Genomic DNA, 144,179 nt, shown 5'->3' with positions numbered 1-144,179 from the left:
AATAAGGACCATATATGACAAACCCACAGCTAACATCATATTCAATGATGGAAGGCTAAAAGCTGTTTCCCTAAGATTAGGAACAAGACACTTTTACTCAACATAATGTTGGAAGTTTTAGCCACAGCATAAAGACAATAAAAAGAAGTAAAAGGTACCCAAGTTGTAAGGGAAGAAGTAAAACTGTCACTGTTTGCAGATGGTATGATACTATATATAGAAGACCCTAAAGACTCCACAAAAAACAAACACGATTATAACTAGTAAGTTAATTTAGTGAAGTTTCAGTATACAAAATTAATATACAGAAATTAGCGGAATTTCTATACACTAAATAATGAACTATTAGATATAGAAATTAAGAAAACAATACCAGCCCTGACCGGTTTGGCTCAGTGGATAGAGCGTCGGCCTGTGGACTGAAGGGTCCCGGGTTCGATTCCTGTCAAGGGCATGTACCTTGGTTGCGGGCACATCCCCAGTGGGGGGTGTGCAAGAGGCAGCTGATCGATGTTTCTCTCTCATCGATGTTTCTAACTCTCTGTCCCTCTCCCTTCAATAAAACATATTTAAAAAAAAGAAAGCAATACCATTTACAATTGCATCAAAAAATAAAATACCTAAAAATAAATTTAACCAAGGAGGCAAAAGACTTATACTCTAAAAACTATAAAACAATGATGAAAGAAATTGAAGGGAACACAAACTAAATGGAAGGAAATACCACTTATGGATAAAATTAACACCATTAAAATGTCCATGCTACTCAAAGCATATACATATTTAATGCAATATATCAAAATACCAAAGGCATTTTTCACAGAACTAGAAAAGATAATCTTAAAATTTATATGGAACCACAAAAAAGCAATCTTTAAAAAAAGAACAAAGTTTTCTAATTTCAAACTATAACTACAAAGTGATAGTAATGAAAACAATATGGTACTAATACAAAAACAGAGACATAGATCAATGGAAAAGAATAGAAAGCCCCCAAATTAACACATGCTTCTATAGTCGATTAATTTAGAGCAAAGGAGGCAGAAATACACAGTCTCCTTAATAAATGAAGTTGAGAAAATTGGAAAGATAACTACAAATAAATTAAACTTGACCTCTTTCTAACAACATATGCAAAATGGATCAAAGATATAGAAGAAAACATAGTAAAGTCTTTGACATCAGTCTTAGTAATATTTTTTGGATATGTCACCATAGGCAAGGTCAACAAATGAAAAAATAAACCAATGGGACTATATCAACTAAAAAGCTTTTGCATGGTGAAAGAAACCATCAATAAAACAAAAAGACAATCTACTGAAATAAATTTGCAAGTGATACTTTCAATAAGGGGTTAATATCCAAAATATAAAAGAACTCATACAGCTCAACATAAAAAATCTGGTTGAAAAATGGGAGAGGACCTGAATTGTCATTTCTCCAAAAAAAAAACATACACATGGCTAACAGACATTTGAAAAAATGCTCAACAACATTAATTATCAAGGAAATGCAAATCAAACCACAATGTTATATCAGCTCACACCTATCAGAATGGTTATTATAAAAAATACAACAAAGAACAAGTCTTGGCAAAGATGCCAAAAAAGGGAAACCTTGTGCAGTGTTGATGGATTGTAGACTGGTGCATCCACTATCAAAAACAATATGAAGTCTCCTCAAAAAATTAAAAGTATAACTACCATATGACCTAGGATTTCTATTTGTGAGTATTTATTTGAAGAAAATAAAAACACTAGTTCAAAAAGTTATATGTACCCCTTTGTTCATTGCAGCATTATTTATAATAGTTAAGATATAACAGCCAACCTAGATGTCCAACAATGAATGAATGGACATGGATGCGATATCCTATATAATAAAGAGCTAATATGCTAATTAGACTGAACAGCAGAATGACCTTCTGGATTAAGCCGGGGCTGCAAAGGCTTACCCTTGCACGAATTTCATGCATCAAGCCTCTAAAATATATATAGTGGAATATTACTCAACCATAAAAAATAATGAAATCTTGCCATTTGTAACAATATGGATGGACCTAGAGGATATTATGATATTATGCTAAGTGAAATAAGTAAATCATAGAAAGACAAATACCAAAATACCATAGGATTTCTAAAAAAAAACCAAAAACAACCACAAAATATATGAACAAACAGAAAAAGATTCATAGATACAGAAAAAAAGGGAAGAATGGGTGAAAAAGATGAAGAGGAATTAAAGGTACAAGCTTCCATTTATAAAATAAATAAGTCACAGGGATATAATGTAAAGCATAGAGAAAATAGCCAATAATATTGTAATAACTTTGTATGGTGACAGATGGTTACTAGACTTATTGTGCTGATCACATGTAAGGCACATAAATGTTGAATCACTATGTTGTACACCTGAAACTAATATAATATTGTATGTCAACTATACTTTAATAAAAAATGTTTGAAGCACACTAAATATCAAATGGAAAACAGATGAATGACAATAAATTATTCTATCTATATCCCTGAGTCGCCACATTGGAATCTAAATCTGAGACATTACAGGGAAAATTCTGTGCATGACTCATCAAAGGGCTGACTTACACCAAAATGAAATCCAGGTTAGGAATGTGTGTAAAGACTGGAGAAATTCTGACACAGATATTTACATTAGATTCATTAACAGCAAAATTATAGTTATGAAGTAACAACGAAAATAATTTTATGGTTGGGAGCCACCACAACATGAGGAACTGTATTAAAGGGTCACGGCATTAGAAAGGTTGAGAAGCATTGTAAAGTATACATTATTGTATGTTTTAATGTGTTATTATATGTTTTAATTTACTGTAATAACTCACATTATATTAAAAAGGGGGCTGGAAATAGTACCTACTTCACAGATTATTTCAGAGAATAACTGAGATAATACATGTAAAGAACCTAGCATAGCACACACATACAATCTTCAATAAATAATTGAATGATTGATGTCAAAGAAGATGGCTTTCCATAGCATGAAGCATGAATAAACAAACTATGGGTATAAAGTGAGTTGACTTTCTCCTTCTCTTCCCACATCACTTTATTTTTAAATATGTTTTTATTGATTTGAGAGACAGGAAGGGAAAGGGAGGGAGTGGAAGAGAGAGATAGAAACATAAATGATAAGAATCGATCATCTGCCTTCTGCACGCCCTCTACTGGGGATCTAGCCTGCAACCCAGGCATGTACCCTGACCATGAATTGAACCGAGACCTCCTAGTTCATGGGTTGACACTCAACCACTGACCCACATTGGCTGGGCCCATATAATTTTATTCACCCATTTATTTGATGACTATCATTGAGGGTCTCCTACCCGCCAGGCATGGGAGATGCATCTGGAAGAGGACCAAGTCCTGCCTCACAAGCTCCCACTCCACTGGGGCAGACAGTGATCAAATAAACAAGGCAAGTGGTAAGAAGTGCTCTTGAGAAAAATAAAGCAGGGTAAGGAAGATACAAATGGTGGGGGAAAGTTACTATTGTTTATAGATGGTCTCTCCTAAAGTGACGTTTGAGCAGAGACTTGAAGAAGTAAGGAGTGAAACATGTAAGTATTTGAGAAATAAGCTTTCCAAGAGGGAAGAGCAAAGGCAAAGGCCCTGAGGCAGGAGTGTGCTTGGCCAGGTTGAAGGAGATCCCAAAGGCCTGCATGGCTGGAGCAGATGGGCAAAGGTTGGGAGGGGAGGTCTGACAGACAGCAGGTTCGGGGGGCATGTGGGCCTCGGTGGACTATGGCAAGGCAGGAGAGTTTTACTGAGTAATATGTACAATGATGGCAGGGAGGGGGTTTAAACTGGGCTTGATGTTTAACATCAACATGGTTGCAGTATAGAAAATGAATTGGGAGAGAGGAAGGTGGAGATGGATGAGGTTCTCCTTTACAATAGTAGGAAAAAGAAGATAAGGGTATGGCAGTGAGTGTGGGAAGGAGGGAATGGAATGCCATTAAAACAAGTTAAATGGTGAAACCAGCAAGCAGAACTGGGTAATTAATTATATTGAAGTATGATGAAGAAAAGAAGTCAAGACTGAGGCTGTGATGAAATTGAAATTGCTCTATCATTCCACTTTGAGGAAGTCTTGAGGGAAAAGGCTGCCCAGGAAAGAGCATCCAGCCTCTTGCCCAGCCACATCTACCTGTCACATATTTGAATTCCCCATCTGCACCAAATTATTGTGTACCCAGAATGCCCTTGCCCTACTTGGCTGCCTAGAGAACTCCTTTTCATCTTTCAAAACCCATATCAGGCATCACCAAGTCTGGGCAGCTTAATGCTATGGTTCAAATGAATCGTTTATGCTTCTGTGCCTTGCACAGTTTTCCAACCAATGTTAAGTAGCACATGGTGTATTGCAAATAGTTTGTCAGTGTGTCCTTAGGCCTGGAGGCTTACACATTGGGCCGAGAGCAGCTGGAGCTCTTGGCTAATCACCTCAAGCTGTGAACAGTACATCCATTGACCCTAGAGTACCACTCAAATATTGTCATTTTCTGTACATGCTATGCCCTATGTACAAGGAATGCACTATGCTAATTGTACAAGATGCAAAATTAGAACTATTTTAGTTTCAGTTTCACTGATGAAACAATAGATGAAACATTACAATCGAAGAAACATTACAAAGTATGCTGCAAAATTTGCAAAAAGTGTTTATAATACCAGTTTTATACTCTCACCCAACAACCCACCTTCAGACTATAAAAGATGACAGAGAGACCAAGAAGAAGATTAAAGTTTACACTAGAGAAGATTTTTAGAGAAACTAAGATGTGGGTCTCACCTGGAACTGGAAGAATGGGATGGCTTGCCCTACCTTAAACCAATGTATAGAAGTTTTGAGGAAAATTGGGAGGGTTAGCCTGTGTCCCCTGAAGCTCAGGGACACAATGAGCTGACTGAGGAATGTAGAGGGGAGAGCCTGGCCGTCAGCTGCTTTGATGGCAAAGAAAGAACTGGTAACTGTCACCACTAGTAAATCAACAACCAACAAGTGCTGGTGAGGATGTGGGAAAAAAGGGGAACCCCAGAAGCCACTGTGGAGAACAATATGGAGTTTCCTCAAAAAATAAAAAATGGAACTGGCATTTGATCCAGAGATCCCACTTCTGGGAATACTAGTACTAGTATATCCTAAGAATCCCAAAACACCAATCAGAAAGATTATATATATCCCTATGTTCATAGCAGCATTATCCTATATAATAAAGAGGTAATATGCAAATTGACCATCACTCCAACACACAAGATGGCCACCCCCATGTGGACACAAGATGGCCACCACAAGATGGCCAGCAGGGGAGGACAGTTGGGGAGGACCAGGCCTGCAGGGGAGGGCAGTTAGGGGCAACCAGGCTGGCAAGGGAGGGCAGTTAGGGGTGACCAGGCTGGCAAGGGAGGGCAGTTAGGGGCAATTGGGCCAGCAGGGGAGCAGTTTGGCATTGATTAGGCTGGCAGAGGAGTGGTTAGGGGGTGATCAGGCTGGCAGGCAGAAGCAGTTAGGGGCAATCAGGCAGGCAGGCAGGCAGGCAGGCGAGCGGTTGGGAGCCAGCAGTCCTGGATTGTGAGAGGGCTGTCCGACTGCCTGTTTAGGCCCGATCCTGGGATCGGGCCTAAACGGGCAGTCAGACATCCCTCGAGGGGTCCCAGATTGGAGAGGGTGCAGGCTGGGCTGAGGGATCCCCCCTCCCCTGGCACGAATTTCATACACCGGGCCTCTAGTTTATAATAACTAAGATCTGGAAACAGCTCAAGTGCCCATCAGTAGAGGAGTGGATAAAAAAGCTCTGGTACATTTACACAATGGAATATTATGATGCTATAAAAAGCAACTCTTATCCTTTATAACAGCATGAATGAATCTGGAGATTATTATGCTCCAGACCAACTCTCAGTTCCAGACCCTGGGGACTGCTGTGCTCCTGGATGGGCCCAACTTCCAAACTGGGATTCAATTTAGCCATAGAAGGAGACACATCAGAGCAACAGGCTCAGTCTTATTCTTCATTTACCTATGGGCACTCCAGAGTCCAGACCTTTTTCAGCTTCTTTGCTTATTCCTAGATCTGCATTTTGTGTGTTCAACTTGGCTGCATTTCTGCTTTCTGACTTTCTGAACTCCAGGTCTTACTTTCCCAGGCCTGCAGTACCTGCCTGATGCCAACTTTCCTGCGCTCTGCCTCTCCCATACTAGAGCCTTGGCCCTGGCCTGCACACAACTCTGGCTCCACGGAGCTATAAAATCTGCTAACCCAATTTATGGTCAACCCAGTCCTTTCATGGACTTATTGGTCAAGGGATCTTAAAGTAATTGAGTTTTTATTTGAAAAGATGGGGACAAAGTTAGGGGGTCAGAAAAATCATTTAATTCCAACGGTGTTTCTGAGGAACTCGATCAGAAAACTCTGCAAGCAGTCTGTCTCAACCTAGCTAGGATGCACTGGGCATGACTAGCTTCACCACTATTTGGAGAGTCAGTGAAGACTACAGATGAAAAAATTGTCTAATAAAGTATGATTCATCTTGATAAAACTCTGGAAGAAAACAAGAATAGAATTTTGTTGTTTAGTCTGACAAACAATTTGCTTTAAAATTATTAAAACAATCATAAATGAAAATCACACTCCATGAATCTTTGTGCTCTGTACATGAAATGCTCTTAATTTCATAGATTGTTGGTAAGGGGGCAATTACTCTCAGTGTGTGAATTAAATGACTTCCTTTTTGCCGGACAATGTGCAGGGAGAAGAGAGATCACCTCCCTAGGGAATAGTTGATGTGTTCTCCCACTGATATTCCTTCACTTTATCATTACTGAATACAAATCCAATCTCATGCCTTGCCAAGTGCCAAGATTCCAACCCCCAACAGGACTTCTCTCTCTTCCTTCTCCTCCTCCTCCTCCTCCTCCCCCGCCCCCATTCAGCCTCTGCTATTTCACAACCGAAAAATGACAGCACCCTACACAACATGACACAAACTAGCACTAAGAAGGTGCTCATGTCCCTTCAAATGCTTTAATGGTGGACAAAGGCTTTCATTCCTCAAATATAGATAAAGCTTCACAACCTCTCTGCCAATTGGGTTTACAGCTATATTGACAAATTGATGCTCCCACCAGGCCCCTCCAGCCTTGAGCTGTGGTCCCAGTGACCATACAGATAGTACCATTTCCTGTGACAGTCATGACATTCAAATAGCATAAATGGCAGCAAATCCTTTTAATGAGTAAGTTCTGATGAGAGAGAGCACAAGTTCTTCCAGAACATCCTCTACTCCTTCAGCATTTCAGCCAGAGCACATGGCTGGGGGCTCCATCACCTGTGCTAAGCAGACCTAAGCTCTGAGGGCCCACTGAGAATTAGAAGGAGAAAATTTCCCCATAAATCTAACACCCCCAAATTCTTCCTGGCCGTTTCCTGTTCTTTCCCCATCTGGCCTCATTCAGAAGCAGGTGTGGAACATGTGGCACACCCTCCAGCCCATAGTCGCAGGGGAAATGGCCTCACATTGACCCTTGGAAGGAAGACTCCAGAAAAGGAAACCTGATTTGGAAGGTTTTATAACACAAGCTTTCCACTAAAGAAGCAGGAATATTTAAAAAATAAAGTGTTTTGTATTTTCTAAGCAAGAATGGCTTTCAAACATTTCAAAGCAAAGGCAGTTTTCAAATATTTAAAAAATGTTAGATGATGAGTCCATCTCTATTCTATTTTCTTTCTGAAAATATATGCACACATTACCCTTGGTGGTGGTGGGGGGGGGGGGATGCTTTTTAGGATGTAAATAACAAAGAAAAGAAAGTGTTTGGCACCTGAAATTCTAGTTCTTAGAGGAGGTGAATATGTGGAACTCTTTCCTTTCACTTGGTGTTCTGGCTTTGGCCTTGTGATGTATCATCTCATTCACCTTGCACACAGGCAGTGTCCTTTGCACATGGCAGGGCTGTACTGGAGAAATAAAAATAGTGAGGCATTGTAAATTCCATTGTAGAGGCTCTATTGGCAACATGGTGACACCAAAAACCCAACAATAACAGTTTGTCTTTAACTCTATAAAGCAATGTGACCATTGGTTTCACCAGAATATTCAAAAAATATTTTGCAAATGAAAAGGGATTTCAAACTGAAGTTTTAACATTGGAGTCCCGCAGTTGGTTTCGAATGTGCTGTTGTTAAAATGGGCAGGCATGAGAGTTTGACCCTTCAGAGGGGGACAGTGGGTAGGAGAAAACATGAGGCTGGCACGGTTCTTGTCCTGGCTCATGCTAGTGAACTCCTTCTTATGTGTGGTGGGCCAAGTTTGTTTGTTTGTTTGTTTGTTTATTTATTTATTTATTTATTTATTTATTTATATTGATCTTAGACAGAGGAAAGGGGGGAGAGAGAGAAAAAAAACATTGATGTGAGAGACAAATATCGATTGGTTGCCTCCTGCATGTGGCCTGACTAGTGCCCTAGGGAAGGATCAAACCTGCAACCTGAATATGTTCCCTGACTGGGAATCAAACCCACCACCTTTAACTTTGTTGGGCTTTTTGTTTTTTGTTTTTGTTTTTGTTTTTCTCAAAATTTCTGAGGTCATTCAGGGTCTTTTTTGGTTCTATATAAATTTTTGGAATATTTGTTCTATATGTGTGAAATATATTGGTATTTTAATAGTCATTGCATTAAATCTATAGATTGCTTTGAGTAGTATGGACATTTTAATAATATTTATTCTTCCAATCCATGAATACGGTATACGCTTCCACTTCTTTGTATATTCCTCAGTTTCTTTCTGCGGTATCTTATAATTTTCTTAGTACAGGTCTTTTACCTCCTTGGTTAAGTTTATTCCTATGTAATCTTATTTTTTTTGTTACAGTAGTAAATGGCATGGGATCTTAATTTGTCTTTCTGATAGTTCATTGTTGGTGTATAAAAATTCTACCTATTTTTGAATATCAATTTTGTATCCTGCCACTTTGCCAAATTTATTTATTAGATCCATTAGCTTTTTGGTGGAGTCTTTAGGGTTTTCTATGTACAATATCAAATTATCTGTGAATAATGAGTTTTACTCCCTCCTTTCCAATTTGGACGCCTTTTCTTTCTTTTTCTTGTCTGATTGCTGCTGCTAGGATTTCCAGTACTATGTTGAATAAGAGTAATGAAAGTGGACTTCCCTGTCTTATTCCTGATGTTAAGGGAAACACTTTTAGTTTTTGCCCATTGAGTATGATGTTGACTGTAGGTTTATTATATATGGCATTTATTATGTTGAGATATGATCCCTCTATTCCAGCTTTGCTAGAATGTTTATCATAAATTGATGCTGGATTTTATGAAATACTTTTTCTGCATCTATTGATATGATAATGTGATTTTTATCTTTCATTTTGTTTATGTCATGTATCATGTTTATTGATTTGCAAATTTTATATCAACCTTGCAGACCTGGTTGCAGAGTCTACTTGATCATGTGTATGATCATTTTTAATGTATTGCTAAATCTGGTGCTATTATTTTGTTGAGGATTTTAGTATCTATGTTTATCAGCGATATTGGACTATAATTTTCTTTCATTGTAGTGTCTTTATCTGGTTTTGGAATTGGAAGTCTTTCTTCCTCTTTAATTTTCTGTAATGGTTTGAGAAGGATAAGTATTAGTTCTCTTTGAGTATTTGGTAAAACTTGCCTGTGAAGCCATCCAGTTCAAGACTTTTGTTTCCTGGGAATTTTTGACACTGTTTCAATTTTATTAGTTATAATTGGTCTATTCAGGTTTTCTGATTCTTCCTGATTGAGTTTTGGAAGATTGCATGTTTCTAGGAATTTGTCCATTTCACCCAGGTTGTTCAATTTATTGGCATATAGTTGTTCATAGTATTTTCTTACAATCCTTTGTATTTCTTTGATGTCAGTTATTATATAGAATATAAGTACATTTAAAATATTCAATATTTAATACCTGTTTATTTATATATTCTATTTTGCTTTAGTATTGACATTTTATACATATTATAAAATACCAAAAATAAATGATTTTAAATGAAAAAATTTAAATAAGATTTAAAAAATTTTATTGGTAAAAATCTTGATTCAACATGTGATTATAGCAAGATCAAAAACAATTTGTGATGGTTTTGAGTTCATTATATTTTATTATTTAGTTAGAATAAATGAAAATATGCTTTACAAAGAAATGTTGGTTCAAGTGGAAGTACTGTCTTTTTAAACTACAATTACTAAATTATGATACAGATTTCTTAATTCCATACACTATCTCATTATTTCTTAGGGCTAGTATATGTCTGTTTTTCTGAATGTCAAACAGTTGTTGCAAGTTAATTAGGAGGTGTGACTTTTTTTGTATTTTTGACAAATATATTCAAAACATAATAAAATACTTCATTTGGAAGAGTTTAGGGCAGGTTAAAAATTTTTTTTCCAGGACTTTTATTTGTGCAGATATGAGTCTTTACATTTGTTTCTGCCAATAAAAACCACATAAATTAGAACATTTCCAAACATCCATTTTCAAATTACTAGTATTCTTTTTATTGCATGAATTTCATTCCAAAGTTATTACTTTTTTTTGCTCATTTTAATGTCATTTCTTCCTCAGCTTTATTTCAAATGAACATAAAAAATCTTTACTAGATTGTAGATCAGCCTCTTGTTACCACGGGGGGCGGGGAGAAATAGCATATTTGGAACATTTGTATTTTTAAAAGCATAATGAATATTTAAAGTTTAGTAATGCTTTTTAAAAATGCTTTGCCATGAGATAACTTATAACTTCCTAAGGGCACAGAGAATTTACATGGCAATTACCCATCTCATTAAGACTCTACTTCTATTTTGCTTTTAAGTAATCACAGTGATGACATCCTGTAACATTTTAACATTTTGTGGATTTTTAGTTCAGCTTTTTTGCTGTAATGATGTCCCTGTGACTGATGCATTAGGTGAATGTCATGGAAGGAACAGGTCTGTGCATTTTCCTTCAAGTTTTTTCTTTTTTAAATCTGTCAAATCCACCACATCCAGAGTAGTTACACTTACATTTGACCTTGAATAATGTGAGTGTGAGCTGCGTGGGTACACTTATATGCAAAGTTTTTTCAGAAAACATATACATTACTCTATATAGCATTTTCTCTTCCTTCTGACTTTCTTAATAACATTTTCTTTTCTCTAGCTTACTGTATTGTAACAATACAGTACTAGATATAGATATAGATATAGATATAGATATAGATATAGATATAGATATAGATATAGATATAGATATAGATATAGATAGATATATGACAAAAATATGTTAATCAACTCTTTGTCATTGGTAAAGCTTCCCATCAACAGTGGGCTATTGGTAGTTAAGTTTTTTGAGGGGTCAAATGTTATATTTGGATTTTTGACTATGTGGGTGGTTGGCATCCCTAACTCCCACGTTGTTTAAAGGTCAACCTCATTTCTTCTTATTAAAAGAACCATTAACTATTAAGAATGTTTTTTTTTTCTGGTACATCTTTTCTTTGGTGGCCCATAGAAAAACATTTCTGCACATAAGTTATTGTTAAAACAGAATCGAGCAGCTCAGTTAGAGTCATGTTACAAGTATCTCAACTTTCATTCAACAATCATCCCATAGTTTGTAATTTTTATTAACACTTTGTGCTTTGTGTCTTCCAAAGGATTTTATAACTTAAGAGAGTGTTTTAATTTTTCATCATTGCTGTATTTAAATTATTTCCTTGCCACAGTTTCTCCAAAAGTATATCTGCTATTAGATAAGAAATCTCAAAAGTGGCCTCTGTGTATAAACATTTGGTAAAATGTTTTAAAATCCTGAATTGAGAATCATACAACATTATACTTCAAACAAAACCAGAGGTTTGTTTTTTTAATAGTCTTAATTCTTCATTTCAAATAGCTTTCTAATCATGGTAATTTTGTTCTATTCATCTAGTACTATTACAAAAGAACACTATACACTTAGGTCAATGTTTATAGTTAATAATAATAATAAATGTAAACATCTATATTTTTAAAATAGGTTTTTATAAAGAAGTTTCTATTTGAGAGAATTTTAGATTTGCAGAGGCTTGTTAAAATAAAACAAATAATTCCCATGCAGTTATATATACAATGGAATATTACAGCTATAAAAAAGAATGAAATCTTGCCATTTGCAACAACATGGATGGGCCTAAAGGATATTATGCTAAGAAGAATAAGTCAGGGAAAGACAAGTATCATATGATTTCACTTATATGTGGAATCTAAAAAAAAACAAAAACAAAAAAATAAGTGATCAAAACAAAACAGAAACAAACTCATAGAAAACTTTCGATGGTTGCCAAATAGGAGGGGGTTGGAGGATAGGTGAAAAAGAGAAGGGATTAAGAAATACAAATTGGTAGTTATAGAATAGTCATGGGGATGTAAAGTATTGCATAGGAAATATACTAGTAGTTAATAACATTGTAATAACTACATATGGTATCAGATGGGTACTAGACTCATCAGGGTGATCACTTCATAAGTTACATAAGTATTTAATCACTATGCTGTACACATGAAACTAATATAATATTGTATTTTATATACAATAATTATTACAGTAACTTAAAATTTTCTAAAATTATTTTTAAAAAAGAATTCTCATATACCTTTCACCTAGCTTTCCCTAATTTTAACATCTTCTGTAACCACAGTATATTTCTTAAAACTAAGAAATTAACATTAATAAATTTTCATTAACTACAGACTTTATTTTACTTTCTCCAGTTCTAATATTGTTCTTTTTCTGTTCCAGGATCCAATTCAGGATACCATGTTACAAAAATAGTCAATAGTCAGTACCACATAATAATTTTGTGAAAATTTGTTAAAACTAAATATTATTTGGCATTCCAGTTAACCAAGAACAAGTTAACTACAGAATGTCACATGATGCTAAAAGCAGTGGTATCTTTGTAACTCTCTTTTGTATTGTGGAATTAGCACTTGCTTTTTTACTGTACTTGACATGAGGTAGTCTGGCTTATGGACTGAGTATGTTTAGTAAATATTAGGGATTATTTATTTCTTCCTTATTTTTCCCTTTTTAAAGACAGAAACATGTATACATAGAAATTCTCAAATTTCCTTTCTTTAAGAAATGTCTCTGCCATAAAAAGAGGGTGAGTTGGTGTCTTTTGGGTTCCTTAGTGTGCACACTTCCCATTTTGTAGAACACTGCTCTATGTTATATTCATGCTACTGTGGATGTACAGAAAATCTGCTTTTAACTCATACTAATATTATTAAGGTCTAAACTATGAAAACTGAGTAATTTCAATGTCTTGTTCTCTACTGGCCAACTCATGTACTCCTGAATTATTGATAGGTTACAATCCTATATAATAAAAGCCTAATATGCAAATTAACCATCACTCCAACACACAAGATGGCTGCCCCCATGTGGTCAAAGATGGCCACCCCCATCTTTGGCTGCCCCCATGTGGACACAAGATAGTCAGCAGGGGAGGGGAGTTGTGGGCAATCAGGCCAGCAGGGGTTGGCAGTTGGGAGGGACCAGGCCTGCAGGGGCGGGCAGTTGGGGGGGACCAGGCTGGAAGGGGAGGGCAGTTGGGGGGGACCAGGCTGGCAAGGGAGGGACCAGGCCTGCAAGGGAGGGCAGTTGGGGGCAATCAGGCCTGTAGGGGAGGGCAGTTAGGGGTGACCAGGCTGACAAGGGAGGGTATTTAGGGGTGACTGGGCCAGCAGGGGAGGGAAGTTGGGGTGACCAGGCCTGCAGGGGAGGACAGTTAGGGGTGACCAGGCTGGCAGGAGAGGGTAGTTAGGGGTGACCATGGTGCAGGGAAGGACAGATAGGGGTGACCAGGCTGACAAGGGAGGGTAGTTAGGGGTGACCAGGCCTGCAGGGAAGGACAGTTAGGGATGACCAGGATGGCAAGGGAGGGCAGCTAGGGGCAATCAGGCCAGCAGGGGAGCAGTTAGGCGTCAATCAGGCTGGCAGAGGAGTGGTTAGGGGGTGATCAGGTTGGCAGGCAGAAGCGGTTAGGGGCAATCAGGCAGGAGAGCAGTTGGGATCCAGCAGTCCTTCATTGTGAGAGGGATGTCAACTGCCCCTAAATGGGCAGTTGGTCATTCCTTGAGGGGTCCCAGATTGGAGAAGGTGCAGGCTGGGCTGAGGGACACACACCCCCATGCACGAATTTCATGCACCAGGCCTCTAGTTATTAAATAAACCATTAAGGCAGTGAGCATACACAAATAAATTTCTCCAAGAAGCACTGCTTAAAACATCCCTCAACAAACTGGTAAAACTCATGTACCAGGTATTTCTTTTTTTTTTTAATTTTTTTATTAAGGTATTATATGTGTACATATCTCACCATTGCCCCCCCACCCCACTCCCATACATGCCCTCACCCCCCAATGTTTTGCATCCGTTGGTTACTCTTATATGCATGCATATAAGTCCTTCAGTTGATCTCTTATTTCCCCCACCTCTCCCTAACCTTCCTGCTGTAATTTGACAGAATGTTTGATGCTTTACTGCCTCTGTATCTATCTTTTTGTTCATCAGTTTATACTGTTTTTCATTATCCCCAAATGAGTGAGATCATGTGGTATTTTTCTTTCATTGACTGGCTTATTTCACTTAGCATAATGTTCTCTAATTCCATCCAGGTGCCTACAAATGGTAATAATTCCTTCTTTTTTATGGCAGCATAGTATTCCATTGTGTAGATGTACCATAGTTTTCTGATCCAGTCATCGGCTGACGACACCTAGGCTGTTTCCAAATCTTAACTATTGCAAATTGTGCTGCTATGAACATAGGGGTGCATATATCCTTTCTGATTGGTGTTTCTAGTTTCTTAGGATATATTCCTAGGAGTGGGATTACTGGGTCAAATGGGAGTTCCATTTTCAGTTTTTTGAGGAAACTCCATACTGTTCTCCACAGTGGCTGCACCAGTCTGCATTCCCACCAGCAGTGCACCAGGGTTCCTTTTTCTCTGCATCCTCACCAACACTTGTCGTTTGTTTATTTGTTGATGATAGCCATTCTGACAGGTGTGAGATGGTACCTCATTGTCGTTTTGATTTGCATGTCTCGGATAATTAGTGACTTTGAGCATGTTTTCATATGTCTCTTGGCCTTCCTTCTGTCTTCTTTCGAAAAGATTCTATTTAGGTCCGTTGCCCATTTTTTTATTGGATCATTTATCTTCCTTTTATTAAGTTGTATAAGCTGCCTGTAGATGTTGGAGATTAAACCTTTATCAGTGATAACATTTGCAAATACGTTCTCCCATACAGTGGGATTTCTTGTTGTTTTGTTGATGGTTTCTTTTGCTGTGAAAAAGCTTTTTATTTTGATGTAGTCCCATTTGTTTATTTTCTCTTTGGCTTCCGTTGCCCTAGGGGCAGTATCGGTGAAGAAGTTCTTTCGGCATATGTCTGAGATTTTGCTGCCTGTGTATTCCTCTAGTATTTTTATGGTTTCCTGTCTTATATTTAAGTCCTGTATCCATTTTGAGTTTATTTTTGTGTATGGTGTAAGTTGGTGGTTTAGTTTCATTTTTTTGCATGTATCTGTCAAATTTTCCCAACACCATTTATTGAAGAGACTGTCTTGACTCCATTGTATGTTCATGCCTCCTTTGTCAAATATTAATTGCGCATAGTGGTTTGGGTCAATATCTGGATTCTCTATTCTATTCCATTGATCTATATGTCTGTTCTTGTGCCAGTACCAGGCTGTTTTGAGGACAGTGGCTTTGTAATACAGCTTGAAATCTGGTATTGAGATCCCTCCTACTTTATTCTTCTTTCTCAGGATTGCTGTGGCTTTTCGGGGTCTTTTTTTATTCCAGATGAATTTTTGGAGAGTTCTTTCTAGGCCTGTGAAATATGCTGTTGGTATTTTAATGGGGAGTGCATTGAATCTATAGATTGCTTTGGGTAGTATGGACATTTTAATGATGTTGATTCTACCAATTCATGAACATGGTATGTTCTTCCATCTGTTTACATCTTCCTCTATCTCTTTTTTCAGTGTCCTGTAGTTTTCCGCGTATAGGTCTTTTACCTTCTTAGTTAAATTTATTCCTAGGTATCTTAATTTTTTTGGTGTGATGGTAAATGGGATTGCTTTTTTAGTCTCTCTTTCTGTAAGTTCACTATTGGTGAATAGAAATGCCATAGATTTCTTGGCGTTAATTTTGTATCCTGCTACATTGCCGAATTTATTTATTAAGTCTATTAGTTTTTTGATGGAGTCTTCCAGGTTTTTTATGTACAATATCATGTCATCTGCAAATAAGGAAAGCTTTACTTCTTCTTTTCCAATTTGGATGCCTTTTATTTCTTCTTCTTGTCTAATTGCAATGGCTAATACTTCCAGTACTATGTTGAACAGGAGTGGTGAGAGTGGGCATCCCTGTCTTGTTCCTGTTCTTAGGGGAAATGGTTTTAGTTTTTGCCCATTGAGTATGATGTTGGCTGTGGGTTTATCATATATGGCTGTTATTATGTTGAAGTATGATTCTTCTATTCCCACCTTGTTGAGAGTTTTTATCAAGAAAGGGTGTTGGATTTTGTCAAATGATTTTTCTGCATCAATTGATATGACTATGTGATTTTTATCTCTCAATTTGTTTATGTCATGTATCACGTTTATTGATTTTCGGATATTTTACCATCCTTGAAACCCCGGGATAAATCCTACTTGGTCATGGTGTATGATCTTTCTGATGTACTGCTGGATCTGATTTGCTCAAATTTTGTTGAGGATTTTGGCATCTATGTTCATGAGGGATATTGGCCTGTAATTCTCTTTCATTGTGTTGTCTTTATCTGGTTTTGGTATTAGGGTGATGCTGGCTTCATAGAAAGAGCTTGGAAGTGTTCCTTCCTCTTGAATTTTTTTGGAATAGTCTGAGGAGGATAGCTTTTAGGTCTTCCTTGAATGTTTGGTACAACTCCCCTGTGAAGCTCTCTGGCCCCGGGCTTTTGTTTGCTGGAAGCTTTTTGAAGACTGCTTCAATTTCTTCCATAGTTATTGTCCTATTGAGATTTTTAGAATCTTCCTGATTGAGTTTGGAAGGTTATATTTTTCTAGGAATATCTCCATTTCCTCTAGGTTGTCCAGTTTGTTGGAATAGAGTTGTTCATAGTCTTTTTTTAACAATCCTTTGTATTTTGGTGGGGTCTGTTGTTATTTCACCTCTTTCATTTCTGATTTTGTCTATTTGGGTCCTCTCTCTTTGCTTCTTGGTGAGCCTGGCTAGAGGTTCATCAATCTTGTTTATCCTTTCAAAGAACCAGCTCTTGGTTTTGTTGATCTTTTGTATTATTTCTTTGGTCTCTATGTCGTTTATCTCTGCTCTGATCTTTATTATTTCCTTCCTTCTGCTTACACTGGGCTTTTCTTGTTGCTCTCTTTCTAACTCTTTGAGTTGTTGGGTTAGATAATTTATTACCATTGTTTCTTGTTTTTTGCAGTAGGCTTGTAGAGCTATGAACTTCCCTCTCAAGACTGCTTTCGCTGTGTCCCATAGATTTTGGATTTTTGTGTTTTCATTGTCATTTGTTGCCTTGATATTTTTTATTTCTTCTTTGATCTCTCTGGTAACCCAGTCATTGTTTAATAGCATGCTGTTTAGTCTCCATGTGTTTTATTTTTTTGGATTGTTTTTATTGTAGTTGATTTCCAGTTTTATGCCACTGTGATCTGAGAAGATGCTTGATATGATTTCTATCTTCTTGAATTTGAAGAGACTTTGCCTATGACCCAACATATGGTCTATCTTTGAAAATGACCCATGTGCCCTTGAGAAGAATGTATATTCTGTGGCTTTGGGGTGAAATGTTCTGAAGATGTCAATTAATTCCATCTTGTCTAGTGAGTCATTTAAGATTGATGTTTCTTTGCTGATTTTTTGTTTAGAGGATTTGTCCAATGGTGATAGTGGGGTATTAAAGTCTCCTACTATGATTGTATTGCTGTCAATCTCTCCCTTGATATCCTCCAGGAGTTTTTTTATGTATTTGGGTGCTCCTGTATTGGGTGCATATATGTTTACCAGAGTTATTTCTTCTTGTTGGATTGCTCCCTTTAGTATTATGAAGTGGCCTTCCTTATCTCTTGTTATGTCCTTCACTTTGAGATCTAATTTGTCAGATATAAGTATTGCGATCCCAGCTTCTTTTTTCAGTTCCATTTGCCTGGAAAACCTTCTTCCATCCCTTCACCCTCAGTCTGTGTGCGTCTTTTTTTTTTTTTTTTTTTGAGGTGGGTTTCTTGTAGACAGCAGATATATGGGTCTTGTTTTCTTATCCAATCGGTTACCCTATGTCTTTTGATTGGGGCATTTAATCCATTTACATTTAAAGTTTTTATTGATAGGTACTTATTTGTCGCCATTTTTATTCTTTACCCCTGTGTTCCTTCTTTCCTTCCTATTTCTTTTTTTAGAGCAGACCCTTTAGCATTTCTTGCATTGCTGGTTTGGTGGTAATAAATTCCCTTAGTCTTTTTTTGTCTGTGAAGCTCCTGATTTCACCTTCAATTTTGATTGATAGCCTTGCTGGGTACAGTATTCTTGGATTTAGACCCTTCCTTTGCATGACTTTGTATATTTCATTCCATTCCCTTCTGGCCTGATGAGTTTCTATTGAGAAATCAGTTGCTAGTCTGATGGGGGTTCCTTTGTATGTAACTTTCTGTCTCTCTCTTGCCGCTTTTAAGATTCTTACTTTGTCGTTGGTGTTTGCCTATTTAATTATGATGTGCCTTGGCATCGGTCTTTTGGGGTTCATTTTGCTTGGGACTCTGTGAGCTTCTTGGATTTGTGTGGGTTTTTTCTTCCCTATATCAGGGAAATTTTCTGTCATTATTTCTTCAAAGAGGTTTTCTGTTCCTTGCTCAGCTTCCTTTCCTTCTTGAACCCCTATTATGCGGATGTTGTTTTGTTTTGTGTTGTCCCAAAGTTCCCTTAGGCTCTCCTCCTGCCTTTTAATTTTTTTTCTAGAAGTTGCTATACTTGGGTATTTTTCCCCATCTTGTCTTCTAGCTCACTGATCCGGTCCTCTGCTTCTTCTAGTCTACTCTTGATGCTTTCTATTGAGTTCTTACATCAGCGATGTCATTTTTCATTTCTTCTTGGTTCTTCTTCATTTCCTCTTGGTTCTTGCTCATATTGTCGAATTTGTCTTCCATTCTTTTCAGCCACCTTATGACCATTTCTCTGAATTCTTTCTCTGGAAGGTTGCTTGCCTCCATTTTGTTTACTTCCTTTTCTGGTGATGCCTGCTTTTCTTTCATATGCAGGCTGTTTCTTTGTCTCCCCATGGTCTCTCTTCTCTTGATGTCTGGTTATGTAGTTCTCTCTCTCCTGCGTTGATTTAAAGGCACAAAATACAGCACTACCAGGTACAACACACAAGGCACTGAACAGAAATGTATTCACAATATTAATAACCTCCAATAAAGATGACCACCAGAGAAAGGCAAATTAGGAGATAGGAGAGAAAGAAGAAGAGGAAAAAAAAAGAAAGGAAAAAAAAAAGGAGTGTCAAAATGAAATTGGGAAAAGGAAAAAACAAGTAAGGGAGACAAGAAAGAGACTAAGAGAGAAAGGGAACAAACTATATATATGGGGATAAAACTCCAATAGAACAATCACTAATCCCAGCAAATGCCAGCAACAAATACCTGGGGATTAATACAAACTACAACACCAACTAATATTGAGTGAGGCAAGGGAAAACAGAAGCACAAAAAAAACAAAAAAATAAACAAACAAAAGAAGAATAAGCAAAATAATCTCACAAAAGAGCATAAAAATTTGATATAATCAACATTCAAGCAAACAACAACAAAAGGACAGAGAGAAGAACAATTCTTTGGATAGTTAAGACAGCGAAGAGAGAGGTGTGTAAGGACTTGGAGCAGGGAATTGGAGATTAGATATGTAAGTAGGGTGAAATTTTAACAGGGGGTAAACAGAAAGAATAGGGGAAATCTAAAGCAGGAAAGGGGTAAGATAAACAGGACACCGAAAAGGGGAAGGTTAGGAAGAGTGTGATGGCATAAAGGTAGAGTTGAGATAAAGTAAAACGATGCTAAAGGAAAGATGAAAATAGAATGTAGAACACTAATCCCAAAGTAAAATGAAGAGAAAATAAAATGAAACTTAAAAAAAAAGATAAAATAGCAGTAGTAATAATATGGATTGAAAATAAAAATGTAATAATTAAAAAAGTAAAATCAAGTGAGGAAAAAAGAAAAAAAATTAGTTTCTTGAGTAAAAGATGCAAAAAATAAAAATAAAGAATAAAAATAAAATATGGAGTATCACTTCCTCTGTTGTTCTGTTTGGCACGCCTGTTTCTCAGTCCAGAAAGTATTGCAGTTCCCTGCATTCCACTACTCTTCAGTATTGTAAGCCAGTCCTGATTTTAAGCAGGCGGTGTGTCTTAATTTCTCGTATTCCTTTATTTTTGATTACACAAGAGTCAATTTGTGATTCAGCCCCTGGGTAGCAGTGTTTCTGGAATGACTTCCAGGTCTATATATGGCCTCTCTAGGCAGTGTTAGAGCCTTCTTTCCCTGTGGCACTCACTACCAGTTTGTGGGAGTGGGCTGCCTCAGAGCTGGCTCTCCTATGGTCACTCCCCGCTCCGATCCCCAGGTTCCAGATAAACAACTTTCCCCTGCAGTCTCCCAGGGTGTCCCCAACTGGGTGATCCTATGTATTGGGCTTAGTAATCAGAAGCAAGAATTTCAAGAGGAAAAAGCCCAAGTGTGCGAACTCGGGGGCTGCGCATAAGTCTAAGCAGCCGGCACACCTTGAAATTCTTAGGCTGTCCCTGCACGTCAGATCAAAATGGGTTGCTTTTTAGAGATCCCTTCTGTTAGCAGCTCTGAGGACCCCCTTCTACATTCACAGATCACGCCAGCCCCAACAGCCACGGATATTTCTAGGCTCAGACTTCCCTGGTCCTCCAGCTCCCACAAAACGCGCGTTCCTCTCTTGCGCTGGGACCAGAGACCTCACCTTATCCCAGGCGAAATCTGACCTTTCCCTGGTGGAGTGTAGAGCTCCTCTGAATCTGCATGTTTGTGCCAACTGGGGACTGGTGTTCTGGGGCTCGCAGCTGTTCCGTGGGTGCCGCAGTTGTGGATTCTCAGGCTTCCGATAAGCTCCACTTTCCCGTTCAAGATGGCGCAGATTCCGTGTCCAAGCCCGCAGCTCCGGGAGGGGACCCAGCCGCAGTGGGGGCTGTCAGGTCAGGGGAACCCCGTCTAGCAGTCCCCCACCTTCTCCTGGAGTTTAGCTGTCCCCCAATTTGCCAACAAACACTCCTCGTGTGACCCTCAGCTGTTCTTTCTTTCTACTCCGGGACAAGGCTCGGAACACGTCTGTCTATTCCGCCGCCATTTTTCCACATCCCCAGGTATTTCTTCCAGGGTGGTGTAAGAAAAAATTGGAGGCCAGAGGGCAGATAGCCCCGTCATCCTGTAAGTCACACCACAAAGTCTGCCTACCTCCCAAGATGGAGCTAACCTGTGTTTTAACTATTGAGACTGGACATTACATACTTGATTGTTGTGTCATTCATTTATTGCGAGAACAAATGATGCCATGGATACTATCATGGGGCTCCCGGTGTCCCTTCAGGAAGGGGATACTTATTGCCCAGCTGCTGGAAATATGGTAAAATAAGGCCCTTAGCCATCAACTCTTTTGAGGGGTTACCTCAGCTGAAGAATATGACTTCACCCAAAGTCCATCTCCTTCAGGGCCAGCATCCAGTACCTGATCAATTGGGGGCATCAGGGCCTGTCTCCTCTTCCCATTTTGGAACAATTGTGAGGGGCCATCCCAGCTTCCGAACTTTCAAGGGGTTTGACTGAAGCCTTTTTGGGGAATCCATAAAGATCAACTTCTCCCTCTGCCCAGTCCTGCTTCCTTCTCCTCCCTGTACCAGCGCCCTCCCTAATAAATGTCCTGCACATTAATCTTGATTCAAAATTTGCTTCCCAGAAAACCAACCTGCCACATATGCAAATGGCCAAAAGTCAGTACAAAACAGAATGCAAAGGAAAATAAGCATATCAGTTCCTGTGGATGCTTCCAAGGATGGTCTTGTGTGTGTGAATGTGTATATATAAAAATAGGTGTGCACATATCTGCACATTGTGGCCCTTTTCTTATAAAAATTATAGCACCTTATACCTTCAAATTTATATCATAAATAAAATTTTTAAATGTATTCTTACATATTGATACATAAGGTTTTTAAATTACTGATTAATATTACTGTATATTATATGAATATACCATTATAATAGCTACCATCTGGGTGCCAATTACTTGCTGGGCACTCTTGCAATCCTTTTATATTTCTACAACACATATTTATCAAGCACCTATTATGTGCCAGGCACTGTTCTAGGTAATGGTGATACTAGCAACTAGTATCTCACACTTCACTTCAACTTAAAAATTAGCTACTACTTTTATCCCTATTTTACAGATGAGAAAACTAAGGTTTAAGTAACTAACCCAAAGTCCCATGACTAGTAAGTGGCAACTGGTCTCCAATGCTTCTGTTCTAAACCCTCTAATAGTGTGCCTCCCATACTTCAACTTTTTCAGTCTCCTCTTGATGGGCAGTTCGGCTGTGTGTCATTGGTGGACATTATAAAGGGATACTGCAGTGAACATTCTTTTTCATGTATCTTTTGATGCTGCCTCTCCACTTTTAAAAAGGGCTGAGAAAGAGACTGGTGAGCTCATTATTCCACAGGATACCTAGTAGTAGTCTTAGGACATTGCCCAGATCATTTTAAAAGGTCTCTTTCTTCAAAAATAGGGCATTAAGGAATCAAAAGACACTACATTCCATTCTTAATATGAAAATCTTAGGTTAAGCTTTTAAAATATTTCCATGCAGGCCCTGTGTGCTGGATGCATATTTGCAGATAGGGTAATACCTGGATTACCATCACCAGTGTCTCTGGTGGGAAGTGGAATGTTTTTATTGAAATTTCTCTTGTTTGTTTTTCAGGAAAAAAAAAAGAAAGAAAGAAAGCAGATCTACAATCTGGGTCTGGTTTTAATCAGAACATAATTTTTATGAGCCAAAGTAAGGCTAAAATTTTTTTAATCTGATATTTTTAAAGAAAAATACATGTTCAAAAATGATACGAACCAATCACCATTAGAAGAATGATGGAAAAAAGAAATCTCTTGCACAAAAGAGAAGCAGGAAATTCCAGAGAAGTTTCAGAGGGAGGAGGGGGAAAACCAACATCTATATTGCTATTTATTACATTATTTCTTAGTATAGTGCAATATCTGGTTTTGTTGAACAACCAAAATTCAGTTTAGAGGAATTTGCAAAGTTTGGAGTCCCTGAAGTGAGAACATAGTGATTTACTGAACATATTACAAGTACCCTATGTGTCCCCTGACTCATTGGCCCTTTAAATCAATATTTCATCCTCTTCAGAGAATCTTCCCGTTCTGGATATCGATCCATCTTATATGAGATGATTTCATGTCGAAGTAATTTGTAATGTCTCTGAAGATATTCTTCAAAGTTTCATATTTTCATTTAATGGTACAGTCCACTGATTGGGGGTAAAAAGTAATTTGGCATGAATTCAGGGTTAGTTGTTGAGATTTAAAGCCATTTTCATAAAATGCTCTGTATAGTGGGAATGATAAAATCTCAGTCTTACAATAAAGCTGCAAAACTCTTAATGGATTCTAGGTAATATTGCTTCATGTTCATATTCTGTGGAATATATTTTTCTGTGAACATGAAAGTGATCCAAATGTGTTAACTTTATTGTTTCCTGGAGTATCTATAATTTCAAAGTTAAACTAGTCTTCTTTTATATGTGTGTTTTTTTTCATGAATTTTGGCTTTTTTTAAATAAACATAATGACTCAACCATGGAGACTAGAAACTGTCAAGAAAAAGCTAATAAACACATAAAGAAAGTCAAAAGTTTTACAGAAATGATATTTACCAAACAATATACAGTATAGTTCCCTTTCTACCAAAGCTTTTCATCTGAATTTTTTTTCTAAAATGGCTCATGCAGTGTTTACTTGTGCCAGTTTCATAGCAAGAATCAAATCATGCCAAAACCGGTTTGGATCAGTGGATAGAGCGTCGGCCTGCGGACTGAAAGGTCCCGGGTTCGATTCCGGTCAAGGGCACGTAACTTGGTTGCGGGCACATCCCCAGTAGGAGGTGTGCAGGAGGCAGCTGATCGATGCTTCTCTCTCATCGATGTTTCTAACTCTCTATCCCTCTCCTTTCCTCTCTGTAAAAAATCAATAAAATATATTAAAAAAAACAACAACAACAACAAAAAACCCTTCAATAGAAACCCCATACACACTGGAATAACATTTAAAAAAAAAAAAAAGAATCAAATCATGAAGGTTAAATGAGTAAATGAAGCACCATTTTAAAATTCGTTCTTGGATTATGTGTGTTTCTTCTCTTACTCCCATTGTGTTCTCATTTCTTTTCAGAGCAAGAAATTTAAATTTTTGTGTGTCTAAAATAATCATATGTCAGAATTCCCTAGGACTTAAAACTTCAACTGCTTTGGCTCACATACTTCAATTTCCTAAATCTACTGCAAAAACAAAACAAAACAAAAACACAAGATAAATTAAATTTCTAATATTGTCCTATAATTATTCTCCATTTACTTCTCAATGCTATAAGTTACACGTTTACTAGAATGAATACTATTGCCTTTTCTCCTGTTGCTTACGTCCCTTTGTCTACAGAAAGTGGTGAGAGCTCATCCATTATCCTATATAATAAAGAGGTAATATACAAATTGACCATCACTCCAACACACAATATGGCCACCCCCATGTGGTCAAGTTTGGCCACCACAAGATGGCCAGCAGGGGAGGGTAGTTGGGGGGACCAGGCCTGCAGGGGAGGGCAGTTGGGGGAGACCAGGGCACCAGGGGAGAGCAGTTGGGGGGAACCAGGCCTGCAGGGGAGGGCAGTTAGGGGTGACCAGGCCAGCAAGGGAGGGCAGTTGGGGGTGACCAGGCCACGAGGGGTGAGCAGTTAGGGGCAATCGGGCTGGCAGGGGAGCAGTTAGGCGTTGATCAGGCTGGCAGGGGAGTGGTTAGGGGGTGATCAGGCAGAAGCAGTTAGGGGCAATCAGGCAGGCAGGCAAGCAGTTGGGAGCCAGCAGTCCTGGATTGTGAGAGCGATGTCCGACTGCCCATTTAGGCCCAATCCCGGTGGGATAGGGTTTAAACCGGCAGGCGGACATCCCTCAAGGGGTCCCAGATTAGAGAGGGTGCAGGCTGGGCTGAGGGACACACACCCTGCTGCCGTGCATGAATTTCGTGCACCGGGCCTCTAGTGTAAGTTGTAGTCATGTAATGGAATGAATACATACATCTACTTGAGCAAATAGATTGATAGGATAAAGGTCCACACAAAATGTGGAAGTCCCATTTCATCTATATAGATGCTTACTATTAAAAACACACTGCCAGGAATACCAGGATTTAATGTTATGGTGATAGGGTACATAATAATATAAGAGGAAAAACTATAATATTTCAGCAGAGAAAGTTCTAGTTTAAAAGATTCTTCTTACCTCTTAATTTTATAGGGCCCAGAGGGGAAAGTCAAGCTATTATATCCTACTTGGCTGAGTAGATAAATATTACCTTGGATTGTTTAGGATAAAAATGGGGGTTTGATTTTTCCATCATTATTAGTCCAACCTCATTCTGCCACTTTATTGGGTTATCCTACTTCAGTTTTCTGGCTCTGACCCCCAAGTTTTTCACTAGCCCCATTAGCTGCTTCTGTGAGGGAAGTGGAGTGGAAGAAAATTTCAGGGCAGCCCTGTATAGAAAATAAATGCAAAAATTTGAAGTTCATGGGAGAATAGTATCTGCCACTTCCCCCATTGGAACTCCACTGTTGAACCTACATACATGTACTTGTTTAATACATAAATTGCCATACTTTAAGAGAAAATTTATTTCATTTTAAAGACTTCCTTATACATTGCAGCTTTTGAAAGATAACCTTCTGCAAATGATAGACAGCAATCTCACACACCTAAGTTATTTGCAACATTTATATTATTAGTTTTTATGTTTCAACTAGAGGTTTGGTGCACAAAATTCATGCACAGGGCGGGTGATCCCCTCAGTCCAGCCTGCATCCTATCCAATCCGGGACCCTTCAGGGGATGTCCGACTTCCAGTTTAGGCCCGATTCCAGGGAGCCAGACATTCCTCTCACAATCCAGGACTGCTAGCTTAAAATTGATCACCTGCCTGCCTGCCTGGTTGACCCTAACTGCCCCCCCCCCCCCCCGCCAGCCTAATCACCCCCAACTGTCCCCACCTGCTGGCCTTGTTGCCCCCAACTTCCCCCCCCAACCAGCCTAGTGGTCCCTCACTGCCCCCCTCCCGCCAGCCTAATTGCCCCCAACTACCCCCCCTGCTGGCCTGGTCACCCCCAACTGCAACCCCTGCCGACCTGGTCGCCCTTCACAGCATCCCCGCTGGCCTGGTCACCCCACGCAGCCTGCTGTTCAGTCATTTGGTTGCCCTTCACTAACCCTCCTGCCAGCCTGGTCACCCCATGCAGCTTGCTGTTCAGTCATTTGGTCATTCCTCACTAACACCCCCGCTGGCCTAGTCACCCCATGCAACCTGCTGCTCAATCGTTTGGTTGCCCCTCACTAAACCCCCTGCCAGCCTGATTGCCCCACACAGCCTGCTTGTTGAGTCCTTTGGTCGTCCCTCACTAACCCCCCTACCGGTCTGGTCATAGGCAGCCATCTTTGTGAGGGCATGACAGTCAATTTGCATATTACCTCTTTATTATATAGGATAATTTATTTAAACATTTTATTTATTTATTTTTTTAATTTATTAAGTTGTTATAATTATTTAGCTCTGGATAAAATGTACCAATTAAAACATATACAATAAACTTCATTTAAAATCATTATTTTTTATGCATTTTAAATGATTGGGACTATTACTTTTTTTATTGTTTAAAGTATTACTTATATTAGTACATATATCTCCTTTTTTCCCCCATTGACCTTCCCCCAGCCTACCCTACCCCCTGTTGCATGCCCTCATTCCCCCCCCGCCCCCCCGCAGTGTCTTGTGTCCATTGGTGTGCTTATATGCATGCAAGTCCTTTGGTTGATCTATTTCCCTCCCTCCCCAACACTCCCCAGCCTTCCCGCTGTAATTTCATAGTCTGTTTGGTGCTTTACTGCCTCTGTATCTATCTTTTTATTCATCAGGTTATAATGTTCTTTATTTTCCATAAATGAGTGAGATTGTGTGGTATTTTTCTTTAATTACCTGGCTTATTTCACTTAACATAATTCTCTCCAGGTTCATCCATGCTGCTGCAAATAGTTAGAATTCCTTCTTTTTTATAGCAGTGTAGTATTCCATTGTGTAGATGTACCATACTTTTCTAATCCACTCAACTGCTGATGGGCATTTAGGCTATTTCCAAACCTTAGCTATGGTGAATTGTGCTGCTATGAACATAGGGGTGCATATATCCTTTCTGATTGGTATTTCTAGTTTCTTGGGATATATTCCTAGAAGTGGGATTACTGGGTCAAATGGGAGCTCCATTTTTAGTTTTTTGAGGAAACTCCATACTGTTCTCCACAGTGGGTGCACCAGTCTGCATTCCCACCAGCAGTGCACCAGGGTTCCTTTTTCTCCGCATCCTCGCCAGTACTTGTCGTTTGTTGATTTGTTCATGATTGCCATTCTGACAGGTGTGAGATGGTACTGCATTGTCGTTTTGATTTGCATCTCTCGGATAATTAGTGACTTTGAGCATGTTTTCATATGTCTCTTGGCCTTCCTTCTGTCTTCTTTCGAAAAGATTCTATTTAGGTCCGTTGCCCATTTTTTTATTGGATCATTTATCTTCCTTTTATTAAGTTGTATAAGTTCCCTGTAGATGTTGGAGATTAAAGCTTTATCAGTGATAACATTGGCAAATATGTTCTCCCATACAATGGGCTTTCTTGTTGTATTGTTGGTGGTTTCTTTTGCTGTGAAAAAGATATTTAATTTGATGTAGTCCCATTTATTTTCTCTTTAGCTTCCATTGCCCTAGGAGTGAGTATCAGTGAAGAAATTACTTCAGCATATGTCTGAGAATTTGCTGCCTGTGAATTCCTCTAGTATTTTTATGGTTTCCTGTCTTATGTTTGAGTCCTGTATCCATTTTGAGTTTATTTTTGTGTATGGTGTAAGTTGGTGGTCTAGTTTCATTTTTTTGCATGTATCTGTCAAATTTTCCCAACACCATTTATTGAAGAGACTGTCTTGACTCCATTGTATGTTCATGCCTCCTTTGTCAAATATTAATTGCGCATAGTGGTTTGGGTCAATATCTGGATTCTCTATTCTATTCCATTGATCTATATGTCTGTTCTTGTGCCAGTACCAGGCTGTTTTGAGGACAGTGGCTTTGTAATACAGCTTGAAATCTGGTATTGAGATCCCTCCTACTTTATTCTTCTTTCTCAGGATTGCTGTGGCTTTTCGGGGTCTTTTTTTTATTCCAGATGAATTTTTGGAGAGTTCTTTCTAGGTCTGTGAAATATGCCATTGGTATTTTAATGGGGAGTGCATTGAATCTATAGATTGCTTTGGGTAGTATGGACATTTTAATGATGTTGATTCTACCAATCCATGAACATGGTATGTCCTTCCATATGTTTATGTCTTCCTCTATCTCTTTTTTCAGTGTCCTGTAGTTTTCCGCGTATAGGTCTTTTACCTTCTTAGTTAAATTTATTCCTAGGTATCTTAATTTTTTTGGTGTGAAGGTAAATGGGATTGCTTTTTTAGTCTCTCTTTCTGTAAGTTCACTATTGGTGAATAGAAATGCCATAGATTTCTTGGCGTTAATTTTGTATCCTGCTACATTGCTGAATTTATTTATTAAGTCTATTAGTTTTTTGATGGAGTCTTCCAGGTTTTTTATGTACAATATCATGTCATCTGCAAATAAGGAAAGCTTTACTTCTTCTTTTCCAATTTGGATGCCTTTTATTTCTTCTTCTTGTCTAATTGCAATGGCTAATACTTCCAGTACTATGTTGAACAGGAGTGGTGAGAGTGGGCATCCCTGTCTTGTTCCTGTTCTTAGGGGAAATGGTTTTAGTTTTTGCCCATTGAGTATGATGTTGGCTGTGGGTTTATCATATATGGCTGTTATTATGTTGAAGTATGATTCTTCTATTCCCACCTTGTTGAGAGTTTTTATCAAGAAAGGGTGTTGGATTTTGTCAAATGATTTTTCTGCATCAATTGATATGACTATGTGATTTTTATCTCTCAATTTGTTTATGTCATGTATCACGTTTATTGATTTTCGGATATTTTACCATCCTTGAAACCCCGGGATAAATCCTACTTGGTCATGGTGTATGATCTTTCTGATGTACTGCTGGATCTGATTTGCTCAAATTTTGTTGAGGATTTTGGCATCTATGTTCATGAGGGATATTGGCCTGTAATTCTCTTTCATTGTGTTGTCTTTATCTGGTTTTGGTATTAGGGTGATGCTGGCTTCATAGAAAGAGCTTGGAAGTGTTCCTTCCTCTTGAATTTTTTTGGAATAGTCTGAGGAGGATAGCTTTTAGGTCTTCCTTGAATGTTTGATACAACTCCCCTGTGAAGCTCTCTGGCCCCGGGCTTTTGTTTGCTGGAAGCTTTTTGAAGACTGCTTCAATTTCTTCCATAGTTATTGTCCTATTGAGATTTTTAGAATCTTCCTGATTGAGTTTGGAAGGTTATATTTTTCTAGGAATATCTCCATTTCCTCTAGGTTGTCCAGTTTGTTGGAATAGAGTTGTTCATAGTCTTTTTTTAACAATCCTTTGTATTTTGGTGGGGTCTGTTGTTATTTCACCTCTTTCATTTCTGATTTTGTCTATTTGGGTCCTCTCTCTTTGCTTCTTGGTGAGCCTGGCTAGAGGTTCATCAATCTTGTTTATCCTTTCAAAGAACCAGCTCTTAGTTTTGTTGATATTTTGTATTTTTTTTTTTTTTTTGGTCTCAATGCCATTTATCTCCACTCTGATCTTTATTATTTCCTTCCTTCTGCTTACACTGGGCTTTTCTTGTTGCTCTCTTTCTAACTCTGTGAGTTGTTGGGTTAGATAATTTATTACCATTGTTTCTTGTTTTTTGCAGTAGGCTTGTAGAGCTATGAACTTCCCTCTCAAGACTGCTTTCGCTGTGTCCCATAGATTTTGGATTTTTGTGTTTTCATTGTCATTTGTTGCCTTGATATTTTTTATTTCTTCTTTGATCTCTCTGGTAACCCAGTCATTGTTTAATAGCATGCTGTTTAGTCTCCATGTGTTTTATTTTTTTGGATTGTTTTTATTGTAGTTGATTTCCAGTTTTATGCCACTGTGATCTGAGAAGATGCTTGATATGATTTCTATCTTCTTGAATTTGAAGAGACTTTGCCTATGACCCAACATATGGTCTATCTTTGAAAATGACCCATGTGCCCTTGAGAAGAATGTATATTCTGTGGCTTTGGGGTGAAATGTTCTGAAGATGTCAATTAATTCCATCTTGTCTAGTGAGTCATTTAAGATTGATGTTTCTTTGCTGATTTTTTGTTTAGAGGATTTGTCCAATGGTGATAGTGGGGTATTAAAGTCTCCTACTATGATTGTATTGCTGTCAATCTCTCCCTTGATATCCTCCAGGAGTTTTTTTATGTATTTGGGTGCTCCTGTATTGGGTGCATATATGTTTACCAGAGTTATTTCTTCTTGTTGGATTGCTCCCTTTAGTATTATGAAGTGGCCTTCCTTATCTCTTGTTATGTCCTTCACTTTGAGATCTAATTTGTCAGATATAAGTATTGCTACCCCAGCCTTTTTTTCATTTCCATTCGCCTGAAAAACCTTTTTCCATCCCTTCACCCTCAGTCTGTGTGCGTCTTTTTTTCTGAGGTGTGTTTCTTATAGACAGCAGATATATGGGTCATGTTTTCTTATCCAATCGGTTACCCTATGTCTTTTGATTGGGGCATTTAATTTATTTACATTTAAGGTTATTATTGATAGGTACTTATTTGTCGCCATTTTTATTCTTTACACCTGTGTTCCTTCTTCCCTTCCTATTTCTTTTTTTTCTTTCTTTCTTTTTTTTTAATAGCAGATCCTTTAGCATTTCTTGCTGGTTTAGTGGTAATAAATTCCCTTAGTCCTTTTTTGTCTGTGAAGCTCCTGATTTCACCTTCAATTTTGATTGATATCCTTGCTGGGTACAGTATTCTTGGATTCAGACCCTTCATTTGCATGACTTTGTATATTTCATTCCATTCCCTTCAGGCCTGATGAGTTTCTGTTGAGAAGTCATTTGCTAGTCTGATGGGTGTTCCTTTGTAGGTAACTTTCTGTCTCTGTCCCGCTGCTTTTAAGATTCTTACTTTGTCGTTGGTGTTTGCCAGTTTAATTGTAATGTGCTTTGGCATTGGTCTTTTGGGGCTCATTTTGCTTGGGACGCTGTGAGCTTCTTGGATTTGTGTGGGTTTTTTCTTCCCTATATCAGGAAAGTTTTCGGTCATTATTTCTTCAAACAGGTTTTCTGTTTCTTTCTCAGTTTCTTCTCATTCTGCAGCCCCTATTATGTGAATGTTGTTTTGTTTTGTGTTGTCCCAAAGTTCCCTTAGGCTCTCCTTCTGCTTTTTAATTTTTTTTCTAGAAGCTGCTCTACTTGGGTATTTTTTCCTACCTTGTCTTCTAGCTCACTGATGCAGTCCTCTGCTTCTTCTAGTCTACTCTTGAAGCTTTCTATTGAGTTCTTTACACCAGCGATGTCATTTTTCATTTCTTCTTGGTTCTTCTTCATTTCTTCTTGGTTCTTACACATATTGTCGAATTTGTCTTCCATTCTTTTCAGCCACCTTATGACCATTTCTCTGAATTCTTTCTCTGACAGGTTGCCTGCCCCATTTCATTTACTTCCTTTTCTGGTGGTGCCTGCTTTTCTTTCATATGTGGGCTGTGTCTTTGTCTCCCCATGGTCTTTCTTCTCCAGATGTCTGGTTATGTAGTTCTCTCTCTCCTGTGTTGATTTAAAGGCACAAAATACAACACAACCAGGTACAATGCACAAGGCACTGAACAGAAATGTATTCATGATATTAATAACCCCAAATAAAGGTGCCCACCAGAGAAAGGCAAATTAGATGATAGGAGAGAAAGAAGAAGAGAGAAAAAACAGAAAGGAGTGTAAAAATGAAATTGGGAAAAGGAAAAAAAAAGGAAGAAAGAAAAGAAAGAGAATAAGAAAGAAGAGGGGAACAAACTATATATATGGGGAGAAAACTCCAATAGAACAGCCACTAATCCCAACAAATGCCAGCAACAAGTACCTGGAGATGAATACAAACTACAAACAACAACTAATATCAAGCGAGGTGAGGGAAAACAGAAGCAAAAAACAAACAAACAAAAAGAATAAGCAAAACAATCTCACAAACAAGCATAAAAATCAATATAATCAACAATCAAGCAGACAACAACAAAAGAGCAGAGAGAAAAACAATTTTTGGATAGTGAAGACAAAGAAGAGAGAGGTATGTATGGACTTGGAGCAGGGGATTAGAAATTAGATATATAAGTAGGGTGAAATTTTAATAGGTGGTAAAAAGAAAGAATAGGGAAAATCAAGCAGGATAAGGGTAAGCGAAACAGGACAACAAAAGGGGAAAAGTTAGGAAGAGAGTGATGGCATAAAGGTAAAGTTGAGATAGAGTAAAATGATGCTAAAGGAAAGATGAAAATAGAATGTAGGACACTAATCCCAAAGTAAAATAAAGAGAAAATAAAATGACACTTTAAAAAAAAAAAAGGTAAAATGGTAGTAGTAATAATACTGATTGAAAATAAAATTGTAATAATTAAAAAGGTAAAATCAAGTGAGGAAAAAAGAAAAAAAATAGTTTCTTAAGTAAAAGATGAAAAAAATTAAAAAGTAAAAATGTGCAGTAGTGAAGGTCTTTCAGTTCCTCTAATGTTCTGTTTGGCATGCCTGTTTCCTAGTCAGGACAGTATTTCAGTTCCCTGCATTCCACTGCTCCTCAGTGTTGTAAGCCAGTCTTGATTTTTAAGCAAGCAGTGTCTTAATTTCTTGTACTTTTTTATTTGTGTTTACACAAGAGTCAATTTGTGATTCAACCCCTGGTTGGCAGTGTTTCTGGATTGACCTCCATGTCTATAGGTCTTCTCTAGCCAGTGCTTAGATCCTGCTTTCCCTGTGGCACTCAATACCAGTTTGTGGGAGTGGGTTGCCCCAGAGCTGGTTCTCTGATGGTTATTCCCCACTCTGATCCCCAGGTTCCAGAAAAACAACTTTCCCCTGCAGTCTCTTAGGGTGTCCCCAGTTGGGTGATCCTATGTATTGGGCTTAGTAATCAGAAGGAAGGATTTAAAGAGGAAAAAGAAAAAAGAAACAAAAGAGCCAGTGTAAGTGGGCAAACTCTGGGACTGCACGCAAGTCTGTACAGTCTTTTTTCCCCCTTGGGTCTAAGCAGCCGGCATACTTTTAAAATTTTTAGGCTGTCCTTTTGCGTCAGATCAAAATGGGTTGCTTTTTGGAGTTCCCTTCTGTTAGCAGCTCTGAGGACCCCCTTCTACATTCACAGTTCATGCCAGCCCCAACAGCCACGGATTTTTCTAGGCGCAGACTTCCCCAGGTCCTCCAGCTCCCACAGTGTGTGCGTTTCTCTCTCCTGCCAGGACCAGAGACCTCACCTTATCCCAGGCGAAATCTGATCTTTCCGTGGTGGAGTGTAGAGCTCCTCTGAATCCGCGTGTTTGTGCCAATTGGGGTCCAGTATTCTGGGGCTTGCAGTTGTTCAGTTGGTGCTGTAGTTGTATATTTTCAGGCTTCCTATAACATCCACTTTCCCCTTCAAGATGGCGTGGTCTCTGTATCCGAGCCAGTTGCTCCGGGAGGGTACCCAGCAGCAGTGGGGGCTGCCCAATCAGCGGAGCCCCATCCAGCAGTCCCCCACTGTCTCCTGAAGTATAGCTGTCCTTCAACTCACCAACATATACTCCCCATGCGACCCTCAGCTGTTCTTTCTATCTGTTCCAGGACAAGGCTCGGGACACATCTTTCTATTCCGCCACCATTTTTTCCGGGCTTCTATTTAAACATTTTAAATACATGATAGGGAAAGTATAGGAAAGAGACTTGGAGAGAACAAAAGAACTGGTCATGATAATTGTTCTGCTTAGAGAAATTTATTTTTAAAATTGGCTCATGTGATTTTAGAGACTGTGAAGTCCAAAATTTATAGAGCAGGCCAGAAAGCTGGAAATTCAGGAAAGAGTTGGAGTTGCAGTCTTGAGTCCAAAACCCATAGGACAGCCTGACAGGATAGAAACTCAGGCAGGATTTCTATGTTAAAGTCTTGAAGCAGAATTCCTTCTTGACCCAGACACCTTGGTTTTTGCTTCAACTAATTGCATGAGGCCCACCCATATTATAAAGGGTACTCTCCCTTTAAAGTCAACTAATTGTAAATGATGGTCATATTTACAAAATATCTTCACAGCAATATTTAGACTAATGTTTGACCAAACAGCTGAGCAACATAATCTAACAATGTTGATACATAAAATTAACCCTCCCAGAACTATTATTTCCCCTGAATTATTAATGAGGAAAATGAGACTTGGTAACTTGCTCAAAGTCAAACCATGAGAATGAAGTCATATCAAATTTTAACCTGTGTAATCTCAATGTCAAAGCAGCCAGAGTACATTGCAAAAGAAAAGATTAGTGAACTTGAAAACATACCAATAGAAATTAAACAAAATGAAATACAGAGAGAAGAAAGACTGAAAATCATGAACCATATCTCTGAGCTGTGGACAGCATCCAGTGGCCTAATATATGTGTAATTAACTACAAACTAGGAATTGAAGGAAATTCCCTCAAATTGATAAAAGTTAGCAATGGATAATGTATAGCTAACCTCATACTTATAATTAAGGACTTGAATATTTTCTCCTGAAGAAGTAAAACTGATTCTATGTGTTGATGGCATTATCATCTACATAAGAAAAATCTTATGGAATCTACAAAAAAGCTATAAGGACTAATAAGTGACTTTAGGGAGATTGCAGAATATATAATTGATATGCAAAAATTGGTTATCCTATATAATAAAAGCCTAATATGCTAAGAGTCTGACCGTTCATTCGACCATAGGACCAGTTGCAATGATGCGCACTGACCACCAGGGGGCAGATGCTCCAATCGGTAGGTTAGCTTGCTGCTGGGGTCTAGCCCATTAGGACAGGGCGAGATGGGCCAGACATACCTGGAGCCTTCCCACAGTCCCTCCCCAGCCCTGATGGTGCACTGCTGGGGTCCCTTGGCCTGGCCTGTGCTCTCTTGCAATCTGGGACCCCTCAGGGCATGTCAGAGAGCCAGTTTTGGCCTGATCCCCATAGGCCAGGCTGAGGGACCCCACTGGTGCACAAATCCATATACAGGACTCTAGTTTCTATATATTACCAGTGAACAATTAGCTATTGAATATTTTAATTCCATTTAAAATGTAATAAAAATGTGGCATATGTAGGAATAAGTTTAGAGAAATGTATAAAATCTGTACACTTAAAACTACCTAAATAAATGAAGTGATTTGCCAGTGTAATGGGTCAGATGACACCATATAGTTAATATGTCAGATTACCCCCAAATTAATCTATAGAAAAAAATCATTCCCAATCAAAATCCATTTTGTAATTTTTTTTTACAGAAACTGACAAGCTGATTTTAAAATACTTATGGAAATGTAAAGAACTAGGAAAACCAAAACAAGTTTGAAAAATAGGAACAAATATTTCACATTACCTTATTCAATATTTCTTATAAAACTTTAGCTAATGCCAGTGGTCTTGATCTGGCATCTAGAAGGGTTCAGGAACCTGGAGAAGGTGCTGTGCATAAATTAATCAAGAGTCCAGAGACGAAACATAATTTTGAAAGGCATTTGGGGGAGTCAGAGAAGACTTAGCCAAAGGAACTAAGTTCTCCTTGTCTCAGGACCCCTTGCTTTTTATTTTTATTAACACAATTTGTCCTAAGGCAAGGTGGAGATATACACATCAAAGGGTAGGTTTGTATTCACAATCCATTGTCAGATTGGAAGAACTGCCTATGGCTGTTCAGGTGTTTGGCCAGTAGGAGGCAATAACATGTAGATTGAAATGCCCTGAGCTGTCTGGCAGCAAGCAATCATTTTATGCATCCTTTTTTAGATTTGGGGAAATGCCCTCAGCCATTCCCAGATGATTCAGCCCTGCTGACATGCTGGAATTGGCTTCCGGCATTTAGCAATTAAGAGACTGTAATGGCATCATGATAGATATATTGATCAGTGGAACAGAATAGTGTAATTAAGATAATATGATATTGGTGTCAAGATAGCCAATATTATCAAAAGAAACATCCAAAAATGGGTGTTGGATATTGTCGAATGCTTTTTCTGCATCTATTGATATGATCATGTGATTTTTTGTCTTTCAACTTGTTTATGTAATGTGTTGGGTTCATTGATTTGTGCATTTTGTACCAGCCTTGCATTCTTGGAATAAATCCTGCCTGATCATGGTGTATAAACTTTTTAATGTATTGCTGGATCTATTTGCTAAAATTTTGTTGAGGATTTTTGCATCTAGGTTCATCAGAGATATTGGCCCATAATTCTCTTTCATTATAGTGCCTTTATCTGGTTTTGGAATTAGGATAATGATGGCCTCATAAAAAGAGCTTGGACATGTTCCTTCCTCTTGGATTTTTGGGAGTAGTTTGAGAAGTCTAGGTGATAGTTCTTCTTTGAATGTTTAGTAAAACTTCCCCGTGGAGTCTTCCAGGCCAGGGCTTTTTTTTTTTTTTTTTTTTTTTTTTTTGCTGGGAGTTTTTTTATTACTGTTTCTATTTCCTCAGTTGTTATTGGCCTATTCAGGTTTTCTGATTCTTCCTGGTTCAGACTTGTAGGCATGTATTTTTCTAGGATTTTATTTCCTCCACATTGGCCAGCTTGTTGCCATATAGCTATTCATAGTATTTTCTTACAATCCTTTATATTTCTGCAGTATCAGTTGTTACTTCACTGCTTTCTTTTCTGATTTTATTTATTTGGGTCCTCTCTCTTTGTTTCTTAATGATTCTTGCTAATGGTTCATCAATTTGTTTATCTTTTCAAAAAATGAGCTCTTGGTTTCATTGAGTTTTTGTATTTTTTTTACTCTCTATATCATTTATTTATGTTCTAATTTTTATTATTTTCTTTGGACATTTCTTGTTATTCTAATTCTTTAAGTTGTTGGGTTAAATAGTTTCTTATTAATTTTTCTTGTTTTTTCAAGTAGACTTGTAAGTGCTATGAATTTCCCTCTCAGGACTGCTTTTGCTGTGTCTCATAGATTTGGGGTTGTTGTGTGTTCATTTTCATTTGCTACCAGGAAGTTTTTTATTTCTTTCTTAACCTCATTTGTAATCCATTCATTGTTTAATAACATGTTATTTAGCCTCCATATGTTTGAATGTTTTTGAGTATTTTTCCTGTAGTTGATTTCTAATTTCATTCTATTGTGATCTGAGAAGATGCTTGATATAATTTCAATCTACTTGAACTTATAGAGACCTGTTTTATGTCCTAACATGTGGTCTATATTTGAGAATAACCCATGTGCACTTGAGAAGAACATATATTCTGCAGCTTTGGGGTAAAATGTTCTATAAAGGTCAGTTAAATCCATCTGATCCAGTGTATCGCAGGGGTCCTCAAACTTTTTATTTTTATTTTTATTTTATTTTATTTTTTTAAATTAAGGTATTATATGTGTACATATCTTACCATTGCCCATCCCACCCCACTCCCATACATGCCCTCACCCCCCAATGTTTTGCATCCGTTGGTTACTCTTATATATATGCATATAAGTCCTTCAGTTGATCTCTTATTTCCCCCACCTCTCCCTAACCTTACTGCTGTAATTTGACAGTCTGTCCTCAAACTTTTTAAACAGGGGGCCAGTTCACTGTCCCTCAGACCGTTGGAGGGCTGGACTATAGTTTAAAAAAAAAAACTATGAACAAATTCCTATGCGCACTGCAGGCCCGGGACGAGTCGGCTGCTAAGCAGGACAGGCAGTGGCACCCAGTGGGCCAGATAAATGTCCTCAGCGGGCCACATGTGGCCCGCGGGCCGTAGTTTGAGGACCCCTGATAGAGTCACTGTTTTCTTGTTAATTTTTTGTCTGGAAGACCTATCCAGTGAAGTCAACAGGGTGTTAAAGTCCCCTACTATGACTGTATTGCTGTTGATCTCTCTCTTAAAGTCCTCTAGAAGTGTTTTGTTTTTTTTTAATATACTTAGCTTCTCCAATATTCAGCACATATATCTTTACGAGGGATATATTGTCTTGTTGGATTGACTCCTTTAGTATTATGTAGTGACCTTTATTGTCTCTTGTGATGGCCTCCATTTTGAAGTCTATTTTGTCAGATAAGAGTATTGCTACCTCAGCTTTTTTTTTTTTTCATTTCCATTTGCATGGAAAAATTTTTTCCATCCCTTCATTCTCATCTTGTTTGCATCTTTTGTTTAAAGGTGGGCCTCTTGTAGACAGAATATAATCGGGTCATGTTTTCATATCCATTCAGCTACCCAATATCTTTTGATTGGAGCATTTAATCCATATACATTTAAGGTTATTATTGATAGGTATTTCTTTATTGCCTTTTTTTTTTTTTTTTTTTTTTTTGCCTGAGAAGGCTGTTTAATGAGATCTAGGGACATGGCATAGCCCTTTACACAAACACCAAATTTTGATCAGGGAGAAAAGACAGGAAAACAGGAAAGTAGACTTTTAATGAGGAGGGGTGGCTTTTCAGTTGGCTGGGGGAGAGGGTGGAATGTTTCCAGGGCCCTCAGAGGGCAGCAGGGGTCTCATCATCGGGAACATGGGAGCCAGGGTGTAGACCCTGGGATTGGAGGGATGAACTCCAGAAGACGGGGGGTGAACCCCATGAGCTGGAGGATGAATCCCTGGAGGAGGAGGGTGTACCCCAGGTGGCTGGAGGTGCATCTCTGGGCCCGGAGGGGTGTACTCCTGGGGCCTGAGGGTGGATTGAAGAAGCTTATGGGTGTACCCCTGAGGCCTTGGGGTGGACTCTAGAAGATGGGGGAGGGTGGACACCTGGGGCTAGAGGATGGACTCCTGGGGCTAGAGGGTGAATCCTGGGAGCAGAGGGATGAACCCCAGATGTTGGTGGGTGGACCACTGCTGCTGGGAGATGGACCCCTGGAGCTGGAGGATGGACCCCAGATGTTGGTGGGTGGACCACTGGTGCTGGAGGGTAGACTCCAGGCACTGGGGCGGGGGCAGCTGGGGAGGGCCCTGGGGCCCTGCAGGTGTAGACCCACTGGGTGGCATGCGGGGCAGAGACAGGCCTCCTGGTGGGGATGAAGGCAAAGACTCAGGCAGTGATGGCTGTGGGGGCAAACCATTCATCAGTGGGTGTGGTGGCCGCTTCACCCCAGGAGGCCCAGCGGGGAGGCTTGGTTGGGCAGGAGGCTTTTCCATCTTAAAGTGGAACTGAAGGAAGAACTGCTTGGTTTCCTGGTTCCAGTGAGTCCAAAACTTGCCCTCGACCTTATCAGTCTCTCTGCTTGGCACCTTGAAGACAATGGTTTTGTAGGGCTCAGCAGCTATCAGCAGGTACTGCCAGCACCTGTCTGGGGGCTCCATCCTCTGCTCATAGGCAGATATGAAGTGGTGGTGTGGCATGATACCGTCAGTGATCTCAGTATAGTTGATCTGGAAGAGGAGGCTCTGCTGGCCCATCTCTGTGTCCCTCTGCTTAGTCACTTTATAGCCTGGGCAGCCAATCTTCACAAACTTCTTCACTTCCACCTTAACCTTCTCCAGTGCTGGCTGGGCAGGGGTCTCCTTAGCCTCCTTGGCTGCTCGCTGGGCCAAGTTTGTGCTTTTTCCCCTGGGTGTGCGTGAGGTAGCTCCCCTCATTGTTGTGGAGTGTCAGGCGAAGCTTGCATTCATACGAGCCCAGGTGGTTCTTCATGAAATAAGGGTCCTTGTTGATGTTGATGGTCTCCAGGGTCAGCTGCCAGAGGCACCCCCACCAGTCCCTATTGCTCTCAGAATAGGAGGCCAGGCCCCCCACTCCTGGTCTTGCTCCCAGAGCAATGTTGGAAGTCCACGGTGAAGGCCTTGGAGGATACCTGCACCTGAGGCAACAATCCTGTCACCTTTTCACCTGCTATGGCCACTACGACTTTGTCCTGCACACAAGCATGTCCTCGCCATTTTAATTCTTTATTCCTATGTTTCTCTACATATACTAGTATTTCTTCTTCTCATTACAGTAGTCCCTTTAGCATTTCTTGCAGTGCTGGTTTAGTGATGATAAATTTCTTTAGTTTTTTTTTGTGTGTGTGGTTTTTTTTTTTTTTGGTCTGGGGAGTCCTTTATTTCAGCATCTATTTTGAATGATAGCCTTGCTTGATATACGAATCTTGGTTTCAGATCCTTCCTTTTCATTACCTTGAATACTTCATGCCATTCCCTCTGGCCTGAAGAGTTTCTGATTAAAAATTAGCTGGCAGCCTTATGGGAGCTCCTTTAGGTAACAAATTGCTTTTCTCTTGCTGCCTTTAAGATTCTCTTTTTTTGTCTTTAATTTTTGGTATTTTAATTATGATGTATCTGGGCATGGGCCTATTTGGGATCTTCTTTCTTGGGACTCTCTGTGCCACCTGAACTTGTGTAACTTTTTCCTTCACCAATTTAGGGAATATTTCTGACATTATTTCTTCAAACATGTTCTCTATCTCCTGCTCAATTTCTTCCCATTATGGTACTTCCATGATGCGATAATTGTTATGTTTCATGTTGTCCCATAGCTTCCTTAAGTTGTCCTTCTGTTTTTTAATTGCTTTTTCTTTTTAGTTGTCTGATTGAGTGATTTTTTTTTCTACCCCGTCTTCTAATTCATTGTTCTGATCCTTGGCTTCCCAAAATCTGATGTGTATTTCTTCCAATGTGTTCTTTATTAGTGCTATGTCACTCTTCATTTCTGACTATTTTTTTCATAGTTTCTAGATATTTTCTCATGCTGTTTAGCATACTTGTGATCATTATTCTGAACTCTCTATATTTGATAAATTTCTTATCTCCATCTCATTTAGTTCTTTTTCTGGTGAACTCTCTTGTTCTTTCATTTTGGGCTTATTTTTTTATCTCCCCATTTTGACTGCCTATTTGGGTTTGTGACTATATAGATCTTCTATTAGGTAGATCGTTTATGCTTCCCAGTCTCTAGTGCAGGACAATGTCAGATGCTGTTTGTGATGCCCTGTGTACCCTGTTTGGGTCTATCAGCAATCCACAGCTTGTGGATCCATCTGCTGGGTGCTTTTGGAAAGAACCAAGATGTGCACCAAGGTTTGTCTGTTCCAGCCCCAGGTCCAGAAGATCAGGCAAAGAATCAAATCTTCTGGAGATCTGACTCTGACTGTGTTCTGTCTGATTGTTATTCAGTCTTGATTAGCCTCAGGCTATTGACCACAGGGTGAGGCAATTGCTTTTCCCTTTCAGGCAAAAGCTGCCTAGATGGTAAAGGTCTGATGGAGAAAATGACCTCTGCAGTTTGAGGGAATGACTCAGCACAGGAAACTGCCTTCCAAGCTCTAACCCCAATGCACCCAATCCTGGATTCTGCTCACCCAGCTCTAGTCCACTCTGCCCTCCCTCTGCTGGAGGCCAAAGTGAGTGAGTGCACATGAAATTGTGTGCTTACCCTTTAAGAGGGTGCCTGTATTTCCAGCCATCTCTCCCTCACAGACAGCAACCCTTCTGCTTTTCACAGCCAGATGTTGTGTGGGCACCTTTCTCAGTTCTGGTGCTCTGGGCTGGGAAGCCCAGATTGGGATTTAGGCTCCAGATTTCTCAGTGGGCAACCCCTGCCCCCCCCCCCCCCACACACACACACAGACTGCTGGGATATCCCTCCGGAACTTCACCTGCTGTCTGTGGGAGCCAAGTCAGCCCTTATGCACCTCTGCACTTCCTACCAGTCTCTTTGTCTCCACTTTCAGTCCTTGGTTATAAAGGTTCTCTCCAGCTAGTCTTCAGTTAATTATTCAGGATGGCTTTTCTGTATTTTATTTGTAATTCCAGTTTCATCCTGGGAGAGTATCAGTGTAGCTTCTACTTACACAGCCACTATTTTGGAACTCCCTGGACTTTTTTAAAAAACGTTAGAAACTGATATAATGAACAAAGGCTGCTGCCACCCTTGGTAAGACATTTCAGATGCTGTTAATTTCTGAAGTCCAAGTTAGTAGTTCCAGTGATTTAGCTCAATATACTTGTTAATGACCTAGAGGATGAAGTGAATGGCAGTGTGGAAAAATTTGCTGATGACATGAAAGTGTTTAGTTTGTTAAGAGCTAAAGAGGATTGTGAAGAACTTAAGATGCATCTAATAAACCTGGATGACCGAACAAACACAAAGACAACTACATGATACAGAGAAGAAAAAAGGTGCTAGATAGTGAAATAAATAATTTAAGCTCTATAATTTAAGTAGTATACACTGATGGAATTAGAATTTATGTTCATCTCAAAGGAATAAGATGTTCTATAGGAATCAAATTAATGAAAATATTTCAGTAAAATCATCTAATCTACAATGGTCCTTAAAGAAAATCAAAAGAGTTTAGGTATATATTCAGAAGACAGAGAGAAAGGAAAACATGGGTTGGAAAGGGCAGGTTACCTACCTAACAAGCTTTCTTTTTGCTGACTTTGTCCTGATATTTCCCCCCAGTTGCCTTCACCCCCATTCTTCACCCCACAACATGACGAAGTAAGATTTACACCATTAGTCCTTAAAGTGTTCCCCAGACCAAGCAGTAAAATTACCTTGCGACACATTAGAAATGTCAATTATTAGGCCCCATCCCAATACATGGTACTAAATCAGAAACTCTGGTGGTGGAACACTGCAATGTACATTTTAACAAGGCTCCCAGGAAATTCTGATTCATGCTAAAGTTTATGAACCAGTGCCCTAAACCAGTTATGATAATTCCATTCCTCTTTGCCAATGATCATATTAATAAGAATTGACTCCCTTAAGGCCAATGAGATACAAGTGAAATCTGCTGGGGATTCTAAGAAAGGTCTTTCTCTCTGATAAAAAGGAGAAAGACACTGCAGCATTTGGCCATAGTTGAATGAGGATATGATATCTGGAGCTGCAGCAGCCAACTTGTGGCTATCAGGAGGTACATCCGAGGACTGCAGAGCCAAAAGACCATGTGTTTGTGCCACTAATTTAACCAAACTTGGCAACACTCTACATCTAGGACTTCGGGTATGTGAGTGAGTAAATCCCATTTTGATAAGGTATGTTATTCCTTGAATCTGAAAGTATCCCAAAAGCACATCTTTTCCTTCTCCATTATGGTGCAGATGAGGCAAATCTGAACAGATAAATATTCAGAAATAGTGAGACAAAAATATGGAACACAGAATTCCTTATCCTGCTCACATGAACACATGAGAGCCATATTCCCTAATCCAGTGGTCGGCAAGCTCATTAGTCAACAGAGCCAAATATCAATACTATAACAATTGAAATTTCTTTTGAGAGGCAAATTTTTTAAACTTAAACTTCTTCTAACGCCACTTCTTCAAAATAGACTTGCCCAGGCTGTGGTATTTTGTGGAAGAGCCACACTCATGGGGCCAAAGAGCCGCATGTGGCTTGCGAGCCGCGGTTTGCCGACCACTGCTCAAGCAAGTGTATTTTTAAGCCTCATTGCCATTATATATGTGTTAATATAATACATATTTACTTTCCTCGCAGTTATTTGTGAAGCATCGTTAGCAATAGAGCTATGATGAACATAAAAGTCCCTCCTGGGGCCAGCACACAATCCATCCAGCATAGGGCTCCCTGTGACTAAAGTATACATTGTAAAGAAAGGTCAAAGTTGTGGTAGCTCTTTATCTCAAACTTGGCAAGTTAAAGTTGAAGCAATGCACTTTTGTTTCCCCTAAAAGCCGATCATGAACTGACCATTTATGAATCTACTCAACTCTTAATGTTGCTATTCATATTATGGATTAAGAGATCACATAGGAGAGGCAAACCTCCTCTCTAGGATCACTTTCATGAAAAATAAAGTGCCAGGACAGAGGAATAGTACGAGATATGCACAGAGAGCAGGCAAAAAGTACTTCCTGTTGACTGTGTCTTGATATCCTAGCCACATGCATTGCTTGGGACAATATACAAAGTCACAAAAAAAAAAAAAGAGGGCAGAGAATGGGATGATCAAACAAATGAACACATTCTTTTCTGTGCACCATCTCAGCTTAACTTTAGAATAACCCCCCACAAATGATTAACTTCAAAAGCAGATGGGTTTTTCATCATAGGTCAGTAAACTGGGCTTTATAGGACTGACAGCAGGCATTGTTCCAAAATCAACTGTCCTCCACTGAGAATTCCCTGTCAGCTGTCAAAGAAGACTGGCTCTATAGAATTCAGTCCTCAAAGAGTGAAAAAGGGGAGAGAAGATCTCTCTGAGACAAAATGCAGACTTTGCAGGATTTGGGGGCTTAAGTACAATACCTTTCAGAGCCATTAAGGAAGCCAGCAGCATCTGGATCCCAGATGTCCAAGCAGGTCTCTCTCTGAGAAGAGGCTGTCCTAGTTTGCCCTGTAGCTCAGAGCAGGTCACTAGAGAAGGTACCCAGGCAATCAGCCAGGAAGATAGAAGGGCTGGCTCCTGGGCACAGTTAGAGGCCAGGTTTCTTTATCCCAGCTGGAGCCATGAGATTAAGGTTTTTTTGTTTCCATTTTCTCCCCTTGAAAGATGAGACTATTCCTATCTCATAATGGAGTGAAGATAAAATGGTACAGGTGATGGGAAGAGACATTTGATCATCCTATCTAATAAAGAGGGAATATGCTAATTGACCATCACTCCCTCACAAAGATGGCTGCACCCACAGCTGAAGCCAAGTTCCCATAAGGAGCCTTAACGAGCAATCAGCAGGAACCTGAGGCTACGCCCTCCCTGCCCCTGTAGGGCTTGACAGGGGACCTCAGGCCGCATCCCCACCTGGCAGGGCTTGACAGGGGACCTGAGGCCATGCCCCCCGCCGGGCAGGACTTGACAGGGGACCTCAAGGTGCGCTTCCTGTCCTGGTGCTGGGCTAGGGGACCTCAGGCTGCTCCCTCTGCCCCAGCGCCAGGCTGGGGGACCTCAGGCCGTGCCTCCCACCAGGTGGGGCTTGTCAGGGGACTTCAGGCTATGCCCCCACACTGGCACCAGCACGCACCCCCTGCTCAGTGGGTCTTGACGGGGGACCTCAGTCTGCACCCCCCACCCCAGCATCGGGCCAGGTGATCTGAGGCTGCGCCCCCCTGCCTGGCTGGGCTTGACAGGGGACCTCAGACTGCACCCCCCACCTGGTGGGGCTTGACAGGGGACTTCAGGCCATGCCTCCCGCCTTGGCACCAGGCTGGGGGACTTCAGGCCATGCCCCCCGCCCAGCGGGGCTTGATGGGGGACCTCAAGGTGAGCTTCCCATCCTAGTGCTGGGCTAGGGGACCTCAGGCTGCTTCCCCGTCCCAGGCCCAGGCCGGGGGACCTCAGGCCGCACCCCACACCAGGTGGGGCTTGACAGGGGACTTCAGGACATGTCCCCCACCCCGGAACCAGGCCGGGGGACCTCAGGCTGCATCCCCCACCCCAGCACCGGGCCAGGGGACCTCAGGCTGTGCCCCCCTGCCTGGCAGGGCTTGACAGGGGACCTCAGGCCATACTCCTCACCCAGCGGGGTTTGACAGGGGACCCCAAGGTGCACCCCCAGTGCTGGGTTGGGGGAACTCAGGCCACACCCCCCGCCCAGTGGGGCTTGACGGGGGACCTGAGGCTGCACCCCTCTGCTGGTGGGGCTTGACAGGGGACCTGAGGCTGTGCCCCCCTCCCAGTGCCGGGCCGGGGTACCTGAGCCTGTGCCCCCCTGCCTGGTGGGGCTTGACAGGGGTGAGCCTGCGCCCCCCTGCCTGGTGGGGCTTGACAGAGGACCTCAGGCCATGCCCCCCATCTAGCAGGGCTTAACAGGGGATCTCAGGCCATGTCCCCCACCTGGCGGGGCTTGATGGGGGACTTCAAGGCACACCCTCCACCTTGGTTGGGGCTGGGGGACCTCAGGCCATGCCCCCCCATCCTTGCGCTGGGCCAGGGGATTTGAGGCTACTTCCCCTGCCCAGTGGGGCTTGACAAGGGTGGGACTGGCCAGATCTGGATCTAGCCCAATGGGGGTGGGGGCCGGCAATTTTGAGGCGCATGTGGGTGGGCGGGGACTTGACTCTGGGTCCCGTGGTCTGCCCCAGACTCTAACAGGAGGAAGGTTTTCATATACATTTTACTAATTTTCTTTCATCTCTGACACTTCTATTATAGAGAAAGGGCAAATAGCAATATTAAATTATTCCCTCTAATTAATCCCCTTTTAATGTGCATGAATTTCGTGCACCGGGCCACTAGTATAGTTTATAAAATCCCTGTGGCAAGAGACACTGTTATGTACTTACCAAAATCTATTTCCCAGACTCCTTTGCAGCTAGGTGGGGCCATGTGACTGAGTTCTGGCCGACGGAATGTAGGCAGAAGTCACATGTATCATGTCCAAACCTGGCACATAAAAACCTACCTTAGCCATTTTGCACAATCTCTCTCCTCCTTCTACTGGTCATATGCATAGGATCAGCAGACCACTCCAAAGGCATAGGACAGTGGTTGGCAAACAGCGGCTCACGAGCCACATGTGGCTCTTTGGCCCCTTGAGTGTGGCTCTTCCACAAAATACCACGGCCTGGGCGAGTCTATTGTGAAGAAGTGGCATTAAAAGAAGTTTAAGTTTAAAAAATTTGGCTCTCAAAAGAAATTTCAATCGTTGTACTGTTGATATTTGGCTCTGTTGACTAATGAGTTTGCCAAGCACTGGCCTAGGACATGGAGGAGCCATGAGATGGAAGAAGTTCAGATTCCTGAACACTGAAGTTACCTGCATAGCAGGAATAGCCAAATGAGATTTTGCTTGAATGAAAAATATAATTTCTATTGTGCTAAACCACGCTGGAGTTCAGCAGTTAGCATTATTTCCCTTACCTAATAGAGGTTCTGATCATTTTGTAGGTCAGTGATTTTCAACCTGTCTGTTGCATGCAAGAGGCACACAAACGAGCAATACCTGGCTGTTTAGCCAAGGGCACTGTCTCTTTTCCTTTAGATTGTCAAATGAAAAAATAATGTCAACAGCCAACACAACTATAACTATCTGGTGTGAATGAATCAAAATTATACCAATTTTTTTTGTCAGATCAGCAAAAGTTATATTTTTTGGTGTGACGCAGAATTTTAGTAATCAGTTTATGTGTGCTGTGAGATGGCAAATGTTGAAAATCGCTGTCCTAGATAAATCAACTGAGAGAGTAACTGGAACCTGGGGAGGGGGGGCGAGGATGGCATATACATTTAGAGAGATGACTCACAGTGTTCAGGAAACACATGCATCTTCAGTTCAGCTTCCCTTATCAATGCTGTTATGCTCTTGATGAAACCACTAGGAGATCACCTGGTTGCCCTCATCTCCAGCTGGCTGCCAGTGTCTAAACAGATAGCCAAGGAGGCATTTAACAAACCTTAGGGAATCTCAGGGTCTGAAAGAAATTAACGCAGGCTAGTCACCACCAACTAAGTCTTTCTTTTTTATGACAACAGTGGTAAACACAACCCACACCATCTCTCAGAAGCTGCAGGGTTTGCTTCCATTGGATTCATCTATAGTGGATTATTGACAAGTAGGGAGCATTGGTGAATGAATGCCAGGTTAATATCAATTTTAATTGGTTTGGTAATTAACCTGCAAGATTTTAAAAGTAAAATGTGTTTAATATGAGGTCAACTCTATAAAAATCTTATTCCAAAAATTGCAATCATTTTAGATAAATATTTTAATGTAAATATTCTGCCAGATGTTTTTTATGCATGAATAGCTAGATGTGAATGAATTCATTTCTGATGCTCAAATATTACCTCACTTTTTTGATTATTTTTTATTGTTGCAAAATATACATTACATACATTTATCATTTTAATAATTTTAAGTGTATAATTCAGTGGCATTAATTATATTTACAAGTTTGTGCAATCATCATCACTATTTTCCAAAACTTTTTCAACATTTCAAATGGAAATTCTCTAACCATTAAGCAATAATTCCCATTTCTCCCTTCCCCCAGTCCCTGGTAACCTCTAATATATTTTCTGTCTCTATTAATTTGCCTATTCTAGATACTTCATGTAAGTGGAATCATAAAATTTGTCCTCTTGTGTCTGGCTTATTTTACTTAGCATAATGTTCTCAAAGTCCATCCATGTTTAACATGTATCAGAACTTCATCCCTTTTATGGGTGCATAATATTTCATTGTATGTATATACCACATTTTATTTATCCATTCATCTACTTATAAACATTGAACTGCTTCCACCTTTTGACTACTGTGAATAATGCTGCTATTAACATGGGTATAAAAGAATCTGAGTCCCTACCTTTGATTTCTTTGGGTATATACCTAAGAATGGAATTGCTGGACTGTAGAGCAATTCTCTGTTTAGCTTTTTTAGAAAGTGCCAAACTGTTTTCCAGAGTGACTCTGTAGATTTTTAAAACCCAGATTAAGAAAAAAAAAAAAAAAAAAAAAAAAAAAAAAGTAAGAGGCTCTTATTATACTATGACTATGGGAATGCCTGAGTGATTAGATAGCCAGGTAGATCTGAAGACTTTGTTAGCACAGAATACATCTTTCTGGCCCCTAGCTCTCTCTCCTGGGCAATCTTATTAAAGGGTCACATCTAAGTGACTCCTAGACTGAGAAGATAGCAAGGCTGAGACTCAGAGTCTCTTGCTTGCATTGACTCCTCCTAAGGCCCTGTGAAAGACTCATATAATGTGGGTTTTGTGCGTGTGTTTTTTTTTTTTCCAATTCAAAAGTAAAATATTTTAACCAAAATCAGTTAAGGCCAATGCCTCTTTCCACTCCAACTTTCATTCTACATACTTCCCCTTGTGCTGGGTGGCATCAGAATGCACATGGGCATTTGGGGAATATGGCTAAGGGGAAGTTGAGTTGGGGATACATTTAATGTTGGTTTAGAAAGCTATATTAATGGAGATTGTGGTTTCTCTTGAGCATAACTAAGTGACTACTAGTCATCCCAAAATAGGAATATTTGTGGGGAATACCACCCACTGAGGAAACTCATCAACACAATGAGCCAGAGGAGATATGAAAAGGTCCTGGACTACCCAGCAGAAAAAATAAGATTTGAAATGTACAGAGCCACAAACTAGTCTGTGGTAAATTCTTCCAAACAAGTGTGTAAAGTCACAAATAAAAACCTCACTTTTTATCAGTGCTGAACCAAAATGGAAGCCCTCTCCTGTCAGGATTTCTACTTGATAATAAAACATGTACAATCATAAGTGCATCACACATTTTGTTCTTTTTAAATTAAACTTTCACAAAATGAAAATGATCAAAATTCCTGTACTTTTAGGGCAATTCTCATGGTGTTATAAATAGAGAGAGAGGACATTTTTACCAGTTTGTATATGAAATGGACTGAAAAGAGGCTTTTCCAAGTTTGACAACAATCAAAGAAATTTACCAGGTAATACCAATGCTGCTTGAGAAGATGAACAAACTTTTCTAAACTATTTATAACTAGAGGCTTGGAGCATAAAATTCATGCATTGGGGGGAAAGGGGGTGTCCCTCAGCCAAGCCTGCACCCTCTCTAATCTGGGACCCCTCGAGGGATGTTCAACTGCCGGTTTAGGCCTGATCCCACAAGGATCGGGCCTAAACTGGCAGTTGAACATCCCTCTCACAATCCGGGACTGCTGGCTCCCAACAGCTTGCCTGCCTGCTTGCCTGATTGCCCCTAACCACTTCTGCCTGCCAGCCTGATCACCCCCTAACCATTGCCCTGCCAGCCTGATTAACACTTAATTGCTCCCTTGCTGGCCCAATCGCCCCCAACTGCCTTCCCCTGCCGGCCTAATCTCACTCCCAACTGCCCTTCCCTGCAGGCCTGATCTTGCCCCCAATTGCCCTCCTTTGCCAGCCAATTTGGTTCTGATTGGTCGGTTTCTATGCCAGTCATCGTCTCTGGGCCTATCAACGGGGCCTGATCAGAAAGGCGGGGCTTATCAGCAGCCCTGGTGGAGGCCTGGAGAGAAATGGAGGCACGGCTGCTGACCAGGCCCGGAGCTAAAGAGAGAGAGATCAACAGATCAGACCCTGCTTCTCTCTTCAGGCCTCTCTCTGGGCCTGATTCACAGCCCCCTCAGCAGTAAGTGCTGGGTCACCATGCCTGCCACCATGCCCTGGCAACCCAGCACTGACTGCAGGTCTGAATTCTGGTTGGTCAAGCCTCTCGGTTGTTGCAGACCCAAGGTTTTTATATATTAGGATAATAAAAGCATAATATGCTAATTAGACCAGACAACTGAATGACCTTCTGGAGGTCATTCTGGACATCCTTCCAGATGAAGCCGTGGCAGTGGGGGCTGAGACAGAGTGGTTAGGGGCAATCAGGCAGGCAGGCAAGTGGTTAGGTGTGATCAGGCAGGCAGGCAGGTGAGCGGTTAGGAGCCAGCAGTCCTGGATTGGGAGAGGGATGTCTGACTGCCAAATTAGGCCTAAACTGGCAGTCAGACTACCCTCCTCCCTCCCCTGCACGCATTTTGTGCATCAGGCCTCTAGTCAATTATAAAAGCCATATTTTGATCAGTCATGCTAGAAGAAATAACTGAATTCTCTCTATATAGAAAATATTATGAAGTTACTGTTTCACAAAGAGATGTTCAAAAAGTATTCAGGCAACAAAATAGGGGGTAAAATGTCAGAGAGTGGCATCAGACAGTTAATAAAGTATGTTATTTTCTGGATATGTGATGTTGGTAGTATTTGTCAGGTTTTTCACAGTGTGTGATTTATTGTGATTTCTTTTATTATTCAAAATAAAAATTCACTTCCATAAAAATATATTTGTAATTTTGGATTATTTTTCATAAAAATAATCTTTCCAAGATTGTCTAAGTAACAGTTCCTACAAAACTTGAACCTGCATCTACCTCCATGCAGCATTTTGCCACCACTGACCCATTTCATGCATCCCATACTCTGGTTTGTCAGGGTCCCCGTCCTAAGAACAGTGCCCTACACTACATAACCTTTCAATAAGCCACATTTCTCCCTATGCCCCTCATTCCACATTCACCCACTACCACTGTGACCTCTTTACTTCCCAGCAGACTACATCTCCCCTGTGAGTTCCTCCTGCTTGCTTTTCTTTAGAGGCCTCCCATGAAGGGCTCAATATTGGCCCCAAAAGATATCTAGATCTGAATCCCTGGAACTGTTACCTTTATGGTGAAAAAGGATTTTACAGATAGAAGTAAGTTAAGGATCTTGAGATGGGATATTATCCTGAATTATTCCAATGGGGCCTAAATTTATATATATAAAAGCCTAAGTGACCATCGCAACCAAACGGATGACCAAACAGGCTGTGTGGGGCGACTAGGCCGGCAGTGGGGTTAGTGAGGGGCGACCAAATGATTGAGCAGCAGTTTGTGTGGGGCAACCAGGCTGGCAGGGGGGTTAGTGAGGGGCAACCAAACAACCAAGCAGCAGGCTGCATGGGGCGACCAGGCAGGCAGGGGGGTTAGTGAGGGGCGACCAAATGACTGAGCAGCAGGTTGCATGGGGTGACCAGGTTGGCAGGGGGATTAGTGAAGGGCAACCAAATGACTGAGCGGCAGGCTGCGTGGGGCAACCAGGCCCACAGGGAGGGCCATTGGGGGCTACCAGGCCAGCATGGGGGCAGTAAGGGGCAACCAGGCTGGTGGAGGGGCAGTTAGGGGCAACCAGGCCAGCGGGTACGGCAGTTGGGGGCAACCAGGCTGGCAGGGGGGGCAGTAAGGGGTGACCAGGCTGGCAGGGGGGCAGTAAGGGGTGACCAGGCTGGCAGGGGGGCAGTTAGGGGCGACCAGGCAGACAGGCAGGTGAGCAGTTAGGAGCCAGTGATCCCAAATTGTGAGAGGGATGTCCAACTGCCAGTTTAGGCCCGATCCTCAGGGGTCCTGGATTGGTGAGGGTGCAGGCTGGGCTGAGGGGACCCTTCCCTGTGCATGAATTTCATGCACCGGGCCTCTAGTATTTTTATAAGAGGGAGAAGAAAGATATGTGACACAGAAAGAAGAGAAGATGAGACGACCAGGAAGGAGAGATTGGAGTGATGCTGCCATGCGCCAAGGAATGCCAGCATCCACCAGAAGATGGAAAAGGCAAGGAAATGGGTTCTCTCCTCAAGCCTCTGGAGGGAGTCTGGGGCCTAATGTCACTTTGGTTTTGGCCCCGTGAAACTGATTTTGGATTTCTGGCCTCCAGAACTATGAGAGAAGACATATGTGTTTTAAACCACCTGGTTTATAGTAAGTTGTTACAGTAGCCACAGGAAATATATATCTCCCAGCCTCTGGTCAATTCTGAAAGATCAACACCCCACCCCAATTCAGACAACTCTTGGTTCTAATATTCTGGACACAAGGCCCCTTTTTTGTGAGATCCTTCAGCTACTTTCTCTTCATCCCTTTTCTATGGTCTTTTCATCCACAAAGGATTTGAAGCCCTCTGTGAAAGCTCATGAAACCATGCCACTTATGCCCTTTGGCCAGTCTGGTGGCCAGATCATCCTCGAAATGGTTTCCTGCAGTGGAGCCCTAATGTGTGAGGAAGCAAAGTCTCTCTCTTGCTTGAACGTTCCTCTGGTCTGACTCTCTTCTTTCTTTAAGGGGTCTCTTCTGTGGGATCTGTGTACTTCCCCAATCACTTAGCAACAAATAGAACAATCACCAAAAAAACCCTCTTTAAATGTGCCTCCTCTTAAGAATACTAACTTCTTAGGGAAGAATAGGTTGTATCTACTCCCACCTCATTTTCCTACCTTGTTTTTTTTCCAGAAGGAAATGTTGATTATTTATTCTGGAAGGTGCTGGAAGAAAAGACTCCTCATCTTTTAGTCAAGTTAGTCTCCAAATATCTATTGAATGGCTATGTGGAGGGAGCTAGACTAAGAGCTGAAGAGAGCTGAGACATGGCTCCTGCCCTCAAGAAGCATAGATTCTCAACTGAGTTGAGTGGAAACAACAAAATACACACATTAACATTTACAACAAAAGTCAGAATGTGCAAAATGCCATGGCAAAGAGTGATGAGGGAGGGTGCAAAGCAGGGAGGCATTACATTGTGGCAGGAGTCAAGAAAGCATAGTGAGTAGAACACACGTGATGGGCCTGGAGGGGTGAATTTCCCTAGGGATTGGTGTAAGCCAGGGCACAAATGTAGGGAAGCCTAGGCCAGTGGTCGGCAAACTGCGGCTCGCGAGCCACATGTGGTTCTTTGGCCCCTTGAGTGTGGCTCTTCCACAAAATACCACGGCCTGGGTGAGTCTATTTGAAGAAGTGGCATTAGAAGAAGTTTAAGTTTAAAAATTTGGCTCTCAAAAGAAATTTCAATCGTTGTACTGTTGATATTTGGCTCTGTTGACTAATGAGTTTGCCAACCACTGGCCTAGGCTATAAGGAAATGAAGTTGGAAAGGAAATTTGGGACTATATTTTAGAGGAAGGGTCAGCAAAATTTTATAGCAAGCTTTTCTATAAAGGGCCAAATAGTACTTTAGGCTTTGCAAGCCATGTGGTCTCTGTCACAATGACTCAACTCTGCCATTTACAAACAATATGTAAATGAATGGTTATGGCTGTGTTCCAATAAAACTTTATTTACATAAACAGGCAGTAGAACAGAATACCCAGCTAAGGAAACTATAGGCCACAAGAAGCCTATAGTGAGCAGAAAGATATTATAAAATCTAATCTAATAATAGAGGAATATGCAAATTTGTCCATTACAGCGTCACGGGTCACAACCAGATCAGCAGGCTGTGTCCCTACCCTCTGCTCAGGCAGCTGCAAGGCCCGGCATAGGATAGGACTGTGGTCGGCAAACTCATTAGTCAACAGAGCCAAATATCAACAGTACAATGATTGAAATTTCTTTTGAGAGCCAAATTTTTTAAACTTAAACTTCTTCTAATGCCACTTCTTCAAAATAGACTCGCCCAGGCCGTGATATTTTGTGGAAGAGCCACACTCAAGGGGCCAAAGAGACGCATGTGGCTCGCGAGCCACGGTTTGCCGACCACTGGGATAGGATACACTAGGAGTGGAAAGAAACTGCACGCAGAAGGGGGAGGAGACCACGGGGGGGGGGCGGGGAGCAGGTGCGCCCGGCAAGGGGCGGGGTGCAGGCGGGGTGGACTGGGGACCCCTGCACAGATGCAGGAGGAGGGCAGTTGTGGCCGTTGGCTGGGAGGCGTCCACAGGTCTGGGACAGAATGGAGGACGATCCGAGGCCTTCTGGGCGGAGGCGCTCCTGCTTCGCGGCAGCAGCACCCAGGCTGCGTGGGCCTCGGCCACCCTCACTGGGCTGGTGTCCTGGGCAGGGAATGGGAGCAGGACAGTGGTGGGGAGGCTGGGGAAGGAGGGGCTGAGCCCTGGGCTGGGGGTTAATGCCCTCCCCCCTAACAGAAACTTTAAGAAGGAAAGGAGGGAGAGAAGAACTTTATAAAGGAGTCAGTAGAGAACAGAGTTAAAGAAGAAAAGAGGATGTGTGAGTGAACTGTAGGGGCTATAATGAAAATCAAGTACAGTTGTGTACTGGGGACAGATTTTAAAAGTAGGAGTCAGAAAAGAAAAAAAGATAATGATAGTGACTAATTAGGCAGGTAGATAGATATTAAAACAGTGGAAGGAAGTAGAGAAGAATGTGGATGAGAAAGAGGGAGGGAAGAAAAGTTTTAAAGGGGAGCTGGTAGAGCTTAAAAGGAGAATGAGAAGAAGGAAAAAAAGGGGGAGGGAGCAAAGCAGGTCCGACAGAGGAAGTGAAGAAAAAAAATAAGGTGGAAAGGAAGGAAAGGGGAGGGGTAAAGATAAAGGAAAAAAGGAATCTGGGGAGGGAGGGAGGGAGGGTAGGAGAAAGATGGGAAGAAGGATGATGGAACAGAAGTAGGAAATAAGGAGGAAAGAAAAGTTTATAAATGATGAGTCAGTAGGAAACAGTGTTACATAAAGGAGAGAGAAAAATTGTGTGAGAGGGAGAAGCTAATAAGGAAGTCAAATACAATTGTGTGTGAAGGGGATAAGATTTAAAAAAAAAAAAAGTTAATAGGGGCAACCAGGCCAGCAGGGGAGGGCAGTTAGGGGGATCAGGCAGGCAGGGCAGGGCAGTTAGGAGGACCAGGCAGGCATGCAGAGTGGTTAGGGCAGGCAGGCAGGTGAGCGGTTAGGAGCCAGAGGTCCCAGATTTCGAGAGGGATGTCCAACTGCCGGGCCTAAACTGGCAGTTGGACATCCCCCAAGGGCTCCCAGATTGGAGAGGGTTCAGGTCGGGCTGAGGAACAGCTCCTCCCACCCCCACCCCACCCCCCTTGCACGAATTTTGTGCACCGGGCCTCTAGTGTTATAATAATTACTTTTCCAAAGCTATGTATTTGGAAAAGTAATTTGACCATAGGATACTAGAATTAAAGGAAGCTGAAAAGCTGTTATAGTGTTTCGGATAAGAAGCTTGAATTAGGGTATTGAGAGCAGAAATGAGAGTGCCAAAGTTACAGGCATGGCATCTTATGGACAGAAATGGAGAGAGCCTAGTGAAAAATGTTTTTCACTTTGGAGCCAGGGGGCTGGGACTCAAGGGAAAGCTTGTGAACAACATAATGAGGAGGATTTGGGGGCTGAATGTGCCTTGGGATGGTCTCTGCACTGGGGATGAGTGGTTAGGCAGCTGGTGTGAGGCGGCTGAGCCTCCTTTGTTTGTGCCCGAGGCCATTTGGGGCACAGCTGACCCAAGGCTACAGGGTGACCCTTGAGGCTTTGAGCAGACAGCACCTGACACTCCCTGAGTCAGCCAAGCCTGGGCTCTGAGCAAGTGAGGAGGAGGATCCCTGAGCTGCTAGACATCTCGGAGGACAGCCAATGCAGAGCAAAACTAGTCCTGCCAGAGGCAGGGTAAGGCTGTGCCAAGTGACCATGGAAGCTGCGTGTGTGGGCCAAATTGCTTTCTAATTACATTGTACTCCAGACAAGACAAACTTGTGTCTCTTGAAAAGCATGTATGCAGAGTCAGGGTAAGTCTAGGGAGGGCAGGCCTGGTGGAAATTGGAGCAAGGAGTCATGTTACAGAGTTCATTGCCATCCTGGAAGGAAGAGCAGGGAGGAGGCAGGAGAGGCTGTGTGCCACTCAGCAGAATGCTACATGCACGTGGTGAAGAATCGAACACATTTAAATGGAGTAGGTGATTCTGAAAGAAAATGTGCCATTTCACTACGAATATCTCATCATTCTCTCTGGAACTTAATATAACACCCTCCTGGAAAAATCATATAAAGATTGTGTTTTTTTTGCCTGAGTTCTATAGCAAACATTCTCCCTGCTGCTCTGCCTGCTGAGACAATTTAGTAGAAAAGGAGCCACCTTTGAATTTGCTACATTTATGTTTGACAAAGAGGCCGTTTACTCACTAGTTATACACTTTCTTACTGAGATGCAAATGTTAAGGTTTGGCAGATATTGAAAATGCTGTTTTGATATGTTATGTATTTTCTTGGGACTCTATTTTAGAACTGCAGCAATAAGAGAAATATTCCTAACTTAGAAATATAAATATAATGCTACCTTTTGGGGTTATTTATTCCCAGGCAATCAATCAGGAAATGTTAGGAAATACGTTCAGAGAAGTTTCAAACAGGGTTCTAGTCAAGTGAGTACTCTTTGCATTTTCTTTTCATATGTTACATGATTTTTGAAAAAGATGAAATAGGAAAGGAATTAAAAGGCACTCTTAAGCTCAGCTCATAAATATGAATGTGATTGTCAATTTTTTAAAGAAATTAAATTGCTTTAATTATGCTAAAATAAATGCTGACAGTGAAACCAAATATTGTTCATTATATTAATACACACAGTATTTTAAATACAACTGGTGACTCCAGGACTTTTTGGGAACTCTCATAGTTTTTTTCAAGATGAAGGACCAACTAGCTGTTATCCATTCTCCTCAACCTGGTCCCAGGTATTCCAGACCAAGAGCATCCCCTGTCATTTCAATGGTTGAGATTCCATTGTACTTACCATGCCATATGCTCTGGCTTTATTTTGGGGGGGAAATAATTAAGAAGCAATTATAAGAAAAGTTATGCACGGGCCCTTTATGTTTCCTTCCCAGCAGTGCCATCAAGGAGAACAGACGGTGCAAGGCTGGCTGGGCTAAGGCAGCAGAGAGGAGTAGTCCTGGGAAGGGAGTTAGTTTGATTTTTGTACAGGGCTCTTTCAGATAAAAAGTTCCTCTTCCTGGGCTGTGTTAAATGTCAGTTTGGCCTTTGGAGGATCTGATGGAAAGGTCCAGGTGGCTGGGTCAGGAGAAGATTCCACTTTATTATCAGTTCTTCTGGTTTGGAATCCAGGTTGGCTGGGCCTGTGGATTCTTACCTGCACATGACGCAGCATGAGCAAAAACTTGGAAAACACAGAGCTGAGTCCCTGTGCCTATAATCAGGTGAATGAGAAGTGGATCTCAGACCAAGTCAGCTCCTCCTGGCTCTACTAGGGGATCAGTGTAGACCAAGATGAACTAAACACAAACTCAGTTTTTTGTGCTATTGGCCTCAGTGGTGAGAGAAAGGCAGCTTTCTTCCCACCGAAAGTTCTCACACACAGACCCACTCTGATGATTACAGGAGAATCATCAACTGATAGATCAGGTAAGTCATGGAGAAGATGAAGTTGTCTTCATTTTCCCTGAATGTCCATTTTTATGCAGTTCTAGACACCCTCCTTCTTTTTCAGGGACCAGGGGCCTCCTGCTCTCAACCAACCTTCCCACCCTCACCAACTGCCTATAAAGCTTAACCTTCCGTAAGAATCCTTATGAGTCCATGAAATCTTAGTGGGAAATTTTCAATGAGCATCTCCGTCATATTGGCACAGAGTCCTTAGCTCAGATGATAGAATTAAAGATTTAGTTTCCTGTTTAAGGATTTCAGGCAGCAAACTGGCAGAGGAGGGCATACAAGAAACATCTTTTTATACAGATAGCACCCCGAGTTTGGCCCCACTATATCTATGCCCTGAGCACACATAGTTGGCAATATTTGGAAAAGCAAGATAGAAATAGGCTGATTCTTAGAAAAGAAGTTTGGATGTGAAAACCAGTTTATCTGTGTTAATTTTGGTTAATTGCATGGTTTGGACCACAGTATACTGTCTGACCGTCAGAAATAGCAGACAGTGGAGAGAATTGCAGTTACCCTCAGCAGAGGTGAGGTATCTATCTTACTGTGGATCATAGTCACCTCCAAATAAACTCTGCATGATTTCCCTCTTCAGCTTGTTCTGGTTTGGCCTACTTTCCCTACCCCCAATTGACAAGGCCCTGTGTCTGTAGCCTGAGAAAGGAAGTGACCTGCTGTGATGAGAGGTTTTCCCTGGCGACATCCATTCAGCTGGCCACAGTTGGGGCTCATCTGGGGCCTACACATGCAGAATATCAGAAGGTGCCAAGATCAGCAAAGATAAAATCTTTGGACAGAATCCCATCATCCCCAAGGGCAAGGAGGCAGGGCTGAGTGACAGATCTGAGCCCTGCCCTTGCTTCTAAAATCTTTGGTCCATGGAACCCAAATGAGACTCAGGGATGGCCCTGTTGAAGAGACAAGAAGAGACAAAAAGAAGAGACAAGTGAGGGTCACAACTGAAAAACTTTGGATATTTTTGCAAATCAGACTGAAGCAGCTATCTCAGCTGCCAGAGCACCCGATAGATCAGCTGCCAGTGGTTCTGATGCAGGAGGTCACTCCTGCCAGAGAGCTCCACCATGACGCATGAGTGACAGCTTTTATCTGTTTGGTCCCACACACTCCAGACATTATCATTATTTTCTTCTAATTGGTCTTGATGCCAAGCTGAGGGTCATAATGAAATTAGAAAAAGCAACTCTGAAGAGAAAGAAGGAAACCAACTTGAAGTTTGGCATTTGATAAAATACCTGCCCTAATTGGATGCAGAGCTCCAGATCTGGTCTCATCTAATCTCCCCACAATGGCTATGCAGCTGGAAGGGAGATATCCCATCTGATACCCACATGGGCTCCCCTAGAACAACACTGAAGATTGAACCTAGTGACCTCAGAGAGGTGGCTTTCTACTGGCATCTCAAACTGTCTACTATTTGATTCGCTTAAAGAAACACATGGTCTTCTCACCTCTGGAAGGAGAAATATTTCATGGGGCTGAAAAAGTGCAAAAAAAAAAAAAATTCTGTTCATTTAGAAAACTAGGCTGTGCTTTCTAATGTTTATTGTTAACTGAAGTCAGGATAATGGCCTGCTCTGGTCGAAGGACAGCCCTGGGCTGCCCAGCTATGCTTGCTGACACTCTTCAACCAGTTCTGTTGTCAGAGGGGCCTCCTCTAACTTGTTCTACAAGCTGAGTTGCCTGCTTTTCAATTGCACATTCTCAGTCTCCATGATGGTACCTGGACCATTTGTTGTATATTAGACTCTGCCTGTGCATTAAAAACAAACAAACAAACAAACAAACAAACAAACAAAAACTCACCACCTTGCCTTCAGTTAGTGTTATGCTGTACAAAACAAGGACTGAGAAAGTTGGAGGAGTTGAAGATTAAACTTTAAACTGTCACAACAGATGTTTGTGCACTTATTTTCCCCCCAGGAGGACATGAATGCAAATCGTTCATTTGAGCAATTTCCATGGCTTTTGGATGGCCCCTATCCTCTTGCTGTGAGATGTGCATAGCTCCTCAACCAAATTGTCTGGGATGGTGCTGAAGTTTGCATACTTCAAATAAGAGGACTGCATGAAAATGTGTGGGAATCAGCGACTCACTCTATACCACTCACAACTGACTTGGGTCCTTAGGGAGTGAGATGCTTGAGGCTCAGCAGTTCTGACACCCCAAAAGGTGGAAGGAGATCTAATACATTTATAAAAAGTAGATAGATCATTATAAAATGCTTTGAAATTTTAAGTTGAGCATCTTCCTTATGCAGGTGTAGTAGGGTTCAAAATTTCAAAACCTCCATGTCCACACAATTCGTGCTCAGGCCAGCTCCTGGTATCAAGAAAGGGGAGGAGCCCTAGCCAGTTTGCTCAGTGGATAGAGCATGGACCTGTGGACTGAAGGGTCCCAGGTTTTATTCCGGTCAAAGGCACATGCCTGGGTTGCAGGCTCTATCCCTAGTAGGGGGCGTGCAGGAGGCAGCCAATCAATGATTCTCTCTCATCATTGATGTTTCTATTTCTCTCTCTCCCTCTCCCTTCCTCTCTGAAATCAATAAAAATATATTTAAAAAGAAAGAAAGGGGAGGAATTCTAATTAGGTTTCTCTCTCCTCGGCATTGAACTGCCTTTTGCAGCTGAATGCTGGCGTTCACTCCCTCAACGCGTTTGGTTTCCCTGGAACTCCAAGGCAAGCAGAAAACTCCGGAAACCCAAACCATGAAACCTACAGAGTTCCCAGAGGAAACTGGACCACCTGGAACCTTTCTAAAACCAGGGATAACTGACCAAATTACAAGTCAGGAAAATGGTCTTTAGTGAATGAGCATTTCTGAGGTCTTGGAATGTTTTGACTTGACTGAGCGCATTTGAACTCAAGTTTTTGGTTTTGCATGTGGATTGGAAAAAAAATATGTGGTGAAATTTTCTCCTCAGGAAAACAGAACAAGAGGACAGTGACCATCCTGAGTGCTTCAGGGAAGTCTGGGGTGGCAGGGTCAGGGTCCTGCACCCTACTCATCTTCCAGCTGCTTCCAGGGTGACTCTTTCTCTTTGCAGCCACTGCAACAGGACAGCCACGTCACCAGTGTTCACCCCTGGGCTGGCCCTCCAGAAGCTCAATCACACAGACTGCTGGTGTCAAGGACTTTCAATTTAACTAGTAAAGTTTCCCTGTTCTTCTCAATTGGATAAAAAGTCATGGTTTCCTCTGCTTCTAATTAAAGACACATGGTCAGAGGATGCACTCCTCCTTCATTTTACCCCCCTGTAAAAAGTGTGGCCTAATGGCATCCCAATTTGCCTGTTGCAGGTTTGCTGGGCGGTTTTAAAGAGGTCACCTGATCTCTCTGCAACCTGAGAGTAATATGCACCTCATTGTTTTGTGTCCTGTCCTATTTCACTGTTTGGTGATATTGAGTGGTAATAAAAATGCTTTAGAAGCAAAGTCTTGGGTTGTTAAAATGCCCATCCATCACCATAAGCAAATTTATTCCATAACACTTCAGGTCTTTAGAACTAAATTTTATAACTGCAAAAAGTCTCTGTGAAATAAAAGGGTCAAATAATAGCCTGATCCAAACAGTGAGTAGTTAACCTTCTGGTTGTTTTCTACTTAGGAAGTTTTAACTGCAAAAGTTCCAGGAGAGCACAGACTAGCACCACGTTTCCATGCTACTAAAAAGAAAACTATTAGTTTGTTAAATTGGCCACTTAGTGCCTTGTCCCCTAAAAATATGCGTCAACAGAGTCATAGCTCTTGTACAGCAGTTACAATTAATGACAGGCCAATCTTACTATGACTCAAGTGAATTAGAGTTTAATTAATGTAACGTGTTTTCAGATCAAATGTCTGGATGATAGACGCTAGCAATTATTGAGTTTTTACTCTATTCCAGACATTCTACCAAGCAAGTTCTTGTGTGTTAGTTCATTAAATCCACACAGATCCGTAGGTAGGTAACTCAGTTCCTCCATCTTCAAGAAGAAATTGAGATTAAACATTGCTTCAAAGTGACAGAACTAGAATATGAACCTGGACAGTCTGACTTCAGGCTACAGTATTAACCTCATGCTACGCTGCCTCCAGGCTTCCTATGCTAGTCTGATGGAGGAGCAGGTGTAGTATGGTTCAATGACTGACTCCCTGGCCATTCACTGATTTGGAATCCAGTAGTTGGTCAGGAAATACTAATTCCCTCTCCCATCCTTTTACATCAGCTTTATCTTATAGCCATAGAGCAGGCCATATTTTGAGGAAAGACTCTTCTCAGAGTCAGGAAAGTGGAAGAGAACAACATATTTGAGAAGTTCTTTACCTCTAACTTGCATGAGGATTTTTAAAAGGGCAGAGTCTTGTTATTTATACCTCAATAAAGCTGGAAAAAAAATAAAGTGCATTGCTTAAGGTAAATTGAAAGAAAAAGTAAAAGGGTAGAGGCTTTCAATATTTCTAAAAGTGTACATTCCAAAGTGTTGATGATAGCTGAATTAGGTATTTCAGTAACGATTTTTCTGAGTCTAAAAAAGCAGTCATCCCCCATAGTGTGACTCACCATATGCAAAACACTTGGAAATACTGTGCCCACCGGGTAACAGAAGCCTCCTGAGTGGTTCCCTGAGGACTCAGGGATGACTATGTTGTGGTATCGTCCTGGGAGTGGCTTTCCTCTTTTTTCTTCAGGAAGGAGGTCAGAAGCATTGAATCAGTATTGAAAATTATTATCATTCCAAACCCTTGGACCAAGTTCCCTGAAATGAAACTGTTCCAACCTTCAGTGGCCAGGCTCAACTGCCGTAAGGTCAGAGGGAAGAAATGTTGGCAGGAAGGGGTGAGAAAAGGGACTCATGCTGTAGTCACACCCCCAATCTTAGCCAGGTTCTTTGCAAATCACCACTGATAAGGTGTTGTCCTGGGTTTTGTTCATCATTCATGCGGTGCATTTGGCTATATCAGAGTAAAGTGTTTTTCAAGGTCTTGCTTATGGTTGGCATACCTAGAAGACACTGAAACCGTGAGCTAGCCACACCTATGAAAACGATCCCAAATCCCAGTTTCCACTAAAGATGAAAGCGAAGTGTTATTCAAGGGCTGTGTGTTGTGTGTGTGTGTGTGTGTGTGTGTGTGTGTGTGTGTGTGTGTGTGTGTGTTTTAAACTGGTAAGCACGTTCAGAGTCCTTGGGAGGATTTCTGCTCTGAGCTCTGGCCTTCCAGGCAGCACACAGCCCCTCCACCACATCCTGCCTCTCCACTTCCTCCTCCCCTTTCCCAGCTCCAGAAGCCAAGCTGGAAGTCTCTCACGACCCTGTGGCTTGGCTGGGAGGAAGCCTGAACTGGATACAGCTGGCTGTCCCCGGGCCTGGTAAGAGTGTTTATCCCTGAGTCTGTGCTTCTTTGCTCACCTATTTTTAGACTTCTGCTGCAGACCTTTCTGAGGGCTCAGGCATACGTCTCCTTTGGGGCTGGGCCACGCCAGAAAGGAGACATATTCTGAGGGTCTGTTGAGCACCTGAACAGGAATCCAGACTGCAGTTAAATGTGGTTTGCTTTAACGGCAAGAGGAAGAGAAATCAACACCCTTAACCAACTCCCTGCCTGTCTCCCAAGAACAAAAGTCTGTGTTTTCTCCTCCACCTTAGCAACAAGCCATGGAGGGTGGCTGAGGACATGTGACCTCACTGAAGAGGCACAGTGATGAAAGTCACACTCAGGACCAGCCTCTTAGAGCACTCAAGCCATGCTTAAGAACAGAGCTGTCTCCTCACCCTGCCCTCCCACCACATACCCTGTCATGAAGGCAAACCTGCACTGACCCACCAACTCACTGGTCTCCAGGGCTTGGCACCTATTGCTCTACAGAACTGTCCTTTCTTATCTGTTCTTCATACTTCAAGACCAAGATCAAATGCAACCATAGCCTTCACCTCAGAACAACTGATGTGTAGCTGTTGCACTCACCTGACTGGGCCAAGTTGAGGACAGGAGCCATGTCTATTCACTTGATACCGCAGGTGTGCCAGATAGCACATGTGTGAGAGGGGGTGGCTGACATGGCAGAGATGTGTGGAAAATGTGGTAGGATGTGTGGTCTGGGTAGGTAATACCACATAACAGGTGTTCAGTAAAAATTGAATGAATAATGGACAGATGACTTACAGCAAAAAGATGCTATCATTTAAAGTCAAGAACCAGTAAATAGCCACAACTAGAAAAAAGATAACTAATTTATGTTCCTAATTTTACTTGTACTTATAAAGTTTATTAGTTTAAGAAAGTCTTTATGAATTGTCTCCATTTTCCAATTCAAGAGACTTATGGTACCTCAACCTGGGTTGATTGTGTCAAATGTCATATGTGCAAAATTAAAACATAATGGTAAAATATTGAATATATCTTCTCTGACTTGTCACCCATATTGGCCATATTCAGGCAGAATATCACATCAAAAATAATCAGATTTAAATTATAGAAAACTTTTTAAAAGAACCAAAATTCACAATCTGGCAAGGGCCTTTACCTGAGACAAATCTTTGTCAGTCACTCAGGCAACGTTCTTGCCGATGTTTATACAGATCTCTAGAGTATAGTCATGCTTACTCCTGAACAGGGCCAAACAGAAGGGGTCTGGACTGGGAGGAAGGCAGCTGGGAGAGCAGCTTAAATAGAGTGAGCTGGAGAGGCAGTGGCAGGCAGGGCTGTGCCCTCTTGGAGGTGGGTTTTCAGGCCTTTAACTATCCTTTCGCACCCTCTCACTCTTGTGGGCACTTGATAAAAAGAACTTGCCCCATCTCACCCCTCCACCTTCAATTTGAATTTTCTGTGTTTCTCTTTCTCTGGGCATTGTTTTGAGTTCTTCCTCTCTGTCTCTCCTATTTGGGTGGCTGAGTCCTCCTGCCCATCTCCTCTTTTTGGATTTGACACTTTCCTAAGTGCTACTTTTCTGGGGGCTTTATCAACTTCACACATTTCAGCCCATAGAACAATAATATGTTGAGCCCAGGACCCAGGAATCTGCCATCTATGACTTGCATGCCTTAATCTCCGTTTGACTAAGAAAGGGTATCAGGCAGGCATGAAGTGAAATCACAGAGCCAACACCAGAAGCAGGCTTTCAGAGCCAAGTTTAGAGATCAGGTGACCAGGTAAGTCCAGGGGGCAGAGTGGGGGGAGGGCGGGTATCCCAAAACAGCCCGGGACAAAGTGCAGTAGCATGACACCTGTCCAGAGTTGGCATAGGAATAGGTGGCCCGAGCAGGCCTGACCCTATGACTGGGATCAACCTCTTGGGTACTGGCAGATTCTGGCAGCCATGAGCCCAGTGGTACTGCTGGCTCAGGTCAGGCACAGTTAGCCTTCAGGTGATTCTCTGGCTTGGGTGAAGAGGGTCTCATAGTTATGCTGCCCCACAAAAAGAAGCTGAATTACAGAGTTCTGGAAAGATCATTAGACCAGTGGTTCAAAACCTTAGGAGTTTTTTCAAATTCCACATACCAAGGCCTCACTCTAGACCTGGCAAACCAGAGCCTCAGGCAAATGTGGGGTGGGGTGAGCAGGCATATCTGACTTTAGAATTGGGCCCAGGGGACTTGAATACAGCAATTTGCCACTCCATGCCTCAAGGTGGACACCATCTCCGTTGTGCAATATTCAGGCCTCAGATCATATCTATTTACCTTGAACTTAGCAGTTCCTTTCACATAATAGACCTAAAATAATTTTTGTTGATTGGTCAAATGAATGAATATGTAACTAAATGAATAAACACTTCCAGTGACTGAAAGAATTGTTAACTACATCAACAATACAGGGAAAGAAGAGAGTTTCCCATAATGGATTTTAACAGTGGTTGTGAACAAGCCTTCCGGTTACTCATTCATAACAACAGCTAACTTTGACAACACTAAGGCATATTTTATCTACTATTGTGGCTCGACAATATGTGGTATTACTATATGAAATGAGGATTTGTATTAATATCATAGATGAGTGTAAAATGAAAGAAGGCACTCCACATAACTCACAATTAATTATGTAATCTGAGGCTTAATTCTGGTTTTGGAAACAATGGGAACCATAATTACATGTCTAAAGCCCAAAATGGAATCCCACAAGTGTTTGACAAGTAGAACATAGGATGATGGAGTAGTTTACCCTTAAGCTTGACCACAGGGCAACCCTCGTGAGTCACGATTTCAGGCCTTGGCAGGATTTCTCATTATCCTCCATTCTTCATAGTGAGTATATTGAGCTCTGGACCACTTGATGGATGTGATTCTGTGAATTCAGGCTGGCCTGCAGTCTTCATGGATCTGACCTGTATGTAGAATAGACATGCAAATTAGCATGGGCCTTGGGCCAAGAAAAATTAATCCAGGCCTAAAAGGAATCAAGTAAAAGATGTCAAAGGGCAAATGAGGGAAATATGACTGGGAACAGCAAGGCTCTATTTTTTCATTTCTTTAGCTCCCCACCTTGTGATTTTTTTCTTTTGTCACTAGAAAACTTGCCAGTGTAGAAAGAGCTGGTGGAAATCTTTCCAAATATTTAGGGGATGACAAAAGAAGTTCAGGTTGAAAGTTGAATTAAGGAATTCAGAGAGGGCTTCTCTGTCATCAGATCGGAAGTGGGCCTCTAGGCAAGTGCTTGGTCTTGATCTCAGCACGCTATTGTACCTGGATGGCACCTGCCATATTGGGTTGTTTCATTCACTTGTTTTATGGTGTTTGTCTCCCCCATTGGACTGTAAGTTCCTTGAGGCTAAGAATTGTGTCCATCTTATCAACCTCTGATTCCCTGTATAGCACAGGCATTCAACAAATACTCATTAACTAGTGAATGATGATCCTAACACAGCCTTCCTGTTGTAAGAGCAGGCCAGACAATTGTCAGAGGTCCTTGGCTCTCCCATCCTCTCCTGTTCTGGCCCAGGATGCCTTGAATACTCATTAGCATTTCCTTTATACCCCCTGTCAAGCTGCATGATAAACCACTATCCTGAGAAATGGACAGAATGTGGAGCAGCACAGGCAAACATTAGAAGGGACCTGGTCAAAGGATGGGCTGGATCCAGAAAGCAAAAAGTCAAGGAAGATCCAGGCTCACAGTCCCAGGTCTGGGAGCACAGGGAGGCTGCAGGTAAGGCAATGTGAAGGACAAAGAATCAGCCAAAGGCCAAGGTTATGGAGATGGAGACGTGGGCACTGAGGCCCCCTATTTCACAGAAGATCTCATTTATATGCCTTCTGTAGGGGCAGAGCCAATAATAATAGCAATAATAACTAATATTTCTTGAACTCTGCCTAGGTTTACTATGTAGAGTATCCTTCTCATAGGAGGAATTGACCCATACTAAGGATTGATAATTGTCAGAGGTTAGAGGTCAGAGAAGTGAGCATTTGATGGCCAGGATGGTATAATCGCTAGAATGGCCCAGTTGTCTGTAAATGCATCCTTCTCCCATGAGATTTGATTGTGCTCAACAACACACAGGCAATGTGTGTAATAATGCACAAGGAATAATTACAGAATGGCAATCAAAATACCACTTTATCATTATCTCCCAATTGCCCCTAATGGAGTACTCCTGTTAAGCTGCACTGGAGCCTGTGGTTTAGACTTAGGGCCAAACAGACTTCCTAATCCACCATGAAGACCTCTTCCACCCCACAAAAATAAATAAATAAATAAATAATAGCAAATTAAGAATATAGGAAGAGAAATAGCTCATGAGGGAAGGCTTGCCCTGTGGAGCACACTCTAGCTTAACTGACCAAGCCAGCAGTGTCCTGGATGACGCTGATCAGAAGGGAGACATCCTGCTACACACTCATCGAATGAGGTAGACTCTAAGTCTCCCCATTCTATCAGCAGCTCTTCCTTGGAAGATAAGGTATTGGACAAAGAAGTGGCAAAACCAGGATACAAGTGAACAGGCAGAAGGATAAAGACACTGAAAGAAAATCATCCCTCCCCTAGAGCAGTAGTAGTAATAATAATAATGACAATGAATGTTTAGATGTTATCATTTCCAGAATGCTTTTAAATGTATTGTTTACTCTTTATAACCATGAGGTTAGGTAGCTGTTATTAGCCTTGGAATAAGCAGATTGCTTAAGTGACTTACCCAAAACCATAAGCCTAGTAAATAGCGGAGACAAAACTCAGTATCAAGAGGGCAAATCCACCACACTGCTAAGTTAATCTAGCTGGAGGACAATCTAGCTGGGAAACATCCCAGCCAAGCCTTCTCTTTCTAATCACTGGTCCTTCAAAGATCCTACTGCCAGCACACTTTCTCTTTCTTGCTGACTCCCAGTGGAATGAATTCTTTATCTGGCTATACCTTCCTAATTTATAATTTATATAATTTAAAAAATTTCCAATGAACCATTAATTCCCAAACATAGAGGTTAGTCACTAGTCTAGGGATAGTTACTAGTCCAGGATTTATGGCAAAAGGCATCATCAAACATGTTGCTAACTTACTGTATAAAATAGCATGGTCTACATGCTGGACTAGGCAGATAAATGAAAGAGACCTAATAATATGGTTGAAAGATGTCATTTCAAATTATTGAGAAAATTTGAAAAACATGGATTGAGAAAAAACATGGATTATATAATAAATGAGATAAAATAACTGGCTGGTTAAAAGAAAATTCAGTTGGCTCTTTACCTTACTTCTTGCCATCAACATATAAATGCATCAAATATTTAAATATAAAAAACAAAGCAAGAAATGTACTGGATAAAAGCATAAATAAATATTTTTATAATGTTGGAATGAAGAAAGGTTTCCACACCAAGGTTATATACAGCATGTAATTTTAAATTTCAAATAGCAAAAAAATCACAAATAATACTTAAAGATAAATAATGAACTTGGAAAAATTATTTGCAAAGTATATTATAGACAAAGAGTTTATTATAGACTCCATCATAAAACTACTCGACCTAATAAATGAATTCGGCAATGTAGCAGGATACAAAACTAATACCCAGAAATCTATTTATACACCAATAATGAACTCACAGAAAGAGAAATGAAAAAAACAATCCCATTTACCATTGCACCAAAAAAATTAAGATACCTAGGAATAAACTTAACTAAGGACGTAAAAGACCTGTACTAGGAAAATTACAGGACATTGAAAAAAGAGGTAGAGAAAGACATAAACAAATGGAAGAACACACCATGTTCATGGATTGGTAAAATCAACATTATAAAATGTCCATACTACTCAAGCAATCTACAGATTCAATGCTATCCCCATTAAAACACCAACGGCATATTTCAAAGATCTAGAACAAACTCTACAAAAATTCATCTGGAATAAAAAAAGACCCCAAATAGCCACAGCAATCCTGAGAAAGAACAACAAAGTTGGAGGGATCACAATACCAGATATCAAGCTATATTACCAAGCCACGGTTCTCAAAACTGCCTGGTACTGGCACAAGAACAGACATATAGACCAATGGAACAGAACAGAAAACCCAGAAATCGACCCAAGCCATTATGCTCAATTAATATTTGACAAAGGTGGCAAGAGCATCCAATGGAGTCAAGACAGTCTCTTTAATAAATGGTGCTGGGAAATTTGGTCAAATACATGCAAAAAAAGAAACTAGATCACCAACTTACACCATACATAAGAACAAACTCAAAATGGCTAAAGGACTTAAATGTAAGACGGGAAACCATAAAAATCCTATAAGACTCCATATGCAGCAAAATTGCAGACATATGCCATAGCAATATCTTTACAGACACAGCTCCCAGGGCAATGGAGACTAAGGAGAAAATAAACAAATGGGACTACATCAAAATAAAAAGCTTCTGCACAGCAAAAGAAACTATCAACAAAACAATAAGAAAGCCCATTTCATGGGAGAACATATTTGCCAATGTTATCACCGATAAGGGTTTAATCTCCAACATTTACAGGGAACTCATACAACTTAACAAAAGGAAGATAAACAACCCAATCAAAAAATGGGCAACGGACCTAAATAGATACTTGTCCAAAGAGGACATAAGGAAGGCCAAGAGACATATGAAAACATGGTCAAAGTCACTAATCATCTGAGAGATGGAAATCAAAACAATGAGTTACCACCTCACACTTGTCAGAATGGCTATCATCAAGAAATCAACAAATGACAAGTGCTGGCAAGGATGTGGAGAAAAAGGAACCCTCTTGCACTGCTGGTGGGAATGCAGGCTGGTGCAGCCACTGTGGAAGACAGTATGGTGTTTCCTCAAAAAGTTAAAAATGGAACTCCCATTTGACCCAGAAATTCCACTACTAGACTATATCCCAAGAAACCAGAAACACCAATCAGAAAGGATATATGCAACCCTATGTTCACAGCAGCACAATTTACAATAGCTAAGATTTGGAAATAGCCTAAGTGTCCATCAGCAGATGAGTGGATTAAGAAACTGAGGTACATCTACACAATGGAATACTATGCCGCTACAAAAAAGAAGGAACTTTTACCATTTGCAACAGCATGGATAGAACTGGAGAGCATTATGCTAAGCGAAATAAGCCAGTCAGAGAAAGATAAACATCACATGATCTCACTCATATGTGAGATATAATGATCAACATAATTTGATAAACAAGAATAGATCCAGAGACAAATGGCAGGGGAGGGGGGTTAGAGAGCAAGCCAGGGATTTGTATGCATACATATTAGCATAACCAATGGACATAGACACTGGCCATGGCCATGGGGACTTGCCTGGGGTGGGAATGGCTGGTGGGGGAGAGGGGGAGAGTCAATTGGGGAAAAAGGAGACATATGTAAAACTTTAGACAATAAATAAATAAATAAATAAATAAATAAATAAATAAATAAATGGAAATAGAAGAAGTGAGAGTAAAAAAAAAAGAGTTTACTATACACAGAGCCCCTACAATCAATGAAAGGAAGCAAAAGCCCAATAAAAATGGGAAAGGAGTTCTTAACGGTTTGGCTCAGTGGATAGAGGTTCAATTCTGGTCAAGTTCATGTACCTTGGTTGCGGGCACATCCCAGTAGGAGGTGTGCAGGAGGCAGCTGATCGATGTTTCTCTCTCATCGATGTTTCTAACTCTCTATCCCTCTCCCTTCCTCTCTATAAAAAAATCAATAAGATATATTTTTAAAAATTGGAAAGGATACATATAGACTGTTAACAAAAAAAATACTGAACATGTGAAAATACACACCACTCTTAATAAGTATAGTGATAAATAAAATAATAATTAAAGTGTGTGTATTTGCCTATCAAACACAAAGAATAAAGAGATTGAGAAAATAGTGTTGGCAGTGTGTTGGGAAATTTGCACTAGTAGTTGAAATACAAATTCACATGACTTTTGGAAGAAAGTTTGCTAATATATACCCAAATTTAATATATACACACTTAATTTTAGCCTAAGAATTCCAATTCAAAGAATTTATTTATTTTCATTTTGGTAAAATAGATATACCATGAAGTTTACCATTTTAACAATTTTCAGGTGTAAAGTTAATGACATTAAGTACATTCAGATTCTTGTGCAAGCATCTCAACCATCCAGCTCCAGAACTTTTGTATCTTCCCCAGTTAAAGCTCTGTATCCATTAAACACTGGGGAGTTTCCCTCCCTTCAGCTCTGACAATGATGTTCTAGTTTCTGTCTCTAGGAATTTGACTACTTAAATAATTTATTTTAAGGAGAAAATTTTACAAGCGAAACAACATATATGCACAAAAGATGTATTATTAAAAATATTCCCTGAGGACCTACTATGTGCTAAGTAATAAATAAGATAGACCAGGCTATTGGTCTTATGTAGTTGTGATCAATGAAGGTAGATCAGAAACAAGCACATAATCAATAAAGAATTAGGTTTTGATAAGTACTATGAATAAAATAAACAGATTCATATCATGGTATTTAGGGGTTACTTTAGATAGGGCAGTAAGAAAAGGTCTCTCAGGTACTACTCACACTAGCAAACGAATTTGCAAATTTTAAACATCTCAGCAACATCCTACTAAGGTACAGAGTCCACCTGGCCAGATGTCAGCGCATGGCAGTTCCCTGTAGACTTTAAGAGACTTTCTCAGAACTAACTCCATTAATCCAGTGTGCCTTCTGTAGAGTATATTCCCACAGAGAAAGTGTTTCAACATTTTGGGGCAGAAAATAATTTAGCAGGGGTACATGCCAATGCTGCTTTATTCTGAGAAGAAATGGGTAGATGACAATTTCAAGTCCAACTCTTCCTAAAACTGAAATAGCAGCAGGACAGTCAAGAGGCTGATCTGAATCTTCCTTCTGTGGTTTTACTTTTGTTCTGGCAAGCTGAGTGACACTGGAAAAAAGTTACAGTTTGTGCATGGGAAATATATTCTTCGCTCTTTCTTGACTGACATATTGTAGAGTAGGCATGAGTCAGGGGCAATGGATTGCTTGTGATGGAGCTGAAATACATGGAACAATTTAAATAGCATCAAGGGCCAGGCCTACCCTTAGCCCAGGCAGGAAATTCAAGGGAAATATAACACTTTGCTGTTAAGTAATGCCATTGGAATAAAAGCATGTTTGAGATGACTTTTGGCTCTCACTTGGAATTTGTTTCATTTGCTTCCAGAAATAACTTTTTCACCTTCCCTAAAGTTCTGAACTTATATTTCAAAAGTGTTTGTAACTGTATAAATAGCATGTATACATTCTGGCCTTGAATTAAAGCTGTATGTCATAGATTATGCTGAAAAACAAATTCAGGACCTCAACTTTAACTCTGGTACTCTAGGGCAGCAACTTTGTATAATATAAAGAGCAGTCACAGGTTAGAGACCTCACAATCACTTATTACCTGTGACAACTTGGGTGGATTATTTGACTTCTGGGCCTCTAAAACGGGAATAACAATAATACCCACTCAGAGGGTTTTTGGTGAGGATAAAGTGCAAGAATACAAAAAGCATGGTGCTAGCCCAGCTTGAAATAAGGCTTTTTGCTTTTTCCCTTTCTTGGGCTTCAGAGAATATCTGTTCACTCTCTGGGTGTTGTACAGGTAATTCTGCATCAGAAAAGGGCTGCAGGAGATGCCCTATAGGGTTCTCTTCCAGGTCAGGGAGGCTGCAATTCAGGGAACTATGCCTATGAACATTTTGCTGCAGGAACTTAAGAGCCATAGCAAGGTGTAAGGAACTCAACTCACAAGAGCACACAGGCTGTGCTTATGTGTTAACTTTAACTTTTTATAACAAAGGAATGTCATGCCATATTGGAAAAAAAAAAAGAGGCTTTTAACTGCTAGAAATGAAAATGTACATATTTTAGACTAGTGTATCATATTTTATAGGTTCATGTAGACCCAGGGGCCAAATGAAAATGAACCAAGTTCTTAGGCATTAAGTTACATTTAATTTTACCTTTTCCCCCCTGTGATTTTGACAGAAGTGATTGAAAATGAACCTGGACCTTTGACCTACCCATTTGGGTTTTTAGTTTCCTGGGTTTCTTTTCTTTTTTCATTTTATTATTATTTTTTTTCCCTTGCCACCTGCAAACCTCTGCTGATTGTCTTGTAGATCTTTGGTCAGCTGCTTTTAACAGCTAAACATTAAAGCCACTGAGAGCATAAACAGGAAGCTGGTGTTTAGGTGGGAGTTCCTAGGAATTTTATACTACTGACCACAGAGGCCAACAGAGAAAGGAAATAGGAAAAACAGGGTAAATACCTGGGTGACTAATAAAACTTTGCCCAACTCAGCTGGCTTTTCTAAACATTTAATAGGAAGTCCCTTCCAGGGGAAACACCCTGAAAATTTTTCTGGACCCCGCGTGGCATCGAAGAACCCTATAGAAGTTTTTAGGGCACATAGTTCGTTTTGTTCACCGACTACGGGGCAGAAAGACTGTTTCTCCAAGTGATCCGCTCCATTTGCATGCGTGGTGCTGACATTTTGCCAAGCACCAGGGTTCCCAGACCTCCGATTTGTAAAGGATTGTCTAGGCCACCCCTTTCCTCGTTCACATGGAGAGCGCCTAAGAGGATTTAGAATCAAGTGGGCACATTTGCACGGCCTTGTTCTTAAGAGGCAGCTGGAGCCCGGCCGCCGGGCTGGCGCAGAAAACAGCGGGTCCCAGGGGGCACATTGTCCTCCGAGAGGCCGCCACGGGGCTCCATTGTGCGGGAGGCAGGCCTTTCTCTCCTGCCCTCTGTCTCCCACAGCCCCCTGCCCCCCCTCAAGCCCCACGCAGACTTCTCTCTAGCTGCCGGATCCCTTAGCTGCCACATTTCCCATGGAGAGGCGCAGGCCGGTTCGCCTGACCATCTGCACGCGGAGATTGACAGCAGCCCCGGGAAGGTCAGTGCCTCAACGATTTCTGTCTGAACAGCAGGCCACCCAGGCCTCCCGAGTAACACAAGGACATCTGCTCCCCTTAATTTAGAACACTGGTTCCAATTTCACCGGAGCCCCACGCTAGACGCCGTCCTCTGGTTCCAGGGGGGAGGGGACATGGAGGGGACGGGGAGGTGCCCAGCAGACGCGCCGCCTGCACCCAGCTCCCCATTCAATGAGAGCAGCTGAGTCTGGCGTGAGGGAAGGGGGAGGGAGGGTGTGTAGTGCCCGGTCACTCACGTGACCCGGATGACGTATACGGGGCGGGGCAGTAGAGGGGGCACGCCCTTCCCAGAGCATCTGCGACTGAGACGGGCTTGCGGAAGAAAGGGCTGCGCTGGCCTAGGGTAGGACCTGGAGCTAGCTGGCATGGGATCCCGCTCTGCAAAGAAGAGTTGGATCGCCCTGCAGCCCTCTCTTCGGTCTCTCGAACGGATTTCTGGTTCTCCAGCTCTTGCTGGAAGCAACAAGCGGATGGCAGGAAAGTTTACTGCAACCCGGGTGAGGAATCCTGCTCTGCCCTCCTCTGCAGGGGTCTGTGCCCGCAGTTTTAAAGCTGGCCTGCAGTGGGCAAGGCTAAAATCTTGCCTGGACAGTTGATATCAAAACTCATCTTGCCTTTTCTGCTTCATATTTGGATGAAAGGATGAAAGAATTGCATTTCTGTTGAGTTCCCACCACTAGATCATAAGCTCCTAGAACAAAGATACTGCATCTTATTCATCATTGTGTCTCCAACACAGAACACAAATGTTTGGAGACTAAACGAATGTGTGTGGAGAGGGCTGGGGTGGGGCTGGGGGTGGGGGGTCCTTGTGAAGACTGTGTCTAACTCATTTTAATGTGACAGGAAACATTGCATTGCCTAGAATGAATGGACACATATTCCAGATATGGGTTCACATTTCCTGTCCTTAGGGTCTTGGCTATCACCATGATCCAAGGCTTACACAGTGTTAAGTCCACTGTCATGGGATCTTATATAACATCTCCCTAAGGAGTTGTTGGGCACATGACCAGGGACTCCACTGGTTCTATCTCATACTATACCATCTAGGCAGAGCAGAACATAGACAGACATGCTGAAAGCTTAGCTGATGTACTAGATCAAAGGTGTTACTTTGTGAGGATGAAGCACTATTCTCCAGGAGGGTGGGTACACTTATATCAAAGACCTTTATATGGTGCTGTGTTCACAGTGGGTAGAAAACACAAATCCAGGAACCAAGGAGTAGAGGCAGGAGCAGTCTTGTCAACCATCACTCCCATTTGAAGAATTTGGGCTTCCCATCCTCATGACACTGAGCTCTGTGGGTTTTGAGATCCTGGTTCCTAAAAGGGGAATAGTTCTGACAGGGGACACAGCCATCTCCGCATTGAACTACAAGTGTGACTGATCCCTGGGTACCTTTAGCTCCTTGCACCAAAAGGCAAGAAGGGATAATTTAACCTGGTCATCAGGAAAAGAGAGGGCTACTGTTATATACAGCGATGAAAGGAATAACATAGAACCCGGTGATCTACTTAGGCTCCTCTTGGTACAACCTTCTCCCACTTTGGAAAAAAATAGACTAGCCCTAGCTGGTTTCGCTCAGTGGATAGAGTGTCGCCCTGTGGACTGAAGGGCCTCCTGGGTTAGATTCTGTTCAAGGGTACATGCTCAGGTTGTGGGCTCGATCCCTAATAGGGGCATGCAGGAAGCAGCCAATCAATGGTTCTCATCAATGATGTTTCTTTCTATTTCTCTATCCCTCTCCCTTCCTCTCTGAAATCAATAAAAATATATTTAAAAAAAATAAACTAGAACCTGAGAGGACCCATGGCCAGGGGTTCAGATCAGTCAGACATGAGGGACTTTTCTCACCACCAGAAAAGCCACTGAAACCAGAAGAGGCAGTTGTTGAGAGGGAGGAAAATCTTTAATGGATAACATAGGAGGGAGAAGATGAGTATCAGTTGTCATCTTGAAATCATCTGTAGCATTCAGTTCTGTAATTTGTCCCACTAACCATCCTCCTGTAAGTTCTCACTAGGAATAGATGCTCTCTGGTAACTTGGAGGAGCTTTTCCCAGAGCGTATAAGAAGAGCATCCAAGTGTTGCAAGGGGTGAAGTAGTGAATGCTTTGCTGCACTCTCCAGATTCCTATTCAGGAATGAAGACTTTATTTCCCAGCCCCTACGAGTACTGTCAGAAGATGGCTCTCCCTTAACCTGTGTGGTTTGCTTCAACTAAAGAAAACTGCCTGGTGATCTGAAGATCACACCTCTTTCCACAGACAACCTATGTTGAATGACCCTCTTGTCCTAATTTGGGACAACTCTAAAAGGCTACCCCAGGTCCAAAGCTCCATGTGGGTTGTCTGATGATTTCACCTCTCAACTTGTCCCTCTTTCTCATCCTGCTTTCCTCCTCTACCTTCACAAGTACCTTTCCAAGAGTACTTCTTAATAAATTACAGCCTGTGAACATGACCTACAGCAGTAAAACTTAGGTTATTACCAGATGAGAAAATTTGTATTCAGAGGCTGGTGAAGTCTATGAATGAAAATACTTTGGTTATTTAAAAATATAGTCAATTTTGCCCTAGCCGGTTTTGCTCAGTGGATAGAGCATCGGCCTGAAGACTGAAGGGTTCTGGGTTTGATTCCGGTTGGGGGCACATGCTCAGGTTGCAGGCTCAATCCCCAGTGGGGGGCATAGAGGAGGCAGCCAATCGGTGATTCCCTCTCATCATTGATGTTTCTCTCTCTCTCTCTCCCTCTCCCTTCCTCTCTGAAATCAATAAAAATATTTGAAAATATAGTCAATTTTATTAATCCAAGCTATAATTATGAGCCTCTTGTTAGTTGCCAATTGATTTTGATCAAATTGACATATGTAGCAAAGTGAACTCTTTCTGAGATTCTTAAATACGTTCAGTCTATATTTCACTTCAGATGTCAGATTTCCAATCCTGGTTTCAATTCTCAGTTTGGATTTTAGCCATTTTGTAAAAGAGAATGCATTTTCACAGAGCTCAGTAGATGCAAACATTCCTCAGAATTTTGATACATGGTCAGAAGCTCTAGGAGAATTAGTAGATTCATATACAGGGTGGAGAAAAAGTAGGTTTACAGAAGTTCATATGGAAAATATTACAATAATTAGTAGACAGTAGTACAACAATGAACTGTGTTTTGCATACTCACAACTGTAAACCTACTTTTTCCCTACCTTGTATTCATTTCTAGAATCCTAAGGTTTTGTGCCTTTGTTGCCTGCATAGCATTTTTTTCCCTAATCTAAACAGTTCTTGAAACTGAATCACACTGATAAAGCAAATGTTTAATAATTTAGATATATACTGAGATTTGCATTCCATGGGCAACTGCTGGAACTTTAAAACATGATTAATTTTTATCAAACTCTATGAATATTTTTTGAATTATTACTTCATAGTCACTCAATAGCAGCTCTATAAATATGGGGGGGGTTGGGGGAGCTCAGGGAAGATCAGGAAACTGGAATCGGTATATCCTCAACTGCCATCTATTTGCTCATATGCCTGGATAAATAGCAAAGCAAATGTTTTCTTCCTTGCCACTTCAAGTTTAAGTTTTGTGTAATCATCAAGAAATTTCCATCTTGGGAGACTTTGGGAAAAGAGGAAGGTGTTTCCTTTGTGTTCTGTTATGACTAAAAGTTATTGATCTGAGGAAATAGTTCAGGAAGCCTCTTCACCAAATTTGCACAACTTAGCACTCTAATTATACTAAATGTGGTAAGCCTCTATACTCTACTGCAAATTCTTCTAGACAGCATATACTGAGTATCATTAAGGGGACGGGTGCAAAGAAAATGCACAGACTTCATCATTTGCTGCAGCTCATCACCTAATGAGCCTGAGGAGTCCTGTTCACAGGTCAGTTCTACAAATGATACAACAGAAGTTGGGTGTGCATGCCTGTTATTTTTATTTGAGTAAAGAACTGAGAACTTTTTTCCCTTTTCATATGATGTTTCTGATGCAAATGAACTTGCTTTGCCACTTGATACCAAACTTCTCAGATATTTTACTAGAAAGGCACATGGGCTAATTCATCCTGTGAAGTTGTCATTGCGTGTGGTCCCAGGTGGACCACACTACCCCTTTTCTTCCCCACATTCCTACCATCCCCAGCTCTGCCCTCAAAGTTTGGATATCCAGTTAGCTATAATAGTCTTTGGTTAAGAGGACTGTAAAAACAAACCCCCTCTCCTCCCCAACTTTGAAAGTAAGGCACATGAGTGCCATGCTCCTGAAGTAATGAGGGCCCCTGGGGGGTCATGTCATAGAAAGGCAAGGAGAACAGAGCAGTGAGCATCAGTGATTTAGCCCCGGTTTTGTCAGAGCCTGAGTCAGAGCCCGAGTCATGGGCCCTGAGTCATTTTCTGAGCCCATGTGTTTTCTCAATTAGGTTAAGCCATCTCCTTCAGACAGCCTTCACAATTGATTTAGCCAGCACCAGAGGAGTTGGTCTATGAGAATATTGAGCCAGGCAATTGCTATTTGCCTCATCAATATGCATTTTATGTCAAAATACTTGCAGTAGTATTTTCCCTCTTCCTTTCAAAAACATTTGCACTTTCTATTGGAAAGGCTGCTGTTTAACCTAATGGTAAATTTTATCAGTATTCACAGCTTTGTCATTTTCTGTTTGGATTAGCCATCAGTGGATTATCTATGACTTCAGCTTCTCCTACAACATTTTTAAGTGCTATGAGCCCAGGGCCTCTTGGGTTGGGGGTAGGGGTCAGGGAAAGTGATCCAGAGATGATGTCTATGCAAAGTCCTGAGGACAGTAGGAATTTACCAATCCATCTACATTCCTCCTGCTGACGATGGGGCCATTTGCCATCTGCTCCCCTCCCTGCCCTTATCTTTTTAATATAAGTTCTCCTTATGCCCCAGCCAGCCCTTCTGTTCCAGGGAAGCTAAGCAGTTTTCTGTAACCCCCAAGGACTAGCTGGATACTGTCTGGCCACTCCCGTCCATGCCAGCCTTTCTCTTTGAATATATGTTCATTACATCCTGAAAGGTCTTGCTCAAACTCAAGGGATTTAAGCAGCCCTCCCTAATGAATTCTCTTCTGATCCCTTTATTTCCCTCCTTCTCAGAGCTTATGCTTTTAGCTTATACAGTGTGATTCTAAGAACCTAGATAAATTCCACTGGCATGAACATGATTTGGATGTCTACAGATAAAAATGACTCAAAGAAAGGTGTTAGGATTCTCCTCAAGCACTTTTATAAAGGCAGAAAATGCAGGGCTTACAGTATTGCATGTCAATGTGGACATGAACACTGTAGGAGTTGTCTACCTCTTTTTCCCAGGGACTCAGTGTCTCCAGGTCAAGACATAGTTCTTTATGTTAATTTAGCATTGTTTTTAGATAGGAATATTTGGGAGGAAATCTGGAGGAGTGATATATTAAAATGGGCTTTATAACCACTATTAATTCTTTCTTGTTTTATTCTTTGTGAATTTATCCATCTTTGTATTCCTATAGAAAAATAAAGGAAACAAAATAATAGCTTTCTAATTGTTTATTGAGCTTTACAGTTTACATCTTAGGTAAATGTCACCTCCGCTGAGAAACCATCCTGAATTCTCAGGAGAATTGTTGTCACCTTTCTTTGTGTCCCAATGCATCTTGTCATACCTCTAGCCCAGCACCTCCAGCGAAGTACTGTAATTTCTGTTACATGAGTGACTCCTTAGCTAGATAGAATCCTTCAAGGGTCGGGAGCCTGGCTTTTCATTTAGCATGCTTCAGTGTCCTGTCTCATGATACTTTAAAAGTACCTAATAGACAAATAAATGAATGAATAGATATGAGAACAAATGAGTGGTTTTTCTGTATTAAGTATTTGATAAAGGTTTGTTATATTACTCGTTGATTATAATAGAACTACAGGTCCAGTGCAAGAATTCATGCTCTAGTGGGGTCCCTCACCATGGCCTGTGGGATCAGGCCGAAACTGTCTCTCCAACATTCCCCAAGGGGTCCCAGATTGTGAGGTGTAGGCCAGGCAGAGGGACCCCATGGTGCACAATCAGGGCCTGGGAGGCACGCGGGAGGTTGGCCAGCAGGGAGGGACTGCAGGAGGGCTCCAGGGTGTAGCCCATCTCACTCAGTCCAGATCGGCTGAACCCCAGCAGCAAGCTAACCTACCAGTCGGAGCGTCTGCACCCTGGTAGTCAGTGCACGTCATAGTGAGTGGTTGAGCAGCCTTAGCATATCATTAGCATATTATGCTTTGATTGGTTGAATGGCTGACAAGATGACCGGACACTTAGCATATTAAGCTTTTATTATATAGGATAAATAACAAGAAATGCAGATAAATCTTGTTGATGACTATGGGAAAATATTTATGAAAGAAAGCTTGGAATTGTAGATGAAATTAAGTCTCTAAACTTTTCTAAGTCTTCTTTTATCCTTGGAATAGATAATGAGGAGTTAGTTATATTAATTTGGGCCAGCACTTCTGCAGTGTTATGAAATTTGATTTAGTTACATCCTATATTTCCATAAGAGTTTGAAAAGAAAAAGTGTTCCAAGATTTTTAAAAGTATAGAGCGAATAGCTACCATGTAAATCATGGAGCATTAGGGGCTTCTCATGATTTTCTTCTTCATGCTTAAATGTTAATCTCTGAGTTATGCACTGTAATAATAGATCCAACTGAAAAAAAAAAAAAACACACAAAACCCTGTTCCTGGGACTAATGCATAAAATATGTGCATGAAGTTTGAAAAATGGTTCATTCTTTGGGGGGAAAAAGAATGGTATGAAAGTTACTGCCACTCTAGGGAAACAGAACGTGATTATCTACAAGGTTAGCTGATTTTAAATACTGATTGCCAAACTGCTCAATAAAATATGAATTCTTATTAGGGCAATCCATATCACATTACATATCCTATTTCTGGGGTGACTTGCACCGTCTTAAAGAGACATACCCCAACTAGGTAATGTCAAACATTATTAAGTGAGTAGAAATTGAGACTGAAGTTCTTCTTTCCTATTGGGTGCTCAACTGGACTTGAACCTCTAGGAAAAGACTAAAATTATAAACAATGCTCAGTATCCATAGTAACATGCATAAGAAGGTAATTATTTTTTCTTTACATTTTTAAATTTCAGAGTTTAACAGCATATTATATGCATTGCCTTGGGCCCACAATTCCTGCAGTTGGTCATTAAATATCAGGAAATGCCCTCTTCACTAGCCATTATTGCTTAAATAAAATGCCACTTACAACCCTTGTGAACAAAAGAGCTACAGTGTCAGTGTAAGGCACACCTTGACTGTTGTAGTGATTTAGCATAGAGAGCAAGGACCTCCAGAGCACCTGGCCCAGAAGCCAGGCTTATGTCTTGAGAACACCAATCACAAGGATGCCATTTCATTTATGGCCCCAAACCCAGGTTCTCATATGGTCAACCCTGCTGCTGTAAGAAGGCTGCTGGAGCATAGTTCTGGGTAAATGCAAAGTATGCTAATTCCACCTTTCGTGGAGAACCACTCCCTGATGTACCAATCTGGAAGTGTACGTTTTGTGTTAATTTTTTTTGTTTGTTTGTTTGTTTTTAAAGAAAGACCTATTCACAGAAAATTGTATGATTGAGAATGTTTAAAGGAAAAAAATTAGTTTCAAAATCTATCTGATGTTCATTCTATAAAGGCAGAGTGATGATAGCATTTTAATGGCAATCAAGAAAATTCAACCCAAGTTGAAACCAAAAACACCTTTGTCTGGCTACAGAGGCTCCTTGCCCTGGGCCTCTGTACACCCTGGTGGCTTATGCCAGGTAGGTGCCCACCTCATAACTTCAGTTTTTGCCTCCTAGGTAGCCTCAGTAAACCGTTCCCCAGATGACTATGCAAACAAAAGGAAAAATGTGTGCTGAAAACTAGAGCTAATCTAGGAAATTCTAAATTTAGATAGAAATTTTCTTCCAAGAGCTTGTTTGTAAATCAGTTTTTGGAACCTGAAACAAACATTTTCCCATAGAAACATAATAATTTAAACCCCAATTGAACTTAAACACTACACATTAGCAAAAACATATTTTATTGGCTGTATTTTTTCACTTTTTTTTTTACCTACATTATAGATTAAGTGGGCTTTTGTGGGTTTGTTGGGTAACTAGATCACCACATGCAATGGCTCCTGTGGGAAATTAGTCCCTACTCAAAAAGCTAGCTGTGAGGAATTTTCCTCCTGCTGCCAAAGCTTCAGAGAGAAGAGAGAATTACTTCCCATAGCTCTGATGATGCCACCCAGAAGCAAGAGGGGTCAACCTTTATTTTGGTAAGGGACATTCATAAATTTGGTGTTTGTATTTTGGTAACTGCCAGCACTTAATTTAGAAAGTATTACAACTATCTTAGGCTAAAGGTGAACTCAACAGAGTTGAGACCAGGAAGTTGAATAAGAAAACATAAACAGTTAAGCAAAATTTAGAACAAAGATTTGTATGGAGATAGACACTGCAGCTGAGAACTTCATAGTCGGGCTGTGAGCAAGACCAACATTCCAGATCCAAACAAGGCAATACAAAAAAAATTGTTTACTAGAAAAAATAAAGAAATTCAAAGGCAGCGAAGGCAGATTGTGATGCTGATCACAGGAACTTTCTTCTTTTATCCTTGTTTATGTTGACTCTAAAAGTTAATAAGTTCTAAACAGTCTAAGTTATCGTGAAACCGTGTCCATCCTACTCTGCATCTATGATTCACATCTTAGCCACATGCCCCACCCTGTAAAAAAGCTGTGAGAACCAAAAGCTCCACTTATAGACAATTCTCCAATTGATTTTGCTCCCAAATGGCAAGAGAGATAGAGAATTTTTCAGCCAGAAGGAGGAGTGAAGTGAGAAGTGGGGGGAGAGCAGAAGAAAATGGAACCATGACCCATGAGAAAGAGATTTTTAGGGGTAGGGGTCCTTTTGGAAGAGAGAGAGAGAGAGAGAGGGAGAGAGAGAGAGAGAGAGTGCATAAGCCGTGATTCCTGGGGAAAGGAATTATAGCAGAGGGCCAGGAGGAAGGCAGAGGAATGCTGTGAGATGCATGAAATGATGCTTGGAATCTTCTAGAAAAAGAACACCAGAAATAAAAACAAAACCAAACAAACAAACAAATATATATATATTAGAGGCCCATTGCATGAAGATTCATGCAAGAATAGGCCTTCCTTCCTCTGGCTTCGCTCCCAGCTGCCCCGGAGCATTTGCAAGTCTTCACTCTGGGCCAGAGCGCCCCTCTTGTAGCTCCCTCTGCCCCCTGCCCTTCCCCTCATAGTAGGCGTCCCACCCCTCCCAGCCACTCCTCGCCTACATATGCAAATTAACCCGCCATATTTGTTGGGTTAATTTGCACACTCACTCCTGATTGGCTGATGGGTATCACAGAGGTACAGTCAATTTGCATATTTCTCTTTTATTAGTGTAGATTAGTAAATCAAATTTCTTGCAGCTAGAAGGGAGCAAAAGGTAAATTCCTAAACCAGAACAGCAGTTGTGGGGCTGAATCAAGACTCCTCATATTGCAAAATTGGAAGTTTGTGTCCAGCTTTCCTAATATCCAAGGTGCAGAAAGGTCTCCAATGTTCTTTATGCTCCTTAGGAGGAACTTTTGAGGAGCTTGAAGAAGTTCCTCCAGTGGACACTTCTAGGAATCTGAGCTTACATTCCCAGCTCTAGTAATGATCCCAAGGAACCTTGACAGTTGGGTTAGGGTTCAAACCCCCTACAATTTTGAGGAAGTGGAGAGGGATTTAGACACCATGTTCTCTGTCATCACATGTGTCTTATTATTTGGGGCAATTTGTTCCAATTGCCACCATTAGAACAAAATGGCAAAGAGTGAGCTTTTCAAAGCTCTTCGGTAAGCACTTCTCAGGATCAGTTAAGAAAAAGCCCACACTATAAGATGTCTTTCCACTATACTAAAACACAAAAGTGGCCATATGCAAAAGTGCTATTGGTAGAGGAAGGGAAATAGTAGTCTGACAGTTGGGGTAAATTGAAAGCATAAGGTAAAATTACATCAATGGGAGGAGATATTCCCCCTCCTCTGGGCCTGAAATGTTGAGCATTGGTAAGACTGGTCCGGTCTCATTTTTTAGCACTTAATAAAGAGACTTAGTGCTTTCAAATATGTTAATTTCAGAACAAAGCTTCTTCTTACTTGGTTCGAGTAATCCCTTCTCAGAGGAACTAAGTGAAGAGAAATAGAAAAGGCAATTTAAAAAACTACATATGTTCCAATCTAATGAGATTGTTAGAAGTCTGACTTGGTGGGAAACCCTAGCCTCTGGGACATAGGCCACTGCTCTGGTCGTTGTGGCAGTGACTTCCCCCTCCATAAAGTTTAGAAAGCATAGTCTGGACAACATGGATCAGAAAAATATATCAGTCTCCTAAATATGCAGCCCAAAAAGTTTATGTTCAGGTGAAAATGCACCTATCATTCAAATGGAGCGGGGGTGGGGGACTCTATATTTCTCAGTTGTTGTTTTATGTTCTAGTTCATTTCAAAGTAAGATTTGAATTGGGTAAAAGGAATTGTATATGCTATCCTGTTAGTTCCTAAATTTAACTATGTTTATTATATATATGACCAGTCTAAGTAATTTTTAAAAAACCCACTGATTTTGATACATTGGAAGAAGATCTCTCTGAATGACTGAAAGATTAAAACATTTGGAGCACACATGAAATTTGATTGTTTTAAGTGCTTCCACTTGACTATTTATTAGACTTTCCTCAGCAACAGTTATTGATGGAGCTGCTTCAACAAAATAATATAAGTGATTTGTCTGGGTTCATCTATCATTTGCTTCTCCTCCACGTGTGCCCTCCCATCAGGCTGGGCTACATGCCCCTTGCCTCTAAGAATCACAGATCAGTAAGAGGTAGAAATGTTGGAGAGATCATCTAGGCCAAGGGTTGTCACACTTTTCTGTAAAGGGCCAGATAGAAAATATTTCATGCTTTGTAGGCCATATGGTCTCTGACACAACTACTCAACTCTGTCATTGTAGCATGAAATCCATCATAGATACATTGAAATAAATGAGTGTGGCTGTTTTCCAATAAAATTCTATGTAAAAAGACAGGCAAAAGGAAGGATTTGGCCATTGGATTTTAGTTTGTCAACCTCTGAGCTAGTCTAATTTCTGCACATTACAGGTAAGAGAAAAAAATCTGGGAATATTGGGAATTTCCCAAAGACATTGGATGATTCGTAGCAAAGACAGATCCCAAACTTGAAATGAAATCTAGAATCCAGCTTTCTTTCTACCATGCACACCAGTCAGCTCTCATTTCATGAAGTTTCTTCTACTCTGTAGATGCATAGGTGTGAATCAGAAAGTAGTATTTGAGGAAATTATGCTCCAGTAACTGACAATTATTTAATTAAAAACACTTTGAAAATTTTCTAAGAGAGTGCCACTAATTATTGGTTTACTCTCAGTTCCATTGTTATGTTTCAAGATGGCATTAAGAGAGTAAAACCTTTAAAAAATTTTATTACATCATAGGGTCTCCTTTTAACAAGGGTTTTTACTAAAGTTGATTTTAATAAAGTCAGCAAACTGAGGGTTTCAATTCACCCAAGAATAACCAGCCTCCAAAGCAGAAGTTCTTACTGTGGAATATAGGGGATTAATGAATCCCTGAAATTCATGCCAGAGTTTCTATGCTTTTAATATTTTTTCAGGATAGGTTGCACAATTTTCTTCAAATCCTCAGAGATTTGTGACTCTCAAAAGTTACAGGATTCTAGATGGTAAACAATTTTTCTCCAGCCAGGCTTCCTGAACAGACTGTCTGAAGAAAGAATGAAGGAGCTCCAACCAACCTTTCCTCCCATGTGTCCTCAGTGGCTGCTTCTCCAGAGGGTAGTTAGCTGGCCACTAAAAGGGCCCAGAAAGGAAGGGACAAGTAGCCACATTTTGGCTGACACAGATAGATGCATGAATCTAATTTGTGGGATAAGCTCAGCATCGGGGTACTAGATGGAATGATGCTTTAAGTTAGTAGACAGCAGTGCTGAAGTTCCAGTTTACCAGCTAGCTCAGAGTGAAACCCCCATCAATGACTGGGTCCATAGAAGGTAAAATTCAATTTCTAGAAGCAAGTAGGTGGGCTTTATTTCTGGCAGCATAGTGGACTGAGTTAACTCAGCCACTCCTCCCACTACAAGCACAGAGAGAACCTATCAGCCGTGGGCAAACTACGGCCCGCCGGCGGGATCCGACTGTTCTATCCGGTTCTCTTGCTCTCCCCTCCGCTCCTTTACTTTGAATTTATATTAGTTCACACAAACACTCCATCCATGCTTTTGTTCCGGCCCTCCGGTCCAGTTTAAGAACCCATTGTGGCCCTCGAGTCAAAAAGTTTGCCCACCCCTGAGTCCTAGATGAAATAGAAGTGGGAAATAGAAGTGGGGGGCGGGGAAGATTGTTGTTATTTTGTAATACAGGATGAATTCAAAAGAAAGAAATGGAAACCCTACATGCCAGCAGGAGAGTGAACTCAAATCAGAATGGTCAGCTTTAGCTGAAGCCACAGTGGCCCAAGATGCTAAAAGCTAGGCTTTTATTTCCTATGCATGGATGAGAAACATGACCTTGAGTCCACTCAAGATGAGGGGTTCAACCTAAAGCCAGAACTCTTGAAGGCTGCTGGTTTATGAGAAGGGGTCCAAAAAACTCCATCCTGTGGTCCAAATAGGTATTAAGTAAGCCTCTGCCTGGCCTAGGCATTAAGCAGGAAAAAATGTCTACTGTGAAAGAAATTGAAAGTCCATCTTGCACTCCACGTTCAGGGGTGAGATCTGAATTTACACTACACAAATGGATTGGGAATCCTTAGTTGAGGAAAAAATGGTCCAAATTGGAGATGTCTAATGGATGACTACACAGGACGCTGATGCCTCACAACCCAGAAAGATAGCCTCTACTGAAGATAAGCTTATACAAAATTACACACACACACACACACACACACACACACACACACACACACACACTGGGAGAAAAAAACTAAACATAAGTAAGCAATCTGGAAGAGATTAAAAATCATTAAAGTTAAAAACTCCATGTAGAGTCTTCCTGACAGGCCTGACTCACGTGTCATCACCTGTCCTCTCCACGCTGCCCTGTGCCGGGGTTGGCTCTCACCAGAAAGGGGAAGGGAAGTCTCCCCTTTCTCTTCAGTTTCTAAACAGGGCTGTGAACCTCTGGCTGAGGAGAGCCTTGCTGGGGTTGTAATAGCTCTCAAGAATATTTTTCTTTCTTTTTTTAAAAAATTAGACTTTTTATTGCCTTCATACCATTTTAGCATTTGTATGCAACACCTCTTGGAGAAAGAAGGTTCTAAGTGAAAGGGAGGAAGGAGAAGTGAGGTTCATAAGATTGACATTTACTTTGCATTATGTCTATTATTTTTCATCTTATCTGAAGATAGTTGCATAATAAAAAATATAGATTGCATAAACATGTCATTTATTGATGAGACTTTCCCCATTCAATCCTTCTTTCAAGTCAACATATATGTTTTTATTAATGTAAGAACTTTAATAAAATAACCACCTAACATTTTTTCTTTTTTTAATATATTTTTATTGTTGTTAGTATTACAGATGTCCCCTATTTTCTCTCCCTTTGCCCTGCTCTGTCCAGCCCCTCTCCCCACCCCAGTCCTACATCACACTATTTTCTGTGTCCATGGACTATGCATATAAGTATACTAGAGGCCTGGTGCACGAATTCATGCATGGGTAGGGTCCCTCGGCCCGGCCAGTGATCAGAGCTGATGGGGGCCTGCCAGCAGGGGCCACAGGAGATTGGCTAGCTGGGAGGAGGGACTGCGGGAGGTTGGCCAGCTGTGGGAGGTTGGCTGTGGGAGCACACTGACCACCAGGCCTGAGTTGAGTGTCTGACCCCTGGTGATCAGTGTGTGTCATAGCGACCGGTCGACTGGTTGTTGGGTCATTTGGTCATTTGGTTGCTTAGGCTTTTATATATATAGATAAGTTCTTTGATTTATGTCTTCCTATTCCCCCACCCCGACCACTCCTCTGATATATATCAGTCTGTTCTATGCCTTCATACCTCTGGACTTATTTTTCTTTTAATTCTTACTGGAGGATATTTTTTTCCATTGCTTTTTTAGAGACAGTGGAAGGGAGGGAGGGAAGAGGAAGAGGGAGAGAGAAACATGGATGTGAGAGACACATTGATTGGTTGCCTCCTGCATGAGCCCCAACGAGGGCTGGGAATGAACCTGCAATCCAGGTACATGCCCTTGACTGGGAAAAGACCCTTCAATGCCCCAGCCAATACTCTAACAACTGAGCCACAACAGCCAAGGCTGGACTTATTTTGTCGGCCAATTTATTTTGTTCATTAGATTCCACAAATAAGGGAGGTCATGTGATATTTGGCTTTCTCTGATTGGCTTATTCCTCAGCATAATAATCTCCAGGTCCCTCTATGCTGTCTCAAAGGGTAAGAGATCTTTCCTTTTTATAGTTGCATAGTATTCTGTTGTGTGAATGTAGCACAGCTTTTTTATCTACTCATTTACTGATGGACACTTGGGCTGTTTCCAGATCTTAGCTTTCCTATCTAATAAAGAGGGAATATGCTAATTGACTCTCACACTGTTGCAAAGATGGTAGCGCCCACAGCCAATAAGGAGGGAATATGCTAATTGACTGCCCTGCCCTCAAAGATGGTGGCACCTACAGCCACAAGATGGCAGTGCACAGTCCCCTCAGCCCTACTGGGGTGGCAGGCACCCAGCTGCTCCATGGGCCTGCCTCCGGAGTCCCCCAGTCCACTCAGCCCCCCAGCCACCCAGGGCCAGCTCGAGGCGCAGGCAAGCCTTGGATGGTGGCTGCTCGAGGCTCAGGTAACCAGGGCTGGCCGAGGCTTGCACTTCCAGCAGTGGCAGCAGCAGAGGTGTGATGGGGTGTCGCCTTCCCCTGATCGCCAGGTCGCCTCCCACCCCTAAGGGCTCCCGGACTGTGAGAGGGGGCAGGCCAGGCTGAGAGACACACCCCCCCCTCCAGTACATGAATTTTCATGCACTGGGCCGCTAGTCTATATATATAAAAGAGTAATATGCAAATCGACCAAGCAGCAGAACAACCAGAATGACTGCTCAACCAGTCGCTATGAGGTGCACTGACCACCTCTCAGTTCCTTCCCATGGCCATCAGGCTCTGATCATCCAATGGCAAACAGAGAACTGGGGATAGCTGGTATTGGGAGGCAGGGCCAGTTGCAGCATCTGGAGAAGATGGCTCTGATCGCAGGCCAGGCCTAGGGACCATACCCATGCACGAATTTTGTGTGCCAGGCCTCTAGTTGTAAATAATGCTGCTATGAATATAGGGGTGCATATATTCTTTCTGATTGGTGTGTCAGTATTCTAAAAGCCATACTGACCACTGCTTCCCTGAGCAAGGACCTGACCCTGGGAGGAGAAGACATATGGTAAGTCCTATGGAAGGCCTTACTAGGAACCTTGGAGAAGGTGGTATTTTCTACCCCTGAGTAGGATACTTAACAAAAGGATAAAGAGTAGGATGCTAAGTCCCAAGTTCACTGATGAAACTCTCTCTAGGGAATCCCCTGATCCCTGACCTACTCCTGGCCTGGCCTCTGAAAACTGGCTGCTGCTCCACCCTGGTCTGCCTGGCACCTTTTAGTTCGCAACTTAGATAACTGTGAACCACATTCTTCTGTCTGCCTCTCCAAGGCCAGGTACCCTCCTGGTGCCCTCTGCTTTGACATCCCCCATTTCTTGAGGATAACTTTTTCACAGCCAATCAGGATCTTTCTAGAAGATTAACCCTCCCTTTGCTTCTGTTCCCAGGAATCACATTCTTCTGAGAAGCTCTTGACATACGGAAGAGGAAACACACCTGCCACAGGTGCCCTGAACAGCTTTATTTGGAAGCAGGAGGTGAGTGTTCACAGGCCCATTACTCAGGACCACCACAAGAGCTGCAGTTATTAGAATTTGGCAGTGATTTGGCCAGCAGACACCAATGGCCAAAGAAAACAATACCATTAATACCATAATGGTGCAGTAGCATCTCTGCAGACAGAACTCTCATTGACTTCCCTGGCCACCGGGTGGTGTTAAAATGCCCTCTGTCTCCTTTCCTTGCCTAACATGTACCCATTCCAAAGCTGAGTGAGCAGTGGGAGTCAATTCTGGGACAAAATGAGGACCTTTGTTATCTTAAATTACTTGTACTATCTAACTTCCTCTATACAGCAAAATGTCTCTGAATAAAATCACCTTGATTTCCATAAAAGTGTAGTCCATCATCACAGTGATGATTTTATTAGGCCATTGGAAGTTCGCCTCAGAGAGTATTAAAAGGCTGGCACAAAGGATGTCAATTTAGTAGGGGAAGCTGAGTTCTAGATTCCTACCAGAAACTAAAATCTTGACTCTGGATATCTGAATAGACCTTCACATTAAATGATATCCCAAGGCCAAAATTGTAGTGAAGATATTCATATTCTTTATTATAACCCCAAATAAAATCCCAAAGAAACTCCCTAGATAGGCTATTTCTATCAAAGTACCATGAGAATAAAATACTTTCAATTCTGTTTTTACTTCTGTGTTAAAAGTCACAAGCTGGAAGATGACCTATGTTAATGGTATCTCATTATTCTCCATGAAACAGGCCTGATGTGAGGTCTGGCTTGCAGTTTTGACAGATGCACATGACACATTTTCTGAGGCCTTTTAGTAGCAGTGTAGTCAGGAGTCTGCCTTTCAGAGGTGGGTTCCATGGAGGGAGTACAATAGCCCTCTCTGTCGGTGCCTTCTCAGAAGACAGGGCAGGGTCAGCAAGGAAGAGCTGCCTGGGCCTGGGTCCCAGTTCTGCCAGGAATTGTCTGAGACTTTAGGCATTTCACCTAACTTTCTGTGCTCTGGTCTCCCCATTTGTGAAGTGAAGATAATAACAGTATATCTCATAGAATTGTTTTAAGGATCAATGTATAATACCTGTAAAGCACTTACCTTGTAATAAGTTAATTATTAGCTAAGTGAACCACCCTTCATTGCCAGAGAAAGTGCTACATGACATCACACACCTAAGAGAGAAATCCCTGGAACTTCCACATGCGGAGGAAATTCTTTTATGGCCATGTGGCTGCTGAGGAAGATAGAGACATTTCCAAGAAATCCATGGGCATTCTTAATTGAAAATATATATCTTTATTAAATAAAATAGGACTTTGTTGGGCTGCCCTCAATGCAGGCTCCTTTGACAAATGAAGGCAGGATTAGCACCCAGCTCACAAGAGTTATTGGGGAATTTATAAATTAACCCATGTCAAAGTGATTAGCACAATGCTTGGCACAAGGCAAACACTAAATAAATGCTGGCTGTGCTCATGCCTAAAGGCTTGCACACAGTGTCCTATTTGCCGGGTTTCTTTTCACAGGACAGTAATGAGGGGCCTTGAGCAATTCCATGACATTTGTGTGTGGGTTCAGGAGCCAGGGCTGAAGCCAGGGCTGTGGGGCTCTATGGCCTGTGCTCTTTATGATATGCCTCTCTGTTCCTCGTCTTTGTTTTATTTTGAGACTGTGAGGACCTCTTAATCTATTCGCAAGGCTTGATCATCTTATAATGTAGGATTTTTACAGTGTGCTCCCTCAACCAGTGTGGTGGCCAGTACCTACCTGAATGACCCTGACCTCCAGTGATTTACTGATGCCATACTGGGGTCACTGGGACCAAGAAGAGGTGTTCCAAGATCCTATAGTGTGTAGGTCCTCCACACCCCCAGCCCCTGAAAGCACTTCATGATGGAGGAAAAATCAACTCCTCTGTAGAATGCATGTAAACACACTACTTGATGGGCCAGCCATCACTATACAACAAAATCCAGTGACACCTCACATAGCTGTAGTTTTGTAACACTGTTTATTCAAGTTTAACCATTGAGATTTTCTCTCCTTTCTCTCACTTGCTGCAAATCTATGGAATTCATTAGCTCCTATTCACTATTGCAAATAACTCTGATGGTCTGGGATATGGCATTTCTCATTCTCAAAGACCTCGATGACCAGAATGATCCAGCAACCTGGATTTCTTGTGTTTTTAAACAAGCAAATTACTAAAACCTTAAGGAATGGAAGGCAGGGAGATCCCTACAACATCTATATTCAATGTGGGCTGTGTCTTGGAATTGCTGGGGAAGAAATTCTGCTGCACATCTCACTGTGGCTCATCCTCTGCAGTGACCAACTGGCATTGCCTTGCACCGCCCGATTCTCATACAGAGTATCTCATTCGAATCTACCAAACCCTGTGAAGTAAGTAGGACATTTTAAAGAAAAAGAATAAAACAGAACCTCTGAGGTTAAGTGACTTGCCTCAAGTTACAGAGCTCAGCTGGTGTTTTACTTTGGCCCAGTGACCAGCCTGCTTGGCCATCCAGCCTCCTTGCAGAGAGTATAAAACAGCTAGCCCTGTGCCCACGCAGCCCACAAGTGGGGTGCCATGAGAGTCTTGGAAGATTATTAGAACACGGCAATTTGAACAGCTTGATGGGATTTAATTATTTGGAAGGTATTCAACATGGTATTTCCAAACACTGAAGTAGAACCTGGAAACTGTTTTCCCAGATAATGATAATACTTTAATTTTGGAGAGTGCTTTCATGTTTACAAAGCACTTTTACAGTTTTCTTCTTTGATTCCAGACCCAATCTGGGATTGGTGTGAAAGATGTCATTTTCCTTAACAGGTACAATAATGTATTGGTAAGGGAAAAAAAAAGGTGATGGAGATGAGAGAAAGGGAGACAGACAGGCCTTCTTGACACCACCTTCCTCTCTGCTTGCCTGCGATCTGCAGGCCAGGTATGTCCACTGAACTGGGAATGGAGCCCTAAGCCCAGTTTTTCCTGCCCTGTAGGCACCATCCACTTCCCTTTCTTGCCCAGTGAGTTTTCTGACCTTGGAGGGATATGTGTTTTACTGCCTGCAAAGGTGTTTTACTGACTTGAGTTAATGTCCACAGGGGCTCATTTGAAAGCAAGCTTATGGGTGAGCCAGATAATCCAGATGCAGCTGCTAGGAGTGAGGGGCTGGGGAAGGCATTACAGGCGTGGAGGGGTCTTAAGAAGACATGAAGTATGCAACCCTCGACCAACTGTGGATTTAAACATTCCCCAGGTGAAAGCTAACCTTAAAAAAAAAAAAAGACTCTATAGCCAAGGGGATGACCTGCCAGGCCTTGGTAGTCTACTCTTTCTTGGGTGGATTTCACTGCAAAGGCTGCTAAGACCTCCACACCATAAAGGTGTGAGAAAGAAGTGGGAAGAGATGAGGTTGCCCTGGGGCAGGAGCCAGGGCAGAACCAGCTGAGGCTGCCTGAGTGTGACAAGGGAGTCAATAGCCAGAATTACAGCATTCAAAGGAGCATAGAGGTGGGTCTACCATCCGCAGGAGAGAATTTTCCCGCTTGATTATTGAGTCTCTGGCTGTCTTTCTGCTTGCACACTTGTCCCTCTACAGTCTGTCCTCGCACAGCAGCCAGAGCCATCCTTTTGAAACAGACTCTGTTACTCCACTGCTCCCTGAAAGGCCCTCCTTGGCCCTACAGGACTCACCTGCCCTTGGTCTGGCCTCATGTCCTATTCCTCTTCTCTCATCTGCTCCAGCCACATGGTTTCCTGACTGCTCCTGCTCAGCCCAGCTTGCTGCCCCCTAGGGCTTTTGCACTAACGAAATACCTTCTGTGGTGAATGCTCTTCTCCAGAAATTCACAGCTCTCACCTCCTCAACAACTTCTAATCTTGGATCAGATTTCCCCTTCTTAATGTGAATCACCCCCAAGGCCGACGCCTTCTTACCCTGCTGTCTACTTTTTCCATACCACTATTCATTTACCAACCCATGAATTTACTCATATGTTTGTTGTCTGTTTTCTCCCATTAGAATGTGAACTCCCCGGGGTCAGGGACATCTCTGTCTTGCTCACTGAGGTGTCCCCATGCCCATGTAGTGCTGGCACATGGTTAGGGCTCAGTTAGCTTTGATTGGGCAGACAGAAAGCCCCCACATGCTGCATGAGGTGCGATGGCCCTCTGTTCCAGACTGGCTACTCCCAGGTGCCTGGTGTCTCCATCGTGTAGGAACAGGACTCTACAGATGCCCACATCAGTATCCAGGCTTCTGGAAGAGGAGCTTCAAATGCTGGGCAGGGGGTCTGGCTCTGGTGAAGCCAGCTGAAAAGGTTCTTGTTTTAGCAAGGACTGGAGGCAGAAATCTACTCCTCTGGGCTGCAGGGGTGGGGTGGGGTGGGGCTCCAGGACAGAAGGCAAACACCAACCTCAGATGGGGCAGCAAGACTCAAAATCCTTCTGCGACCCAGGAGTGGTAGACCTCCAATCTCGCCAACCTTAATCAGCACAGGTTACAGAATTCAGCAGATTGTTCCACATTATTTACGGACTAGCAAAAGATCAGGACCAGACCCTGTTACATAATTTGCAGAAGCTGTCAAAATGAAAATATGGGGGCTTTTGTTAAAATTCATTAAGAATTTCAGGACAGTGACAGCAGCCCATTAACCCAAGTGTAGGGCCCTTCTGAGGACTGGCCATGGGAATGGCATTCACAGCTCTCCCTGACAAAAAGTTCCCCAAAACAGATGCAAATCATTTATGCCCCAAATCCCTCAAGTGCAGTTGTAGACAGCCTCAGAGAAAAACTAAAGCTACCAAAAACTGTACCCTTGTAGCTAGCAAAAAGATTTGATGTCATATTGCAGGATGAGGGTGGGGACGGGAAAGGGTCAGAACAATGTGACATCAAAGGTGGCATCTGGGGCCAGATTGGGTTAATGTCATGGGAAATGAGCAGCCAGGACTTTGGAACATTTTCCATTCGAAAAGGTGGTCAGTGATCAGCAACAGGTAAGAGTAGTGGAAGCAGAAAACTGTAATTGGAAGTAAAGCCTGTGTATTTGTGGTTTGTTAGGCTGAGAAGTCCAGGGTCTTTGCACATGAATCAGCTGAAAGGCAGGCATACTGTGAGAATCCTAACAACACTTAGTAGCTCTCCATGGATACCAGATGCTGAGGTAGATACTATCTATCACCTTTCATGTGAATTGCATTTTACAGTTTAATGAGTGTTTATATATATCCAGTGGATTCTCTCATTAACTCTACCAGGTTAGCAGAGTATCACTTTCCCCAGAACCTATGGACCAACTCTCTTAGGTCAAAAGAGTTGGTAAGGACCAGAGAAGGTGCCGGAACTCAGTTATTTTGGATTTGGGTCCAGTATGTTTTTCCTTTCCTCCATGATGGTCCTGTCACTGGTGGTTGTTATCTTCCCAGAGTGTATGGCCTGAGACAAATGCAGGCCAGGGAATCACAAGTCTATGGCAACATGGTGACTAATTGCCTCCAACAGACCAGTATCCTGCCTGCAGGGCTAAAGTGAGCTTCTGGGACAGTGGAGTAGCAGCCCTGTGCTCACGGAAAGGTGGGTTTTCAGAGAGATTGGATGTTTCTCTCATACAAACATTATATGAACTGCTTTTGCAGGGCATCGCTCGATAATGTGAACTACAAATTAAATAAAGATAATAAAAAGATGCTGCCCTGAATGATTTATGTATTTGGAAAAAAGCCATTAACATTTTATCAAAAGGATTCTTTCTTTTGAAGCATTGGTGGTTTCTTGCACTAAAAATGTGCAGATAATTTGTTAAATAACCTTATCATGCACAGCTTACTGCTTTGAGAAAACTGGTACCTGCAGATGCACAGTCAGTGAGTTTGAATTAAATACTTCAATCATTAACATTTTCTCTAAAAATTAACGAGAGCAATTAGCCCATGTTAATGAATTAATCTCTTGATTATTTCTTTTTCTTTTTTAACTGAAGCCCCATTTGAATCACACAAATAAGAAAATGCATCTTAAAATCATTTCCTTTTAGAACAGGCACATGTTTAAAACAGCTAAACTTATTTTTCTCTCTTCAAATTCTGCAAAATTCACTCCAAAGTTTACTTTCTATGCCAAGTTTCAGAGCTGAGCACATTTTTATGGTCTAGTTATAAACCCTAGAAAAACAAGGTTTATAGGAAATGTTGACACAACCTTAACTAAAGTGGTGCTAGCTGACACCTCTATATTTTCAATTTGGGGATTTCTACTGGGAAAATATAAACGCTAATTCAGCAAAGGAAGCCAACTATAATAAAAATGTTGTAGTCTTCCTGTTCACCCCATGAAGTTTTACTTCAAAAGATGCCAGTGCAATGTGGAGGTGAGTTAGCATTAGAATGCTCAGTATGTAGGGCACCTGCAAATAGCTCAGTCTCCAGGTTACTATAAACTTCGCCTTGGAATGCATGACTTCACCATGAGTCATGGCTACCCACCTTAGTCCAGTTAAAGAGGTGGCAGAAGATTCCAATCTTTACCAAAAGGTGTCTACTAGTCTCTCACTGCATAATTTCAAATCTACACAAAATAGAGACAAAAGGAGATTTTCACAGACCAGTAAAGCAAACCTCTCAAACATGAAGAAGCTAAAAAGATGAACGTTGGAACGAAGGCACACCCTAGTAGGTTGGTTAAGAATGCATCAGGTTTTGTCCACTTGGGGCCAGTAGCCGTGACAGTGGGACCCAGGTGTAAGGGCACACTGAAACACCACGACAAAGAGCCAACGACAATTCTGATTTCTCCATTCCTCTAAACAGCCCAGATGAGAAGCACATGTGTTCCAGATTTAGTCTTTGCTTTTTTTCCTTTCTTCTGAAACAGGAGGCGGTGGGAGAAGGGGTGAAGCTTGACTCAGGTCCAGAGATAAAGACTGACACACACAAATGGGCCATAATAGGGGGCAAAGTGAGTTAAGCTGAAGTAAATGTTTTAAAATCCTCAGCTAGATAGACTAAACAGCATTGGCCTAGGAGTCAGGAGACCCAGCTGTCGGTCCAGGCAGTCCCACTTAGGAAATGCGGCTCCAGTCAGCCTAAAGTGTCCCTTGTGTCTCTATTTTGTCATCTGTAAAATGGAGGCCATGTCCATGTGAAAGGAGAAATGGGGAGGGGAAGTAACGTCCCTGGCAGTGCTTTGTGAATGTTAACCTGCAAAGTCAAATGAAAGTATTATTATATGTTGATTGTATTCCTACTTTGGAAAACTATATTCAGAAAACGGAAAATATATTTTCAATTGAGGGACAAATCTATCAGGATAAAGGGGGAAAAAAACCCCTCCCTAGTATATTTGTAATTGCTTTTTATTCATCCTAGAACTGAGTCAGAAGGGTGCTTACTGCTGACAACTTTGCTTTGGGTTAAGTCTAATTGTCTACTAAAAAGGCCATTTGGGTTGCACCCCAATTACCATCACATATGTCTAAACTTCACCAGCTCACAAGGGACCACTAAGTTACATATCTTCATGAACAGAAAGTATTTTAAATGATTATATTTTCCTCCCAGGTTTCTAAGCTTGTTGGCAGCATTTTCCCAGAGTGTTTTCAAAAGCTTTCACAAGATATCCTCACAATGTTGGCAAAATAATATGAAGCATAAAAAGACTAATGCTTAACTTCTGCAGGCTCTGATTGTTTTTCAGGTTGAAAACGAAGACAGCAAGTTTCTGGATGTACCTGTCAAGACTAAATGATTGTTCATTTCCTGTGAATTGGGAATAACATAATAGCATGCAGCTGGGGAGCCCGGCTGTGTTTCTTGCTTTTTCCTCTTCCAGAAGCTGGGTCCCTTACCAGCTGGGAAATATTACTATATGAATGTGCTGAAAAACTTATAGGAAATGAAAAGAACAACCACATTCTAGATGTCAGCAATCAGTTTGATGGTCTTACCTGTATCAACCTGAGAAGATTTTAATAGTAAAGTATACAAAGATTAATTTAATTTAAAATGAGCTCTTAGGGGGAAAAGGAAGGATTTACAAAGCCACAAAATTCTTTGCCTAGAATTGCGCTGATTAGAATGAACTCTGCTGAAATTATGCAAGCCTATGACTGGATGAGTTTAAGAGAGACAATTTAAAATAATATTTTTAACTCAAGAGAACAGATTAGTATGAAGCAAAGTATCTATGTCTTGTCAATGCACTCATTACCTGGAACAACAACAAAAAAACAACCCACATAAATTTAATGTTGAGTTTAAAACTAGAATTCAGCAAAATGGAATCCCAGGTACTTATTTTAAAAGCACACTTATATCTTTTAGCATAATAAATTTTGCCTAGTGTTTCATTAGCCATTGTACTCTACATTGTGATTATATCACATACTAGATGATGAGAGAAGTATTCTACTTTCAGTGGTCCACATTCCAACGTGTCATCACAGTTCGACAAAGAGGAGGTGGGTTGGGAGCAGGATAGATGCTTGAATTCTTCAGGTTACCAGCTTCTCCTGGGAAGGTACAGAGAGGAAGGAGAGGCCAAGCAGAAGGAAAGTCTCTGCCAATGAACTCTCCAGCATTATTGCCCATTGCACCCAGACCTACGCATGGAAGAAAAGAAATGTGAGGTTCTAGGGGAGTATAGGGATGAGACAAGTGCCCTGGACCACCTTGTACATAAGAATTATGTACAAGGCTAGTCCTGGCTAGGCATAAGAATTACCAGGAGAACTTTCATAAAACAGTTAGATCCTGTCCAGTCCTAGAGTAAACCTTGGTCATGACATCTGTGTGTTTAAAAATATATACATTTAAAAAACAAAACCTACAACTGATTTTGAATGCTGAGCTGGGTTGAAAATCATAGATAGGTGGTAGTTGAAAATAAACTAAAAGATGAGTTTGACAATATTGAACTTTATCTAAATCTCTATCTTGTTTGAGTCTAAAGAATGAGCTGCATGTCCTGAAGTACATCAGATAGAGAGAAGATGATTAGGATGATAATAAAATCATACCTGACACTGATGTAGCTAACAGGCAGAGTACATATACACCTATATGTTGTTTCTTTCTCTCCCTCTTCTCCTTAGTGAAAGAACCATCACTCTAAGTTACAGGAAACAAAACATCCCACATCCTGCCAAATCTCCCAACAGTGCGAAGGGATGAGTTGACTTCCATTTTCTCTTCCTTCCCCAAATTCAATTCCTTAGGCAAGACAGCTGCTTGTACAGCATTCCTGGGACAGGAGGCAGGGTTTTCTGCTCTCAGGTGATTTTATGTTCACGTAGGAGATATGCAAGAACACTTAGCTCCCAAGTTGACTGCAAATGGAGAGAAGGTTTTTGTTTTATTTTCACCTTAAAGAGTTGGCTTACATTCAGCATGTATGATAGATTTGTCCCCTTGTCTATTTGGCTGATTCCTGGGATTCAATAAAGAAGAGATTGGAGGAAATGGGGCAATAGACGCAGTAAGCAGCAGGGCCCCAGGCAGGTCTCTTGGAGTAAGCAGCCATGGCAGACTCCTAGCCTTCCAGCTTCTTCCACATCGCAAGAATCAAATGGTCTCCTGGTCAAGGATGGACGAATAGAGTAAGAAATCTTCTAGTCAGGTTTGTGTTTATTTCCCTGCTACCTGAGTAAACTTTCAATAACTTTGTTTTATGATTCAACTATTCTGACGAAAAGAAATAATGATCAAAGAATTTGAGGCAGATGGATGGCATAGGGCTGGAAGTTACCCTTATCTGGGAAGACTTTGTTAGGAATGAAACTGAGGATAAAACTATTACAAAGTCTGGCACTAGAAGCTATGCTTTTGCTGATAAAATTTACAGACTTAAGAAAGTTACTTCATATTTTATGTTAACAAAGTCAAAGAACTTCCTATATAATACTATTTTTGAAGATCTGTGATGTTATGACAGCTGTCACTGTGTCAAAGTACAGTGTTAAAATGTAATGACTCATGGAGGGCACAGTGGACTGGAGCTGTGTGAGGGGAGTCTAGAGTTGGGGGTTCTGGGGTTGGAGCTTGGAGAGCATACACTCAGGTTTCTGTGCCGAGTCATTCCCTCATGCTGTGGAGGAGATCATTCTCCTGTGCATTTGCTATCCTGGCAGTTTTTGCCTAGGGGTGAGGCAGTTGCCCCATCCTGTTGAAAGACCTCTTACCCCAAGCAGTGGTCGATAGCCTGAGGCTAATCAAGTCTGATAACAATGTGACTATAGGCAGAGAGGATCTCTGGAAGCTTAGAGTCTTTGTGTGACCTCCTTTTGGACCCAGGCTAGGAAAAGCAGACCCTGATGCACATCTTGGTCCTTTCCAAAGGCACCCAGCCTCAGCAGAGGGAGCCACAAGCTGTCGATTATTGGTATCTCCAAACGGTACTGAACTCAGGGCCAGTCTCAAACAGCATCTCACATTGTCCTGCACTAGAGATTGGAAGTCATGGCAGATCTAGTTAATACAGAGACACAAACCCAAACAGGCAATCAAAATGGGAAGACAAAAAAACAAACCTGAAATGAAAGAACAAGAGAATTCTCCAGAAGAAGAGCTAAATGATATGGAAATAAGAAATTTGTCGCATATAGAGTTCAGAATAATGATGGCAAAGGTGCTCAATGGCATGAGAAAAGATATAGTGACTATGAAGAATGACATAACACTAATAACACAGTGGAAGGAATACACAGCAGATTAAGGGAAGACAAGTATTAGGGCAGTGAATTAGAAGACAGAGTAGAAAAAAATCACTCAAACAAAAAGAACCAAAAAGAAAAAACAATTAAAAAACAGAAGGACAGCTTAAGGCAGCTGTGGGACAACATGAAATGTAACAATTTATACTAATAAAAGCCTAGGTGGTCCTTGTGTGCAATGTCATTACAAGATGGCCACCACAAGATGGCTGCACACACAGCAGAGTTGGGGCCTGGCAGCCGCTCTGCACAGTGAAACCTGGGGGTCCTGCGGCTCCGTGTGGTGGGGAGAAGGCCAGTCCCGGTGTCTCCACTGCCTCACGCAGAAGAAGCAGGTCCCAGCAGAGGAGGCAGGTCGCAGCAGGGGAGGGCAGTTGGTGGCGATTGGGTCAGGAGGGGAGGGCAGTTGTGGGAAATCAGGCCGGGAGGGGAAGGCAGTTGTGAGCAATCACACTGTCAGGGGAGGGCAGTTGTGGGTGATCAGGCCAGCAGGGGAGGGCAGTTGGGGGCGATTGGGCTGGCAGGGGAGGGCAGTTGGGGGTGATCAGGCCAGCAGGGGAGCAGTTAGGGCAGGGGTCCTCAAACTTTTTAAACAGGGGGCCAGTTCACTGTCCCTCAGACCGTTGGAGGGCTGGACTATCGTTTAAAAAAAACAACTATGAATAAATTTCTATGCGCACTGTGGGCCCGGGACAAGTCGGCTGCTAAGCAGGACAGGCAGCGGCACCCGGCGGGCCGGATAATGTCCTCGGCGGGCCGCATGTGGCCTGCGGGCCGTAGTTTGAGGATGCCTGGGTTAGGGGGTGATCAGGCAGGCAGGCAGAAGTGGTTAGGGGCAATCACGCAGGCAGGCAGGCGAGCGGTTAGGAGCCAGCAGTCCCAGATTATGAGAGGGATGTCTGACTGCTGGGCCTAAACAGGCAGTCAGACATCCCCCAAGGGGTCCCAGATTGGAGAGCGTGCAGGCTGGGCTGAGGGACACCCCTGCCCCGTGCATGAATTTTGTGCACCTGGCCTCTAGTATTTATATAATATGTTCACCAGAAGGGAAAGAAAGTGAGCAAAAGATAGAGAACGTGTTTGAAGAAATAATAGCACAAATCTTCCCTAACCTGGTGAATGAAAAAGTCACACATGTTCAGGAGCACAGAAAGTCCAAAACAAGAAGAACCCAAACAGGCCCACAGCCAGACACTTCATAATAAAAATGCCAAAAATTATAGACAAAGAGAGAATCTCAAAGGCAGAAAGAGAAAAGCAATTTATTATATACAAAGAAACTCCGATAGGCTGTCAGCTGCTTTCTCATCAGAAACTCTACAGGCCAGAAGGGAATGGCATGAAGTATTCGAGGTAATTAAAAGCAAAGATCAGAAACCAAGATTATATCCAGCAAGGCTATCATTCAAAATAGATGCTAAAATAGCTTCCCAGAAAAAAAAAAAAAGAAAAAAAAAGCTAAAGGAGTTTATCACCACCAAACCAGCACTGCAACAAATGTTAGAGGGACTGCTATAAAGAGAATAAATATATATAGAGAGAAAAACATAGGAATAAAAAATTAAAATGGCAATAAGTAAGTACCTATCAATAATAACCTTAAATGTAAATGGATTAAATTCTCCAATCAAAAGAAATAGTGAGTTAAATGGATATAAAAACATGACTCAATTATATGCTGTCTATAAGAGACCCACCTCAGAGCAAAAGACTCACACAGGATGGGAGTGAAAATTTTTCCATGCAATGGAAATGAAAAAAAAAAAAAAGCTGGAGTAGCAATACTCATATTTGACAAAATAGACTTCACAATGAAGGCCATCACAAGAGACAATAAAGGTCACTACATAACACTAAAGGGATTAATCCAACCAGAGATTATAACCCTGGTAATCATATGTGACCCAATATAGGAGCACCTAAATATATAAAAACTTCTAGAGGACTTTAAGGGAGAGATCGACAGCAATACAGTCATAGTAGGGAACTTTAACATCCTGTTTACTTCAGTGGATAGATCTTCCAGACAAAAAATTAATAAGAAAACAGATACTCTAAATGATACATTGGATCAGATGGATTTAGTTGACATTTATAGAACATTTCACCCCCAAAATGCAGAATATACATTCTTCTCAAGTGCACATGGGTCATTCTCAAAGATAGTCCACATGTTAGAACACAAAACACACACTGCAATATACAGATCTTGTAACATATAAACCCTCACCTGAAACCTGTATGTTCATATTGACCAATGTCACTGCAATAAATTTAATAATCTATACATATAAAAGCCTAAGTGACCATTACGACTGAACGGCTGCAATGACTGGTCGACCAGTCACTATGATGCACACTGACCACCAGGGGGCAGATGCTCAATGCAGGAGCTGCCCCAGGTGGTCAGTGTGCTCCCACAGCCAACTTCCTGTGGGCCCTCCCCCTGAGCCTCGACTGGGGGGCTGGCAGGCCAACCTCCCATGGTCCCTCCCCTGAGCCAGCCGGCCCCCTGATAGGCCTTGATCGCTGGCCAATACAAGGTACCCAACCCATACACAAATTTAGTAAATTTAGTCCTCTAGTGAAATATAAATAAATTAGAGGCCTGGTGCACGAAAACTGGCCTGTGCCCTCTCGCACTCTGGGAGCCCTTGAGGGATGTTCAACTACCGGTTTAGGCCCAATTCCACAGGGATCCCTAAACCGGCAGTTGGATATCCCTCTCACAATCTGGGACCACTGGCTCCTAACCACTCTCCTGCCTGCCTGCTTGATCGCTGCTAACCACTCGCCTGCCTGCCCGATCACCCCTAACCGCTTGTCTACCTGCCTGATCGCCCCTAACCACTCGCCTGCCAGCCTGATTGCTCCTAACCACTTTGACTGACTGCCTGATCACCCCTAACCATTCGCCTGCCTGCCTGATTGCCCATAACCCCTCTGCCTATCTGATTGCCCCTAACCACTCTGCCTGCCTGCCTGCCTGATCACCCCTAACCACTCGCCTGCCAGCCTGATTACTCCTAACTGCTTCTGCCTCAGTTCCCCCTGCCATGGCTTTGTCTGGAATGACATCCGGAAGGTTGTTTGGCTGTCTGGTCTAATTAGCATATTATGCTTTTATTATTATAGATTATTATAGATGTGGATATTCTGAGCTACATAAGTAGAAAGTGATCACTTGGCCCTCCTTTCAACATTTGGCAGGAACTACTTTTAGAGCCTGTGACAGGACTACTGGTTGCCTATACATTATTTTTTCTCCTTTACTACCAGCAATGTTCCCAGTTAAAATACTTCATTTCCTTGACTCCCTTGCATGTGGGGAGGGCCTGGGCACTGAAATGGAAGTCCACCTTGTTGGGTGGAACTTTTGCTATCTGACGGTTGGTTGACTAAAACAAGGGAAGCGTTTCTCCTTTCATCCTCTGTCATAAGACTGCTGAGCCCTTAAAACTGGTCTTAGCCCATGTCATAGGAATTGTGAGGCTGGCCCTTCCAGTGAACAGTTTGATAAATGTTATTAGAAAATGGGGGGGGGGGGGAACATCCGGTTATGTTAATGCATATAAAACAAAAATGGAAAGATGCCATTGAGTATCTTAATTTCAATCTAATTACAAATACATTACTTTAGAAAATTTTAGGTATGATAAATCCAGTGGGAAGCTTACTTTTCACCATTATATGCATTAACAAGGATAGACTTGTTATTTTAATCAGAAAATATTAAACATTAATAGTTACCAGCAATAGTGCTAGGTGTTGGGAATAAATAATGAGCAAGAGAGACATGGTCCTGGCCCTCTTGGAGTGGACCATGTAATAGAAAAGACATACTAGTACAATAATAGCAACCAGGGCAGAGATGCACAGCAGTGCAGGCCATGCCCTGGCCAACTTCAGGAGACATTATTCACACTGACTACAATGTAAATGGTGCCATGTAAGGCATGACCTGCCCAACTATATAGGTGGTGGCCCTTCAAACAAGTTTTCTAAAATGTGCTAAATAAATGATGATGGAAATGCCCTGTGTGCCATGGAAGCACATAGCAATAGCATATGACCTCGCCTAACATGTGGGTTCTTGGAGTAAATGATATTACAGTTGAGACTTAAGATCAGCCAGAATTAGCCAGATCAAAAGGAAGAAGAGTTGTCCAGGCAAAGGGAACAGCATATGCAAAGGCTGAGGACAAGGGACTGTGAGGCTGAGTTAACCAAGAAATGAACAGAAGGGACACTGTGACAGCTCAATCATGCTAGCCACCAGGAAGTCTCCTTTCCAGCTTTACAAACCCACATCAGCTGCAGCCAAACTTGATGGATTCCAAAAAATGGGGAACTCCTCACTTCCCATATCTGTTTTCTAACTGGGTCTCAGCAACCTTTCCCCATACAGTACGGCTGAGTCAAAAGCTAAGACTAAATGTAACACTTGGGGAAGAATCTCTGCCCTCTGACAGGTGGGTCCCAGTGGTAGACAGGTTCCTGCCACCTCTTCAACTTCATCAAACGTCAAACATTTTGAGTCAGACAAATTCAACCAACCTGATTGAGATGCTTTTATGCTAAAGTCTCTTATTTTAAGGGCTTGGAGATTAAGGAACAAACAAATATTTCGGGGGATAAAATTCAAAGTTCTTAAATGGCTTACACAGGGCAGAGACTATTTCTATCTTGTCCTTAGCATTTAGCACAATAGCTAGCACAAAGTAGCATTATGGAATGAAGAAATGAATGAACAAATAAATGGTCAGTCAACCTTGCCTGCCCACAATTTCTCTATTTAATCTACTCCAAAAAGAGGTGGACTGTATTGCAGGCAGGGCAAGCCCCATTAGACTTCTAAGTCTGCACAAGAGATTGCCACCCCTCTCCCAGCTCGCTGACTGTTTAAGTTTTTTGTCTGACCCTCTGGGTAGCACTCTGGGTACAAATAGTCAAGGTGTATCATTTCAAAATCCCTGCAGTTTCTCACTTATCAAAATTTGACTTATTACCCTAAAGAGAAAATCACACAAGTGTGAAAAGATGTATGCACAAAAATATTTGCTCCAACATTGTTTATAATAGTGAAAAATTGGAGCGACCCAAATGTCCATTAACAGAAGGCTGGTCACATAAATTATGGGATAGAACAGAATATGAAGCAACCTTAAAATGGGAGAGGTAGAGTCTATTGTATATCATCAAAATGAGATACCGTTGTTTTTATGAAAGACCTTCATTATTTTATGATACTAAAAAAGAAAAATAAATGTTGTCAATTAAAAGACACAGTGTTTTCTTGTTACCTAGAATTTTTTATAATTGTCAGCTTTTTAATTTAATTTTATTTTTTGAAATATATTTTTATTGATTTCAGAGAGAGAAACAACAATGATGAGAGAGAATCATTGATTGGCTGCTTCCTGCACTCCCCTTACTGGGGATCGAGCCTGCAACCCAGGCATGTGCCCTTGACCATAATCAAACCCAGTACCCTTTAGTATGTAGGCTGATGCTCTACCCATTGAGCAAAACCAGCCAGGGCACTTGTCAACTTTTTTAGACTTAAGTATATTTTTATTATATATCACTCTTGTGCATGCATGAAAGAAAAATATCAGCATAAAAAATTAATGTTTCTGAAACTTTGTCACATTTAGAGTCCAACTTTTGTGGTTGCTTATTAACTCAGAGTCATCAGTGTCCCTGTGTTTTTTCAATGTCGTCAAGAATATCTGGATGCTGAATTTCTTAAGAATACTTATGTAAAAGAGAGAAAGCCATCAGGCTCCTAAGCTGGCTTTGCTGTTATGTAGAATTGGCCAACTTTGGACACCTGCTTCAGGGATACTGATAAAGCACTTCAGATTCACATCAAACAAGCCACCTCCCACATTCCTCCCTCAATAATTTTCTTCCAAAGGGTTAAAAGAAATCTTGCTTTTGCATATGAATTTTCTCCTAAGCGTTTTGATGGTTTTGTGAATGTACCTGAAATGGCTGTTACCTGGCCAGACACCATGTATTATAAGATGCAGCCCAATTCCAGGGAAACAAATGTAAAAAAAATTTTTAGAATCAATCAAATATTTCATATATCCAAAACATGTTGAGGAGTAATAAAAAGCATGTATAGTAAATACATACATTATATATATACACACACACACACACACACACACACACACACACACACACACACACTAGAGGCCCGATGCATGAATATTTGTGCAAGAATGGGCCTTCCTTACCCTGGCTGCCGGCACAGCCTTTGCTCCGGCCAGAGCCACCTTTTTGCTCCGGCCTGGAGCCGCCTTTCTGCCGTCCCACGCTGCCCAGAGGCCTGGAGTGGCTGGAGCGGTGCGGAATACCTGCATCGTCCCATGCAAATTAACCCGCCATCCTTGTTGGGTAAACTTGCATACTCACTCCTGATTGGCTGGTGAGCATCACAAATGTGCAGTAAATTTGCATCTTACTCTTTTATTAGTGTAGATATCTCCTATATAATAAAGAGGTAATATGCAAATTGACCATCACACCCTAGCACAAGATGGCTGCCCCCATGTGGCCACAAGATAGCCGGCAGGGGAGGGCAGTTGGGGGCAACAGGGCCAGCAGGTGAGGGCAGTTAGGGGTGATCAGGCTGGTAGGGGAGCAGTTAGGCGTCAATCAGGCTGGCAGGGGAGTGGTTAGGGGGTGATCAGGTTGTCAGGCAGAAGCGGTTAGGGGCAATCAGGCAGGCAGGCAGGCGAGCGGTTGGGAGCCAGCAGTCCTGGATTGTGAGAGGGATGTCCAATTGCTGGTTTAGGCCCGATGGGATTGGTCCTAAACTGGCAGTCAGACATCCCCTGAGGTGTCCCAGATTGGAGAGAGTGCAGGCTGGGCTGAGGGACACCCCCCTCCAGTGCACGAATTTTGTGCACCAGCCTATATATATATATATATATATATATATATATATATATATATGCTAGTGGCCCGGTGAATGAAATTCATGCACAGGGGGGAGGTGGTGTCCCTCAGCCTGGCATGCACCCTCTCCAATCTGGGACCCCTCAGGGGATGTCTAACTGCTGGGGGATGTCCCTGTGGGATTGGGCCTAAACTGGCAGTTGGACATCCCTCTTGCAATCCGGGACCGCTGGCTCCTAACCACTCACCTGCCTTCCTGCCCAATTGCCCCTAACCACTCTGCCTGCTGGCCTGCTTGCCCCCAACTGCCCCCCCCCCCTGCTGGCCTGATCGCCCCCGACTGCCCTCCCCTGCTGGCCTCATGGCCCCCTACTGCCTTCCCCGGCCGGCCTCAGGGCCCACAACTGCCCTCCCCGGCCGGCTTCATGGCCCCCAACTGTCCTCCCCACCTGGCCTGATGGCCCTCAACTGCCCTCCCCAGCCAGAGGCCCATTTGCAGCTGGGCGCAGAATGCTTGCCTCATTGCTGGGGCAACGAAGCAAGCATTCCACCTCAGTGGCTGCGCCCCCTGGACTGGGGGACTCTGGCAGGGCTGAGAGGACTGGGCGCTGCCATCTTGTGGCTATGGATCAATCAATAGCTGTCTCTAAGTAGAAAGATTTGGGATAATTTTCTTTGTATTTCTCTATATATTTAGCAATTTTTACAGTAAAGGTGTAGCATGTTTTCAAAAGTAATAAACTTATTTTTTAAAAGAAGAGAAAATATTTATGAAAAATTACCTAAAACATGTACATTTCCATTTAAAATTTGATTCTATAACCTATAGCTAAGTTTCCAGAGATCTGTAAGCCCCCTGAAATTAGAACCATGCTTTTTATTTCTCCATACTACCTAGCATAAAATCTGAACTCCTCTCCAAGACTCACACGCCCATCCCTCCCCACAGTGCTGAGGTCACAGACCCCTACAGTTCTGCTCCATCTCCCTGCTCCCCCATGCACCTTTAGTCCTTGAACGCCCAACCCTCTTCTCCCCCACAGCTCCCTCATACAGGCTTCTGACATGTAGATATCAACTTACTAAATGAAGCCATTCCTGACCAGCCAATCTAAAGTAGAGTCACCTCTCCTTCAGTATATAACTCTGTTCTGTTTTCTTCAGAGTAGTCATTACTATCTTGAAATCATCTCAGTCACATGTTTGTTGCTTTATATGTATTTTGGCTTTTCCCTCTAGAACATAAATACCAGGTGAGTAGGATCCCTGGTTGTCCAGGTAACTTGACCTTCAATGCATGTGGGTTAGCTCTTTGGAAAAGCAGATGCCAAGATTTATTGGGAGAAATATACCAGAGAAGGACAAGGGGGTGGAATCAGGAGGCAGGCAGAACTGTTAGACCACAATGCAGTTCTGAGCCCCAGGAGAAGAGAAAGGGAAGGAAGGAAGATCAGCTTGAAAGAATATCATACCACAGCACAATTCTAAGAAAGTTCTGGCCAGGCCCGTGGGAGGTCCTTGAGCCAACGTTCTGCATCCAGCAGGAAGGAGTCAGGAACCTCACCTCTACAGTGCTCTGTCAATGGCAGGGATTGGGAGCAGCTGGGGGTGGGGGATGGCCTTGGTAAGAACATGGTGGTGAACCCAGAGGGAGGCATTGGCCTCCCACAGCAGGAGAGCCAAGCAGCATATTCCCATGGCTGCCATGGCCTGGAATGAAGCCAAATCGTTGTACATATTTGTTTAAAAAAATAAATGAATGGAAAGTTTCCCAAAGTAGTCCACAACTCAAAAGAAGTTAAGTAATACTGCTCTAAAATTGTTCCCATGGTAAGTTATACATGTATACTACATAATTTTTATTCTCATCGAGTTTCTTTCACTGAATTGGGTGATAGTATTTTTACTCCAGCCCTCTTGACAGCCGATAGAAAAAACATCTTCATAAAACTCATTTCCTTTTTTGCTTTAAAGTGCCACTGGGACATTTATCACTATATTATTCAGTGTCCTTTTTATGAAGATCCATGGGGAACAATTTCTTTCTTGCCTCAGTACCAGGAAGAGTTTGCTTTAGTTGGCAACTGGTTTGTATATTCAAGTAACTAAATAATTAAGTAATTAATTAAATTAATGAAGTAATTGACAATGTGATCAGAATCCCTTTTTTAAATATATGTGCCCGAAAGCTCGGAACCAAACTTGTGGTCCATTTTCAGCAAATGCATAGGAAATCCTACAAATATTTTTGTATATTATCTCAACAAATATTGATTTTGGACAAATCTCTTCATGGGTTAATCTTACTTTCCCTGCCCTAATGCTTTTGCCCCTATTCACAACTTATTTTCACCTTCTTTTCTGATATTATGTACATTTTAGTAGGCAACCTTATCTGTTTTGAAATATGGTTGGATATAATAAATTTGTGGAGGGTTTTTTGTTTAATGCTAAGGATGGTAACATGAAGCCATGACTTAGCCCCAATCTTCAGCCTCAAGTCCACCAACACTCCTCTCCAACTCTTCCCTGATTTTCACTGTGTTCTTCTTGATCCTCTGCTAGAGTCTTTACCACATTTTGTTATAAAGATTTCCTTGGGACAGAGATGTGGGGGTGGGGGGGTATCTTGCCATCCTGAAGCAGAGCATTTTGATCTCTATTCATTTAGCCATGTCAAAAATTAAATAACTATTACACTACTTATTAATTATCATACTCAACCAAAACTTCTCCGTTATTCCATCTCCAACACCCTACATTGCTAATTCTGGGAAACTTTCTTTTTCTACTTTATTTATTTCTAAATGACTTGTAGTTTTTATGAAGACAGAGTCTTTATCATCAAAGGGGGGAAAGTATAAAGACATATTGACATTTATATCTGGGTTAACCTCTAAGATGTTTTAGTCTTGTCCTCCTAATCACCATTATAATGGAGTTTTAGAATAATTAAGATGTATGTCTACAACAGAGAATGCCAAACAAACCTAGCACATTATGGGCAAGTTATTCCCTCACTCTGATGTCCTATGTATACTTAATCAATAAGGACAACCAAATCAGAAAGAATACTAAAAAACAAACAAACAGAAGTGTCCATACAGAAAATGGAATTAGTTTCATTATTAAATAGCTAAACCTGTTTGTTGCTAGAAAGTAAATGTATTTGACCACTGAAAGTTTAAGGGAGAATTCAGAGAATCTGATATGTGGACCACTCAAGATTCATGTGAAATCAAGAAACTGAGCAGACATCTTATTTAGAGTTGATTGATGGCCCCTGCTGTGATGAACGAGTATGAAAAACATATGCTGCCTAGTTTTATGTGTTTTGGCTGCCAGATGGTGCCTAACCACACCACACCCTTGAACCTGCCCTCACTCTCACCCACGCCAATCCCTGCCTTATCCCAAACCTTCTCCCCAGTCCCTGTAATTCACCCCCCCACTAGAAGTGGGGTTGGGGTGTAGTTAAGTGTGAGTCTCAGGTATGAAATATAGATGTCTGTTTTGCATATTATTGGGTAAAATAAAAAGTTTAAAATAGAATTATATGTTATATATCTGTTCTAAATATTATGCACCCACTCACACCTATTTGAAGGTCGTTTTTCTTTTCTTTTTTTAAAATATATTTTATTGATTTTTTACAGAGAGGAAGGGAGAGGGATAGAGAGCTGGAAACATCTATGAGAGAGAAACATCAATCAGCTGCTTCCTGCACACCCACTATTGGGGATGTGCCCACAACCAAGGTAAATGCCTTTGACCAGAATCAAACCTGGGACCCTTCAGTCCGCAGGCTGACACTCTATCCACTGAGTCAAACCGGTTAGGGCTGAAGCTCATTTTTCTATCGTCATTACCAAGACAGTTTCTAGAATATTGCAGTTATGTAATAAATGCTTATTGCATGAATGAATGAATGAATGAATGACCAACTCATATAATAACCCAATAAAAAATGAAATCAAGTGAATTTGGCATAATTTGGTCTCTTTAACCCAGGCTTTCTCCTAGTGTTCTTCAGCCATCTGTGTGATAGACTGTTGTAGAATTTGCTGGGAAGTCACATCAACCTTCTCAGTTTGTCATTTCTGAGCTATGTCATTTTCCTCTCCAGTTTTCCTGTGCTGTTCCTGTTTTTCAAAAGATACCCCAATGGAATTGTGATCACACTTGCAATCACTTTCCATTACCCAGATTAAAATTCATCTGGTTTTACAGGTACAATTCTCTTTGGACTACATACTCTTTTACTGGGAAACAAATCCCTTTTTTAAATACATAAATATATATTTTTACTATGATAGTAATGTAACTACATTAGCAAAAAATCTAGAAAGTAGCAATGAAGGGAGAAAAAAATCACTCATAAGGCTAATCCAGTGTCTGATACAATCTCGATTAAAATTTTGGGCTCTAGCTTGTTTGGCTCAATGGATAGAGCATTGACCTGCAGACTGAAGAGTTGTGGGTTCTATTCTAGTCAAGGACATGTGCCCCAGTTTTGGGCTTGATCCCAGTAGGGGGCATGCAAGAGGCAGTCAATCAATGATTCTCTCTCATCATTGATGTTTCTCCCTCTCCCTTCCTCTCTAAAATCAATAAAAATATATTTTAAAAATTTTTTGGTAAATGTCCTTTCAATACTTTTTCTCATACATCTGTTTTTAGATTGTTTCTTACTTTATTCCCTGATTTTTTTAACCAGTCAGGAAAGCAGAGACAACACTATTTAGCAGAGAGAATTTAATATAAGAAATTGGTTATACAGGTATTAGAGAACTGGAAACATAAAGGGGACCCTGAAATGAAACAGGCATAAGTGCAGGAAGCAGCTGCTGCCCTTGCTGGAGGAACAAAGGGAAAGGGTCCAGGTACTCAGAACTAGAAGCTTGGGGGAAGGGACTGCAGACCTCTGGGAGGGGACTCCACCAGGGCTGGTGCTGATAGTTCTAAGGGGACAGGTGATGAGGTAGCTTCTGGATGTGGGTCCAAAAGCTGAAGACTGGAACTAGCTTCTGGTGAAGTCAACTGCCCCTCTTCAGAGTGAAGGGCATGGAAGGGTAACTGACAAGACAGAAGCACACAGGAAGGGGCCTATCCCTTCTTCTCACTCCTGCCTTCAATCTCTCGTTAGGCCCCCTATTGGTGGAGTCTAATAGGGAACAAGCAGGCTAAACAAATTTAGTTTGCAGTTATAGCTCCAGCACAGCAGAGCAACATGGTTCCAAGTTGGGGGCCGATACACTAATAACCAATCCATACCTTAAGCTTTGTTTGGAGTATTACTACACATCCTACATTTAACATGGCTGTACCATATCCCATACAACATTGTACCTCATTTACTTAACCATTCCGGGATTAGTGGCATTTTAGTTTGTGGCCAAGATTTTACTTTTCAAAATGATGATGCAATGGAAATTATGCATTAATTTTTCCATTCCCTTAGTATAAATTCTCAGAAGACTAATATCTTTGCCAAAGGACAGAGGGAAAGTGTTACTACTCTTACTATGTATTGCCAAAATGCCTTTCAAACCAGTTATTTTAGTTTGTGCTGCCACTACCAGTATGTGAAAATGCAGCTAGTACAGAAGATGCTTAAAGCCTACCACCCCTACAAACAATGCTGTGTGTGCCCTTACACAGTTCAAGACAATGCCATTTGTTCCTCAAAACCTCCCCTCTGATTTTATAAACAAACAGATAAACAGATAGACACATTCTCTATACAGCTTACATCAAGTAAGAGCCATTTTAACACTACTACTAACATTCTAGTCTCCTGTATAGTGATTTGAATTGATAACTTTAGGGTACAATTCAAAAGCCATCTTTTTTTTTTTTTTAATATATTTTATTGATTTTTTACAGAGAGGAAGGAAGAGGGATAGAGAGTTAGAAACATCGATGAGAGAGAAACATCGATCAGCTGCCTCCTGCACACCTCCCACTGGGGATGTGACCGCAACCAAGTTACGTGCCCTTGACCGGAATCGAACCTGGGACCTTGCAGTCCGCAGGCTGACGCTCTATCCACTGAGCCAAACCGGTTTTGGCAAAAGCCATCTTTTTTATTTAAGCAACTAAGTTGAAGAAGTTTCTTTTTCCCTCTCTCTTCACCTTTCATCGTCTTTTGAACTCATGCACCTCAGGAACACAGCCCTCTAAAAAGCTATTCAGAGGAATCCTACCCAATTCTTGGACTAAGAGTCCCAGCTCTCCTAAAGACATAGGAGTAAGTAGTGTCTGTGGGACTGATTTAGTTGGTGAGCCTGAGGATAAAGAATAAAGATCTTAATGTAAATATAAGACTCATGACAGACTGTATGCAAAGGCCGATTTACTTTTTCCAAAATATTTTGATGCAACATGGGTAACTATCTCTGCCTTTGAATTTATATCTTTATCTTTTAATGTTTAATATTACATACTAGAGGCCCAGTGCACAAAATTTGTGCACGGGGGAGGGGAGTGTCCCTCAGCCCAGCCTGCACCCTCTCCAATCTGGGACCCCTCAAGGGATGTCCAACAGCCCGTTTAAGCCCGATCCCGGTGGGATCCAGCCTAAACAGGCCTTCGGACATCCCTTTCACAATCCAGGACTGCTGGCTCCCAACTGCTCGCCTGCCTGCCTTCCTGATTGCCCCTAACCGCTTCTGCCTGCCAGCCTGATCACCCCCTAACCACTCCCCTGCCAGCCTGATTGATGCCTAACTGCTCCCCTGCCAGCCTGTTTGCCTCTAACTGCCCTCCCCTGCAGGCCTGGTCTCCCCCAACTGCCCTCCCTTGCAGGCCTGGTCCCTCCCAACTGCCCTCCCCTGCTGGCCTGGTCGACCCCAACTTCCCTCCTCTGCCGGCTTGGTCACCCCTAACTGCCCAACCCTGAAGGCTTGTTTGCCCCTAACTGCCCTCCCTTGCAGGCCTGGTCCCTCCCAACTGCCCTTCCTTGCTGGCCATCTTGTGGTGGCCATCTTGTGTCCACATGGGGGCAGGATCTTTGACCACATGGGGGCAGCCATCTTGTGTGTTGGAGTGATGGTCAATCTGCATGTTACTCTTTTATTAGATAGAATAAAGGCCTGGTGCACCGGTGGGGGCCAGCTGGTTTGCCCTGAAGGATGTCCCGGATCAGGGTGGGGGTTCCCTTGGGGCGTGGGGCGGCCTGGGTGAGGGGCCTGTGGTGGTTTGCAGGCCGGCCACGCTCCCTGGTGACCCAAGCGGAGGCCCTGGTATCTGGGGTTTATTTATCTTCTACAATTGAAACTTTGTAGCCTGGAGCGGAGCCAAGCCTTCTGCTTGCTCTGTGGCGGCAGCCATTTTGGGGGGCATTTATGTATCTTCTATCATTGAAACTTTGTAGCCTTGAGTGGAGGCCAAGGCCGGCAAGAGCAGGTGGAAAGCTTGGCTTCCTCCATCGCCAGGGAAACCCAAGCCTCCCTCCTGCTCTCTGTGGCCGTAGCCATCTTGGTTGGGTTTATTTGCATATTCACTCCTGATTGGCTTGTGGGCGTGGCTTGTGGGTGTAGCGGAGTGATGGTTAACTTGCATATTACTCTTTTATTATATAGGATAACCTCGTAACATTTGACTTTTTAAGTAACCAGTGAATTGTGAAACAAAAATCTATACAGAATTCCTTAATGTCTTTAGGTAGGACCCTTTAAAATAATGTCCTGTGTTGACTGCACAGAGGATGGTGGAATACATAACGTGGGGAAACAGGCATACCTAGTGTGCATGTGTGTACCAGTTGTTTTGACATAGAAAAAATGTGTAAAATTGTATTCTTTATAATAATAGTATGCATTAACCATACAATGAAATATTAATTGATTCTATATCCTCACAATGTTCTTTGTATGAATAAATTCACAAATCAGAAATAAAATCCCTTTGGATCTCATTATTTGAATCAGAAGAAGTTGCATATAATTACAGGCACACTATTATCTACACACATAATGCCCACATATATGGACAAATGTATACATCAGTGGTTCTCAACTTTTCTAATGCCGCAACCCTTTAATACAGTTCCTCATGTTGTGGTGACCCCCAACCATAAAATTATTTTTGTTGCTACTTCATAACTGTAATTTTGCTACTGTTATGAATAGTAATGTAAATATCTGTGTTTTCTGATGGTCTTAGGCAAACCTGCTAGCGGGTCTCAACCTGTGGGTCGCGACCATCGGAAAACACAGATATTTACATTATGATTCATTAACAGTAGCAAAATTACAGTTATGAAGTAGCCACAAAAATAATTTTATGGTTGGGAGTCACCACAACATGAGGAACTGTATCAAAGGGTCGTGGCATTAGAAAGGTTGAGAACCACTGGTATACATGCATTTGTATTCACAAATTATTCCTTGGAGGACTAGATTCTGTTAATAGATGACCATTTCCACTTCCTTTAATTAACTTTAAGAAGACATATTTCATATATCAGCTTGTTCTATTAAATCCAAGCCATCTCCTCTCAGCTCCCAAATTTATGATCTTTAATTTCAGCACACCTCATATTTATCAAAACCATGGAAATGATGGCACACATTTCACAGTGACTTATGATATGTTGTAAAGATATTTGTTTTGCCTTTTGGCCCTGCAAGGTCCATGGATCTCGAATGCTTTTCTTTTTTCTCGAAGGGGATGGAAGGGAAGGTGAGCAGCCTCAATGTGGTCCACAGGCCTTCCTCAATGTGAGGGGAGTGATGGGGTGTGCAGGGCAATCATCACCATTTTATGTTCCCTCCAAATTTATAACTTATTCAGCAGCAGAGCCAAAGGGAAGGGAGAGGAGACTGTCTGTGTCCAGCGTTGGGTTGCCAGGCTGATGACCTTACTCCTTAAAGATAAATAAATAAGAAGCAACATTTGGAGCCAATTTTGAAGGACAGTCACAAGAAGGGTGGTGGGAGAAAATAGAAGTAAATTCACAGGCAAATACCTGGAAAGGCCTGGGAAATGCTGCCAATGCTACTGAGCAGGGTGCTTGGGAGGTGAGTGGGAGGGCAGAGGGGCAAAGCAGGGATGATGGTGATGAAAGAATTTCGAAGCGCGCTCAACACTATACTTCTGCTGACAAAGAAGACACATCCTAGTGACATACTTTGTTGTGAAAATATTGTTATCAGAAGTAAGAAATAACATGAGGAACCTAAGAATGTACTTTAGAATGAGAGCAAAGAAATAATTGCATAGAAAAATATTCTAAAATGCTCAGGGAAGAGAATCGACTGAGCTGAGCTATGTGGAGTGTTTGGATAGTAAATTAGATGTAACCCTTGCTGTTATTATCAGCAACATAACATGGGCTGGAGGAAGGGTAAAGGTTCAGCGGGAGGATACAGGACGGACAGCGGGAGGAAAGTGTCCAAGCACGCGTCTGTCTTAGGTCTCAGGGGGTTCTGGATTACAGGACAAGTTGATAAGAAAGTTGGCCAAATATATGCAGGTTCTGAAAATAGGTTTGGCAAGGAGCCCAGACAGCCCTGAGCTGGTCCTCCTCCCGGATCTCTCTGGAAGCTGTGGGGCAGAGCCTGCCAACCTTTTCGGATCACCCACTCTGGTCAGACTAAAAGAATTATCAATCCAACTGGAGCACACCTGGCCCTGAACAATTTCACCCACTCCATCACCCAGCCCTCTCCTTCCTGCTGCCTCCAGCCCTTCTAATTTGGGACCCAAACTTTTGTTCCACAATTAAAGATAAGGTGTCTTAAAACATAAATCCTGAGTGTAGTAACATCTTGCCTAAAACTTAGGCTCACTGTTGTAATTAATCCATCAGTAGCTGTAATTCATCCTTATTAGAACCTAAAGAGAGTGGTGGAAAAAGCCTGGGCTTTGATATTAAACAGACCTGAATTTAATTCCTAGATCTGCCAGTTGCCTGTACGTAACCTTGTGAAAGTTGCTTAATCTTTAGGATCCTCAGTTTTCTCATCCGTTAAATGGGGATAATAATAAAAATACCTACCCTTGGGATTGTTGTCAAGTTTAAATCACCTGCTGTGTGTAAAGGATGTAGCACATACTAAAACTCAATACATGGGCATGCCTACTGATAACGTGAATGTTTTAGGAGGCAAAATGATGCTGACTACAGAGAGGGGAACGGGCTAAGTAAGGACAGGAATAAAGACCCTGTATTGGCATGAGGTTGGCTTGTGCAGCTTCAGCTTTGTGCGATTGGGCCCTTGTGATGCACTGCACACTTAAGTCATTTGGCTATGTGATGCCCATTAGTGTTGCTCATGGAACTTCTATAATAATAAAAGCATAATATGCAAATTGACTGAACAGCCGAATAGCGGAACAACTGTCTGGACGACCTTCCGGTTGAAGCTGGGGCTGCGAGGGCTGAGGCAGCCGGGGCTGCGAAGGCCTACTTTTGCATGAATTTCATGCATTGGGCCTCTAATATAAGCATAAAATGACCTTTGTCCCCAGAGTCATCCTCAGCAGACATATGGAGGTCTGGAGAAGGAAGGGATTAGAGTTTAAGTTCTGAATCTGTGCACTTCCATCTCACACTTCAAAAGGTCTGTGTAAAGTTTCTGAAGAAATTGGAGTGCCCTACTAACTCAGTTTATTAAATGGTATAAATACTGCAGCTCAGAATATCTGAAGCAAGATAATTTTCAAAGCATTTAAGCTAGAAGCCCTATCCCCACATCACATTGTTGTCACTTATTCAAAAGGCACCACTATCCTCTCTGTGCTCCCAGACTGTATCCTGAAATATTTGTCTCAGTCTGTTCTCCTGGCCACTTCCCTTACCCACCTGGTCCTGATTGTCCCAGGTCATGGCTACAGTCCTGTTTCCTGTTCCTCTGACCTATGGTCCAACACTATTTCCATCAGACTGATCTCTGGCTTCCTTCCTTAGCTCACTGTTCACTTGTCCCTTTATAACATTGCTTCATGGCTGCTCTGAACCTCTGCCTGGTACTAGTTCTCATGGAGAGTGCCTGCCCTCCTGGTTCATTCTACCTCCCAAAATAAATTAGCTTTGAGCCACTTTAAAGAAGCAGCTAACATTAAGACTTTAGAATTTGGTCATCAATAAGAACATAAATATGAATCATAGAGCTAGAAAGGGCATGTGTACATAGAATTGACCTTTCCAGGTGTGCACATTGTAAGAACCACACCTCACTGTTATATAATTAAAGAGCAGTGCTATAAAGTAGAGCTTTGCATGACAGTAGTCAAGCTGATATTCAGAGAGAAAATAATTGTAATTGCTTGATTAGAAAAGGATAGCATAAAGATAATTCTAATGACTTCATATCAGGTGACATGGTGTTCCAGCCATGCCTTGTAATGACTTTCCAGGCCCCCTGTCCATGTACCAAAGTATGCAAGATTTTCTGAATATTGCTGTCTCTTGCATATGAGGAAAGTGGAGCAGAGTTTAAATACTTGCCCAAGGTCACAGCATGTAAATGTTGGAGCTGAAATTTAAGCCTAGATAGTCGAGCTCTAAAAAACTTTCATGTTTTCATCACTTGCATTATGCTACTTTTCAAAAGGAAGACTTTCATTCAAACATCTTGCAATAGGAATTATTTCTGTTTGCTCTATAGGATTGTTCAGGCTGGGGGTGAGTTTACTGGACAGGTGGTGCTGTCTTATTCTCTTATTCAAGGTGGCTACTGACTATTTCCAAATTATGAAAGAATGAAGTGTTAAGAAATACAAGTGAGCTTATTAAATTAATTCATCCAGGCTTAGTGCCTGCAAGCCAAGAAAGAATAATGTTCAATAGTTTGGCTTCCTAATCTCTTATCCATGTTTGAGCAACCAGACACAGAAAAACCTAGGATTATCTGTCCCAGACTTAACAGAATGCTCAATTATTAGATTTTCTTTACCTGGTCTTTTCATAAAGAAGTTGCTATCAACAAAATACCCTGAAAGCCCGAGTTGTTTGTTTGTTTGTTTGTTTGTTCATTTATAAAGCAACTTCTAGTGGCTGCCTTAAGTTCACATAGTTTTGACCCAATCTTGCCCATCCAAATAATATTTAGAATGAGGACTAGGGGATGCTCCCACAGTTTCCATTTTGTCCTTTGGTTGTGTTCACCAAGTCAGGAAAGTAGACATGTGTGTTAGATGGATTCCCAAAAGCACAGGCTCTGAAAATATATAATAAAATTCCCTGAAATTTCTGGTTGAATACAGTTTTACTATTGATCAAAATTTATAATAATGTATTAGTACAATTAATGAGAAAAATACCTTGTGCACCTACCCTATATTGAGTGTTATATGGACACATGTTGCCATGGGTGTCACCTTCATGACATGAACTGTTAAGAGCACACAGATTAGGACCACTCAGCTAAATAAAGTCAATTGAATTCTAACAGCATCCATTGAGTCTCCTTCAGTACAGGATCTGATCAGGACAGGTGATATGAATGAATCAAAACTACCCTATATAATAAAAGCCTAATATGCAAATTGTTTGACTGGGCATTTGACCAGGAGTTCGACCGCTCACTATGATGTGCACTGACCACCAGGGGGTGGCACGGAACATGGTGGCACTGGCAGTGGGTGGCAGTGGAGGTGTTACTGGCCCCGATGGGCCCCAACAACAGCGGGACCACGGTGGGATGGTGGAGCAGGTGAGCCGGCAGCACCAGGCCAAGGCAGGTGGGAGCAGGGGCCCAATCACACTGCTGATCGCCCAGCAGACAGCAACCAGTGGCGGCGGTGGGGGGCAGGGCCACCGCCCAGCTCCCTGGCACTGAGGGAGCCAGGGGAGGGGGGATGCTGGCCCTGATAGATCACCCTGCAGGCAGGATGGTGGAGCAGGTGAGGAGGTGGTGCCAGGCTACAGCGGGGTGCCAGGTGGGGCTGCAGGGCTGCGAGGTTGGTGGCATGAGCTGGGGCTGTGAGCCTGGGGATGCGAGCTGGGGCCCAATCCCTTCAGGCCACCCTGAGGGACCCCACCCATGCACGAATTTGTGCACCAGGCCTTTAGCATAAGATAAAATCTTACAGATGACTACAACATAAAGCAAACTAAAGAGCTACAACACCAAAAAATTCATGGAAATGGTCTAACTCAGAAATGGCAAATATGTGGCAATGCACTGTAACACTCCTTACCATATCAATGGCAGACATTATCAATCAATCACAGTACTCTTTCCACTGAGCCCAGAATTAGCCTTAAGGAATAATAATGCCTATAATGTCTTTGTAGGGAGGTATAGGACTTGGTTGGAAAGTCTGTAAGGAGGATTCTCTGAAAGGTCGGGGGCCTCTAGGGGGACCTTGCCAAAGGTAGAAGCTCCTGCCTTGACTTTCCCAAACAAGTCCAAGCCCCTGGGTGTTTTACTAGAATCTCTATGTTTAGTCTTTAGACCCGACCTTGTAGAAGCATATGCTTTCTCAAGGATACTTAACCTGCTGATAGTATCTATAGATTAATTTTAGTTCAAGCTGTTGTTACAATAAAAGCCTAAGGAGGCAGGCTAATGGGGCTGTTTGGTGCCTCTTGCCAAGCAGCCCCTTAGCCCTCTTTTTCACAGAAATGTGTGTTAAAGTAATCCATTCATCCATCACTCAGGGTCTGCTGGTCAGTCCCCGCATGTCTTATTCACTTGCATTTCCTTCTTGAATAGGACAAGAAGGAGTAGAGTTACAGCTACCACTTTGGGAACACCTATTGGGGTCATGCATGTTAACAGAAACAGACTATCACCTGTGTCACAGTAATAAAGAAGATTGAGGTTTTGGGAAGAGGAGCTGTTTTTAGGTATCCAAATTTTCACAATATTCATTTAAAAAACACTTGCACACTTTTAGAACTTTATATTGGTAAGAAATTCCTGCACACCTTACAACTTACTCCAACACACAGTTTGTTGGGACTTCTCCATTAAAAACCTGCTCCAAAGATTGATTTTCCCTGGCAAGTTGCTCAGTGGTTAGAGTATCAGACCCCAGGCTGAAGGGCCTCAGGTTTGATTCTGGTCAAGGGCAAGTATCTTGGTTGCAGCTCGATGGGTTGATTGATCGATTCCTGGTCAGGGTGCATTTGGGAGGCAATCAATCAATGTGTCTCGCTCACATAAATGCTTCTCTCTCTCTCTCTCTCTCTCCCTTCCTCCCTCTCTCTCTCTCTCTTTACCCCCTTCCCCTCCCTTCCACTCTCTCTAATCAATGGGAAAATCCTTGGGTGAGGATTAAAAATAAAATAAAATAAACTCCAAAGACTGTTTTAGAGCAAGGTGAAAGAACAAAATAACTAAATAAAACCACCTTCCTATACTGAGAACTTTAGTAAGCCAAAATAAAGCAAACCATTTTCTTCCCTCCACATTCCTGAGTAGCTATGCATGTTATTCCTACTTTTAGATGCTTACAATTCTTGGTCACCAAGTTAATTATGACAAGTAAGAGCCAACACATTGGTGTTTGTTTTTTTCCTTTATGGACACCCCCTCTGAAATGTGAGTAAGGCAGGTGTGGCTATTCTCCTGGCAGCCTCAGAGTTCTCACCAGTGCCAGTCTTGGCAAAGTCTCTGAGTGCTTTCCTACCTTCTCCAAAAGAAAATCCATTCCACAAGGAAGTGAGATATTTCACTGAAGATGCTTGCAAGTCAATGTCTACCTTATCTCCACTATCTAGCACAGAGCTGATCACACAGCAGGTGCTTAGTAAAGATGTCTGAACACAGTGAATGAATGAATGAATGAATGAATGAATGAAAATTCAGTAGAAGTCCCCAGTGCACGTCTTTGTCCCCTCCTAGAGCTTCCCTTCAGCCACAGGGAGCCTTACTTTGCTCTTCTTCCTTCTCCTTCATAGCTTGGAGGCAGCCGTTCCTGTGTCCAGGATCTCCTGCCATCCAATAGGTGCTTTTCCCACACATGGCTACCTGCCCCTCCCCAGAGACTCTGTCTGCCACTCTCACACCCATCACTTCACTCTGCAAAGGGTTCTCTTTAGAATCCTCCTTCCTTCAAAAGCAGCCACAAAATTGTAAAATAGAAAGGCACTTTTCACTCTCACAAATAACATTGTCTTGTCACTCATGTATTTGTCATTTTCCTGATCCCCAAAGGGAGTCATCTCTTTCAAGGCAAGGGACCTTCCCTTTCCATGCAATTCAATGTGATCCTTGTGAGTTTGTGTGTGGAGGAAGGGACTATTAATGTAATAGTCTGCATAGGGAGGGTTCCTTCGATGTTTCGTGACTCTCAGAACAACAAAACCCTAGTAATATCAATATTATGTATAAACACAAATGTGTTGGCAATTAGAGGGGACTCAGCTCTCACCTTATCTCTCCATAGACAGAGGTTTCTTAAAAGAAATTGAACTTCATATATTTAGAGTAAAGAAAATATGAGTTTTGTTTTCTTAAGACCATAATCTAACGAGTAGAAACACATTAATATAGGCAGACTTTGTGAGAGCTCCCTAATTCTTTCCAGTAACAGGCAATGAGGAAAAAAATTCCTATTTTACTAGCTCTTTATCCCTTCCTCCTACCTCTTCTAAACATCCCCCACCCATTCCATTCCCTCCTCCCCACACCCATATGCACACACAGAACCAGAGGGAAGATGTGTTCAAGTTGTAGGATAGAGAAATCAACAAAGTCAAAATTGTAGGATTTATGGTTGAAAAAAATTATCTTTCTGCAACAATTTCCTACTAAAAACTCAGTTCCAGGAGCTCAGCTTCTTTTCAAATGCACTTTGCATGGTAAAAATCTCCATTCCATTCCTTGTAACTTAATTTTTATTTGATTTTATTGACGCTGCTCTATTGGAATGTGTATCGCTTGAGCCCCCACAGAGATCTGAGCAGGTGTGAGTAAAGCAAAACATCTTTTGTTAATAGAAGTACACCCTGGGAGTTCATGGAGATGCTGTAATTTCTTCAATTGCTTTTATGAAAATTCTGTAAATTCCCATGTTGTGAATTTCAAACAGAGCTTAGGAGTCCAACAGGTTTTAATACAGGCCAAAGATATATTTATTTCTATGACTGAAACAAATGATCTACTTTCTTTCTTCCAAAAAATAAATTCGGGAATTTAATTAGAATGTTTAAAGTGCAGAAAATCATATTAAGTTGAGGTTGGCTCTGATAGGTAAAATGGAGATCTTGCTGTGATCAGCCTACAGAAGGAAGACTCTGGGTTTCCCGGATAACTTCTGAAGCATGAAGGAGAGCTTATCCTACCTTAATTTGGGTCCAAAATGACTTCACATCAGCATTGCTCATTCCCAGCTCAAGTTTTGCTCATAATTATATTTAGAAACCAAAGGAATGAGCACAAGTCCCCCAAACCTTTCAGCTTAAGGGGTGCTGTGTTAATTCTCTGTCTGTGTCTTGGCCTCTTGGATCAGCTGCCACAGAGAATCTAGGGGTTAGTCCAGGCCCAACTTTCTTCCTGATTTGGGGCCAGACGCCTATGGTGCTACATTCTCTCAAGCTGGAAGAAACTATGTAAGCTTGGTAGATTACAAAATTGCATGTGTCATTCGAAAAAGATGTCAGAACGCTTTATTTAAACTTTGTTTTCTCAGGTTGTATTGCCTGAGTGTATCTTGGCATAACTTCGGCTTCAAAAATTCCAAGATGTATAAAGGGTTTCACATAGCTGAAGCTATTATATTTGGTTATATGCCACTAACACCTTTTTCCCCCTTCATTCTTGCAGATGAGTGAAGTGATGACTGAATTCCTACTAAAAATGTCATTCTCTTCTCTTTGCAACCATGAGGTCTATTCTTGACAGAATCATTTATCTGCTCCAAAAAGAAAAATGTAGAGTTCATGATTATATGGGACCTAGGGGGATTTCTTGGATAAGGTCTTTAGAGTGAAAGCTTTCACCATTCCAGGACAACTTTCAGAAGAATTACCTAGCATTCTGCCCTGGTAAGCTTGCCAAATTGCTCGTTCTTGGCTGGAACCACAGGCACTTGAAGGCCTCTCTTTCCCCTATAGAGCAATTGAGTATCACTTGACAGGAGCTAAGCATACTCATGTGATGTCTCTGGGAGTTTTTCAGCCTGAGGATAAACTCTTGTAAAGGAACCATTTCAACAGACATCTTAACATCCACTTAGTCATGCCGAAATGAAGGACACTTATAGAGAAGAACAGATGTGCCTTTTAAAAACATATGCCCTCATGGTTTCCTATGCTATCTGGCAATTAGGTGGAGAAGTAGCAAGGGTAACAAGGGTTTTATTTTTTCCCCAAACTCCTTGATCAGACTCTTATGGGACATGGCTATTCTTAAGAGTAAAGATTCTGATAGACTTGAGGACACTCCTATACAACCCATAAACTTCTCTGAAAACTGTCCTTATGGGCAGGGGCCAAGTCCAATCTCCCAGAAGTTCCCAGCCCTTGCCAATGACCTAATCATGTAGAAATTGAACCAGGCTGGACTGTGTGCAGTAACATCTGTCCCTAGAACCTTGCTTTATTTCCAAGCTGCATTACCTCAGCCTTTCAAAGTTACCACAAGCAATGTTAGAATTTAATTTTGGTCCCTTTGGCAACAGTGGGTAAGAAACTTTGCTAGAAAATAACAAATGGGAGTCAAAAATGTATTGCTCCATGATCAGTCTTCCTATGGAGAGGAAGACATATGCCATGTTGCTTTCACAGGGCTTAAGAACCTGCCTCCAATACTGATTCTAAGTGAATTGTTATTTTAAAAGGCCAGTAAAATGGGGTGATCCTAGGTCGAGTGATCTGGTGATGGGGAAAGATCAGGAAGCTGTTCACAGGCCCAGCGGGGCCTGGTGTACAAGTCCTCTTAATCACCTGCTCATCTCTGTCCAGCCAGAGCTACACCAACTCGGGCACACATGGAAAAGAAGGCACAGTGTGTTAGGTATTAGGAAACTGGAGTTCAAGATACAAAGCTGCCCCCGATTAAGCATTTCAGTTCTCAGAGCCTCATTTCTCATCAGCAAAATGAGAGGTCTGGACTGGAGAGCATCTGGTTTTTCTGTGGTCGGATGTGAATCTTCCTGCACATTGGAAGTGCTGTACTGCTCATGATGGATGAGCCAACCATCCTTCCTACCCAGGCAGGCCATGGGAAGGGAGTAGCAAGGCTCTGGGAAGTTCAAGGATCAGAGTGTGGGGCTTCTGGGAAGGAATCAAGGAGCTGGGATTTTAAGAAGGTCCCCACCTGGGAAAGGAAAGCCCAGACTAGTGGCTGGCTCCACCTTCTATCCAAAAAAGGAAGAGATTAGTTATGACTTCTCATTTCTCCAATATCTCAGCTGTAGGAAACAGCACACCTAACCTCCCAGACCCATGCTAGTAAGAGTTGGTCTGTTCTTCACCTGTATCCCTATAACACCCACTGGCTCATGCCTCTCTCTCCTGCTGACTGCAGAAATACTGGGATGGAAATGTCTTGAAGTCACACAAATCACAATCATTTCGGGAACCAGATGCACATTTATGCTTAATTACCATGCAGCAAGAGAGCGATTAAAAGTATTAGTGACACTGTCAATGTAAGGAGGCTTATTCAATTATAATACTACGTTCTGTTCATGGATGCTCAGTTTTCATAGTTCTGGAAAATAATTGGATCATTCTTCTCATTTATCATCCAAGCACCCAAATTTATAGATAGCAAATAATAAAATCTAAACTGGTGGTTTTCCAATACTAATATGTAGAAGAATGTTAACGTTTTGAAATGTTGAAATGCAGATTCCTCCCAGCTGGTGTGGCTCAGTTAGTTGAGCATCATCCAAAACACCAGGAAGTCTCTGATTCAATTCCCTATCAGGGCACATGCCTAGGATTGCAGGCTCAATTCCCAGTAGGGGGTGTGCAGAAGGCAGCCAATCAATGTTTCTCTCTCATCGATGTTTCTATCACTCTCTCCCTCCCTTGTCATCTCTCTGAAATCAATAAAAACATCATAGAAAAAAATTTTTTAAGGAAAAGAAACACAGATTCTTTCCCACCAGAAGTCTTGGGTCAGTAGGTCTGGAGAGTAGTCCAGGAGTGTGGCCTGTGAACGTGTTTGTCTGATGCTTGCTATCAGGGGAGATATAGAACTAACCTGTCCACCCCTCTGCGAGCTCCAAAATGCCCGTCTCCCATCTTAGACCTTGGCTGGTTTTTCCTGCTTCCCATCCTCAAACCTGGTAACATGGCCTTCTGGTCAATGATCGTGGATTCATGTCCAAACATTATTCCTGGTGGTTTAAGAATCATCTCCAATAAACCTGAGTTCAGTCTTTCCTGTTACATCCCTTCTTTTCCTGTTTGCCACATCATTTAAATCTATTGAACTGAAAGTGGTGCCCTGAACGTTCCTATTTTGTTACAATTTTTGTGTGTGTGTTTACACACCCTCATTTTCTGGGAAATCCCTTCGAGTTCTAACATAGGATTCCAGAATCTCTGTTCTCCTAGCAAAGGCCCTAGGGGTTCCTCGGTCTCCCCAAACTTCCTACATGATGGAAACATGGACCACTGGTTCCCAGGACCTAGTGAGCAGTTCCTAGAGGAGAGAACCTCTCATGCCAAGATGGCCTTGGCCTCCAGGTGACTGTCCCCTGGCTGCTTCTTGGCCTTGAGTTGTTTCTTTTTCCCCCAAGAATTCTTGAGCTTGTCTGATTGCTTTGATTTCCACTCTCCTCACCTGTTTCTTGGGATCAAGGTTTCCTTCTTTCTCTGGTGCCTAAGCCATGGGATCAGCTATAAATACCGTCTTACTCTCCAAGTCTTCAATGAGCTACAATCCTTTTGAAGTTGGAAACAGCTGGAACAGGCTGAGAGTAAAAAGAGCAGAGATCTGTGGATGTTAAGTCCAAAGTCTCTCCAGCCACTTTGTTTCTCAGGCTCCTCAGCCTGTTGCTGGAGCCGAGGCTTGGATGCCAACCTGATGCTCCTTGTTCCTCAGAGGCCCTCCCACCCCTAGGAGCTGAAATCCCAGGTCCTCCTGTGCACTACTGCTCTCTCTTTTTTAACAGTGCTCACTCCTATTTTAGTTTATTGATTAATTTCATAGCCCCCTGTTCTGTCACCCCCCTAGGAGAGAAGAAAATTGGGAAAATGCTAATGATGGATATTAGGATTCCCAAAGATCCTTTGTATTTTAGAGAAATAGTCAGACTGTTCTAGTATTTTCTTTAAATCAAAATAACCCTACACCCTCTTCCTACCAGGAGCCAGGACTGATATAAAAGCATAGGATGTTTGGAGTTGGCATCTGTGAGGATCTAGAAATGGTAGATGGCAGCACAAAAGCTACCACACCAGAGAGCTGCGGTGTCTGTCTGTCTGTCTGTCCAGCATGCTTTCCCTCCCTCCCGGCTTCAGGTAACAGAAAACTTTACACAGCTGCCTGTGCTTTGGGGAGCGTCTTCTGCCTAATTAAAGAGTTCACCAGGAGCCTGTAGGCAGATGGCTTAAAGCAAAAGGCTTGGGTTCTAATCCCCATTTACCACTTACTGAAGGGTGGTTTAACCTTTCTGTGCCTCAATTCCCTCATCTGTAAAAGTGAGGTAGTAAAAACTTACCTTATAAGGATTGCTGTGAGGATTAAATGGGTTAATCCACAAAAAGCATGTAGAGTGTATCAGGAATGCATTAGACATTATCTTAAGTATTAATTCTTCCTATTATTATTTTGGGTCCATCCATCTACCTCATCCCTTTGCATATTTCTCAGTTCTCTCAAAGATCCCCAACACTTTAATCAAATGATAACTCTCAGGTAGTCAAAAGCAACATTTTCCTTAGTAAGTTTCTATGTAAATTTTCTAGTGTATAAAATTTCTTAATACCATTTTGGTCACATTAGAGAACCTATAATGCAAATGAACTTACATGCAGCTGATCAATAGAAATGAACTTTGTTGAACCAGGAAATTGCATTGGTTCATGATCTTTTTCTAGGCAAGGAGCACCTTATGTAACAATCAAATTATTACCTTTAGTAGAAAAGGAAAAAGAAAACTCGGCTTAATTGCCACACTAGTGCTAGGAACTTATAAACTATATTTTTAAGAAGATAAAGATCGCTGGACTGGGGGGCACTCACCCCAGAGAAGTAAGTAGCCCCCAGTGCCCACCTTCCTAGCACCCATAGCCTCCGCCACCTGCATTGTTGCAGCCCTGCCAGCTCTGTCTAATGTACATGTTGTTAGCACTGCCCCTCCTGTTCTGTTGTGGCACTTTCTAGACTCTGGGAGCTGCCCAACTGGGCTCTTGAAGTTATTGTTCCAGGAACCAATTTGTGTTTTTATAGTGCTCTGGTCACAAAGTCGCATAGTTTGGAGTGGCTGCTCCAACTGTATTTCCTTCATAAACTCCTGGTATGGTTTTGTGGAGCACAGAGTCTCTAAGGAAACATATCACACTAGGGAAGAAACACCTTTATTACCTAGAAGACATATTTCAACACTTAACTTAAATGTGTTTACATTTTCTTTATAAATGAATTTCAAGGCTTTGCCTTAAGTCATGAAATTACCAGAAAGAAAACTTATATGTGCATTTGCCTGGAAATGAGATGTAGTTTACCCTTTCACCATAGGTGGCATTGAACCAGTATTGACTAATTTCTAAGATCAATTAGAGATAATATCTAGACTTCAGCTTCTAAGCTACATACTGATAACATTTTTATAAAACCATTTTATTTTGTTAGTGTTTTATTTGTTCATTATTAAAGTTTTTTTTTTTCTCTCTCTCTCCTCCCCTTCTCCTTCCCTCCCCTGTTTCTTGCTCTGTCTCTCTCTCCCTTCCTCCTTTTCTTTATTATCATTCTTGGAGAGGAGGGCTAATTTTATTAAAGCTTGTTTCTTAAGTGACTGTTTGTTTTTAGTATTGTCAGTGTGATCCATCATGCTAAGAGGATATTTTATATTCCTTGAAAAAAAAATGAAGAAAGAAGATATACCATGTTAATAATATAAACTTAAAGAGATCTGTCAATATTTCACATAGAAGGCCTCCATTACCTTTTCATGAGATGTGTGATTCATTTGCTCTAAATAATGATGACATCAAATTGGAAAAACTTAGTTGGTGTTTATATAGAATATACCCTTTGTTATGAATATATACAGATCAAATCCTTGTTATATAATTTATTGAACATTTCTTTTTAAATATATATATATATATATTATTGATTTCAGAGAGGAAGGGAGATGAAGAGAGAAATAGAAACATCAATGAGAGAGAATCATTGATCGGCAGCCTCCTGTACACCCCTCCCCACTGGGGATGGAGCCCGCAATTGGGAATGTGCCCTTGGCCAGAATCAAACCCAGGACCTTTAGTCCAAAGGCCGGCACTGAGCCACACCGGCTAGGGTGAACATTTCTTTTCTTTATATACATTATTTAATTTAAAAATCATAATAATATCTAACAAATTAGCAGCCAATGTTGTTTTATTTTATTTTATTTTTCCATCATCATTTATCCCCTCTATGCCATCTTCCACCTCCACCCACCACCCTCCCACCACACTGTTATTCATGTCCATGAGTTGTCTCTCTTTTTTTTCCTTTTGTGCTCAATCCCTCTATACCCCACCCCCCAACACTGTGCCTCCCTGCCACCGGAGCTGTCTGCCTGCTCTCTATCTATGATTCTGTCTTTATTTTGCTTGGTAGTTCAGTTTTTTTCATTAAATTGCACATATGAGTGAAATCATATGGGACTTGTCTTTCTCTGACTGGCTTAGTTCACTTAGCATAATGTTCTCTAGTCCCATCCATGCTGTTGCAAAGGGTAACATTTTCTTCCTTTTTACAGAAGAGTAGTATTCCACTGTGTAAAAGTATCATAGCTTTTTATCCAGTCATCTACTAATGGACACTTTGGCTGCTTCCAAATTTTGGCTATTGCAAATAATGCTGCAATGATCATATGGATACATATATTCTTTCAGTTTTTTTCAGATAAATTACCAAAAGTGGAATCACTGGATCATAAGGCAGTTTCATTTTTAATTTCTTGAGGTATTCCATATTGCTTTCCACAGTGTCTGCACCAATCTGCATTCCCAACAGTGCACAAGGGTTTCCTTTTCTCCACATCCTTGCCAATACTTGTTGTTTGTTATTTATTGATGATATCCATTCTGACAGGTGTGAGGTTTTAATCATTGTGGTTTTAATCTGGATTTCTCTGATGATTAGTGATGCTGAGCATCTTTTCATATGTCTTTTGGTCATCTGTATGTCCTCTTTGGAGAAGTGTTTATTCAGGTCTCTTGCCCACTTTTTAACTGGATTGTTTGGGGTTTTTTTGGTGTTGAGTTTTGTAAGTTCTTTATAAATATTGGATATAAGCTCCTTATCAGATGTATCAATGGGAATATGTTCTCCCATTCAGTGGTTTGTCTTTTCTTCTTTGTTGATGATTTCCATTGCTGGGCAAAAACTCCTTAGTTTGATGTAGTCCCATTTGTTTATTTTTTTCTTTGGTTTCCACTACCCGAGGAGATATATCAGAAAGAATATTTCTATGAGATTTTTATAGTTTTGAGTCTTACATTTAAGTCTTGTCATAGAATTTATTGAACACTTATTATTTTCTTTATATATATTATTTAATTTAATAATAATAATATCTAACAAATTAGTAGCCAGTGTTGTTTTAATGCTTGTTATGTACCAAATATTCTTCTAAGCATTTGAGTAGCATTAATTAATTTAATCCTCAAATCACCCCCTAGAAGATAAGTACTCTTATTATGCTCCTGTTTGGGGAAAGAAAACTGAGGCAGAAAGGGACTACTAGGCCAAAGATCAATAAGCTAGTGTGTGGTGAGCCAACATTGAAAGCCAGACATTCTAAATCTGGAGCCTACAGAAAAGAGAAAGTACCTTATCCAAAGTCTCAATGTTCAGTGGTAGTGTTACAGAAGACCAGAAAATAAAACAAGCCATGCTTAGAGAAAGGGAGTTACATTTTATTAAGGGCAGGGCCAGAGAAAAATGTGCCTTTCAAATTCTGGGCGCCCCCACACGGAGGAAACCTTTTCTATTTATACTTTTCCTTGCTCTTTTGTCTCCCAAATTTGGAATGAGACTTCCGGGCCTTCTGGGAAAGAAGGCCTACGTGCTGGGAAGGGGCCATGAGACCATATCTCAAGGCCTGGCCGGGTGTCAGCACTGACAACTCTGTCTGGGGCATAGTCCACGGCCTCTCTGGAATGGGAGTAGTCTTATTTTCCTTATTATTTAAGCAAGCAAGCGTTTACAGAAGCCAAAATAGCAGGGATAAAATTTCAAAATTTCATTATCAGCAGTTTTTATATAAGATGGATGCTTCAGTAGAACAGGGATTTGAATTACAAACATAATTACTTGACCACTTCAGTCCTTCCTGAATTTTTTTGCTTCTCTGTCATCTCCTTGTCTCTTGAATATTTTTAAGGCTTCAGGTGGAAAAGCCTTGGTGCTTTTCATTCATTACTTTTGAATTTGCATTTTTATCATTTGTTTCTAAAGTGGGTAGAAATAAGAATGTCTGCTTTAAACAGGAAATCTTTACTAAAAAGACATTAATTTAAAAGAATTCTCAAAGGAGTTTCTCAAATGTGTGAATACCCACCCCACCCCCCCATTTAAAAGCTCTTCTGAATTAACTTGACAGAAAACTGACCATTCCTGATAGCTTTGAGATACCTAACAATTTCTCTTTTAAATTCCCTGGAAGATAAACAAAAAGATAAGAAGTGGAAACTAATGACCATATGGGAAAGAGCAACCAGATTCTCCACTAACTACCTGTAGCATTCAAAGGGTTGTATAGAGAGGCATATTTTTGGATTAAAAGACACACACTCCACAGCCTAAACCAGAACAGGGCAGATGCTCCCAAAGGAGACTGGACAAGCTTCTGACTCACCCATTCTGTTACTGTGATATACTGGATTGGCACTAAGAAGAAGAAAAAAGACACATATCCCCATGTTTGAACCACTAAAAGCCAGACTTGTGTCTTCTACCTGCCAATGTCTCTCTCTCTCTTTTTTTTCTTCATCAATTTCTTCAACTAGTAATTTAAGGCCAGAGTGTTGGCTGGGGAAACAGTATGAAGAGTATTGGATGGGGAAAGGGTATGAAGAGTATTGGAGGAATAATTTAGCAGCTTTTCTGGAAGAAGCCATTTGTAGACAAAGAGGCATGTTGTTTGTAGAAGAAAAAGAAATAGGATTAGGCTGATAAAACCTGACGGGAGTCCAGGAGTTCTGCCCTTTATAAGTGAGCTGGATTCGACATATTCGACATACCATCATATTCTCCAACCTGGAGAGCAGAGGGGTGCTTGCCAATGTCCATTGCCCACTGGGCCAGTCCATTCTTCAGGTACTAACTATGAGCTAAACCCTTCTCCAGAATGACAGGGGCTGCCTTATCTGGAAATGCAGGGATGATTTTGCTCTCCCCCTAGAGATGACTTTTAACCAATGGCTGACACCTAAAAAATGCCAGACCCTTGTTCAAGGTGGGCTTAATCCATGGGACTGTTCACATTTCAGAGTTCCCCATTGACTCAGGCTGAGGTTTGACTACAACTGAACTCACATATTCACTTCGTTTCTTCCTCAGTCCCTTCCTGGGCCCCTCACTCCCTTGTAGGTTTTACCAGCAAAACTCTCACTAAGTCACTGCACAACAACCCCCATCTCAGGCACTGCTTCTAGGGACATCCACCTCAATAATATACTGAACTAATTAATAGCCATTTTAGGTACACCTGATATCTTGTAAATACAGGTGGCACAAAAATCCCTATATATGTCGTTTTTCTCGTATTTTATAGATTTCAAATTCAGTTCCAAAAACTACAGAGCCAGAATATTTTGTGGTTCTTCAAATGCTTTGCCAAATTATTTTCTATAGGGTTTGTCCCAAATATACAACCTACAGCACTGTTTCAAAGTAGAATAGTAAAGCAGCCAGCACCAGAAACCAGCACTATTCTAAACTATTCAGGTTCTCTTACTGTTGCTTTGATTTGTGTATATTGGATTGCTAATGAGGTTGAACATTTCCCCATATTTGTGTACTAATTGTAGATATTTCTCATGTGAATTTCAAATCTAAGAGGAAAATTCTATGCCAGGTTTCCAAAGTTTCAACACCACAAGATTCATTTCATCATGTGTGAGGGCTTTCAGTTCTAGGTAAGACAATTCCAAGTTTAAAAACTGGGCAAAATCATCAGGACTGTTTTTCCTGTGTAGAAAGGTTAAAGTAAAGCAGATGTGAAACTAGTCTCAAATCTCTTTTCTCATACTGTATTATTTGTTAGGGAATGTTAACTCTTGAACCCACATGCAAAAGAATACTGAAGAAATAATTTAATAGTCATTAGAATTACTTTTCATGTCATTTTTATTAATAAAAAACAAATGTGCTATATAATCTGAGCATAATTGTAATAAATGACCTCATTGGCCTTGTTCCCTCGGTTTCCATGGCAAACTCTCCTTGTTTTTCTTGTTCTACTTTCTTCCTTTTCTTCTTTTCAGGTGCCCTGAAAGTAAGTGTCCCCACTTTTTAATCCTTGAACTGTTTATTGTTCCCCCTTTGCCTTCACCCTGGAGATTTATTTAGAGTGTAAAATTAAACTATTTAGAGTGTTTTTTCCAGATCTTTCCATTTCATTCAGGAGTGTGAAATACCTCAGGGTTGTCCACAAATTCAGCAGTGGTCTCACACCGATAGAGAATGTTAGCAATGAGAGCACACTCATCAGAGCACACACTCATCATTAGAAAACTTCACAGAGATAAAAATGGGTGTTTCTATAACATTCCCACACCACCACCTGACCACTGACCTGGTGAGTCAAGATGGCTCATTTTCCACAGTTTACATGTTTATTGCTTTGGACATAAAACAGGAGTCAGTAGACAAATTCAGCCCAAGGATGTGTCTCTCTAGCCTGTGTTAAGACATGAAGTTACCTACTAATATCTAAAAACTGGAGATTTCATATCCAATTATGAGCTTTTGTTAAAAAAGAAGCTATAGTAATATTAGGCTCCAAATTTCTATATGAAAAGAATCTATAAAAGCCTGGTAATGGCTCCTTTAAATGAGGTATGTTACCAGGTTACCACAGTTCTCACCGCTCCACATTGTTTTAAATCTCCTTATACTTCGTTCCCTCTTTGCTAAAAATTTTCCTCTGTTCCTTTACCCTTCCTCCCTCCCTTCTTTTTTTCTTCCCTCACATACTCTTTCCCTGTCTGAGAGTCTCTTCTCTCACACTTCCTTCAACTTCGCCCTCTATGTGGCATGGCCTCTTCAGTTTTAGAATGCTGTTTGGTGTCACCTCTTCTGTATCTCTTTCCTGACTGCCCACTATCACTACTACCTAATCATTGACTTCTCTCTACTTATTTTCTGTGGCATGTATAATGTATACCTGCATGTATTTACCTATAAATATTAGACAACCAATGTATATTGAAAGACTAGCATGAGAGACCCTCTGAGAGGGGCTGCACATATAAAACCAAATAAAGTATGGTCCTGGTCCCAGGCAGCATGGAGCACACAGTTTGTGGAAAGGCTAGGATGGAAGGTTGAGTAGGGTATTGTGGAGAGTAAAAGAAAGGCTACTCCATCTGAACCAGGCTCTTTAGAGCAAATGACTTACTTGCTCTGAGATTTGAAGGTCAAGAAGGAATTAGCTTAGTTAAAAAGTTCAGGGAAAGTGAATTTTTAAAAATATACATTCTTATTGATTTTAGAGAGGAAGGGAGAGGAAGAGAGAGGGAGATAGAAACATCAATGATGAGAGAGAATCACTGATCGGCTGCCTCCTGAAACTCCACACTGGGGATCAAGCCCGCAACCCGGGCATGTACCCTGACTGGGAATCGAATCGTGACCTTCTGGTTCACAGGTCGACACCTAACCACTGAACCATGCCAGCCAGGAAAGGGAAAGAGAATTTTAGAGAAGAAAAGCATAATCTGAGAAGGCACAGAAGCATAAAATCCACAGTGTATACAGGAAATTGCAATCACTTCTATGTTGCTACACATAAAGGTGTATTCCTTAAGTAGCAAAAATGAGGCAAGAATTTTAACCTACTTCCTTATTTCAAAACCATGGTTTCTTTTGATTCCATTTGAAATTGTAGAATTAAATATAACAAAATAAAATCAATTGTATTTTAAAGAAAGATTTAATTTTTAACTTGAGATCTACATTTTAAATCTTAGTTATGTGACTTTATGTGCATATTGAGCTGGCTATTGAGCTTTCTTTGGAAGCAAGAGTTTGGAAGGGTTGAGACAAGAACACAACATAGGCCATTTTTTAAAAATATATTTTTATTGACTTCAGAGATGAAGGGAGAGGGAGAGAGAGATAGAAACATCAATAATGAGCCGAAACCGGTTTGGCTCAGTGGATGGAGCGTCGGCCTGCGGACTGAAGGGTTCCGGGTTCGATTCCGGTCAAGGGCATGTACCTTGGTTGCGGGCACATCCCCAGTGGGAGGTGTGCAGGAGGCAGCTGATCGATGTTTCTAGCTCTCTATCCCTCTCCCTTCCTCTCTGTAAAATATCAATAAAATATATTTAAAAAAAAAAAAAAAGAAACATCAATAATGAGAATCATGGATCAGCTGCCTCCTGCACACCCCCCATGGGGGATTGAGCCCACAACCAAAACATGTGCCCTGACCGGGAATTGAACCAGAGACCTCCTGGTTCATAGGTGAATGCTCAACCACTGAGCAACACCAGCCAGGTTAGGCTATTTATTTATAGATTTTTTTTTTTACTGATTTCAGAGAGGAAGGCAGAGGGAGAGAGAGATAGAAAAATCAATAATAAAAGAGAATCATTGATTGGCTGCCTCCTGCATGCCCCCTAGTAGGGCATGTGCACTTGACTGGCATCAAGCCTGGAACCTTTCAGTCCACAGGCCAACGCTCTATCCACTCAGCCAAACCAGCTAGGGCAGGCTAGGCCATTTTTAATACCAAGCCTATCATGCTGTTTTGCTTTCAGAGCCATTAATATAAAAGCTTATATTATAAAAGAAAAAAGTTTCACAAACATAGTAAATAAAAATTGGATAAGGGCATGCAAGGTCTGCTCATTTATTCTCGGTAAAATAAGAACCTATTTTACCCCAAAATTTTCAAAAGCATTTTCTGGAAGTTATAACAAATCAAATTTGTTCTCCAAATCTTCTCTTAGAGATTGCTTGGCAAATATAAAATTTCCTCCCAAATTTCTGGATGGAATTTTCTGCCACAATATCAGGAAAATATTACTTGAATTTATCTTGCAAGCAGACTAGATGATATTTTACATTTTTCATTTTCCCTGACATCACTTTTAATAATTAAGTCAGGAAGAGACCTTTTTTTTTATTTTTAAGGACAATTTATTCTCCCTTTAGCTGGAGTTTATAATTGTCTGAAGTATACTTAACACATTAATGTTGGTGTTTACCTCTTAAAATTTCCATATACAGCATTCTAAATATACTTGCCAAATGTGGCCAGGATCAAATTATTAGTTTTGATGGTCTGAAGTAGTTGGTAGTTTCCTTGATGTTCAAAAAATAAGGCCCCTGCATTCTTCAGCCAAATATGTTTCTTTTTGATAACTAAGAAACTTCAGGATCAAACATAAGAACTTTGTCATGAACATTCAAATATTCAAAGTAAGGCATATATGCTAGTACTTTTCATGAGGTTGTACCTTGGCAGTTATATGAATAACTAGAGGCCCCATGCATGAAATTCATGCAAGGATAGGCCTTCACAGCCCAGGCTGCCTCATGGCCCAGGCTGCCTTGTCTGGGGAGGGGCCTCCCTCACCCCTCACCCCCACCCACACCCGCCTTCGCCTGGCGCTGCCCAAGTCTGCTGCCACACACCCCTGGTTCCCCGGTTCCACGGAGCCCCGTGATTGATCGCTCTGCAGAGGGTGGCCTGGGCCTTCCTCTTTGGAGTGATCACGGAGACCCCCCCCCACCCTGATCAATCGCCCTGCTGGCTGCTGGCCTGGGCCTCTTCTTTGGGGCAATCGATCATGGGGGACCCCCCATTGATTGCCCTGCAGAGGGTGGCCTGGGCCTTCCTCTGCGGGGCAATGGCGCGGCAATGGCAAGGCCCCCAACCAATCACATCACATCGCCTTGGCTGGCCAGGCGTCAGTGCATGTCATAGTGTGGTTGTCTGGAAGGTCATCTGGATGGTCATTCTGCTGTTTGGTCGTTTGGTTGATTTGCATATTATGATTTTATTATATAGGATTATATAGGATTCTCATTCCCATAGAGTGCTGGGTGGTGAATAACTGATTCCCTCATCACATCCCCCCACTGAATTCCACTGTGAATCCTGTGTCATGGGCATCATGAATACACATTCCTACCAATATTTTATTAAAGCTCATTTGTTCAGAAGAATTTTGACAGGGTTTTAAAGATATCATTAGGTTTGTTTGGAGCCCCAAAGGCTTGAGAATTGTTATTTTCTTCCACAGCATCTTAACCACAAGTCACGCATAGATACATGATATAGCACAAAGTTCTTGGAGGCAGTCACAAAATGCATAAAATAATATTAAGAAAAAGTCCTGACTTGATCCCTTGCAAAACTCAGAGTGTGGTATCATCAGATAAGGCATTCTAGTGTCTGACTACAGAAGATAAGAAAAAAATTCTGGGATAACTTCAAAATATCCTCTCAGATAAACTTTCAGCAGCCCTCCAAATGCAATGGTTCCTCTGAGAATTTCTCCAGTGTTGTAAAGTTGGTTCTTCAATTATTAAAATGGCTACTTTATATTAAATATTCACAGCCATTTTAGTTTCTTCCTAATATGTTCTGATATTTAATATTATATACTGCAGAGAGTTGCACTCTAATAACAAGGTTACCCACATAAAAATAAGGTTTGTGTGAATCTGATTTAAATGTCATTAAAACTGAAGTAGGGGCTCTATGGTTCTTTTGATCGGTATTTTTAGGCATAAAAAAGTGGAGCCCTTGTTGTTTGCAATAAGCCTGGGTCTAACCTTGATATATAAGAGAGTCTCATCAGATTTGCATTTTGGCTGCCATCTTCAATTACCTTATAAAAAGAGAAATTTGTATTGAGTAATATTTTCAAGAGTGCCAGGCTGGTTTTGAAGAGTAAAGCCACGCTGATGGCAGGAGATGACTACCTAGCTTCCCCTCATACCTAAGCCCAATAAACAAAATATGTTTTATTCTATGCATACACCTATGTCAGTAGCCTAAAACATGCAAACTTTTAATGAATACTTAGACAAGATTTAAAATATTTGATGATTCTCTGATTTTTTATTTACTGCTGGACTAAACTCCATTGTCAAACAATATAGAGCTATAAAAAGAAAAAAGAATTACTCCCCTAGTCTCTTACAAATTCTTTCTTCTGAGGTAAATCAAGTGATCTATCTATCCTATTCTACATGCTCCTACAAACATATATTTATATTTATATTAACACAAACACATGTAGTATTTTTATTTTATAAAAATAGAATTATATTGCAAATTTTTCTGCAACTTGCTTTATCACTTAACACTTTCTCATGAATGACCCCTCCCCCATCCATATAGACATGTAATTTATTTTTATTTTAAAGAACACCAAAAACTAAGATTTTTATTTAATTTGCATTAAAATGAGAATGGAATTTTTAAATCATACTATATTTCCATCTGGTAACAAAGTAAAAGTTTGCATTTGAGTTTTGCATCTTTCAAGAAAAATAATATTCATATTAATATTGTAATTTTTTGTTAAATTTATTCTTTGTATGTGTTTTTTCTATCTCTTTTTTTCTATTGCAAAAAGGAGCATTTTATTTTCTATTTATATTTAAGTGGTGACCACTAGTTTGGTAGATTGTATTACTATTGGTCATTATCTACTATTCCCTCTTTGATAAGAGGATTATACATTCATGTTCATTAGATATAATTCCCAATACCTTCTTAGAGATGAAGCATACTTTGTAACCCCATTTGGGCTGGCCATGTGACTTACTTTGGCCAATGAATGTCAGTGAACATGATATAAATATATCTAAACAGGCAGCCTGTGGGTCATTACTGTTACAGAGTGATGGTGTCCCAGACAATTTGCATTATTTCCTTCCTTATTTCATTCCTTCCTTCCTTCCTTCCTTTACCTCTGACTATAGAACATTCTTTTTAGAAGTTTTTCAAATTATGATTTAAGGCAAGGAACTAAGAAGTACATATAGTTTTAAGGTGTTAAGGGACAGACAGGATCTATTTCAAATAAAAATGTCAACTTGGAAGAATTTTATTATGTTAGAGTTATTAAGAAATACAAAATTTTTCATTTACATCAATTATGTGATATTTAAAAATACTAGAAAGTTTGTAGTTTAAAATTTCACACAGTTGACTTAAAGAACAGGTTTGTTCAAAGTTTTTCACTAACTCTCAAGAATGCGAACCATAGGATAAAGCATAAAGCATACTATCTATTTTTAATATAGTGTTAAGCAGACTCTTTACTGTGTGGATTAAGAACTATTCCGTTTTCTGCAGTTTTTATTGCTTTTTGATGGATTTTGTTTGTTTGATTGATTTTTGTAAAATATGTTGACACTATTTTCATAGAAAAAAAAAGCATAGACTAAAGGAAGGTAGGGTAATAGTGACCAAAGGACTTGTATGCATGCATATAAGCATAACCAATGGACACAGACAATAGGGAGGTGAGGGCACGAACGGGAGAGGGGAATGGGGGGATAAGGACACATATATAATACCTTAATCAATAAAGAATTAAAAAATAGTGAATTACTTAGATTTTAAAATTGAAGCTGACATTTTTGAGTTGTGAAGTTTTGGGTTTTATTTTATTTAAATCAAGACTTCTGGGATTTTCTGAGAACAATTGAAGCCAGGGACTGTCCTGAATGGAAAAAAAGGTGAAAACAGAGAAATGAAGGAACTTCAGCAAATGCCTCAGTTCCTCAGCAGCATCTTTTCTGTTTTGAAAATAAGCCTTTGCAGGTGTATTTTCTATGTTGCTTCCTTGCTCAAGGAAGAATGTTTATTATTTTCTGAATTTATCAGCAATTGGTGTGTGGTGAGGGCTCATTTGTTTCTTACAAAATGTCCCTAACTCACTCCTGTCCTCCTAAATTTAAAACAGCTGTTACTATGGGCAGGCTTTAAGTCTTAAGAGACAGAATTTCAGACTCTGTATGCCTACATTACACTATTGTTAATAATAATCTCTGTCCATCAAGGTGACAAGTGGACAGTGTGCATCTACACACATATTTATAAAAAGCTAAACTTTTATTTTGTTAACAAAAACCCATGATTCAATTAAGAAATAAAAATCTCTGATTGTTGGTGCCATTATAAGCAATATAATTTAGTTTTGCTTGAAGCACTGTAACTTGTTTTCTTTCTGTGAAGTTATACTTTTTTAATACTATCTGTGAATTAGGAAGCTTATTTACTGAGGGAATGTAGCAGAGGGATCCAAACTAAATGTTAAAAGGCAAGGCAAATTTGGGAAAAGAAACGTAGTCTTTAATTTTAAAATCATTATAATATTATATTAAGATTACTTTTTCATAATTTAGAATTCATAATCTCGTTAACATTTTTTTGTAAAGGAGACAATAATTCCAACTTTTTCAATGAATGAATGCCTCACTTTTTAAAATAAAAATTTTGACATAATTATTAAATACCTGAATTTTCAGTTAAAGACACAAGAATTTTTTTTCACTTTTACCTTGTTTTAGCATAGTTACCTTAGCAAAAATAAATTATTTCATTTTTCTTTCTCTTAGATTTTCTTGCAGAACAACTGTTCAATTTCTATAAGGATGGATTAATCTGTTTTGAAAATGCAGATTATTTTCATGCATAAGATAAATCACTGAAAGAGACAGTAAGTACTCAAAAGGTACCTCATGTTCTCCCAGAGTGAAATCCAAATCATTCTCCACAGTGAATTCACGGTTTCCTGCAAGATAAGATCTCATCCTGTTAAGGACTTCATCTTCGAAGAAAAGAACAATTTCTCAAGGAAACTCCTGCATCATAATTTATAAAATCAAATTTATCAATAAGCACAGCTCTTATTTTAAAGCAGTCATCCAAGTCTCTAGAACCTAGAGTCTAAAATATTAATGTTAAATTGTAATATTCTATAACATACTAGTAAATATGTAAAAGAAGACAAATAAATGTTTAATCATTTAAAAGTTTCCATTCTCATGAATAAAATTAAAATGCCCAGTAATCCTTAATTAGTACATTTACAATCCTTCCTTAGTGATGAGAATTAACTTTGCAATTTGACACTTTACAGTGTGAAAAAGAAAGATAAAAAATAAGCCTTTTGGGAATGGGAAGAAAATTTTCAGTCTCTCACCAGCCACTCTCTCTCTCTCTTGTTCCCTCTCACTCTCTCTCTAAATCCACCCTCCCTCAAATCATTTGTATTTCAACCCTCCCCAGTCCACCCCAGTCCTCCCCAGTCTTCTTCTTCTTTTTTTTTTTAATAAACAGAACTAACTTTTAAAATCTGAGGTTTAGATTTCATATAGAAGTGTTTGCCTGGATTTGTTGCTGATGAACATGGTAATCAAGAATTTAAAAAGGATAGCCCCCGCTTTCTCGGCACTGCCCGTGGAGGTGGCAGCCATCTCCTACTCAGTACTATGGCTGCCCTCAGACACCTCCTGAAACCCTATCAGGGGTGGGCAAACCTTTTGACTCGAGGGCCACAATGGGTTCTTAAACTGGACCGGAGGGCCGGAACAAAAGCATGGATGGAGTGTTTGTGTGAACTAATATAAATTCAAAGTAAAGGAGCGGAGGGGAGAGCAAGAGAACCCTCCGCTCTTTCGGCTCCACGGGCCTGATAGAACAGCCGAACGGGCCGGATCCAGCCTGCGGGCCGTAGTTTGCCTATGGCTGCAGATTGTCAAAAAGAGGATCAAGAAGTTTTCAGACCGATATGCCAAAATTAAGCAGGACTGGCGGAAACCCAAGAGGCACTAACAGGGTGCGCAGAAGATTCAAGGGCCAGATCTTGATGCCCAGCATTGGTTATGTGAGCAACAAGAAAACAAAGCATATGCTGCCCAGCAGCTTTCGGAAGTTTTTGGTTCACAACGTCAAGGAGCTTGAAGTGCTGCTGATGTGCAACAGATGTCACTGTACTGAGATTGCTCACAACGTCTCTTCAAAGAACTGCAAAGCCATCATGGAAAGAGCAGCCCAGCTGGCCATCAGAGTCACCAATCCCAATGCCAGGCTGCACAGCGAAGAAAATGAATAGACAGATTGTGTACACATTGTATTTGTGTTAATAAAATCATAAAATTCTGCCCCCCCCCAAAGAATTTAAAAAGGACTAAGAAAAAATACAAAACTCTCTTAAAGAAGATACATAATAGTGCAGATCAGCGATTTTCAGTTGGTGTGCCTCAAGAATTCTTGAAACATGCAATACTTGATTGTTTAGTCAGAGGCACTGACCTCTTTTTCCTTAGATTATCAAATAAAAAAAATGACAACAGCCAATAAAACAGCAGCCATCCGGTGTGCATGCCCTGCCTTGAACCATAAATGTATAGGTCATATAATAGAGTTGCATCTTATTGGTCATATCACATAATAAGATTGTGTCTGATTGGTTAATTCCTGGTATCAGAAATCCTTATATAGAAGCATAGGCACCCAATTTTTAAAAAAATCACCTTGGAGCAAAAAGAATAGGTAATTACTACTATTATTTTTTTTTGTAGATCAATCAAAATTATACCTATTTTTTGTCAGATGGGCAAAAAATATTTTTTGTGTGTGTCACAGATT

At 41.3% G+C, this 144,179-nt stretch overlaps 2 pseudogenes across 2 annotated transcripts; one reads left to right on the top strand and one right to left on the bottom strand.

Moving 5' to 3' along the window:
• Positions 1 to 39,083: 39,083 nt before the first annotated feature.
• On the bottom strand, positions 39,084 to 133,618 carry LOC308240723 (splicing factor 3A subunit 2-like; annotated as a pseudogene). The gene is made up of 3 exons: positions 133,570 to 133,618; positions 133,185 to 133,216; positions 39,084 to 40,495 (listed from the first exon to the last, which is right to left on the bottom strand). The product of its transcript is annotated as a splicing factor 3A subunit 2-like (transcript).
• Positions 133,619 to 133,732: 114 nt separating this feature from the next.
• Positions 133,733 to 143,643, top strand: LOC308240716 (large ribosomal subunit protein eL32-like; annotated as a pseudogene). The gene is made up of 4 exons: positions 133,733 to 133,784; positions 134,815 to 134,825; positions 142,907 to 143,053; positions 143,283 to 143,643. The product of its transcript is annotated as a large ribosomal subunit protein eL32-like (transcript).
• The last annotated feature ends 536 nt before the right edge of the window (positions 143,644 to 144,179 follow it).

This window comes from Plecotus auritus (genome assembly GCF_963455305.1).
Source record: "Plecotus auritus genome assembly, chromosome: 1".
Lineage (NCBI taxonomy): Eukaryota > Metazoa > Chordata > Mammalia > Chiroptera > Vespertilionidae > Plecotus > Plecotus auritus.
Note: the sequence above shows the minus strand (reverse complement) of the source record. Positions and strands in the feature narration are given on the sequence as shown.